A 144,179-nucleotide genomic window follows, 5' to 3' on the forward strand; every position below is an offset into this window, starting at 1 on the left:
CCAGAGACCACTGCACTACCACTAACAACCACTGGAGGGAGCCCAAGAGCAGAATTCACAACAGTACCCCCCCTTGAAGAGGGGTCACCGAACCCTCACCAGAGCCCCCAGGCCGATCAGGACGAGCCAGATGAAAGGCCCGAACCAAATCAGCAGCATGGACATCAGAGGCAAAAACCCAAGAATTATCCTCCTGGCCGTAACCTTTCCATTTGACAAGGTACTGAAGCTTCCGTCTCGAAAAACGAGAATCCCAAATCTTCTCAACCACATACTCCAACTCCCCATCAACCAACACAGGAGCCAGAGGATCAACAGAGGGAAGAACGGGCACCACATATTTCCGCAATAAAGATCTATGGAAAACATTATGGATAGCAAAAGATGCCGGAAGGGCCAAACGAAAAGACACCGGATTGATAATCTCAGAAATCTTATAAGGGCCAATAAACCGAGGCTTGAACTTAGGGGAAGAAACCTTCATAGGAACATGACGAGAAGACAACCAGACCAAATCCCCAATCCGAAGCCAGGAACCAACACACCGACGATGATTAGCAAAACATTGCGCCTCCTCCTGAGACAACACCAAATTGTCCACCACATGAGCCCAAATCTGCTGCAACCTGTCCACCACAGAATCCACACCAGGACAATCAGAAGGCTCAACCTGCCCTGAAGAAAAAGGAGGATGAAAACCAAAATTACAAAAAAAAGGCGAAACCAAGGTGGCCGAACTAGCCCGATTATTAAGGGCAAACTCGGCCAATGGCAAGAAAGCCACCCAATCATCCTGATCAGCAGACACGAAGCATCTCAAATAAGTTTCCAAAGTCTGGTTGGTTCGCTCGGTTTGGCCATTTGTCTGAAGATGAAATGCGAAAGAAAAAGACAAATCAATGCCCAGCCTAGCACAAAAGGCTAGCCAAAACCTAGAAACAAAATGGGAACCTCTGTCGGACACAATATTCTCCGGAATACCATGCAAACGAACCACATGCTGAAAAAACAATGGAACCAAATCAGAAGAGGAAGGCAACTTAGGCAAAGGCACCAAATGAACCATCTTAGAAAACCGGTCACAAACCACCCAGATAACTGACATCCTCTGGGAAACCGGAAGGTCTGAAATAAAATCCATAGAAATATGCGTCCAAGGCCTCTCAGGGACCGGCAAAGGCAAAAGCAATCCACTAGTGTGGGAACAACAAGGCTTAGCCCGCGCACAAGTCCCACAGGACTACACAAAAGAACGCACATCCCGTGACAAAGAAGGCCACCAAAAAGACCTACCAACCAATCTCTGGTACCAAAAATACCAGGATGACCAGCCAACACGGAACAATGAACATCTGAAATCACCCTACTAGTCCATTTATCAGGAACGAACAGTTTCCCCACTGGACAGCGGTCAGGTTTGTCAGCCTGAAATTCCTGAAGGACCCGTCGTAGATCAGGGGAGATGGCAGAAAGAACCACCCCTTCCTTTAGAATGCCAACCGGTTCAAGGACCTCCGGAGAATCAGGCAAAAAGCTCCTAGAGAGGGCATCAGCTTTAATATTCTTAGAACCCGGAAGATACGAGACCACGAAATCAAAACGGGAGAAAAACAAAGACCATCGAGCCTGTCTAGGATTCAGCCGCTTGGTAGACTCGAGGTAAATCAGATTTTTATGATCGGTCAAAACCACAATGCGATGCTTGGCTCCCTCAAGCCAATGTCGCCATTCCTCGAACGCCCACTTCATAGCCAACAATTCCCGATTGCCGACATCATAATTACGTTCAGCAGGCGAAAACTTTCGGGAAAAGAAGGCACATGGTTTCATCAAGGAACCATCAGAATTCCTCTGAGACAAAACGGCCCGTGCCCAAATCTCAGAAGCGTCAACCTCAACCTGAAATGGAAGAGAAACATCTGGCTGACGCAACACCGGAGCAGAAGTAAATCAGCGTTTAAGCTCCTGAAAGGCAGAGACAGCCGCAGAGGACCAATTCGTCACATCAGCGCACTTTTTCGTCAAATCGGTCAGGGGTTTAACCACACAGGAGAAGTTAGCAATGAAACGGCGATAAAAATTAGCAAAGCCCAAAAATTTCTGAAGACTCTTCACGGACGTGGGCTGAATCCAATCATGAATGGCCTTAACCTTAAACGGATCCATCTCTATAGATGAGGGAGAAAAAATAAAGCCCAAAAAAGAAACCTTCTGCACTCCAAAAAGACACTTAGACCTCTTCACAAACAAAGCATTGTCACGAAGGATCTGAAAAACCATCCTGACCTGTTTCACATGAGACTCCCAATCATCGGAAAAAATCAAAATGTCATCCAAATATACAATCATGAATTTATCAAGATAATTCCGGAAGATATCATGCATGAAGGACTGAAAAACAGATGGAGCATTAGAGAGCCCGAAGGGCATCACAAGGTATTCAAAATGGCCCTCAGGCGTATTAAACACAGTTTTCCATTCGTCACCCTGCTTAATACGAATAAGATTATATGCCCCTCGAAGTTCAATCTTAGTAAACCAACTAGCCCCCTTAATCCTAGCAAACAAATCAGAAAGCAAAGGCAAAGGGTATTGAAATTTGACCGTGATCTTATTCAAGAGGCGATAATCAATACAAGGTCTCAAGGAGCCATCCTTCTTGGCAACAAAAAAATCCCGCTCCCAATGGTGAAGACGATGGCCGAATATGCCCTTTCTCCAAAGACTCCTTAACATAACTCCGCATGGCGGTATGTTCAGGCACCGACAGGTTGAAAAGTCGGCCCTTAGGAAACTTACAACCTGGAATCAAGTCAATAGCACAATCACAGTCCCTATGCGGTGGAAGGGAACTGGACTTGGGCTCATTGAACACATCCTGAAAATCAGACAAGAACTCTGGAACTTCAGAAGGGGGGAAGAGGAGATTGACATCAGAGGAACGTCTTCATGAACTCCCTGACAACCCCAACTAGTCACAGACATAGATTTCCAATCCAACACCGGATTATGTACCTGCAACCATGGAAAACCCAGCACAATAGCATCATGCAAATTATGCAACACCAAAAAGTCACAATCCTCCCGATGGGCTGGCGCCATGCACATGGTCACCTGAGTCCAAAACTGGGGTTTATTTTTAGCCAAAGGTGTAGCATCAATGCCCCTTAAAGGAATAGGGTTCTCCAAAGACTGCAAGGGGAAACCACAATGTCTAGCGAATTCAAAGTCCATTAAATTCAAAGCGGCGCCAGAATCTACAAACGCCATGACAGAAAATGACGACAATGAGCAGATCAATGTCACAGATAACAGAAATTTAGGTTGTACAGTACCATTGGTAACTGAACTAGCGATTCTCTTAAACGCTTAGCGCAGACCGAAATGACATGAGAAGCATCGCCACAGGAAAAACACAACCCATTCTGACGTCTGAATCCCCGTCGTTCAGCTCCAGACAGAATCCTATCACACTGCATAGGCTCAGGTATCTGCTCTGAGGACAACACCACAGTGCGCACAACTCTGCGCTCACGCAGGCGCCGATCAATCTGAATGGCCAGAGAAATAAAATCGCTTAGACCAATAGGCGTGGGAAACCCCACCATAACATCTTTAACAGATTCAGAAAGACCCTTTCTGAAAATTGCCGCCAAAGCATCCTCATTCCATTTAGTCAGCACAGACCATTTTCTAAATTTCTGACAATACAATTCTGCCGCTTCTTGACCCTGAAACAGGGTCAACAAGGTCTTCTCAGCATGATCCACAGAATTTGGTTCATCATATAATAACCCTAGAGCCTGAAAGAAGGCTTCTACATTAAGCAAGGCAGGATTCCCAGATTCCAGGGAAAATGCCCAATCCTGAGGATCGCCACGCAGCAGGGATATGACTATTTTAACCTGCTGAATGGGATCACCAGAAGAACAAGGTCTCAGAGCAAAAAACAGTTTACAGTTATTTTTAAAACTCAAAAATTTAGACCTGTCCCCAAAAAATAACTCAGGAGTAGGAATCTTTGGCTCTAAAACCGGAGTCTGAACAATATAATCGGAAATACCCTGTACCCTAGCAGCTAGTTGGTCTACACGAGAAGCTAATCCCTGAGCTCTTGAAGCAACGACTCCTGAAGCAGTCCACTCCTTGTGAATCTCTCCCAAATTTTTAAATGGCCTTTTCTTAACAATCCATTCAAGGCTGCGGTTATCCTGGTTGCTTGTGCAGCTTTTTCTACCACACTTTTTCCTCCCACTCAACTTTACATTAATATGCTTGGATACAGCATTCTGTGAACAGCCAGCTTTTTTTTTACCAATGATGTTTTGTGGCTTACTCTCCTTGTGGAGTGTGTAAATGACTGCCTTTTGGGCATCTGTCAAGTCAGCAGTCTTCCCCATGATTGTAGAGCCTACTGAAACAGACTATTGGACCTTTTTTAAATGCTTGGGAAGCCTTTGCAGGTGTTTTTTGTTAATTATTCTAATTTACTGAGATAATGACTTTTGGGTTTTCATTGGCTGTAAGCCATAATCATCAACATTAACAGAAATAAACACATGAAACAGATCACTCTGTTTGTAATGACGCTATACAATATATGAGCTTCACTTTTTGTGTTGAAGAACTGAAATAAGTTAAATTTTTAATAATCTAATTTTGCAGGAAGGAATTATCTTTAAAAATATTTCTGACAACCTTATTGGCTCTCATCTGTATCTGATTTTGGATTTCTTTTTAAACACAGAAGAGAATAAAAAAGGACAAAGCTAGAAATATTCTAAAATTTGTCACACTGTAAAATATAAATGTATGTAAGAATGGAAAATTATTTCTACTTTTTTGTTAAAAAGTATAACTTGTACTTAACTAACACAAAAAATAACAGAAGGTTTCATATTTTGATTTGATACAAAGACTTTTAAGTTCTTAGAGTTTCCTTCATTGTCATCCTTAGAATACAGGGGGTACAGAAAGTATTCAGACCCCTTTAAATTTTTCATTCTTTGTTTCATTGTAGCCATTTGGTAAATTCAAAAAAGTTAATTTTTTTCTCATTAATGTTCACTCTGCACCCCATCTTGACTGAAAAAAACAGAAATGTAGTCATTTTTGCAAATTTATTAAAAAAGAAAAACTGAAATATCACATGGTCATAAGTATTCAGATCCTTTGCTCAGACACTCATATTTTAGTCACATGCTGTCCATTTCCTTCTGATCCTCCCTGAGATGGTTCTACTCCAATGGAAATTTTTCTTACAGTAGCACCTATTAATTTACAAGACCATTTGCAGTTTCCTTGCACTAGAATTGCAATGTATCTGTAAAAATCAGATGCCATACAGTGGCATCTGTTTTTCTTCCTCGCACCTTTAGTCTTGAATGGATGAGTCTCAAACGATTTCAGAGTCAAATCACAGCACGCTGTGATTTTTTTTACAAAGAGATTCCGTCGGTGAAAAAAATGGCCATCTGCCCTGCCTCATTGAATAACATGGGTCACTGTGAAATTCCATTAAAAAATCGGATAGCACTCGTCCGATTTATACTGTGATGTGAGCAAGCTCTAAAGATGATGTACAGTAAAAAATTATATTGTGTTACCATGTTTATTTAACAAGGGATATACCAAAATGATCACCACGTCACAAGAAAAACAAAAAGGGGGGCAACTCCTGAATAATGCAAACCTACAGTGAACAATTGAGTCAAATGCACCAATAGAATTGGTCCAAATGCTAAACAGCTACCTCAATGAAGTAGACAATTGCTGACCATGAGGACATAACAAAAGATTCTTTATTGATGAAAAATTGCCCAAAAAATCAATGTATATACTTTTATGCCCCAAAAACACAAAAGTATTTTAGGATTTATACCTTCATTGGCTAACCAGAAAAATTATATTTGCAAGCTTTCAGAGCACAGAGCTTGTTCATCAGGTAAGTTTTCAAATTAATTACAACATTTAGGCCGGAGTCACACTACTGTACAATACAGCCTAGTGCTATGCGAGAAACATCGCATTGCACTCAGCCCAGTGTTACTCTATGGGGCAGCTCACATCAGCATTTATTTTCTTAGGCCGGTTTCACACGTCAGTGATTCCGGTACGTGAGGTGACAGTTTCCTCACGTACCGGAGACACTGACACACGTAGACCCATAAAAATCAATGCATCTGTTCAGATGTCATTGATTTTTTGCGGACCGTGTCTCCGTGTGCCAAACACGGAGACATGTCAGTGTTCGTGGGAGCGCACGTTTTACACGGACCCAATAGAGTCAATGGGTCCGCGTAAAACACGGACCTCACACGGACGTTCTCCGTCTGGGGTCCGTGTGCGTGCAGGAGACAGCGCTACAGTAAGCGCTGTCCCCCCCACATGGTGCTGAAGCCGGTATTCATATCCTCTCTGCAGCAGCGTTTGCTGTAGAGAAAATATGAAGAATAGTGTTAAAAATAAAGATTTAGGTGTCCGCCGCCCTCCCACCCCCTGTGCGCCCCCCCGCTGGTCAGAAAATACTTACCCGCTCCCTCGCTCCTTCCTGGTCTGGCCGCGCCTCCTACTGTATGCGGTCACGTGGGGCCGATCATTTACAATCATGAATAGTCGGCTCCGCCCCTATGGGAGGTGGAGCCACATATTCATGACTGTAAATGATCGGCCCCACGTGACCGCATGCAGGAGAAGCCGCGGCCAGACCAGGAAGCAGCGAGGGAGGCGGGTAAGTATTTTCTGACCAGCGGGGGGGCGCACAGGGGGTGGGGGGGCGGCGGACACATGGATCTTTATTTTTAACACTATTCTTCATATTTTCTCTGCAGCAAACGCTGCTGGAGAGAAGATATGAATCGCGGCTTCAGCATGATGCAGAGTGGGTACCACACGCTCCGTGTGGTACCCACTCGCCATACGGGCGGCACACGTGTGCCGCACGTATGGCCTCCGTGAGTTCCCAGGCACACGGACACGGATAACTCCGGTACCGATTTATTCCGGTACCGGAATTATCTGGACGTGTGGGACAGCCCTTAGGCGTATTCTACGTGTGTGTAAAATCGCAGCAGGCTGCGATTTTCACCAAGACTCAGCTCAGACTTGCCAATGCAAGATTATGGGTGTGAGACAAAAAAATTACGCAGCACTCGGACCATGTATGTGCATCTTCTTTGAAAAGCCTGCAATTCATCTTCCACGTACAGTAAAATCACAGTGTGACAGGTTAGAATAGAAAAGATAGAATAGATATATACACATAAAATAAATATATATATATATATATATAAAGATGTCACTGACATATATACAGTGGGGGGAAATAAGTATTTGATCCCTTGCTGATTTTATAAATTTGCCCACTAACAAAGACATGAAGAGTCTATAATTTTAAGGGTAGGTTATTTTTAACATTTTAACGGTCTGCCAGACCATTTAACCTTACAAGTGGTGGCAGTTGAGGTGTATTTGTGTATTTTAATGACTATTTGAATAAATAATTGGAATTTTTTACTGGACCTGCCTGCTGCTGGAATTCCTCCCGTCTCTGTTTTTCAGTTGGGTGCGATTATATCAATACTAGATTTATATCTTTTTTTATGTTAGTCTGCTATCACACACTAAAAATTATTTTGTTTTGCAAAAAAGGTTTTGCATCACCCCATTTTTAAAGCAATAATTTCTTTCCATTTCTGCTCACTGAATCATCTGAGGGCTTGCTTTTGCGGGTTGATTTGACATTTTTATTGATATAATTTTTGGGCCCATACCCTTTTATGATCACTTTCTATTCCGATTTTTGTGAGGCAAAATGAACAAAATCCAGCAATCCAGGAATTTTCTTTTTTATACCATTCAATTTGTGGTAAATTTGTTTTGACCCTTATCATCCGTGCTGCGGGGAAAAAAAAGGACATATTTCCTAGTGTTCAGCAAAGATATAAGGGCCATGTAAAAACCCAAGACATGTGAATAACACCATAGACTATAATGGGTACGTGTTGAAAAACATTGATACAACATGTACATGCAACACAACATGGACTTGTAAATGAGGCCTAAGAATAAGCAGTGTCATGTATAAAGTAATAACTACTGAAATTTTGTTCATCATTCCTCTAAGATTTCAAACTTCCCTTAATTTTCCCCTTTTTTAGCAACATACAGTATATTTTATCAATATTTACATCTTGTTTTTTTTTTTTATTAATGACAAGTTTATGTGAACTGGGTTGACTTTGCAATTGCACTTATTAGTGTATAAATATAGCGAATAAAAGTATTGGAAACATAGATGCATGAAGAAGCTGTGCCACTGCCCTGCAGCTCCCTTCTTGTATTTCACGCGCTCAATAACTTTCAAACCATGTAAGTAAATGTGTTCAGCTGCCATCTGGTAAACGACTTTGGAAATTAGATGGAGGTTAATTCTCTGCTTCATTGGTCCCCAAAAGTAGCCAAACTATAATAGATTTTGATTGCTTTTCAAAGTACTTTGCCCTGCTGAATATTAAAGGGGCACTTTAATACTGGCCTTGGATTTTACAGTTATTGAATATATCAATGAAAAATAATTAACTAAATTTAATGCTTCTGTGCTTAATCAAGCTTTCCATGGCACAAAGAATTTTTATGGCAACATAGAATCCATTGCATTTTCACATTCTTAAAGGAATTATGTAGACAGATAGGGCAATATTTTGCACCAAGCAACATGTTCTGAATAATTAATTTAATGAGTTACAATTGTTTGACATGTATTTTCTTAGCACCTTTCCAAAAGTTCAGTATTCCAGCTATTTAATAGTTGTACTTAATTTGTCATATCAACAGTGGAGATTAAAATGTAGCTGTAAAGTAATTTATTGGTTACTCCCAAGGGTTAGCATTACCAGCTGCCTGTATTAAATAACCATTCAAGCAGAGGCCACAAGGATATTGGGAGGTAATGAGCCCAAAACTCATTGTTTGAAAAGGTACATTGGCTTTATTATTATGTTTTCAAAATGCTTAAATGTTTCTTTAATTTGTGCTATTATATTTATTTATTCTGTTTACTTTACAATTACGTCAAATGTTTTGTTATCATTGTCAACCATTCAATTTTCTTTGCAATACACAATAGGGAAGGGGGAATTGTTTTAAATTGGCAGGCATTAAATATATTCTTTCAAATCAATAATTTCACAAAAGTGTTTGTGTGAGAGATTATTCCAAAAATAGTGATGCCCTTTGAAGAAACTGAGCAGTACGAAAAGTAGCACGCTGAGCTACCAATTGTCTTTGTTTCAAAGAAGAAATGCTCCATGAACAGAGGTATAAATTTAATTTTCTAGAAAACCCTCATAATTGAGTTCTTAAACTGCAGATACCAGAGACATATGTATGAGTGTGTGTATATATATATATATATATATATATATATATATATATATATATAATGTTCTATAAATTTGCATACCTTTTGGTACATATATAAAATGTATATATGTACTAAAGGCTACCAACAGGGAATATACTGGATTGAGTGTATATCTCTCCAGAAAGTTAAGCAGGGTGAGATATTAAAAGCCGGGTAGTACTGGTTGGTGCAGCAGCTTAGGTGCTGATCCATTGTATTAATGATAGTTCCTGGCTGGGCTTTTTTAGAGTGATGAGGAGGATTTAGTGGTGGGATGCATCACTCCTGCTCCCGCTCCAGTACGTGTTTTGCTGAAAGCTTAGCAAGCTCAACTGAGAGAGGTCATCTCATTACTAACACAGAAAAGGCTGAAGGAAAAACTTCAGTGTGCCACAGTCTGCAGACTGACATGATGTGTTCCCAAGGAAAAATTGCCCAGTGGTTAATTGTGCTAAATGCTGAGGTGCTGGAAAGTCAAGCACGCATACATCCCTGGTAATGTGAGTTAGCAGCATGGTATGTTAGTTAGCCCCTAGCTGGGCAAGTCTTTGTTGTTTTTTTACTGTTACCTTTTTGGCTGAAAAGAAAGCCCCACGCTTTCCATATATGGACAGTGTCTGCCTATGTCACTGCCACTATGCCTTACAATGCCCTAGCAAGTTATGATATATACACATATATATATTTCTGTGCAAGGTAGATTTACAACCCACAGCAGTACTATGTGGAAAACCATATAAGAAATTGACAGAAGTTGAACCCTGAATCAAAGTTACATATATCCACAATGAGTACCACACTTACACAATTTCACAGTGGAAGTGTACTGTAGTTCATTTACTAATATTCAATGCTATGTTCCAGTTCTACCCCAGTAGGTCCTGTGGTCAACTAACCACATGGTTACCAATTTTTCAACAATTATTTGCTTTTGTGGCCACATTTACTTTGGATGGTAAATAGAGTCTCTCTCATGAACAAAGGCATTACATTGTGATCAATGTGACTCTTAATTTTTTTTATCAATGGCATAACTGGTCTCGACTTGTTTGTTTTTAAGTAAAATATAGCAAAAGGTTATATGCAAAGTATAAGATGGCAAAAGCAGCAGTGTCAGTCCTAGCTGTTCTTCGATACTAGAGATCAGAAAATCGTTCAGTACAATTTTTTTAAAACTTTGTTGAAGCTTGAAAATTATTCTTTAATTCAAACGAATAATCTAAAATGATCATTACCATGTTATAGAAAGAGAAGAGTTACATGCACATAGGCATCGCCTGACAGGCTCCTGTCATGATCTCTGCAGGCAGAGATCATAGCAAGCCTTTAGAGGGACAAGCTCTCGGAAGATGGAACTATACTGACCATGAACTAAGCCTGCCGCGCAACTAGAAATAGCCAGGTAGCATTTCCTATTAATCGCTAGATGCCCAGCTCTGGCCTAAAGACCTAAATAGCTAGCAGAGGGAAATATAAGACCTGGCTCACCTCTAGAGAAATATTCCAAAGAAGACAGTAGCCCCCCACATATAATGACGGTGAGTTCAGATGAAACAACAAACGCAGCAGGAAAATAGTCTTAGCAAATTTGAGGTCCGCTTACTAGATAGCAGAAGACAGATAGTATACTTTCATGGTCAGCAGAAAAATACTAACAAAACACCATCCAGAGATTACCTTAAACTCTGGCATTAACTCATAACGCCAGAGTAGCAATCCCTGATCGACGAGAGCTTTCCAGACACAGTAACAAAACTTCAGCTGCGAACTGGAACAAATAGGCAAAACAAAACATGGACAAAAGTCCAACTTATCAGTAGTTGTCTAGAAGCAGGAACAAGCACTGAGAGGCATCAGATAACATTGTTGACCGGCAAGAAACCACCAGAGAAATGAGCTTAAATAGCGACACCCACTACTGATGGAATCAGGTGAAACAGGAAAGAGGATGACAAGTCCAATTCCACAAGCGGCCACCGGGGGAGCCCAGAATCCAAATTCACAACAGTACCCCCCCCTCAAGGAGGGGGCACCGAACCCTCACCAGATCCACCAGGGCGACCAGGATGAGCCCTATGGAAGGCACGAACAAGATCAGAAGCATGAACATCAGATGCATTGACCCAAGAATTATCCTCCTGGCCGTAACCCTTCCAGTTGACCAGATACTGGAGTTTCCGTCTGGAAACACGAGAGTCCAAAATTTTCTCCACAACGTACTCCAACTCACCCTCAACCAACACCGGAGCAGGAGGCTCAACAGAAGGTACAACAGGTACCTCATACCTGCGCAATAACGACCGATGAAAAACGTTATGAATGGAAAAGGACGCAGGGAGGTCCAAACGGAAAGAAACAGGATTAAGAATCTCCAATATTCTATAAGGGCCGATGAACCGAGGTTTAAACTTAGGAGAAGAGACCCTCATAGGGACAAAACGAGAAGACAGCCACACTAAATCTCCAACACAAAGCCGAGAACCAACACGACGATGACGGTTGGCAAAACGCTGAGTCTTCTCCTGTGACAACTTCAAATTGTCCATAACCTGCCCCCAGATGTGATGCAATCTCTCCACCACCGCATCCACTCCAGGACAATCCGAGGATTCCACCTGACCGGAGGAAAATCGAGGGTGAAACCCCGAATTACAGAAAAACGGGGACACCAAGGTGGAAGAACTGGCCCGATTATTGAGGGCGAACTCTGCCAATGGCAAAAAAGCAACCCAATCATCCTGGTCAGCAGAGACAAAACACCTCAGATATGTCTCAAGGGTCTGATTAGTCCGCTCGGTCTGGCCATTAGTCTGAGGGTGAAAAGCAGATGAAAAAGACAAATCTATGCCCATCCTAGCACAGAATGCCCGCCAAAATCTAGACACAAATTGGGTACCTCTGTCAGAAACAATATTCTCAGGAATACCGTGCAATCGGACAACATTCTGAAAAAACAGAGGAACCAACTCAGAAGAAGAAGGCAACTTGGGCAGAGGAACCAAATGGACCATTTTAGAGAAACGGTCACAGACCACCCAGATGACAGACATCTTCTGGGAAACAGGCAGATCTGAAATAAAATCCATCGAGATGTGTGTCCAAGGCCTCTTAGGAATAGGCAAGGGCAACAGCAGTCCGCTAGCCCGAGAACTACAAGACTTGGCCCGAGCACAAACGTCACATGACTGCACAAAGACTCGCACATCTCGTGACAGAGAAGGCCACCAGAAGGATCTTGCCACCAAATCCCTGGTACCAAAAATTCCGGGATGACCTGCCAATGCAGAAGAATGTACCTCAGAGATGACTCTGCTGGTCCAATCATCCGGAACAAACAGTCTATCAGGCGGACAACGATCCGGTCTATCCGCCTGAAACTCTTGCAAGGACCGCCGCAGATCAGGAGAAACGGCCGACAAAATTACTCCCTCCCTAAGGATACCTGTGGGTTCAGAATTACCAGGAGAGTCCGGGTCAAAACTCCTAGAAAGGGCATCTGCCTTAACATTCTTAGAACCCGGTAGGTATGACACCACAAAATTAAAGCGAGAAAAAAATAAAGACCAGCGCGCCTGTCTAGGATTCAGGCGTCTGGCAGTCTCAAGATAAATCAAATTTTTGTGGTCAGTCAATACCACCACCTGATGCCTAGCCCCCTCGAGCCAATGGCGCCACTCCTCAAACGCCCACTTCATGGCCAAAAGCTCCCGATTCCCAACATCATAATTCCGCTCTGCGGGCGAAAATTTGCGAGAAAAGAAGGCACAAGGCCTAATGACGGAGCAGTCGGAACCTTTCTGCGACAACACTGCCCCAACTCCGATCTCCGAAGCGTCAACCTCAACCTGAAAAGGCAGATTCACATCAGGCTGACGCAACACAGGGGCAGAGGCAAAACGGCGCTTAAGCTCCTGAAAGGCCTCTACAGCATGAGGGGACCAATTAGCAACATCAGCGCCTTGTCTGGTCAAATCAGTCAGTGGTTTAACGACATCCGAAAAACCAGCAATAAATCGGCGGTAAAAGTTGGCAAAGCCCAAAAATCTCTGAAGACCCTTAAGAGAGGAGGGCTGAGTCCAGTCACAAATAGCTTGCACCTTGACGGGATCCATCTCAATGGAAGAGGGAGAAAAAATATACCCCAAAAAGGAAATTTTCTGGACCCCAAAAACGCACTTAGACCCCTTCACACACAAAGAATTAGACCGCAGAACCTGAAAAACTCTCCTGACCTGCTGGACATGAGAGTCCCAGTCATCAGAAAAAATCAGAATATCATCCAGATATATTATCATAAATCTATCCAGAAAATCGCGGAAAATATCATGCATAAAAGACTGGAAAACTGAAGGGGCATTAGAAAGACCAAAAGGCATGACCAAATACTCAAAGTGGCCCTCGGGCGTATTAAATGCGGTCTTCCACTCATCCCCCTGCCTGATCCGCACCAAATTATACGCCCCACGAAGATCAATTTTAGAGAACCACTTAGCACCCTCTATACGAGCAAACAAATCAGTAAGCAATGGCAATGGGTATTGATACTTAACAGTGATCTTATTCAGAAGCCGATAATCAATACATGGTCTCAAAGAGCCGTCTTTTTTTGAGACAAAGAAAAACCCAGCTCCCAAGGGAGAAGAAGATGGACGAATATGTCCCTTTTCCAAAGACTCCTTTATATATTCCCGCATAGCAGCATGTTCCGGCACAGACAAATTAAACAAACGACCCTTTGGATATTTACAACCCGGTATCAAATCTATGGCACAATCGCACTCACGGTGCGGAGGTAACGACCCAAGCTTGGGTTCGTCAAAGACGTCTTGATAATCAGAGAGGAACTCAGGGACTTCAGAGGGAATGGACGACGAAATAGAAACCAAAGGTACGTCCCCATGAATACCCTTACATCCCCAGCTCAACACAGACATAGCTCTCCAGTCCAAGACTGGGTTGTGAGACTGCAACCATGGCAATCCCAGTACCAAATCGTCATGTAAATTATACAGCACCAGGAAACGAATAATCTCCTGGTGATCCGGATTGATACGCATGGTTACTTGTGTCCAGTATTGTGGTTTATTATTAGCCAATGGGGTGGAGTCAATCCCCTTCAGAGGAATAAGAGTCTCCAAAGGCTCTAAATCAAAACCACAACGATTGGCAAAGGACCAATCCATAAGACTCAGAGCGGCGCCAGAGTCAACATAGGCGTCCGTGGCAATGGATGACAAAGAGCAAATCAGGGTTACAGACAAAATAAACTTAGACTGAATGGTGCCAATGGAAACAGACTTATCAAGCTTCTTTGTACGCCTAGAGCATGCCGATATAACATGAGTAGAATCCCCACAATAGAAACACAATCCATTCTTCCGTCTAAAATTCTGTCGCTCGCTCCTGGACAGAATTCTATCACACTGTATACTTTCTGGCGTCTTTTCCATAGACACCGCCAGATGGTGCATCGGTTTGCGCTCCCGCAGACGCCTATCAATCTGAATAGCCATTGTCATGGACTCATTCAGACCTGCAGGCAAAGGGAACCCCACCATAACATCCTTAACGGCATCAGAGAGACCTTCTCTGAAAGTTGCCGCCAAGGCGCACTCATTCCACTGAGTAAGCACAGACCATTTACGGAATTTTTGGCAGAAAACTTCAGCTTCGTCTTGCCCCTGAGATAGTGCCATCAAAGTTTTTTCTGCCTGAAGTTCCAAATGAGGTTCCTCATAAAGCAAGCCCAAGGCCAGAAAAAACGCATCCACATCGCGTAACGCAGGATCCCCTGCTGGCAATGAGAAGGCCCAATCTTGAGGGTCACCCCTGAGCAAGGAAATCACAATCCTAACCTGCTGAGCAGGGTCTCCAGCTGAACGAGACTTCAGGGACAAATAAAGCTTACAATTATTTCGGAAATTCTGGAAGCTAGCTCTATTCCCTGTGAAGAACTCCGGCAAAGGAATTCTCGGCTCAGATACCGGAGCATGTACTACAAAATCTTGTAAATTTTGTACTTTCGTGATGAGATTATTCAAACCCGCAGTTACACTCTGGAGATCCATTATTGTCAGGTGCACACAGAGCATACAGAGATTAGGAGGAGAGAGAGAAAAAAGACTGCAGCAAGGCAGACTGGAGGAAAAAAAAAAAAAAAAAAAATTCCAGCAGACTTCTTATAACTCTCCTTTCTCAACCTGGGTCTTTAACACTTTAAGGGCCGGTCAAACTGTCATGATCTCTGCAGGCAGAGATCATAGCAAGCCTTTAGAGGGACAAGCTCTCGGAAGATGGAACTATACTGACCATGAACTAAGCCTGCCGCGCAACTAGAAATAGCCAGGTAGCATTTCCTATTAATCGCTAGATGCCCAGCTCTGGCCTAAAGACCTAAATAGCTAGCAGAGGGAAATATAAGACCTGGCTCACCTCTAGAGAAATATTCCAAAGAAGACAGTAGCCCCCCACATATAATGACGGTGAGTTCAGATGAAACAACAAACGCAGCAGGAAAATAGTCTTAGCAAATTTGAGGTCCGCTTACTAGATAGCAGAAGACAGATAGTATACTTTCATGGTCAGCAGAAAAATACTAACAAAACACCATCCAGAGATTACCTTAAACTCTGGCATTAACTCATAACGCCAGAGTAGCAATCCCTGATCGACGAGAGCTTTCCAGACACAGTAACAAAACTTCAGCTGCGAACTGGAACAAATAGGCAAAACAAAACATGGACAAAAGTCCAACTTATCAGTAGTTGTCTAGAAGCAGGAACAAGCACTGAGAGGCATCAGATAACATTGTTGACCGGCAAGAAACCACCAGAGAAATGAGCTTAAATAGCGACACCCACTACTGATGGAATCAGGTGAAACAGGAAAGAGGATGACAAGTCCAATTCCACAAGCGGCCACCGGGGGAGCCCAGAATCCAAATTCACAACAGGCTCCCCCTTAATTATCTACATTTACTCCATGATGCTATAGCACAATCAATCATGAGGGACTATAAGTGGTCACTGATCGCTCATACCTACTATAGGAGCCCAAGAGGGTCATGCTTCAGCTATTTTGTTGGGAATATGAATATGAGAGAAGTCATCAGTCAATGTGCGCAGAATACAGATAGAGAGTGGAACGTGTGTGAGGGGGAAGAGAATAGATTATTTACAAGAAATTGATAGAGGGAGAAAGATAGGAGTCGATGATGGTGTTAGGCTTCATTCACACGTTCATGTTTAAACACATAAGATAAAAAAAAAAAAAATGGTTCCGGTGTCTAATTTTTTCCTAATTTTTACAATCATACCATTGAACAAAAAGTAGAACAAAATGCGATCAAAAATACAAGTGTAAATAAAAATGGAATAGGTTAAACCGTCATCTTGCAGTGCAAAAATCAAGCTGCGACACTGCTCCATCTACCAAAAAAGCAAAAGTTATAGCTCTCAGAATAAAATATAAATATATATATTATAAAATATATATATTATTTCTCACTGCAAAATGCAAATAAATTTATATAATTTTTACAATGTGATTTTCTGGATTTTATTTTTGATATTCTATCTCTCAATGTCAACTTTAACCAACCCTTAAAATAATAGTCTATTCATGTCTTTGTCAGTGGGCAAGCATACAAAATCAGCAAGGGATCAAATACTTATTTCCCCTACTGTAAATGTGTTAGCACTGTAATTATACTGAGCCAGAGAATAAAGCTGCATTATCAATTTTACCATATGCAGAATGAAAAAAAAAATAAAAAACAATTCCTTCACTTATGATTTTTTTTATTCTGCCTCCCAAAAATTGGAATAGAAAATGATAAAAAAAATTTCATGAGCCCGAAAATGGTAACAATAAAAACATAAACTTGTCCTACAAAAGACAAGCACTCACGTGACTTTGTCAGCAAAAGTATGGTAAAGTTATAGCTCTCAAAATATTGTGAAGCAAAATACTAATTTTTTTTAAACAAAAATAAACATCTTTTAGTGTGTGAAAGCAGCCAAACAGAAAAACACGATATAAAACTGGTATTGCTGTAATCGCATCGACCTGAATAATAAAGTCATCTATTCACTTATACTGCACGAGGCATGGCATAAAAAATAAATGAAACTAATTCTTCACTTGCTGTTGATTTTCCCCTTTACCCATGATACCCTCACTCATTTGGTGCTATCTGCCCATCAAGTACAGAAAACCTACTGAGTAAAAGGCGATAGCTCTCCTCCGCATCAGTTTGGTTTCCTGTCCTTGAGGGAACCTAAGAAGAGCGGTACATTTGGACTTACCCAGGTCTGGAGGGCATCCAGGATGGGATGCTTTCCGGAGGGATGAGGTACCACTGGCCAGGAGATCGGTGCAGGCAGAGACCTCCTGGTAAAAGTCTGGACATGAGTTCCCAGGTCTGCACATGCTGGAGCTGCTGGAGCACCCCGTGCTGAGTGTGCCGGGACATGCTTCTGGGTCTGCGCACGTGCAGGGTGCACTGGTCAAAGACCTGCCACACTCCAGTGACAAGTGCACCGGAAAGCATGGCTGCCCAGGTCTGCACACTCACGGGATGTAGGATGTAATATCTGGAGTGTCCTGATGACACAGCACGCCAGAAACTAGGATGCAGCCTTCCGGATCCGTGCAGGTGCAGGGCTTGCCAAGGCTCCCAGCGCATAGCGCACCAGATTCAAATAAAATTATTTTTCTGTAAAACAGGAAGGGCCAGATGGAGGTGTACCAGGACCATCCCAGTATACAACTCTGGCAAAAATTAAGAGACCACTGCAAAATGTTCAGTTTGCTTGATTTTTCTCTTTATAGGTATATTTTTGAGTAAAATGTAAAATGTTCTGTTATTCTATAAACTTCTGACAACATGTCTCTGAATTACCAAGCAATAAATTTTGTATTTTTTTTCTGACAAAGAAAAAAGGTCAATTTTTTTTTAAAAAAACAGCGTTTTTAGACCTCAAATAATGCAAAGTAAACAAGTTCATAATCACTGAGAACCAACAATACTAATGTTTTAACTCAGGAAGAGTTCAGAAATCAATATTTTGTGGAATAACCATGATTTTCTATTCGCCACGACAGCACCCACTAGAGAGAGGGGATCCGCCCCTAGGAACAGGAAACCTACAGAGAGATAAAAGGGGCGGCCCCCCCCTCGCTCCTCAGTTGGTTTCCTGTTCCTAGAAGGGAACCCACAGAGAAGACTCTAGTGTAGTTACTTGAAGAGGAAGACTCGCCTGGATGCCGCCTGTGCGTCTCTGCTGAGCGGCAGGGGCTCCAGAGCGGGTGGGCAGAGTCGGGGGTTCCTGTTGGTTCCCTCCTCATCTGCGGCAGCCGACTACGGAGCCTAAAGTTGCAACGATCTCCCTGCTGGGACATCGTTGTTGGGGACGGCCAAAATGTGGAAGTACCTGGTTTGTTCCGGTCTGGATATCCCCCCGGTCCCTCAGGTATGGTGGCGACGTGGTGTGGGGTTGATGTTCCCGGAAGCGGAGTGCAGAGACGCTGTCGCATGCGCAGTGAGATCGGATCCCGGATGTAGTTACAGCCGAACCTCTGAGGTCGGCGTTGTATTTCCGGGGGAGCCGCCATGTTGGATTCCCCAGGCGGTCCCATTCCTCCCTGGATGCGGGTTCTTTTGACAAGGTAAAAAAAAAAAAAAAAAAAGAGGAGCGGCGGCAGGAAGGGTGTGTGTGTGTTGGCACTCCTGTACTATAAAAAGATTAGTAGTAGTGCAGGCAGTGTGCCATTATGTCGTCCCAAGTGGAGGTCTGTGAGCACCCCGTGGAGGAGCCACAAACCAGTGGTGATGCTACAAAAAGAAGTATTGGACACTCTAAAAAGAGTGATTCCACTGACAAATCGGGAAGGAAGTCGTCCCGTTCCACACCCCAGGCCAGGCGTACAACCCAGCAGCCGGTATATAGTTATACTTCTGGGTGAGTGGATACACAGCCTCGCTGAATCTTATATTCGTTTCCTCTGCTTATGTTCCTTTTTAGGGAAAAAGCACAGGGAAGACTAAGCACAAACAGTGTGCTATATGTACCGAGCCCCTGCCTGACTCTTATTCTAAGAAGCTGTGTCAGGCATGTATAGATAACACCTTGCGGCAGGAGGAGTCCGTTAAGTTAAATGAAATACGGCTAATGATTCGGGAAGAACTTCAGTCGTTGGGAGGTGGTCCCTCCGTAAATATGGAAAAAAGGAGTAGGAGAGTATCCTCACTGAGAGCTGACACATCAGCAGAAAGTGGGGAGGTTGACTCAGATGTCTCTCACCTGTCTGGTTCATCAGATGAAGAGGACTATGTCTGTTTTCCAACTGATAGCGTAAACAATCTGGTTAAGTCAGTAAGGAGTACAATGGGGGTGGCTGAGGCAAAAGAACCCCAAACACCACAGGAGGTTATGTTCGCGGGTCTCTCTCAGCTGAAAGGCCACGTATTTCCAGTAAACCAGGCTATAAAGGACCTCGTTAAGAGAGAATGGAGTAAGGGACAAAAGGGGTTTGTACCAGTATCCTGTAAAAAACGCTACCCCTTTGATGATGAAGATTTGAATACCTGGGCTAAAATACCGAAAGTCGATGCGGCTGTGGCGTCTACATCTCGCCGTTCTTCGTTACCTGTAGAGGATGCAGGTTCCTTATCCGATCCCATGGATAGGAAATCGGACGCACTTCTTAAAAAATCGTGGGAAGCCTGTGTCACTGCATTCAAGCCGGCAATCTCAGCCACGTGTACCAGTAGGTCTATGCTGGTTTGGTTAGAGCAGCTGGACCAAAATATCAGAAGTGGCGTATCTAGGGACAAATTACGTGCATCTATTCCCTTAATTAAGAGTGCTGCGGCTTTCATATCTGATGCCTCCGTAGATTCTCTCCGCCTGGCAGCCAGGACAGCTAGCCTCTCCAATACTGCTCGGAGAGCATTATGGCTGAAAAACTGGAAGGGGGATGCCCAGTCTAGATCCAAATTGTGTGCCATACCCTGTCAGGGTGAGTACCTCTTTGGAACCGTTTTGGATGAGATACTCACTAAGGCGGGTGAGAGAAAAAAGGGTTTCCCTAATCCCTTTGTTCCTTCTTACAGAAGGGCATTCAGGAAGCCATCATTTGGCAGAAAGGGAGGTTTAAGGACCAATGGAGGAACAAAGAGTTCAGGCAGAAGGGCAATTTGTTCAACAAACGTCCCTTCAGGCCAGCTGAGAAATTCCGGGAACCCTATTCCACCAGTGGGCGGTAGACTTCTGGGATTTATTGATCAGTGGAAGAAAATAACTGTAAATCCATGGGCCATAAAATTAATATCTTCAGGCCTCACCCTAGACTTTATCCGAAAACCCCCGGATTCCTTCCTGCTCACCTCCCTTAAATCCAGACTACAGCAGGAAGCACTGGAAATCGAAATTACGGTAAGTCCCTTCTTGCCAAACGGGTCTTAATAGAGGTTCCGTCATCTCAAACAGGGAAGGGGTTCTACTCCCCCTTGTTTCTGATTACTAAACCTGACAGATCCTTTAGAACTATATTTAATTTGAGAAAACTGAACACCTTCATAAGACCCAGAGCATTTAAAATGGAATCCATTCGGTCAGCCATAAAGAATTTGTTCCCTAACTGTTACATGGTAGTACTGGATCTTAAAGATGCTTATTACCATCTTCCTATACACCAGTCACACCAGCAGTTTCTTCTGGTAGCAGTTTTTATAGACAGTCAGGTTCGTCATCTACAATATAGGGCAATGCCCTTTGGCCTATCTATGGCTCCAAGAGTTTTCACTAAATTGTTGTTGGAGGTAATGTCCTTTCTGCGATTAAAGGACACACTGGTCATTTCATATCTGGATGATCTCCTAATTGTAGGAAAGAATGCCCTACAGTGTGAGCAAAGGTTGGAAGAAGTGGCGTTTTCCTTACAAACACTTGGCTGGATTGTCAACTGGGAGAAATCCAGACTCCAACCTGTTACTTGTCAGAAATTCCTAGGACTCCTTCTGGATTCAGTTGACCAAATATGTTGGTTGCCTGATGATAAGAAAGCTTCCATTGTTGACAAAGTGGGCTTAGCGATCAGAAAACGTAGTATGTCACTAAGAAATGCCATGTCGTTGCTAGGTTCACTGACATCATGTATCCCTGCGGTTAAATGGGCGCAATTTCATACCAGGCAGCTACAGAAATTTATATTACAGGAGAACATTAGGAGTAGAGGACATTTGGATCAGACAGTTTTTCTAACGTCAGAGGTAGTACACTCCCTTACATGGTGGTTAAATTGGGAAAATCTATCAAAGGGGGTACTATGGGTCATCACTCCTTCTACTATAGTGACCACAGATGCTAGTCCTGAAGGCTGGGGGGCACATTTTGGAGTTCAGGTGGTTCAGGGTCTTTGGTCCAGATCAGAATCGGCAAAATCTTCTAATGTTAAAGAATTGAAAGCCATTTATTATTCCCTACTCCATTTTCTTCCCCAGCTACGAGGCTCTCACACAAGGGTCCTCTCCGACAACACCTCTGCGGTGGCCTATTTGAATCATCAAGGAGGTACACGGTCAGACAATCCTATGGAAGTCACAACAGACATCATGATGTTAGCCGAAAATCATCTATTGTCCTTGTCAGCGGTGCACATCAGGGGCATAGACAACTTTCGTGCCGATTTCCTCTGCCGTCATACCCTTCATCAAGGGGAATGGATGCTCAACTGAAATATTTTCAGATTGATAACAAGCCGGTGGGGCATGCCTCAAATAGACTTATTCGCAACAAGGGCCAATCGTCAGGTCAAAACATTTGCTTCCCTTTGCAGACTGGACAACCCGGACATATTCGATGCCCTTCAGGTGCCATGGACATTCGACCTGGCTTATGCATTCCCTCCATGGAATCTATTACCCATAGTAATAAGAAAAATAAGGGAGGAGGGGGCAAGAGTTCTGTTGGTAGCCCCATTTTGGCCCAAAAGGCCATGGTTCTCATGGCTAAGAGCAATGTCAACTACAGACCCTTGGATTCTGCCTCAGACCAGGGACCTACTGTCTCAGGGACCGTTTTTCCATCCTCGGGTAAAGGGCATGAATTTGACTGTATGGAGTTTGAGAGGCAGTTATTAACTCTAAGAGGTTTTTCTAGTGGGCTTATAGATACCCTCATGAAGAGTAGGAAGCCTTCTACTACCCAGATCTATGTCAGAGTCTGGAGGAAATTTCTTGAATTTCATACAACACAACTTAAATCTTCTGAGGTGCCTATATTTTCAATATTGGAGTTCTTGCAAAAAGGACTTGAATTGGGGCTTTCTGTAAATACTCAAAGAGTCCAGGTTTCAGCTCTAGGAGCCCTCTTTAGTCATGATGTGGCAGGAGATAGATGGGTATCTCGTTTTATATCGGCATGTGAGCGATCAAAACCAATAGATATACCACAGGTGCCTCAGTGGGATCTAACTTTGGTCCTAGACGCCTTGACGCAGAGCCCGTTTGAGCCTCTTCATGCAGCCTCTTTAAAGAACATCTCGTTAAAAACGATATTGTTGGTAGCATTGGTATCTGCTAGAAGAGTGAGTGATCTACATGCCTTATCAATTGATCCTCCTTTTCTATCTGTGACATCCGATAGAATAATTTTGAAAACGGATCCTTGTTATCTCCCTAAAGTAGCCACTAGTTTTCATAGATCCCAGGAGATCTTATTACCTACCTTTTATAAAGACCACTCAACTCCAGAAGAAGTAAGACTTCATACCCTAGATGTTAAAAGAGCTGTTCTAGCCTATTTAGAGAGAACTAGGGACTGGAGGAAGAGTAGGGCTCTCTTTGTGTCTTTCCAGGGTAAAACCAAAGGTTCCAGAGTCACAAAGAACACGCTATCACGCTGGATTAGAGATGCCATAATCTTGGCGTATAAAGCTAGAGGAAGAGATCCTCCATTGCATGTGGGAGCACACTCCACAAGAGCCGTGTCGACCTCCTGGGCAGAAAGGGCGAACGTGCCTATAGACCTTATATGTAAGGCTGCAACTTGGTCTTCACCAAATACCTTCTATAGGCACTATAGATTAGACCTATCTGCTGCTTCTGATCTAACCTTTGGGGTTTCGGTTCTTGACTCAGTTAACCCACCCAGTATATAGTCTCTGTAAATCTCTCTAGTGGGTGCTGTCGTGGCGAATAGAAAATACCGGATTACTCACCGGTAATGCTCTTTTATAGAGCCCACGACAGCACCCATTCACATCCCTCCCTTTTCCTTTATTTAGTTGCACATGGTGCCTTGGTAGGGAGATGTAAATAATAGAGTAATATAGTATAAGGTTGTAAATATGTATATATGTCTGAACCTGTTAACTAAAACCTGGCGGCGGTTCCTCCTTTTCTCTGTAAAACAACTGAGGAGCGAGGGGGGGGGCGCCCCTTTTATCTCTCTGTAGGTTTCCTGTTCCTAGGGGCGGATCCCCTCTCTCTAGTGGGTGCTGTCGTGGGCTCTATAAAAGAGCATTACCGGTGAGTAATCCGGTATTTTTAATCACAGCTTTCATGCGTCTTGGCATGCTTTCCACCAGTCTTTCACACTTCTTCTGGCACAAAAATTTAAGCAGCTCTTTTTTGTTTGATGGCTTGTGACTATCCAGCATCCTGTTGACTACATTCCAGAGGTTTTCAATGGGGTTCAGGTCTGGAGATTGGGCTGTCCATGACAGGGTTTTGATGTTTTGGTCTCTTAATTTTTGCCAGAGCTGTATATTGGGATTGTCGCAAGATAGTGGAGGTGTCATGACACAGCTGTCGGGTGACCCGGGACAAGGTGCTCCTTTCCTGGCCTGAGCTCGCCCTGTTCCCCTGGATACTTCAGATTGCAAAGATGCCAGGGCCTCCACCCTTGCCTCATCTCCTGAGTTAGCCCTCCGTCTATTCTCTTCCCCCACCCAGGGAAGAGGTGGCGCTCCTGTGCACCTCAGTACACAAACTCAACAAACATGGTAATAAAGACAAGGGGTAACTGAAAACTTCACACACAAAATATTCACTCACATATAACAGAGGAATCCACCAAGGTGTGTAGGAAAGGGAGGAAACCAAAATAGGGAAGGATAAGGAATTATCAAGCGTACAAACCAAACAGTCGCTTATAACTCCTCCAGCACTCCTTCTCATTCGAACATCTTTTCCTCCTTTTGCCATGCACCAAAAGTTAACTCTGATGAGGATTAGTAATAGAGTCAAGATTATATAGGGCAAAGGAGTGGCTAACAGCAGAGCTGAGAACAGGAATTTCCAACATGGCTGATTAACCCCTGTTCTCAGTGCTTATTCTCAGGAACAACCAGACGCTGCAGTCTTCTGGCTCTGCTCAGTCGCATTAACCCCATGAAAGGCGACTTTTGCAGCAGTCCTCAGGATGGCTTGGATTCAGGAGCCATCGCAGCAGCCACCAGAGCAGAAACAATGCTAGCAGTGTCACTCTCAGGGGCGCAGCAGTGGCAGTTGTAGTACAGGTGACCGCAAGACAGGCCATAGGAGCAGGGCAGGTCATGAGTCCACCACTTCCAGGGGACAACGGCCTTGTGAACTGATCCAACCTTCATCTCCTGTACCTTAGATAAATCATTCACTATTCTGTATGGCTCAGCACCACCCTACATCTCCTCTCTGGTCTCAGTCTACCAACCTACCCGTGCCCTCCGCTCTGCTAATGACCTCAGGTTAGCATCCTCAATAATCAGAACCTCCCACTCCCGTCTCCAAGACTTTACACGTGCGGCGCCGATTCTTTGGAATGCACTACCTAGGTTAATACGATTAATCCCCAATCCCCACAGTTTTAAGCGTGCACTAAAAACTCATTTGTTCAGATTGGCCTACCGCCTCAACGCATTAACCTAATTATCCCTGTGTGGCCTATTAATAAAAAACAACAACATAATCACGTTCCTCCATCATGTTCTCATACACTTTATGCAGTTAATAGCCTCTGTGTCTGTACTGTTACATACTTAGGCAGTTAACTGGTTCATGCAGCTTTACATGAACACCCGAGCCTTGCACTATGGCTGGTCCAAATAACTAAAGCAATTGTTACCATCCACCTCTTGTGTCTCCCCTTTTCCTCATAGATTGTAAGCTTGCGAGCAGCAGGGCCCTCATTCCTCCTGGTATCTGTTTTGAACTGTGATTTCTGTTATGCTGTAATGTCTGTTGTCTGTATAAGTCCCCTCTATAAGTTGTAAAGCGCTGCGGAATATGTTGGCGCTATATAAATAAAATTATTATTATTATTATTATTATTATTAGTTCAATGTGAAAGTTCACCATGTTAAATAGGTCTCTTTTCTTTTTACTAGGGAAGGCCCATGAAATGTAGCAACAAGCAAAATAATAAGGAATGATCGCTGTGCTTGGAAGGGTTACCCAGCACACATACAAAGAGACTATGTCCGGATAGCATTAAAAGACCATCTTGGAAGAAACCCCCAGCTTTGCTATGGACCTAAAGTCCATTGTTAAATCAGAAATCAAAGACTCATTAAAGCATCTAAAGAAGCAGTAAAAGGGTGAAAAAGAGACCAAAACAGCAGTCATCTGATTCAGATGGTTCAGTAGTATTGGAGAATAGGGATAATTCAGATTTGCCTTCTGTCTTCTCCTCCCCTTCCTCCTCTGTTAGTGACACAGGGGGTAGGCCATGTTTCCCAGCGGAAGTCATGGTCAAGTTAGTAAGAGCAATCAGGACAACCATGGGAATTGCAACTTCTAAAACCCCTGCGACAGTCCAGGACATCACGTTTGGGGGTCTTAGAACTGAAGAAAAGGTGCTCATTCCCAGTCAATGAGAACATTTAAATGCTCATTGGTAAAGAATAGAAATTACATGATAAAAAGGGTCCACTACCATTATCATCAAAGAGAAGGTACTCATTTGACAAGGTGAAAGCAGGCATATGGGAGAAGACCCCTAAGTTTGATGTAGCAGTGGCAAAAAAGCAGAGACTTATTTAAAACAAGCATGGGAATTGTCATTGGGGGCATGAAAACCAAAAATAGCGGCAACCTGCACAGCCAGATCGATGATGGTGTTGTTACAACAATTTGAGGATCAAGTCATGGACAACACCCATAGAGATAAGATCCTGGCAAATCTTCCAGTAATGCAAGGAGCTGCTCCTTCCTCACTGATGCTTCAGCAGCAGACTTAGTCAGGTTGGCAGCCAGGTCAGCAAATTTATCAAACGCTGCCCATTATGGCTCAAGAGCTGGCTAGGGGATAGCCAATCTAAAACCAAATTGCTCAATCCAATGCAAAGGAAAATATCTCTTTGGTCAAGCACTTCATGGTATTTTGGATAAGGCAGCAGACAGAAAGAAGGGAGTTCCTAGTGTGTCCATTTCACAGTATAAAAGTTCCTTTTGCAAGTGGAGATATAATAGGAACATTATTAAGGCAGAGTGGATTTAACCCACACCTCCTACATGGTTTATCATGTCATACAGCCTTTGAACAGCTTTGTGGATCTGCAGCAGCTCTCCATTCAACAAAATCAGGTGAGCAGTTCTAAGAAAGCTCTCTTGGTTACCTGTAGGATAAGACCCTATTTTGCGCCTTGTGTGTTAGGGCTGGCGTTCGCAGCCCGGGGTCCACCGTGCAGGAGTGGAACCTGCTGCTAGTAAATGGCGGCACTATATGGCAGTACTATGCCTGAATAGACACGGGCTCCATCACCCGATCTGCATAGGAGCGAACTCTGTTGCTTCACAGAGTCGCCGGGATTAAAGGTAACGCTGTGCTCTGTTAAAAGCTCACTAACGGAGCAGGTAGCATACAGTGGTCATACAGTCAGGAACAGCACACAAAACAACTCCTCTCCATAGGTGCCAGAATTCTAGAGGCTATACGCCAGCCCTAAATTCAGATAAACAAACTCCTCTCCGGAGGTGCTGGAATTCTAGTGGCTTACAGCCGACCCTGAGCACATGCTGACGCAGACCACAAAGTAGTTAAGCTCTTACACTCATGAACATAGGTTGATACTAGTGCATGGCCGTGCGGCCATGCAAACTTTTTATAGAGAAAGCTTTCCAGGACCTCCCTATTATTCCAATTGGAACTGCTTCAGGACCTGAGCATGTGAACCCCGACCTCCAATGAGAGGTCGTCCCTTGGGCATGCTCCGTAGAGGAAAAGCAGGACTTAGTCCCAGGAGCATCTGCTTGCCACTGAACAGTGCTGGTTACAATGGACAATGGCTGAGCCTGGAAGATCAGCAGTAACCAAGCGCACAGTATCTGACTGAGCCAGACGCTGGAACCGACATCTCTGCTGAGCAAGCTCCACTGCAGCTGAAGAAGAATGGGAGACCGCAGCAGAGGTGGCTCGAGATTCACCCTGTGCAGCAGCGGGAACTCGACATCTAACATTGCCCCCTCCTTGGGCCTCGCTACGCTCGAAGGCAGCAATGAGTTTCGGAGCCCGAATGTGCTCAGCAGGCTCCCGGGACCTGTCCTCTGGGCCATAGTCCTTCTAATCCACCCCAAAAAATTTTTTTGCCACATACCACCTTACACCCCAAGATAGCGTTCAACTCAAAATCAACCATAGATGAACCCGATGTCCCAGCAGATGACTCAGAAAACCAGGACATGTGAACGGGCTTAAGAAGAGACACATGAAAGGTGTCAGTGATACCTAGGAGTGGAGGAAGGGCCAGACGGTAGACCACAGGGTAGCATAAAGTGGTCATACAGTCAGCAACAGAACACAAAACAACTCCTCTCCGGAGGTGCCGGAATAAGCAGTAACCAAGCGCACAGTATCTGACTGAGCCAGACTCTGGGACCGACCTCTCTGCTGAGCAGGCTCCACTGTGGCTAAAGAGGAATGGGAGACTGCAGCAGAGGTGGCTCGAGATTCCCCCTGTGCAGCAGCAGGAACTCAACACCTAACATTGTGTCTCCACTTTTTGCCCTGTAGTACTTTACATCAGCACAATTTTGGTACTAATAAGGGTTAAAATTTGACCAGCAATTTCTCATTTTTACAACATTATTTTTTTTAGTGACCACATCACATTTGAAGTCACTTTGAGTGGTTTATATGATAGAAAATACCCAAGTGTGACACCATTTTAAAAACTGCACCCCTCAAGGTGCTCAAAACCACATTCGACAAATTTATTAACCCTTCAGGTGTTTCACAGGAATTTTTGGATTGTTTAAAAAAAATTAGCAATTAACTTTTTTTCACAAAAAAATTATTTCAGATCCAACTTGTTCTATTTTACCAAGGGTATCAGGAGAAATTGGACTACAAAAGTTTTACAATTTGTCCTACAGTTTATAATGCAGAGCCGTGAAAATAAAAATTCTTTTTTTCCCACAAAATTATTTTTTAGCCCAGAGTTTTGTATTTTCCCAAGGGTAACAGATGAAATTGGACCACAAAAGTTGTTGTCCAATTTGTCCTGAGTACGCTGATACCCAATATGTGGGGGAAACCACCGTTTGGGCGCATAGCAGAGCTCGGAAGTAGGGTTGAGCGACTTTCATTTTTTTAAGATCGAGTCGGGTTTTGCGAAACCCGACTTTGTCCAAAGTCGAGTCGAGTGCAGTCGGCCGATTATCGCTAAAAGTCGGGGATCGACCGAAACATGAAACCCAATGCAAGTCAATGGGGAAGCATAGTCGGCAGTGAGTGGAGGCCAGGAAAACACCTACAGTGCCCATTTTAATGCCAAAAACATCCATTCTTGTTTCTGAAGCTTGTCAATCTTAATTAACTTTATAATAATAGTTGGGCATTGGAAATTGGGGGTCATTTGGCAAAAGTTGTGGGGGGGGTAGGGCTGGTTCAAGGTTTTAGTGGGCCCAGGAAACGTGGACTACGTCACGGCGGTGCAAGTGCTGTGATCCTAAGCAAGCAGGGGGGGGCCCACTCGTTGGCATTGGCACTGGCACAGGGCCCCTCAAAGTACAGAGGTGTGTTTGCACGGCGGGGGTGCCTCCCACCAGCAGCGACACTTTTGCATACTCAGAGGGGCCCTGTGCCAGTGATGTCGCCAATGAGTATGCCCCCCCACCTGATGAAGGAACCTGCACTTTCATCTGCACCTTGCTCTTTGTCCCTGTGTAAGGTGGTATAACATGCGAGAAGGGGAACCTTACTTTCAGCAGGGTCAGATTCTGGCTGTGTAGAGTGCAAGGGGAATGTAGTGGTCTAGGTCAATGTACCAGCAGACTCCTCTAGCAGTGGCTGGGCAATGGGCAGGATGAGGAGTACTAAACACAGATATAGGGCCAAAGAATAAAGTAGGCTAAATGCAGTTCAAAATTGGTAACAGGACTAAACAGGCGGCATTGCTTTGTTCAGTGGAGTAGAAAACCCAGGAGCAGCAGACACTGTTTTAAGGGCCCAACCACACTAGTAGGCCAAATGCAGTTTAATATCTGCTACTATAGGCCAAAAGCCTAAAGACTGAAGCTCAGCTTTATACAGTGGAGGACAACACCAGGGAGCGGCAGACACCGTTAGTAGGCCGTAACCACCAATTTTTTGTTAAAAAAGCACTTAATGAGAGCCAGAAGGTTGAAGCTCAGACAAGGCAACCTGGAGGAGAACACCAAGGAGGAGGACAACACCAGGGAGCGGCAAACAGAGGTATTAGGCCCCAACCACCAATTTTTTTTAAAAAAGCACTTAATGAGAGCCAGAAGGTTGAAGCTCAGATTTATTCAGTTGAGGACAACACCAGGGAGCGGCAGACAGAGGTATTAGGCCCCAACCACCAATTTTTTAACAAAAAGCACTTAAGGAGAGCCAGAAGGTTGAAGCTCAGATTTATTCAGTTGAGGACAACACCAGGGAGCGGCAAACAGAGGTATTAGGCCCCAACCACCAATTTTTGTTTAAAAAAGCACTTAAGGAGAGCCAGAAGGTTGAAGCTCAGATTTAGACAGTGGAGGAAAATTTGAATTAGGGACTGCAGACAGACTTAGTAGGCTGTCCCCTGTGGACCATGCATCCACCACATTAACCCATTGCGCCGTAATGGACACGTAACCTTCCGTGGCCATGCCTACAGGTCCATGCGTCTGTTGTCAGGTGCACCTTTGTACTCACAGATTGACAGAGTGCATGGACAATGGAGGTGGTGCTGGTGGAGGGCTGGGATGGCTTTTCTTGCAAAAGAAGTGTCGACTGGGTAGCTCGTAGCGTGGGACAGCATAGTCCATCATGGCCTTTTTAATATTACATAAAATAAAGAAATAGGCTCTATGCACTTTAAAATAGGTTCCAGGGGTACACGGGCAGCATTGGTGTGGTCAGCGGAGGAGGAGGAGGATTGCAAGGAGGGATCGCAGACTGGCATAGTACGTCTACAATTTCCAAAAGTGGCTCTATGCACTTTAAAATAGGTTCCAGGGGTACACGGGCAGCATTGGTGTGGTCAGCGGAGGAGGAGGATTGCAAGGAGGGACCGCAGACAGGCGTACTAGGCCTAAAATAACTAAAAATAGGCTCAAGGCAGTTTTAAATCGGTTACATGGATACACAGGCAGCATTGTGGTCAGCGGAGGAGGAGGATTGCAAGGACGGACCGCAGACAGGCGTACTAGGCCTAAAATAACTAAAAATAGGCTCAAGGCAGTTTTAAATCGGTTACATGGATACACAGGCAGCATTGGTGTGGTCAGCGGAGGACGATTGCAAGGAGTGTCTGACACAGGTAGTACTCCCAAAAAATAAATAGATGTTAATGTCTCGCAAAACAACAAAACAAAAAAACAAAAGTGTGGCATACTTAGGTACAGGGCTCATCTGCTGAGTTTCTGACATAGTAATTTGGCAGTAAGTATTTACTGGTGTCAATATAGGACACTGACCCAGACTACTTTAACTAGCATCATAGATGTCAACAAATTGGTATTGTCAGTGCCAGGCATTGAATGATGTCAGCGCATAGACTAAACATTGGTGGAGCTGTGAGAGATAATTTTGCACGTGGTAGAGCACAGTTTGAGCTGGGGGGGGTGAACTCTCTTGTGGCCGGCGGTACCGTCCCAGGGCCCCTCATGTTACAACGGTGTGTCTGACGTTGAGTGCGCGCCACCACCGCCAGAGACACTTTATTGTACTATGAGGGACCCAGTGGCAGTGCCGTCGACCAAAAGCGGGCACACCCACCTCTTCAGACAAACGGCACTCTAACGGGTGCTTGCGCCAAGTGGCGAGACCACGGCCCCGTGGGGGGAGTTTTCCCATTGAGGGAGGTGTAAACCTGTCGTATGCTGGACAAACAGCTGCTGCAAATTAAGAGATTGGAACACTCAGTAAGACCAGTCCACAAGCAAGACCTTTTTATAGGAAAGCTAGGTGTCAGCCGGGAAAGGTGGGGCAAAATAATTTGAAATCCAGGAGTGGTTCATTTTAATGAAGGTGAGATCATCCACATTTTGGGTAGCCAGACGAGTCCTTTTTTCGGTTAATATTTAACCAGCAGCACTGAATACTCTTTCTGATAGCACACTAGCTGCTGGGCAAGCAAGCTCCTGCAATACATATTCTGCCAATTCAGGCCAGGTGTCTAATTTGGATGCCCAGTAATCAAATGGGAATGATGGTTGAGGGAGAACATCGATGAGGGATGAAAAATAGTTAGTAACCATACTGGACAAATGTTGTCTCCTGTCACTTTGAATAGATGCTGCAGTACCTGTCCTGTCTGCAGTCATTGCGAAATCGCTCCACAACCTGGTCAGAAAACCCCTCTGTCCAACACCACTTCTGATTTGTGCACCTCTAACACCTCTGCCCTGTAGCCCCCTGCAGCTCGTGTGAGAACCATCACCGGCGCTGTGTGCTGGGAATGCCTGAATCAAACGGTCTACAAGAGTAGCTTGTTTGGTTGCTAATATTTGTTCGAGGTTCTCATGTGGCATAATATTTTGCAATTTGCCTTTATAGCGAGGGTCAAGGATGCAGGCCAACCAGTAATCGTCATCGCTCATCATTTTAATAATGCGTGGGTCCCTTTTGAGGATACGTAAGGCATAATCCGCCATGTGGGCCAAAGTTCCAGTTGTCAAATCTGCGGTTGTGCTGGTTTGAGGGGCAGTTACAGGCAAATCTACGTCACTTGTCTCCCTTAAAAAACAGAACCCGGCCTTGCAACGCCACTAATTTCTGTTGGCCCAGGAGAAGCTTCCTCATTAAAAAAGTACTCATCCCCATTATCCTCCTTGTCCTCCTCCTCCTCCTCTTCGCCCACTACCGCGTCCTCTACACGGCCCTGACCAGACAATGGCTGACTGTCATCAAGGCTTTCCTCTTCCTCGGCTGCAGACGCCTGCTCCTTTATGTGCGTCAAACTTTGCATCAGCAGACGCATTAGGGGGATGCTCATGCTTATTATGGCGTTGTCTGCACTAACCAGCCGTGTGCATTCCTCAAAACACTGAAGGACTTGACACAGGTCTTGTAGCTTCGACCACTGCACACCTGACAACTCCATGTCTGCCATCCAACTGCCTGCCCGTGTATGTGTATCCTCCCACAAAAACATAACAGCACGCCTCTGTTCGCACAGTCTCTGAAGCATGTGCAGTGTGGAGTTCCACCTTGTGGCAACGTCGATGATTAGGCAATGCTGGGGAAGGTTCAAAGACCGCTGATAGTCCTGCATACGGCTGGAGTGTACGGGCGAACGGCGGATATGCACCACCAGTTTTAAGGTGTGAGCCAGGCAAGGAATGTGTTTCAGTTGGGAAAGGGCTATGGCAGCCATGAAATTCCTTCCGTTATCACTCACTACCTTGCCTGCCTCAAGATGTACAGTGCCCAGCCATGACTGAGTTTCTTTCTGCAAGAACTCGGACAGAACTTCCGCGGTGTCTGTTGTCGCCCAAACACTTCATTGCCAATACAGCCTGCTGACGCTTGCCACTAGCTGTCCCATAATGGCACACCTGGTGTGCAACAGTGGCAGCTGCGGATGGAGTTGATGTGCGACTGCGGTCTGTGGACGAGCTCTCGCTTCTGCAGGAGGACGAGGAAGAGGAGGAGGGGGGGCGAACGCCTACAGCCAACTCTATCCTTGACCGTGGGCTAGGCAGAACTGTCCCAATATTGCTGTCCCCTGTGGACCCTGCATCCACCACATTCACCCAGTGTGCCGTGATGGACACGTAACGTCCCTGGCCATGCCTACTGGTCTATGCATCTGTTGTCAGGTGCACCTTTGTAGTCACAGACTGCCTGAGTGCATGGATGATGCGGTCTTTAATATGCTGTTGGAGGGCTGGGATGGCTTTTCTAGAAAAGAAGTGTCGACTGGGTAGCTCGTAGCGTGGTACAGCATAGTCCATCAGCGCTTTGAAAGCTTCGCTTTCAACTAACCGGTAGGGCATCATCTCTAATGAGATTAGTCTAGCAATGTGGGCGTTCAAACCCTGTGTACGCGGATGCGAGGATGAGTACTTCCTTTTCCTAACAAGAGTCTCATGAAGGGTGAGCTGGACTGGAGAGCTGCATACGGTGGAACTAGCGGGGGTGCCGGTGGACATGGGTGACTGAGAGAGGGTTGGAGATGGTATTCTTGCCGGTGCCCTACATGCAGTGTTTCCTACTACTAACCTGGTGATTCCCTGACTGCTTTGGCCTGGCGACGAAAGCTGCACAGATACTGCAGGTGGTGCGGGAAATGGTGGGCTTACAGGGAATGAAGGGATGTAGCGTTGCTGACTAGCTTCATTGGCCGAGGGTGCTGCAACCTTTAGGGACCTTTGGTAGTTAGTCCAGGCTTGCAAATGCATGGTGGATAAATGTCTATGCATGCAACTTGTATTTAGACTTTTAAGATTCTGACCTCTGCTTAAGGTAGTTGAACATTTTTGACAGATGACTTTGCGCTGATCATGTGGATGTTGTTTAAAAAAATGCCAGACTGCACTCTTTCTACTATCGGATACCTTTTCAGGCATTGCAGACTGAGCTTCTTTAACCGGATGGCCACGCTGTCCTCCAACTGGTTTTGGTTTTGTCAAGCGTTTTTGGCCAGATACGAGCCCGGCAGATGGAACCTGTTGTGATGTTGATGCCTGCTGTGGCTCCTCCTCCTCTGCTTCAGAACTACTGCCGCCTGCACCCTGTTCCCCCAATGGCTGCCAATCGGGGTCAACAACTGGGTCATCTATGACCTCCTCTCCTATGTCATGTGCAACTTCGTCTGTGTCACCGTGTAAGCCGGTGGTATAGCGTTCGTGACGGGGCACCATAGTCTCCGCTGGTTTTGATTCTGCCTCAGTACACTGCGAGGGCAATGTTCTGGTCTGAGTCAAAGGAACAGCATAGTAATCTGGCTGTGGCTGTACATCTGTGCACTCCATGTCCTTTTCAACTTCTAATGGGCATGGCCTGTTAACTGTTTCACTGTCTAACCCAGGAACGGTATGTGTAAAGAGCTCCATGGAGTAACCTGTTGTGTCGACTGACGCATCCTTCACTGTTGTTCTGGGTGAAGGACACAAGGAAGCGACTTGTTCCTGACCGGGAGCATCCACTGACGATGCACTGCTCTGACATTTGGCACTTTCCGAGGAGGAGGCGAAAGAGCTAGAGGCAGAGTCAGCAATGAAAGCCAATACTTGTTCCTCCTGCTCTGGCTTCAAAAGTGGTTTTCCTACTCCCAGAAAAGAGAGCGTTCGAGGCCTTGTGTAGCCAGACGACAAACCTGGCTCAACAACTCGAGACTTAGGTGCTGTACTGCTTTTACCACGACCACCTGAAGCTCCACCACCACTACCATCATTACCAGCTGACAATGACCGCCCACGGCCACGACCTCTTCCACTAGACTTCCTCATTGTTTGCAAAACATAACCAAAGTAACGGTATTTGTTACTGTAAAACAACTTATAAGGTGAACTCAAACTTCTGTAGGATTTATATATACCTTTATAGGTGCCTGACACTGAAAGGAAAATCAGGCCCAATGTTACACACTAGGTTTTCTGTGCCCCAATAATTTGAGACAGATGGCACACACAGGACCGGCACTCAAGCAGAAATGCCAATCTTTATCTCCCACTATAATTTTTTTTTTGTACAGGGAGAATTTAACCCAAAAAAAAATGGCCCAGTATTACACACTGGTTTTCGGTGGCACACAAGGAGAGACAGATGCCACACACAGGACTGGCACAGAGGCAGACTTGCCAATCTTTATCTCCCACTATTAATTATTTTTTTTTACAGGGAGAATTTACCAAAAAAAAAAAAAAATGGCCCAATATTACACACTGGTTTTCGGTGGCACACAAGGAGAGACAGATGCCACACACAGGACTGGCACAGAGGCAGACTTGCCAATCTTTATCTCCCACTATTAACTATGTTTTTTACAGGGAGAATTTAACAAAAAAAAAAAAATGGCCCAATATTACACACTGGTTTTTGGTGGCACACAATGAGAGACAGATGCCACACACAGGACTGGCACAGAGGCAGACTTGCTAATCTTTATCTCCCACTATTAGTTATTTTTTTTACAGGGAGAATTTAACAAAAAAAAAAATGGCCCAGTATTACACACTGGTTTTCGGTGGCACACAAGGAGAGACAGATGCCACACACAGGACTGGCACAGAGGCAGACTTGCCAATCTTTATCTCCCACTATTATTTTTTTTTTTACAGGGAGAATTTACCCCCCCCCCAAAAAAAGGCCCAATATTACACACTGGTTTTCGGTGGCACACAAGGAGAGACAGATGCCACACACAGGACTGGCACAGAGGCAGACTTGCCAGTCTTTATCTCCCACTATTAATTATTTTTTTTACAGGGAGAATTTAACAAAAAAAAAAAATGGCCCAATATTACACACTGGTTTTCGGTGGCACACAATGAGAGTCAGATGCCACACACAGGACTGGCACAGAGGCAGACTTGCCAGTCTTTATCTCCCACTATTAATTTTTTTTTTTTCAGGGAGAATTAAAAAAACAAACAAACAAAAAAACAATATTACACACTAGGTTTTCTGTGGCACACAATGAGAGACAGATGCCACACACAGCACTGGCACAGAGGCAGACTTGCCAATCTTTATCTCCCTGCAGTAATCTCAGAAAAGTATGGAAGGCAGCTATAAAAAGGACAGCTGCACACAAAAGTGTGGACAAACAAACAAGATAGCTGTGCAGAAAGGAAGAAACAACAGGATTTGTGCTTTGAAAAAAGCAGTTGGTTTGCACAGCGGCGTACACACACAGCAACGCAGCTATCAGGGAGCCTTCTAGGGCAGCCCAATGAGATACAGCGCTGAGGAATAAAAATGTAGCTTCCACTGTCCCTGCAAACAAAAGGTGGTGTTGGACAGTGGAAATCGCTACAGCACAAGCGGTTTGGGGGTGAATGTACCCTGCCTAACACTGTCTATCCCTGCTTCTGACGAAGCGGCACCTCTCCCTACGCTCAGATCAGCAGCAGTAAGATGGCGGTCGGCAGGAACGCCCCTTTATAGCCCCTGTGACGCGGCAAAAAGCAAGCCAATCACTGCAATGCCCTTCTCTAAGATGGTGGGGACTGAGATCTATGTCATCACGCTGCCCACACTCTGCGTCCACCTTCATTGGCTGAGAAATGGCGCTTTTAGCGTCATTGAAACGCGACTTTGGTGCGAAAGTCGCGTACCGCATGGCCGACCCCACACAGGGATCGGGTCGGGTTTCATGAGACGCCGACTTTGCCAAAAGTCGGCGACTTATGAAAATGAACGATCCGTTTCGCTCAACCCTACTCGGAAGGGAAGGAGCGCCGTTTGGAATGCAGACTTAGATGGAATGGTCTGCATGCGTCACGTTGCATTTGTAGAGCCCCTGATGCACCTAAACAGTAGAAACCCCTCACAAGTGACCCCTTATTGGAAACTAAACCCCAAGGATCTTATCTAGAAGTGTTGTGAGAATTTTGAACCCCCAAGTGTTTTACTACATTTTATAACGCAGATCTGTGAAAATAAAAACTTGTTTTTTCCACAAATATTAATTTTTAGCCCCCAAATTTTTATTTTCCCAAGGATAACAGGAGAAATTGGACCCCAAAAGTTGTTAGCCAATTTGTCCTGAGTACGCTGATACCCCATATGTTGGTGTAAACACCTGTTTGGGCGTACAGGAGAGCTCAGAAGGGAAGGAGCACAGAATTGGCTGGAATTGAGATTGGACACCATGTCGCGTTTGGAGAGCCTCTGATGTGCCTAAACAGTGGAAACCCCCAATTCTAACTACAACCCTAATCCGAACACACCCCTAAACCTAATCCCAACCCTAACCATAACCCTAACCACACCCCTAACCCAAACATGCCCCTAACCCTAATCCCATCACTAACCACACCCCTAACCCCAACACACCAACACACCCTTAAACCCAACATACCCCTAACCCTAATCCTAACCATAACCCTAACCACACCCCCAACCCTGACACACGCCTAACCCTAATCCCAACCATAAATGTAATCCAAACCCTAACCCTATCTTTAGCCCCATCCCTAACACTAACTTTTGCCCCAACCCTAACACTAACTTTGACCCCAACCCTAACCTGAACTTTAGCCCCAACCCTAACTGTAGCCCCAATGCTAACTTTATCCCTAACCCTAATGGGAAAATAGAAATAAATACATTTTTAAATTTTATTATTTTTCCCTAACCAAGGCGGTGATAAAGGGGGGTTTCATTAACTATTTATAGCGGGTTTTTATATTTGGCAGCTGTCACACACTAAAAGACGCTTTTTATTGCAAAAGTAGTTTTTCGTCACCACATTTTGAGAGCTATAATTTTTCCATATTTTGGTCTATAGAGTCATTTGAGGTCTTGTTTATTGTGCGACGAGTTGATGTTATCATCGGTTCCATTTTCGGGCACGTGACATTTTTTGATCGCTTTTTATTCAGATTTTTGTGAGGCAGAATGAACAAAAACCAGTAATTCAGGAATTTCTTTGGGGTGGGGGGGCGTTTATAACGTTCTACATTTGGTAAAATTGATACAGCAGTTTTATTCTTCGAGTAAGTACGATTACAACTATATCTCATTTATATCATTTTTTTATGTTTTGGTGCTTTTATTACAATAAAAACTATTTTATATATAAAATAATTCTTTTTGCATCACTTTATTCTGAGGGCTATAACTTTTTTATTTTTTGCTGATGACGCTGTAAGGCAGCTCGTTTTTTGCGGGACCATGTTTATTTATATCCGTCTTTTTGATCGCATGTTATTCCACTTTTTGTTCTGCGGTATGATGATAAAGCATTGTTTTTTGCCTCTTTTTTTACGGTGTTCACTGAAGGGGTTAACTAGTGGGACAGTTTTATAGGTCGGGTAGTTACGGACACGGCAATAATAAAGGTGTACTTTTATTTTTTTTATATTTACATAAAGAAATGCATTTATTGGAACAATATATATATATTTTCTTTATATAGGATTTTTTTTTTCATATTTTTACACAGTGTAATTTTTTTTTTTTTTAAACTTTTTTACTTTGTTCCAGGATGGGACATCACTGTATAGTGTCAGATCGCTGATCTGACACTTTGCAGAGCATGGTGTCAGATCAGCGATCTGACAGGCAGTGCAGGAGGCTTGCCAGCGCTTGCTCTCAGCAGACGCTCGCAAGCCACCCCGGTGACCCGGTAGGACCCTTGTGGCCATTTTGGATCCGGGGCCTGCAGGGAGGAAAATGGAGGAGACCTTCGGAACAACGCAATCACATTGCATTGTTCCGAGGGTCTCAGGGAAGCACGCAGCATCACAGTGTTCCAGGGTTAATGTGACGGGAGCGGTGACCACTCCTGGCACATAGTGCCAGATGTCAGCTGTGATAATCAGCTGACACCCGGCCGCGATCGGACGCGCTCTCCACGTGAGCGCGGCTGATCGCCTATGACGTACTATCCCATCCATGGGAATTAAGTCCCAGATAACATGGACTGGATAGTATGTCCAATGGCAGAAAGTGGTTAAGCTTACTACGGAAACAGGTTCTGTTGGAGGTGCCGATACAGCAGCAGGGGAAAGGATTTTATTCACCCCTATTCCTGATAAGAAAACCCGACTGTACCTTTAGGACTATAGTCAACCTAAAGGTACTAAACAAGTTTCTAGTCTACAGGCCCTTCAAGATGGAGTCCATAAGATCGAGTGGAAAACTTACATACAAACGACTTACTTACAGCCAAAGCTAAAAGATAATTCTCTATACTTCTCCTTCTAGACCTGTCATCTGCCTTTGACACAGTTGACCACTGCCTCCTACTACAGATCCTCTCTTCCTTTGGTGTCAAAGACCTTGCCCTATCCTGGATCTCTTCATACCTTACCAACTGCACATTTATCGTTTCCTACTCCCATACTACTTCTTCATCTTGCCCCCTCTCTGTTGGAGTCCCTAAAGGCTCTCTCCTAGGACCCTTTCTCTTCTCAATCTATACCCTTGGCCTGGGACAACTCATAAAGTCCTTTGGCTTCCAGTACCATCTATATGCCGATGACACTCAGATCTACCTCTCTGGCCCAGATGTCTCCTCTTTGCTCTCCAGAATCCCAAAGTGTCTATCAGCCATATCCTCTTTCTTCGCCTCTCGCTTCCTCAAACTTAATGTGGACAAATCTGAACTAATTATCTTTCCTTCATCTCGCACACCTTCCCTACCTGATCTATCTATCACATTAAATGAATTCATACTTTTCCCTGTCCTGGTAATCCGCTGCCTCAGAGTAACCCTTGACTCTGCCCTGTCCTTTAAACCACACATCCAAGTTCTCGCCACCTCCTGTCGCCTTCAGCTCAAAAATATTTCCAGAATCTGTCCTTTCTTCAACCCTCACTCCACCAAAATGCTTGTGCATGTCCTAATCATCTCCCACCTCAACTACTGCAACATCCTCCTCTGTGGCCTACCTTCTAACACTCTCGCACCCCTCCAGTCCATCCTTAACTCTGCCACACAACTAATTAATCTCTCTCCTCACTACACTCCTGCTCCCCTCTTTGCAATTCCGTTCATTGGCTCCCAATTTCCCTGTGTATCCAGTTTAAACTGCTATCACTGACCTACAAAGCCATCCATAACCTTTCTCCTTCGTTTATTTCTGAACTAATCTCTCAATATCTTCCCTCACGTAATTTCCAGTCCTCCCAAGACCTTCTCTCCTCCACGCTTATTCGTTCCTCACCCGATCGCCTCCAAGACTTCTCCCGAATATCCACCATCATCTGGAATTCTATGCCCCAACACGTCTGGTTATCCACCACATTGGGATCCTTCAAACGGAACCTGAAAACCCATCTTTTCAAAGAAGCTTACAACCTGTATTGACCACACGGCCACCTCAACACCATCGGAGCTACCGCAAGCCCTGACCTACTGTCTCCTTCCCCACAATCCTGTTGAATGTAAGCCCGCAAGGGCAGGGTCTTCTTCCCTCTGTATCAGTCTGTCATTGTTAGTTTTATTTACTGTAAGTGATATTTCTATTTTGATGTAACCCCGTCTAATGTACAGCACCATGGAATTAATGGTGCTATATAAATAAATAATAATAATATAATAAAAATGCTGTTCCTGGGCTGTTATGAATGTCCTGGACTTACGAACTTAAAGGACATTTATTACCAGGTCCCAATCCATGTGAAAGACCAGTAGTACCTGTGAGTAGACTTGTATATAAACAAGCAAGTCAGGCACTGTCAGTACAGTGCCCTACCCTTTGGTCTATTTGTGACCCCAAGAATATTTCTGAAGATTAAATTGGAAGTAGCAGCACATCACCGAGAACAAAATATTTTGATAGTTCTGTATCTAGACAATTTTTTGGTGATCGGCAGATGAATAGAAGACTGCTAGGATGGATAGTAAATCTGGAGAAGTCAAAACTGGGACTCCTAAGGATTCAATCTTTCTTTGGGTTTCCCTTGGACTTGGAAGAACAGACTTGTCATCTGATGGAAGAAAAGAACAGGGTCATAGCCCTAATATCAGCAGCAGTTACTAAACTGGTTATGACTCTAAGGAAGGCTTTGTCACTGCTAGGGACAATGACTTCCTGTATTCCGGCGGTACAGTTGGCCCAGATAGACTCCAGATAATTACAGCATGATATCCTAGAAGGAGAAAAAAGGTTCAACAGCTATTTCAAAGGGAGGATTACACTTTCCCATGTAACTATTAATTCCATGGCGTGGTTGGAGTTGAAGAATCTGTCATAACATTGGTCAACACAAAAAAAATAATTAGCAAAGGTAATATGTCTGTTTTATGGAGTTTGATGTGCTGATTCAAAAGCATGCTTAGTTTTGCTCACATAAAGATTCTGAGATGAAGTATTTTTGCTATTACATTATTTCAGTATTTTCAATGTATGTGTTTTTTCCTATATTATTCCCATTTCTTAGCTTGTCTTACTTAATTGTGAATTTTCTTACAAGGACAACATCAGTAAATGTTTTAGTGAGTTTTATGGGAAGGAGTACTGACAGTGCAGTCAATGAATGACTGCTTCTCGAAAAACTCACGTGTTATGGGGAGGAGCTAACTGTTATGAGGTGGTAAGATTTGAGTCAGTCAGAAAAGAATGGTGATGGCAGCAAGGACTGGTGTGTGAGACTCTGACAGGAGACAGGCATTTTGAGAGGATTTTCTCTGCATTTCTGGGAGTTCAAGTCGCTTCAGAGGGAAGAAAATAGCTCAGCCATGGAGGTGTACCTGAGTGAGGTTTCCACAGAGAGGTAACCTGAAAGCATCCAATATCACACTGAGAAACTGCCTGTCTGCAATTGTTCATCTGTAACGAATAGGCTGACCCGTTTAGCTCACAACTGTATATAGTTATCTAACAGATTACCTCCAGTAAAATCAGTTCTAAATACAATATTCTGATGAGATTCTGCTATGTGTGTGGTTCATTTACACCAAAAAGCCAAGTACGTTCAATCACTCATGACATTAAAAAGATGTACCAAGTGTACTTTAAATGTCCACTTGGTGATCAAGACAAAAGCTGGGCACTTCATATGATATGCCCAAGTTGTTCAAATGGTCTTCGTGACTGGTTGAATATGAGGAAAGTGGCTATAACATTTGCTGTTCCCATGATTTGGAGAGAATCAGAATGCTGAGTTGCATCCAAACAACACCATACCTACTGTGAAGCGTGGAGGTGGCAACATCACGTGGAGCGCCCGCCAGGGTTATGGGGATACTCGGTACTGGGCCAGTTCTTAAAGGGATGTGTCACAGCAGCAGTGAACCGTCCTTTACCTTGAGCGTCTGTCATGATTCTCAATGGCGAGAGAACATAGCCCAGCATATATGAGAACTAGCTCTTGGAAGATGGAAACTATACTGACCATGAACTAAACCTGCCGCACAACTAGAAGTGGCCGGGTAGCATGCCTACGTTTTTTTATCCCTAGATGCCCAGCGCCAGCCGGAGAACTACCTAATCCTAGCAGAGGAAAAGACAGTCCTGGCTCACCTCTAGAGAAATTTTCCCAAAAGGCAGACAGAGGCCCCCACATATATTGGCGGTGATTTTAGATGAAATGACAAACGTAGTATGAAAATAGGTTTAGCAAAATCGAGGTCCGCTTACTAGATAGCATGAAGACAGAAAGGGCACTTTCATGGTCAGCAGAAAACCCTATCAAAACACCATCCAGAAATTACTTTAAGACTCTAGCATTAACTCATAACACCAGAGTGGCAATTTCCGCTCACAAGAGCTTTCCAGACACAGTAACGAAACAGCAGCTGTGAACAGGAACAAAATGCAAAAACACACAAGGACAAAAGTCCAACTTAGCTGGAAGTTGTCTAGTAGCAGGAACATGCACAGAAAGGCTACTGATTACATTGTTGACCGGCATGAAACTGACAGAGGAGCAAGGTTATATAGCGACTCCCACATCCTGATAGGAGCAGGTGAACAGAGGGGATGATGCACACAAGTTAAATTCCACAAGTGGCCACCGGGGGAGCCCAGAATCCAATTTCACAACAAGCGTCCAATAAAAGTCAATGTAATGAAAGGGGAATTGTTTATGACGCCACCTGTGGTACTTGGCAATAAAGGTGTTAGCCGACACTGCTTCAGAGTCCGCTGGGGCTTATGGTCATGCAGCAAAGTTGGTACAGCTCTCCACAGGTAGAACTAGACCCCAGGGCAACTGTATGAATAAATGGTGGGATGATGGTGGTTGTGGTAGGCCAGGCAGATGTTTTAAAAATAATGCAAAGGACACAGTAAGGTGTAGTTTCCACTTTTACTCACAGTTCTCCAGTCCACACATGTCAGCCTGATGCTATGTTCTTCAAGTTAGTGGTCCAGCAAACTCCCAGGCAAATTGGGATGCACATTTCCAGGACTCCTTTCATATGTCTTTCTCTGGCCATCTCACTACACTGGCAACCCTCTTCTCCTGCCCAGCACCTTACCCACAGTATCCCAAGCCAGCAGCCACGAACCTGTTCAGGCGACATCCTCTGGGTCCCCTGGATTTTATACGGCTGTCTTTTTGGCAAAGTATGGGTGGATGTGGCTGTGCTTCTGGCAAAAGCCACAGCCTCCATTTTCTTAGCTGAACTTGAAGTATTCCACTTAGTTGAAGCTTGTCCCCTTTCTGCGATCTGGATCCTCCACATCTAGAGGCGGGCTTCATGGGTGGCTTCTGCACTACTTGTGCCCCTAGGACTACTTCTTGCTTCTGAAGTTTCATTCTCTCTCTAGCTGTCAGGAGCTGCAGACCCTCACGTCTGCTCAGCTCTACTACTCTCACAATCCATCTGACTTTAGCTCCCTAAGCTTCTTCCCTACTCTACCTACCTACTCTTTCCTATCCAGACTGGGATAAGGCCTTCCTCCCTATGGGTATGCCCAGGTGCCCTGACTGAACTGGTATATGTTGGATGTGAGTGTTAGAGTCATGGGTAGTGCTCCCTCCTTACCTGAGAATGGGATACCACACCTCTGGATGAGGTGTAGTACCTCTGTGGTGACTGGACCCCAGGGGCACCACATACCCCATCCCCCTATTATACACAGCACATTCGTGGGCTGGAAGATGGTAAATTTACAATACATTTTTGTGATGCATTACAGCAGGTATAACAGTTGAAAAACATTTTGTCACTTTATGGGAGGCACTCCAAATTTAAATGTTGCAATTTGAAATAACAATTCTATCAAATAGAGTATAAAACATGGTCATTCTTCATTTAAACTTTAGCATATCTGCAATAAACATTAACACTGTTGTCAATGAATTCTTCTTCCTTGAGCTCACGAGGGCAGACATAACTAAAGGCAGTAAAACTTTAGTAAAACATTTTCATTTTTAAATGCAATAAAACAAACATCATTATATGAAGTGCAATAAAACATTTTTATATCAAGTTCTATAAAACTTTCTCTATTAAGTTCAGTAGGTTTCAATGGGATCCCACACCGGGGCATCCCTCTCTTTATTGCAATATGGGGGACCAGTCTCAAACCCCCAATGTAGGGCTTGGGCGTGGATACAAGTCATAGATGGTCTCCTCACTGGACCATTTCTTCGGCAAGGCCAGACAGTTTTTGTTCTTTGGTCTGTTATTAAAGTGATAGAGTGTCCTACTTGCACTCTTAAAGGGGTGTTGTAAAACCAACAAGGAGTACAATTAAGATGTGCTAACTATGTACAACAAAATCAGAAAAAACTTGGCACTCTGAAGAATTTTTGTTGTGTAAAGAAAAAAATTATTTATTAATGTGCATCCATACAGGCAGGTTAAGTTGAACGTTTTCAGTCCACATTTGGACCTTCATCAGAACAAATATACTAGTAAGACAAAAATGTTGACAAAATTATATATGAATACATTTCATAAACAGAAAATAGTATATAAATAAGTATATCAATTATGCACATATCAATTTTTTAAAAAGAAGAAAGGAAGAAAGGGAAAAGTAAATATAGTATGTCATTGTGAGAAGGTGGTGGAAGAAGTGGTCCCGAAGAGAGTATCCAGAGGTAGCCGTGATCAAGCAGTACCTATTGTGCTCGAGGCTAAATCTATGTTGTTGCTAAGGAATGGAATATTTTTAAGGATCCACTGTTAGAAAAAAGGAATAAGTACTTTGGTGTAAAAAAGGATACTGATGTTGCTATATACAAAGAGGATATCAAAGACACCTGGTATAGAGAGAAGCGTATATTCTGTCACTATTGGTTCCAATAGGTTTAGTTGGGTAGCCTGGGAAATTGGAGGAATAAAGAGAAGATTAATATTCAGGTTCCGACAAATAGGACAACTGTATAATGACTGTAGGAAAGTAGTAAAACAATGTAGTATATCCCCTAGAAGATATAATAGTGGTCATGAATAGTCCCTGCATGTAGCTCCAATAGGGGAGTATGGCATTAAGTTACTGGGACTATATACATAGCCATTTAGGCAATGGGAGGGAGCCACATGATAACCTTTGGAAAAAGACATACCGCTGTTTGAACAAAGAATGCTGGCAGGTGGGGAGCTGAATAGCTCATATCTCTAATTGGTTTACCTGGATGCAGCAGGGGAGTCCTGTCTGCGTCAGCGCATGTGTGGAGCGACGGAAGTCCCTATGTGAATCGCGTTGTATGTGCGGCATTCAGTTCCAGTTATGAAGGGGCTTGCACAGGAGTTGTGTCATGCGACCGGGCCATGTCATCGTGATCACATGGTCGGCCCTCATCACTAGTGTTGAGCGATACCGTCCGATACTTGAAAGTATCGGTATCGGATAGTATCGGCCGATACCCAAAAAGTATCGGATATCGCCGATACCGATACCCGATACCCATACAAGTCAATGGGACACCAAGTATCGGAAGGTATCCTGTATGGTTCCCAGGGTCTGAAGGAGAGGAAACTCTCCTTCAGGCCCTGGGATCCATATTAATGTGTAAAATAAAGAATAAAAAAAAAAAATATTGATATACTCACCTCTCCGACGCAGCCCGATGTAACCGGCAGCTTCCGTTCCTCAGAATGAGAGCTTGAAAGACCTTAGATGACGTCGCGGCTTGTGATTGGTCGCGTGGCGGTCACGTGACCGCTCACGCAACCAATCACAGGCGCGACGTCATCTAAGGTCTTTCAAGCGCTCATTCTGAGGAACGGAAGCTGCCGGTTACATCGGGCTGCATCGGAGAGGTGAGTATATCAATATTTTTTATTTTTATTCTTTATTTTACACATTAATATCGATCCAGATACCGATTCCCGATATCACAAAAGTATCGGATCTCGGTATCGGAATTCCGATACAGCAAATATCGGCCAATACCCGATACTTGTGGTATCGGAATGCTCAACACTACTCATCACCTCCGTTTGGGTTAAACAGCAGGGAAGGGGCCGAGCATGCGCTGTGTGCATTGAAGCACTAATTGTCATTTTGTCTGAAAGTACTGGGACTCAGTCTAGAGACGCAGGTTCAGTGTCCTCTATTGCCTTTGTGGGACCGTGCAGGCCGCAAGGCAATAGTTAAAGAAGCCAGCCAGTCGGAGGCTGGCAGCTGACCTCAGCGCGCACGTCGCCGGCGTATGACGTGATTATCATTCCCCTGCGAGTCCGTGCTGAAATGCCTGGGGTGGACATCGGCGCTGGACAATTGCCAGGTAAGAAAGGTGTTTTTTTTTTTTTTTACTGAATGTGGCAAGCCTGGGGCATGATGAAGACATGAGAGCAGGATGGGAGACACAGGGGCAGGAATGAAAACAACACAGGGGGCAGGAATGAAAACAACACAGGGGGCAGGAATGAAAACAACACTGGGGGCAGGAATGGAAACAACACTGGGGGTCAGAATAAAAACAACACTGGGGGAAGGAATGGAAACAACACTGGGGGCAGGAATGAAAACTACACAGGGGGCAGAATGTGTAACACGAGGCAGGATGTGAGACACATGGGGCAGAATGTGTGACACAGGGGGCCGGATGTGAGACATGGGGCCGGATGTGAGACACAGGGGGCAGAATGTGTGACATGGGGCAGGATGTGAGACACAGGGGGTAGAATGTGAGACACAGAGCAGGATCTGAGACGGGGGGAGGATGTGAGATGGGGAGAATGTGAGATGGGGGAGAATGTGAGACACAGGGTGGCAGGCTGAGAGACGCAAGGTAGCAGGCTGGGAGGCACAGGAGGCAGGAATATGGCGCAGGATCATGATGCAGGATGGAGACACATGGTGCAGGATCACGGGGCAGGATGGATACGATGGAGACAGATGGGGCAGCAGGGTCATGAGACAGATGAGGAAGAAGGATCATGGGACAGATGGGTCAGGATCATGGGGCAGGATGGGGAGATCATATGGGGGCAGAATGGATACTCATGAGGTCAGAATGGGAGAACATATGGCTGGAGCCAGGAATGAGCTACATGGGGCCAGGGTGGGGATATCATTACCATAGGGGCTAATTAAGGGATATTATTACTGCAGTGATGTATTTATTTTATTTTTGGGGATACAGTTTTAAATGGGGGCGGTTACTGTGTAGAGCGACACTAGGTCGCCTTTTTTTCTTAATCTGATGTAGTGTAGAAGCCGTGAAAAATTAAGCAATGCGTTCTGCAAGCGGAGCTCTGGATAACTATGTTATTTCCTGCTAAGATGAGTCCTGGCTGGAAGACGTGATGGCAGTCTTTGCTGGATGAAAATGGAAAGTGAGGCTGAAGGACTTCATCTAAAGAAGTCACTGGTGAGTCAGTGTGTTACCTGTACACAGACACTGCATGCTAAGTACAGATCTCCTGTGTATAATGGCACATATGGTGATAGTATTGTGTTTTTTTAATTAATGATCAGTATTGCTGTATTCAGTCACTATGTGGTGGTAATATGTTGTCCGGCCATGGTGTGGCGGTATTTGTCCCTTGTATGTGCTATTATTTGGTCACTGTGGTGGTAATATGTGGTCTGGTCATGGTGTGGCAGTATTTGTTCCCTGTATGTGGTATTATTGGTCACCCTGTGGTGGTAATATGTGATCTGGACATGGTGTGGCAGTATTTGTTCCTTGTATGTGGTATTATAGGTCACTGTCTGGTGGTAATATTGTATCTGGTCGTGGTACAATGGTATTTGTCCCTTTTGATGTGATATTATTGGTCATTTTAACCCCTTCATGACCCAGCCGATTTTGACCTTAATGACCTGGCCGTTTTTTGCAATTCTGACCAGTGTCCCTTTATGAGGTAATAACTCAGGAACGCTTCAACGGATCCTAGCGGCTCTGAGATTGTTTTTTCGTGACATATTGGGCTTCACGTTAGAGGTAAACTTAGGTTGATAATTTTTTGAGTTTATTTGTAAAAAAATGGAAATTTGGCTAAAATTTTGAAAATTTCGCAATTTTCAAATTTTGAATTTTTATTCTGTTAAACGAGAGAGTTATGTGACACAAAATAGTTAATAAATAACATTACCCACATGTCTACTTTACATCAGCACAATTTTGGAAACAAAATTTTTTTGCTAGGAAGTTATAAGGGTTAAAATTTGACCAGCAATTCCTCATTTTTACAACGAAATTTACAAAACCATTTTTTTTAGGGACCACCTCACATTTGAAGTCAGTTTGAGGGGTCTATATAGCTGAAAATACCCAAAAGTGATACCATTCTTAAAACTGCACCCCTCAAGGTGCTCAAAACTACATTCAAGAAGTTTATTAACCCTTCAGGTGCTTCACAACAGCAGAAGCAACATGGAAGGAAAAAATGAACATTTAACTTTTTAGTCACAAAAATGATCTTTTCGCAACAATTTTTTTATTTTCCCAAGGGTAAAAAGAGAAACTGGACCCCAAAAGTTATTGTACAGTTTGTCCTGAGTATGCCGATACCCTATATGGGGGGGAACCACTGTTTGGGCACACGACAGGGCTCGGAAGGGAAGGAGTGCCATTTGACTTTTTCAATGAAAAATTGGCTCCAATCTTTAGCGGACACCATGTCGCGTTTGGAGAGCCACTGTGTGCCTAAACATTAGAGCTCCCCCACAAGTAATGCCATTTTGGAAACTAGACCCCCCAAGAAACTTATCTAGATGCATAGTGAGCACTTTGAACCCTCAGGTGCTTCACAAATTCATCCGTAAAAATGAAAAAGTACTTTTTTTTCACAAAAAAATTATTTTAGCCTCAATTTGTTCTTTTCCACATGGGTAATAGGATAAAATGGATCCTAAAATGTGTTGGCCAATTTCTCCTGATTACATTGATACCTCTCATGTGGGGGTAAACCACTGTTTATGCACACGGCAGGGCTCGGAAGGGAAGGAGCGCCATTTGACTTTTGAATGAAAAATTAGCTACAATCGTTAGCGGACACCATGTCGTGTTTGGAGAGCCCCTGTGTGCCTAAACATTGGAGCTCCCCCATATGTGACCCCATTTTGGAAACTAGACCTCCTTTGGAACTAATCTAGATGTGCAGTGATCACTTTAAACCCCCAAGTGCTTCACAGAAGTTTATAACGCAGAGCCGTGAAAATAAAAAAATATTTTTGTTTCCTCAAAAATGATTTTTTAGTCCGCTATTTTTTATTTTCACAAGGGTAACTGGAGAAATTGGACCCAAAAGTTGTTGTCCAGTTTGTCCTGAGTACGCTGATACCCCACATGTGGGGGGGGAACCACTGTTTTGGTACACGTTGGGGCTCGGAAGGGAAGTAGTGACGTTTTGAAATGCAGACTTTGAAGGAATGGTCTGCGGGCGTCATGTTGCATTTGCAGAGCCCCTGATGTGCCTAAACAGTAGAAACCCCCCACAAGTGACCCCATTTTGGAAACTAGACCCCCCAAGGAACTTATCTAGATGTGTGGTGAGCACTTTTAACCCCCAAGTGCTTCACAGAAGTTTACAATGCAGAGCTGTGAAAATAAAAAATCATTTTTCTTTCCTCAAAAATGTTTAGCAAGCAATTTTTTTATTTTTGCAAGGGTAACAGGAGAAATTGGACCCCAAAAGTTGTTGCCCAGTTTGTCCTTAGTATGCTGGTACCCCATATGTGGGGGTAAACCACTGTTTGGGTGCATGTCTGGGCTCGGAAGTGAGGGAGCACCATTTGACTTTTTGAATGCAAGATTGGTGGCGCCATGTTGTGTTTGGAGACCCCTGATGTGCCTAACCCTAATCCCAACTCTAGCCATAACCCTAATCACAACCCTAACCCCAACACACCCCTAACCACAACCCTAACCCCAACACACCCCTAACCCTAATCCCAACCCTAATCCCAACCCTACCCACAACCCTAACCCCAACACAGCCCTAACCCTAATCCCAACCCTAACCACATCCCTAACCCCAACACACCACTAACCCTAATCCCAACCCTAACCACAACCCTAACCCCAACACACCACTAACCCTAACCATAAGCCTAATCTTAACCCTATTTCCAACCCTAGCCCAAATTCCAACCCTAACCCTAAGGCTATGTGCCCACGTTGCGGATCCGTGTGAGATTTTTCCGCACCATTTTTTAAAAATCCGCAGGGAAAAGGCACTGTGTTTTACCTGCGGATTTACAGCAGATTTCCAGTGTTTTCTGTGCGGATTTCACCTGCGGATTGCTATTGAGGAACAGGTGTAAAACACTGCGGAATCCACACAAAGAATTGACATGCTGTGAAAAATACAATGCAGCGTTTCCGCGCGGTATTTTCTGCACCATGGGCACAGCGGATTTGGTTTTCCATAGGTTTACATGGTACTGTAAACCTGATGGAAAACTGCTATGAATCCGCAGCGGTGTAATAATTATAGGGGATAACTCAGGAGACTCTTTGCGTGGAGAAAGACAACTACAGGACACAGTTTTATAAGTGGTAATGTCTATATTATCACACAGTGATTCAAACAGGTGCAGAGAGAAACTCAAGTCCACAACACTTGGTGCAAATATCAAATGCAGCTCAGCAGTTTATAGGAAACTTCAGAGGAAAATGTAATCACGCAGAAAGTCTATGAAGCACAATTATTCTTGAGGATACTTGATACGAATAAGTCCTAGCTTAATCCAAAACACAGATAGATATGCTTATAAGGCAGTTCAAATAATATCTTAGCTCAACCAGGGAGGTCTGGGTAATAGTCTCAGGTTCTTGCAGAGCAGAAACAGCTTACATGTCCAGCAAATGCAGATGGAAGCAAACACGAGCAGCAGATGAAGGAGGATTACTGGAACTGGTGTATGCAGCAGGAACTCAGAGCAGAGTAGCAGGATCACCACACAGGTTCACAGGAGCAGGTATGTGTTGTGAATTCTGCTCTTGGACTCCCTCCGGTGGTTATAAGTGGTAGTGCTGCTGTCTTTGGATCGCAGCATTCATCAGGTGTGTCCACTTATTGCAATTCTGACTGGGCTATTTAGTCTTGCTTGACCCTTTAGTCAGTGCCAGTTGTCCATTGTTCCTGGAGGATTCCCATCCCTGCCTGGTCTCTCCTGCTTTGCTGTTCTTTTCAACAAAGATAAGTTCTGGCCTTGTTTTTTGCAGTCCACATGCTGTGGGCCTCGAGCTGCTGCGTTTTATCCTCACCCACAACTTTTTCGTCTTTAAAGACGCTTTTTATTTACAGAAGCGCGGCACGGCCATGGGTGCGGCCTGCGCGCCCTCGTACGCTAATCTCTTCCTGGGGTACTGGGAGAGATTCTTGTTTGGCGACGAGGGTGCGGGGGCCGCTGACCATGTGCTGTGCTGGCTTCGTTATATTGATGACATTTTTTTTGTGTGGACGGGGACTTCGCAGCAGCTCGGGGACTTTATGCTCAGATTGAAAACGAATCCTTATAACATTAAACTGACTTATCAGTGTAATCCAACTAGGATTGACTTTTTGGACATCACACTGGAACTCGACAATTTTCGGTGTGTCCAGACTGATGTCTTTCAGAAACCAACTTCTGTCAATTCCCTGATTAGTGCTGATTCGGCTCACAATCCGGCCACTATCAGAGCTGTCCCGGTCAGACAGTTCCTAAGAATGAGACAGATCTGCTCATCCGACCAGAAGTTTTATAATCAAGCCGCAGATTTACAATCCCGCTTTGAGGCACGCGGCTACAGCCGCAGGTGCATCAAGCGTGGTTTTGATAGAGCTAGGAAAACTCGACGTGGTGACCTATTATATGCAACCAAGAAACATCAAAAAGGAGGTGGGAGGGATACCATCAGGTTCATTGGTACTTATAACCATGAATGGCCTAACATCAGGGGCATTCTGAACAAACATTGGTCTATCTTGAAGACCGAGCCTGCCCTGGGGGCCAGTTTAGGTGACTTTCCTGCTATGACTGCCAGAAGGGCACCAAATATTGGTAATTTATTAGTCAGGAGTCACTATATTCCACCTATACGTAACTTCTTTGACACGGGGGGCCCCCCCTTGGGTTGCTTTCGGTGTGGCCACTGCTTGGCATGCGCCAATGTCCAGCGCACCTCTACCTTTGAAACCTCTGATGGCCTGAGACAATTTAAAATCAGACAGCACATTACTTGTGGCACGAAGAATGTCATCTATTATGCCACATGTGCTTGCCCTAAGATCTATATTGGCCTGACGTCTCGGGAATTCAGAGTTAGGGTGCGTGAGCACGTTCGGGACATTGACGCGGCCAAAACAGTGGAGGATCCCTCTGGACTGAAGACGATTCCGCGTCACTTCAGGACATTTCATGATTGTGACGCGGGGTCCCTTCGGGTCAGGGGGATTGAAAGCCTGCATTTGGGTGTAAGAGGTGGGAACTATAAAAAGCTTCTGGCCCAACGAGAGGCAGGCTGGATTGTGCGTCTCAATACAATGGTGCCTAATGGGCTAAATGAGACGTTAAGCTTTGCCTCATTTCTGTGACAATAATTTCTATTATGGGGGTCATAATACCATCCCCATTTTTGTATGATCTTGCTCCCCCCTAAGATCCTGGTATGGATCTTGTTTGTCTGTTTTTAAATTGTTTTTAACCATGTTTTTTGATTTCTGTCTTATATCTTTAGTTATTCTTCAGGGACGGACCTAAATATGTCTATATGAGTCTACAAGTGTCCACTACTTCATTGGCTTGGATTGAACCTAATACATTTGCATAGCAGATGTCATGAGGATGAATGATACCCACAGGAGGACTTGTTGTGGAGAATCTTACTTAGAGATCTACCTTGATTCATGGAATCGGATCTTACTAAAGGACTGTTCCTCCTGTTGGGGATATTATATGCATGCATATTTGTGTTTCTCCTTTATAGTCACCTGGCTGTGCACATGCGCCCGGCTCCCGCGGCTTCCTCCTTCGGGCACGGCGTCTATTCAGCCCTTCGCGCGTGCTCGGTGGCAATTTGTCACCGCGCGTGCGCATCTGTGCTTGACGCCTTTGGCCGGAGCAGGACCTGCGGTTTGCGGTGCGCATGCGCCGCTGATGCCATTATCATTCGCCGGTTTAATACCATGTGACCGGCTTTTTGTGACGCTATATGACATATAAAAGGTCCTTGTGGAGACATGGCGATATCCCCTTGAGAAAGCTATACATCAAAGAGGCGAAACGTGCGTTGGGGTGCTTTTCAAGATCCTACCCGGCACCATCTCCTATCCAGTGTCTGTTACATATTGTCTGGGTAAGCGCCGCTCTATTATATTTATTAGTCTAAAGCTAACCACTTGGTTATTGTATGCATATATTACATGGTGAGCTGGTGTTTTTCCGTTCATAAATTATTTACATTTATGGGGAGTTGATGGTGCTGGGGGTCGTCCATACATCCTGTCCTGTCTTTTAATATATATCTTTTGTACTGTGTTGTCATTTGACGGATTTATGAATAAAGTATTTGGTTTTTAACCCATTATACTCAGGTTTCCTCCGATTTGTACATATCTATGGAGTGGGTTAATATATGGCTCCGTGTGGAGCGGTATTGTCAAGCGTAATTTACGTAAGACATAATCACTATGTGGGTGCCTGGCATTCTGATGTTACTTATTGTTCAGTTCTTTTTCATGTTTTGTCTTGTCCAGCTTGGTCTGTATAAGGATTTGTTCAGCCAAGCTGGTATCTCTGGAGATGCAGATATACCCTCCATATCTTTAGTTAGATGTGGAGATTTTGTATTTTCTGTGGTGGATATTTTCTAGTGTTTTAATACTGACTGCATAGTACTCTGTCCTATCCTTTCTATTTAGCTAGAAGCGGCCTCCTTTGCTAAATCCTGATTTCAATCTGCGTATGTTATTTCCCTCTCCTCTCACAGTCAATATTTGTGGGGGGCTGTCTATCCTTTGGGGATTTTCTCTGAGGCAAGATAGTTTTCCCTTTTCTATCTCTAGGGGTATTTAGTCCTCCGGCTGTGTCGAGATGTCTAGGGAGTGTTAGGTACATTCCACGGCTACTTCTAGTTGCGGTGTTAGGTTCAGGGTCTGCGGTCAGTACAGGTACCACCTTCTCCAGAGTACGTCTCATGCTGCTCCTAGGCCACCAGATCATAACAGGTATGTAGCCAGGGAATCACCAGAGGTCAGGAGCTGGATGCAAGACAGAATACTCTAGCACAGACTGAAGGCTGGGGTCGAGTTTTATAGCAGAAAGACACAGTGCCCATGAGACCAAAGATGCCATCTTGGAAAAGGGCAGTAATGCACAAAAAGGTAATAAAAAATGTTCAGAGTCCTGACAACCGGCCAATCCGCTGCGGATTCACAGCCAAATCTGCACCGTGTGCACATAGCCTAATTCTAATGGTATGTGCACACACTGCACATGCTGTGGAAAAAACTGCGTGGAAACGCAGCGGTTTAAATTCCACAGCATGTCATTCTTTCTGCGGATTCCGCAGCGGTGTTACAGCTGCTCCTATAGAAAACCGCAGTTGTAAAACCGCAGTGAAATCTGCAAAAACCACGGTAAATCCGCAATAAATCCGCAGCGGTTTTGCACTGCGGAAAAATCCGCAGAGGACTAGAATACGTGTGCACATAGCCTTACACTAACCATAATTCTAACCCTAGCCCTTACGCTAGCCCTAGCCCTAACCCTAGTTCTAACCCTAACCCTAGTGGAAAAATAAAAGTAAATGTATTTTCTTTATTCTATTATTGTACCTACCTATGGGGGTGATAAAGGGGGGTTCATTTACTATTTTTTTTTATTTTGATCACTGTGATAGGTTTTATCACAGTGATCAAAATGTACATGGAACGAATCTGCCGGCCGGTAGATTCGGCGGGCTCACTGCGCATGCACCCGCCATTTTGGAAGATGGTGGCACCCAGGGAACAGACGGACGGACACCGGGAGGCTCAGTAAGTATGAGGGGGGGATTGGAACACAGGGGGTGGGATCGGAGCATGGGGGGAGCGGACAGGAGGACGGAGGGGAGCGGACCACAGAACGGAGGACTGGGGAGGAGATCGGTGGCGGTGGCAGGGGGCAGATTAGGGTTTCCAGCCATGGCCGATGATATTGCAGCATCGGCCATGGCTGGATTGTAATATTTCACCACTTTTCATAGGTGAAATATTAGAAATTGCTCTGATTGGCTATTGCACTTTCAACAGCCAATCAGAGCGATCATAGCCACGTGGGGGCAAAGCCACCCCCCGGGCTAAAGTACCTCTCCCCCTGTCCCTGCAGATCGGGTGAAATTGGAGTTAACCCTTTCACCCGATCTGCAGGGACACGATCCCTCCATGACACCACATAGGCATCACAGGTCGGATTGGCACCGACTTTCATGACACTTACGTGGCGTCACAGGTCTGGAAGGGGTTATAAATTGAAAAATAAATAAAAATATACCTAAATTGTATTGCATATTTTAACAAATTTTTAATACGTTAATGTAGAGTAGGGCCCGGCCAAATGGTCTACCTTGTTGTGGTGGCAGAATAGAAAAATCTTTTGGCCAAAACAAAAGCTGCTGGCTATATGTGTGATCTGGTGATGGGAACTGTTAATTAGGGTTGAGCGACTTTTACTTTTTCAGGATCGAGTCGGGTTTCGCGAAACCCGACTTTGTCAAAGTCGGGTCGGGTGAAATCGCCCGATTATTGCGAAAGTCGGGGATCCGACTGAAACACGAAACCCAATGCAAGTCAATGGAGAATCAAAGTCAGCAGTGAGTGGAGGACAGGAAAACACCAACAGAGCCCATTTTAATGCCAAAAACATCAATTCTTGTTACTTAAGCTTGTCAATCTTAATTTACCTTATAATAATAGTTAGCCATTGAAAATTTGGGGGTCATTTGGCAATAGTTCTGGGGGGAGTAGGGCTGGCTCAAGTTCTTCGTGGGCCCAGGAAACGCGGACTACGTCACGGCGGTGGAGCAGGGAGAGGTAAGTATTTCAACTTTGCAAGTGCTGTGATCCTGAGCAAGCGGGGGGCACACTCGTTCGCATTGCCACTGGCACAGGGCCCCTCAAAGTATGGCATTGTGATTGACGGCGGGGCGCCTCCCACCTGCAGAGACACTTTTGCGTACTATGAGGGGCCCTGTGCCAGTGACGTCGCCAATGAGTATGCCCCCCCACCTGTTGAAGGAACCTGCACTTTCATCTGCACCTTCCTTTTTGTCCCCATGTAAGGTGGTATAGTATGCGGGAAGGGGAACCTGAGTTTCAGCAGGGTCAGATTCAGGCTGTGTAGAGTGGAAGGGGAATGTAGTGGTCTGTGTCAATGTACCAGCAGACTCATCTAGCAGTGGCTGGGCAATGGGCAGGAATGAGGAGGAAACAAAGATATAGGCCCAAAATAAAAAAAAGTAGGCTAAAAGCTGTTAAAAATTGGTAACAGGAGTAAACAGGCGGCATTGGTTTGTTCAGTGGAGGAGAACAACAATCAGCGGCAGACACCGTTAGTAGGCCCAACCAAACAAGTAGGCCAAATGCAGTTTCATATTCTAAATATAGACCGAAAGCCTGAAGATTGAAGTTCAGCTTTGTGTAGTAGAGGAAAACAAGAGGCAGCAGCAGACAACGTTACTAGGCCCAAACCAAGAACTAGGCCAAATGTAGTTTCATATTGTTGTTACAGGCCGAAAGCCTGAAGCTTCAAGCTCAGCTTTGTTTAGTAGAGGAAAACAAGAGGCGGCAGCAGACAATGTTACTAGGCCCAACCCAACAAGTAGGCCAAATGCAGTTTAATATTTGAAACGGGACCACAGTTGATGTTCAGCTTTGTTCAGTGAAGGGAAAAAAAGAAGCAGCGGCAGACACCGTTATTACGCCCAAATAATAAAGACAGTGGTAGTAGGCGCAAAGTATTAAATGGAGGCCAGGGCCCCTGTATATATTAACTATCATCTATCATTTCAAATAATTCGTATTGGCAGTGCCATTTAAGGTTTTAACCGCACAGACTACACAGTGGTGGAGCTGGGAGAGGTAGTATTGCAAGTGGTAGAGCACTGTTCAAGCTGGGGGGGAACACTCTCTCATGGGCGGTGGTACTGGCACAGGGCCCCTCATATTACGACGGTGTAATATGAGTTGTGGTTCAGTGTCTCACACCAAAAAATGAGGAAGTCTGGTGGAAGAGGCCGGGGGCGGGGGTTGCCAGCTGGTACTGATGGTGCTGGTGGTGCTGCATCTCGTGGTAGTGGCAAAAGCACAGTAGCACCTAAGGCTGGAGGTGTTCAGCCTGCGTCATCGTCTGGCTACACAAGGCCTTGAAGGCTCCCTTACCTGGGAGTAGGAAAACAGCTTTTAAAGCTGGAGAAGCAGGAAAAAGTGTTGTCTTTCCTTGCTAACTCACCCTCTAGCTCTTTCGCCTCCTCTTCCCAAAGTTCTAAATGTAAGAGCAGCCAGTCGTCAGTGGATGCTCCCGGTCAGGAAGAAAACTTTTCCTTGTGTCCTTCTCCCAAACCAAAAGTGAAGGATGCATCAGGCGACACTACAGGTTACTCCATAGAGCTCTTTACACATACCGTGCCTGGGTTAGAAAGGGAAATTGTACACTGCCAATTACAAGAAGAATCAGACATGGAGTGCACTGATGCACAGCCACAGCTAGATTGTGATGTTGTTCCATTGACTCTGATCACTACATTTCCCTCGCAGTTTACTGAGCCAGAATGTGACCCTGATGAGACTATGGTGCCCTGTCCCGAACGCTATAGCACCTTACACGGTGACACTGAGGAAGGTGCACATGACATTGAGGAGGAGGTGATAGATGACCCAGTTGTTGACCCAGATTGGCAGCCATTGGGGGTAGAGGGTGCCGCTGCCACTAGCTCAGAAGCGGAGGAGGATGATCCGCAGCAGCCATCTACATTGCAACAGCTGTCATCTGGCAGGCCCGTATCAGGCCAAAAATGTTTGCGAAAAACAAAAACAGTTTTAGGAGAGCGTGGCCATTTGGTGAAAGTAGCACAGCACACAATGCCTGAAAAGGTTTTCGATAGTAGGAAGAGTGTAGTGTAGCAATTTTTTAACCAAGATCAGAATGATCAGTCAAAAGTTATCTGTAAGAAATGCTCAAAGACCTTTAGCAGAGAGAAGAATCTTCAAAATTTAAATACAACGAGCATGCTTAGACATCTAACCAGCATGCACTTGCAAGCCTGAACTAAGTACCAAACGTCCCATACCGTTGGTGCACCTGCTCAGAATGAAGGTAGTCAGCAATGCTACATTGCTTCCCTCACTGTAAGCCCACCGGTTAGGACACCACCAGCAGCAAATGTGGAGGTATCGTCGTAAGGCCAAAGCAGTCAGGGAATCACAAGGTTATTGGTAGGAAAGACTGTATGTAGGCCAACAACAAGAATACCATAAAAAACTCCCTCTCAATCCGCCATGTCCACCACCACCACCGCTAGTTCCACCATATGCAGCTCTCCAGTCCAGCTCACCCTACAAGAGACTCTCGTTAGGAAAAGAAAGCACTCATCCTCTCATCCGCGTACACAGGATTTGAACGCCCACATTGCTATACTAATCTCATTACAGATGATGCCCTACCGTTTGGTTGAAAGCGAAGCTTTCAAAGACCTGATGGCCCATGCAGTACCACGCTATGACCTACCCAGTCGACACTTCTTTGCGAGAAAAGCCATCCCAGCCCTCCACCAGCATGTCAAAGACCGCATTCTCCATGCCTTGAGGCAATCAGTCAGTGGAAAGGTGCACCTCACAACAGATGCATGGACCAGTAGGCATGGCCAGGGATATTACGTGTCCATCACGGCGCACTGGGTTAATGTGTAGGATGCAGGGTCCACAGGGGGCAGCCATAGTGGGACAGTTCTGCCTAGCCCACGGTCTAGGAAACAGTTGGCAGTAGGCGTTCGCCACTCCTCCTCCTCCTCCTCCAGAAGCGAAAGCTCGTGCACAGAGCACAGTCGCCCTACCACTCCATCCGCAGCTGCCAGTGTTGCACACGGGGTGTCCTGTTGTGAATTCCGTTCTCGAACTCCCTCCTGTGGTCATGAATGGTACTTCGGTGAGTTCTGTCCGTGGACTCCCTCTTGTGGCTGTGAGTGGAGCTGCTGGTTCTGAGATTCCTTCTCCAGCTGCCCTCGTTTGGGGCTAGGCTGATTCTCTATTTAACTCCACTCAGATCGTTACTCCATGCCAGCTGTCAATGTTCTAGTACTGGTTCAGATCTCTCCTGGATCTTTCTGAGGACCTGTCTACTCCAGCACAAGCTAAGTTCCTGCTTGTTCATTTGTTACATATGGTTTTTCTTGCTAAGTTCTAGTCCAGCTTGCTTTCATGAAACTACCTGGCTAGCTGGAAGCTCTGGGGGTGCAGAGTGGCATCACCGCATCGTGAGTCGGTGCGGGGGTATTTTTTGCACACTCTGCGTGTTTTTTTGTAGCTTTTTGTGTTGACCGCAAAGATCCCTTTTCTATCCTCAATCTGTTTAGTTAGACTGGCCTCTCTTTGCTTTTCATCCTGTGTTTGTGATTTCCTCTTATCTCACAGTCATTACTTGTGGGGGGGGGCTGCTTTTACCTTTGGGGAAATTTCTCTGAGGCAAGTAAGGCTTTGTTTCCTTTCTTTAGGGGTAGTTAGCTCTTAGGCTGTGAAGAGGCGTCTAGGCAGAGTCAGGCACGCTCCACGGCTGTTTCTAGTTGTGTTGATAGGAGTAGGGTTTGCGGTCAGCAGAGTTCCCATTTCCCCAGAGCTCGTCCTGATTCCGTGTTTAACTATCAGGTCATTCCTGGTGCACCTAACCACCAGGTCCATAACAGTGTCCCATTATCGAACAGCTAGTGGAAAGCGTCAGCAGGCTGGGTTTCAAATGAAGTGTTTTGTCGACAACAGACACACCGCGGAAGTACTGGTGGAGTACTTGCAGCAACAAACTCAGTCATGGCTGGGCAGTGTACATCTTTAGGCAGGCAAGGTATTCAGTGATAACGGAAGGAATTTTATGGCTGCCATAGCCCTTTCAGAACTGAAACACATACCTTGCCTGGCTCACACCTTTAACCTCGTGGTGCAGGGTTTCCTCAAAAATTATCCAAAGTTACCAGCCCTGCTCCTGAAGGTGCGAAGACTTTGCTCGCACATCCGCCGGAGGCCCATACACTCCAGCCGTATGCTGAACCATCAGCGATCACTGAATCTTCCCCAGCACCGCCTAATAATCGACGTTGCAACAAGGTGGAACTCCACACTGCACATGATTCAGAGGCTGTGCGAACAGAGGCGTGCTGTAATTAATTTGTGGGAGGATACACGGGCAGGCACTTGGATGGCAGACATGGAGTTGTCTGGTGTTCAGTGGTCGACGCCATTATAAGCATTAACATCCCACTTATGCGTCTGCTGATGCAAAGTTTGACGCACATTAAGGAGCAGGCGTCTGCAGCCGAAGTGGAGGGAAGCCTTGATGACAGTCAGCCATTGTCTGCTCAGGGAACTGTCCAGGACGAATTGGCGGACGAAGAGGATGAGGAGGAGGATGATGGGGATGAATATGTATGGGAGGAGGATGATTCTCAGGTGGCAATAGAAACTGGTGGCATTGCAAGGTCTGGTACAGGTTTATTGCGGGACACTTGTGATGTTGATTTGCAAGAAAGTGGTCCTCAACCCAGCAGAAACAGTTAATTGACACCTGTAACATTGGCCCACATGGCTGAGTATGCCTTGCATATCCTAAAAAGGGACCCCCGCATTGTTAAAATGATGACCGATGACGACAACTGGTTGGCCTGCCTCCTGGATACAAGATATAAAGGAAAACTGTAAAATATCATGCCACATGAGAACCTAGGTCAAATATTGGCTACCAAACAAGCAACTCTTGTAGACCATTTGGTTCAGGCATTTCCAGCACACAGCGGCGGTGATGGTTCTCACACGAGCTGCAGGGGGCAACATGGCAGAGGTGCTAGAGGTGCAGAAATCCGAAGTGGCGTTGGACAGAGGGGATTTATGACAAGGTTGTGGAATGATTTCGCATTGACCGCTGACACGACAGGGACAGCTGCATCGATTCAAAGTGACAGGAGACAGCATTTGTCCAGTATGGTTACAAACTACTTTTCCATCCTTATCAATGTTCTCCCTCACAGGTCATTCCCCTTTGATTACTGGGCATCTAAACTAGACACCTGGCCTGAATTGCCAGAATATGGATTACAGGACCTCGATTGCCCTGCTGTCAGTGTGCTTTCAGAAAGAGTGTTCAGTGCTGCTGGTTCAATACTGACCGAAAAAAGGACACGTCTGGCTACCAAAAATGTTGATTAGCTAACCTTCATTTAAATTAACCAATCATGGATTTCACATTCTTTTGCCCAACCTTCCCCTGCTGACACGTAGCTTACCTGAAAGATGACTTGCTTTTGGGGGGAGACACTGAACCCCAACTCTGGCCCTGTGGTATAACACAACACTATGAACGTGGCAGAAAGTGGCTGCCTGATATACGACGCACTAGCAGTACAGCTGAATATACACTGTGTGAGAATTTGATTCTCCATTTTTTTTGGGGAGACACTGAACCGTAACTCTGGCCCTGTGGTATAACACAACACTATGAACGTGGCAGAAAGTGGCTGCCTGATATATGACGCACTAGCAGTACAGCTGAATATACACTGTGTGAGAATTTGAATCTCCATTTTTTGGGGGGAGACAATGAACCGTAACTCTGGCCCTGTGGTATAACACAACACTATGAACGTGGCAGAAAGTGGCTGCCTGATATACGACACACTAGCAGTACAGCAGAATATAAACTGTGTGAGAATTACTATCTCACTTTTGGGGGGAGAAACTGAACCACAACTCTGGCCCAGTGGTATAACACAACACTATGAACGTGGTAGAAAGTGGCTGCCTGATATACGACGCACTAGCAGTACAGCTGAATATACACTGTGTGAGAATTTGAATCTCCATTTTTTTGGGGGGAGACACTGAACCGTAACTCTGGCCCTGTGGTATAACACAACACTATGAACGTGGCAGAAAGTGGCTGCCTGATATACGACACACTAGCAGTACAGCAGAATATAAACTGTGTGAGAATTACTATCTCACTTTTGGGGGGAGAAACTGAACCACACCTCTGGCCCAGTGGTATAACATAACACTATGAACGTGGCAGAAAGTGTCTGCCTGATATACAACGCACTAGCAGTACAGCAGAATATAAACTGTGTGAGAAATACTATGTCACTTTTGGGGGGAGACACTGAACCACAACTCTGGCCCAGTGGCATAACACAACACTATGAAAGTGGCAGAAAGTGGCTGTAATTATTATAAAAAAAAAATACTGCAATAACAAGCTTCCTACAATGATCTCAGGACAAGTATGGCAGCAATAAATAGGATTGCCGAACAAAAAAATTGGTAGACAAATAAACAAGACAGGTAACTGTGCAGAAAGGAGCAACAGGATTTTTGTTTTGAAAAAAGCAGTTGGTTTGCACAGCACCGTGCACACAGCTATGCAGCTGCTGCACTAAAATACGACCTCCACTTTCCCTGCACAAAAAGGTGGTGTGGGACAGTGAAAATCGCTCCAGCACAAGCGGTTTGGGGGTTTATATTTCCTCCCTAACTCTGTCCCTGCTTCTGACTAACTGCAGCAAACTCTCCCTATGCTCAGATCGGCAGAAGTAAGATGGCGGTCGGCGTGCACGCCCCTTTATAGCCCCTGTGACGCCGCAGACAGCAAGCCAATCACTGCCATGCCCTTGTCTAAGATGGTGGGGACAGAGACCTATGTCATCACGCTGCCCACACTCTGCATCCTCCTTCATTGGATGAAAAACGGCGGTAACAGCGTCATACGAAACGCGACTTTGGCGCTCTGATCATGTACCGCATGGCCAATCCCACACTAGGATCAGTTCCGGTTTCATGAAACCCGACTTTGCCTAAAAGTCGGCGATTTCTGAAAATGACAGATCCGTTTCGCTCAACCCTACTGTTAATGTGTGATTGGTGAGAAGTGAAGTTTTTCCAAGAGCGAGCGGTGGGACTGAACAGTTCGAGGGGTGGAGGCGGAGCTGGGGTGGAGCCTGGGCGGAGTCTCAAGGGGGCCCCGAAAATTTTGCTAGTATGGGGCCCCGAAATTCCTAGTGGCAGCCCTGACTACACCCAATTTACCAGATGGACATCCAAACAGGAATGTTCACATTTCCTAAAATTAGTGGCAGACACCAATAAAGTGGCATCAATTTAACCACAGTAGAAATAGCATAATAGGGACCAACAGGTCTTTCACTACACCCAACCCAGCAGATGGACAGTTGGAAACTCAACCAAGGGTGCTCACATTTTCAAAAATAAGTGGCAGACACCAATAAAGTGGCAACAATTTTACCATCTACCCCATTTAGACCTCGAACACTATGCCCAATCTCCCTTCCACCATGACCTCTCTTTTTCACAGTCATGTTGCACACATAGTGTGCTATGAGCACAGTATTAGCAGCTAATAATTAGATTTTTTATTCTGCACTACCTCTGCACAGCTGAATTTCAGTGGCACTAAATGAGAAGGTGAAATATGACGTACTGAATCGAGTAGTCACAGAAAAGAAAAATGTCAGTGTTGATGAGGCCTGTATGACAAAGATGTGCTCCAAACAATTTAAAACTGAGATCTTCCGTACTCTATGACGTTAGTAACAGAAGATTTTTTGAGGGCGGGAATGGGAATGTACAACAGGATCAATAACAGGGTGGCTATGGGAAGTACAAAATACAGGATCCAGCCTACAACTATTACTCATCAACCCAACACCAATTACCAGACAGCATTTGATGCTTGTCAGAAGATAGGTGTAACAGATGCATGTCTCAAGCTAGGTATAAAGGATGCATTTGAGAAATAGGATGCCAAAGAAGCACATAATCTAAAAAAATAAAATATTTTAATTTTATTGTGCAATGTGGTCAGACTTTGGTGCAAACAGCTCCAATTACAGGGCGACCCCAAGTGGAGGTCGCCATTTTGGAATTTCACCGGATAACCATTCTCCACCTAGCCTGAAATGTGAGGATTAGTGTGGGGTCCATGGAAAAAAATCATCCAAGACCAACTTCACATGCATAAGATATCAGCTCACTGGGTTCCCCGGCTGCTCACACCTTTCCAGAGGCAGGAGTCAAATGATCTCAGGCTATATTGATGATGTGCCATGGAAACCAGGAGGGTTTTTTCAACAGACTGATCACGCAGGATGAAAGCTGGTTCCATGACTATAATCCTGAGACTAAAGTCCAGTCGATGCAATGGAAGCATCATGACTCACCGCCTTTCCAACAATTAAGTAATTTTTGAAGGGCAAGTATTTTCCAGATGATGAGACTCTGATTTCCGAAGTCACAACATGGCTTTTGGAGCAATCTGTTGACTTCTAAAAGTGAGGTATTTACAATTGTACGCCGATACCCCATATGTGAGGGTAAACCACTGTTTGGGCGTATGGCAGTGCTCGGAAGGGAAGGAGTGCTATTTGACTTTTTAATGCAAAATTGCCTGGAATTGACATGGGACACCATGTTGCGTTTGTAGAGCCCCTGATGTGCCTAAACATTGAAACCCCCCCCAAGTGACACCATTTTGGAAAGTAGACCCCATAAGGAACTTATCTAGATGTGTGGTGAGCAGTTTGACCCACCAAGTGCTTCACAGAAGTTTATAATGCAGAGCCGTAAAAATAAAAAATCATATTTTTTCACAAAAATGAATTTTCGCCCCCAATATTTATTTTCCCAAGGGTAAGAGAAGAAATTGGACCCCAAAAGTTGTTTTGCAATTTGTCCTGAGTAAGCTGATACCCCATATGTGGGGGTAAACCACTGTTTGGGCGCATGGCAGAGCTTGGAAGGGAAGGAGCGCTGTTTGACTTTTCGATGCAAAATTGACTGGAATTGAGATGGGACGCCATGTTGCGTTTGGAGAGCCGCTGATGTTCCTAAACATTGAAACCCCTCAAAAGTGACAACATTTTGGAAATTAGACCCCCTAAAGAACTTATGTAGATGTGTTGTGAGAGCTTTGAACCCCCAAGTGTTTCACTACAGTTTATAACACAGAGCCGTGAAAATAAAAAATCATTTTTTTAGCAAAATAATATTTTAGCCCCCAGTTTTGTATTTTCCCAGGGGTAGCATGAGAAATTGTACCACAAAAGTTGTTGCCCAATTTGTCCTGAGTACGCTGATACCCCATATGTTGGGGTAAACCCCTGTTTGGGCACACAGGATAGCTTGGAAGGGAAGGAGCACTGTTTCACTTTTTCAACGCAGAATTGGCTGGAATTGAGATCGGACACCATGTCGCATTCGGAGAGCCCCTGATGTGCCTAAACAGTGGAAACCCCCAATTCTAACTGAAACCCTAACCCAAGGCCCAGCCCTCACCTTAACCCTAGCCCTAACCCTAACTCTAACCCTAGCCCTAACCCTAGCCTCAACCCTAGCCTCAACCCTAGCCCTAACTCTAACCCTAACCCTTGTCCTAACCCTAGCCCCAACCCTAGCCCTAACTCTAACCCTAACCCTAATCCCTGCCCTAACCCTAACCCTAGCCTTAACCCTAGCCCTAACCCTAGCCCTAACCCTAGCCCTAACCCTAGACTAAGCCCTAACCCTAGACCTAGCCCAAACCCTTGCACTAACCCTAATGGAAAAATGGAAATAAATAAATTTTTTTAATTTTATTATTTTTCCCTAACTAAGGGGGTGATAAAGGGGGGTTTGATTTTACTTTTATTGCATTTTTTTTAGCAAGTTTTCATGATTGACAGCCGTCACAGACTAAAAGACGCTTTTTATTGCAAATAGTTTTTGCATCTCCACATTTGGAGAGCTATAATTTTTTCATATTTTGGTCCACAGAGTCATGTGAGGTCTTGATTTTTGCGGGACAAGTTGACGTTTTTATTGGTAACATTTTTGGGCATGTGACTTTTTTGATCACTTTTTATTCTGATTTTTGTGAGGCAGAATGACCAAAAACCAGCTACTCATGAATTTCTTTTGGGGGGGGGCGTTTATACCATTCCACGTTTGGTAAAATTGATAAAGCAGTTTTATTCTTCGGGTCAGTACGATTACAGCGATACCTCATTTATATCATTTTTTATGTTTGGGCACTTTTATACGATAAAAACTATTTTATAGAAAAAATAATTATTTTTGCATCGCTTTATTCTGAGGACTATAACTTTTAACTTTTTTTGCTGATGATGCTGTATGGCGGCTCGTTTTTTGTGGGACAAGATGATGTTTTGAGTGGTACCATGGTTATTTATATCAATCTTTTTGTCGTGTTATTCCACTTTTTGTTCGGCGGTATAATAATAAAGCGTTGTTTTTTGCCTCTTTTTTTTTTACCTCATTCACTGAAGGGGTTAACTAGGCAGACAGTTTTATAGGCGGGGTCATTACGGACGCGACATTACTAAATATGTGTACTTTTATTGTTTTTTTATTATTATTTAGATAAAGAAATGTATTTATGGGAACAATATTTTTTTTTCTTTACTTAGGATTTTTTTTTTTTCACACATGTGAATATTTTTTTTTTTACTTTATAACTTTTCCCCAGGGGCGGCATCATGTTATAGGGTCAGATCGCAGATCTGACACTTTGCAGAGCACTGTGTCAGATCAGCGATCTGACATGCAGGGCTGCAGGCTTACCAGCGCTTACTCTGAGCAGGCGCTGGTAAGCCACCTCCCTGCAGGACCCGGATGCGGCCCCGTGGCCATTTTGGATCCAGAGCCTGCAGGGAGAAGAAGGTAGGAGACCCTCGGAGCAACGTGATTGCTCCGAGGGTCTCAGGGAAGCACGCAGGGAGCCCCCTCCCTGCGCACTGCTTCCCTATGCAGCCAGAACACTGCGATCATGTTTGATCGCAGTGTGCCGGGGTTAATGTGCCAGGGGCGGTCCGTGACCGCTCCTGGCACATAGTGCCAGATGTCAGCTGCGATAGTCAGCTGACACCCGGCCGATCGCATATGACATACTATCCCGTCACTGGGAATTAAGTCCCAGGTCACCTTGACGCGATAGTACATCATATGGTATTAAGGGGTTAAAGATATGGGAGAAGTGTGTGTCCCTAGGTGGCACCTATGTAGACAAAGAAATAACTGTGCCATGTTTCATTGCTCTGTCTGCAGGAAGTGTTTTAGGAAAAATCCTTCACCACTTCGTGACCGCCAATGGTAGATAAACGTTGGTGCTAGGAGGGCTTTGTGCAACACCGACGTTTCTCTACGGTTGGTGGTCTCGCAGTGCTCCCGGCCCCCAGGGTCCAGTGCAGAGCCATTACTCTGACAGGTGACATCAGGGGGACATGTTTAGATTAGGTCCCGATAATGTTAGCCCTTTGCTATCTTTTAGATGCCACCATCGCAGCATTTAGAAGATAGCAGAGGGAGACCCAAGCTATACTCACCACTTCAATGCCCCCCTTGATGAGATCTCATCACATCACGGGGGATCCGCGTTATCCCGGAAGTAGGTGGTCACGTGATGACTTCCAGCTACGGTGGCTTGTTAGGCTCAGCCTGCAGCTGAGTCTAACAAGCAATCTGCCTGTGTAAAACTGACAGGTCTTTGCAATGCAATACATTGCTTTGTAAGACACCTGTGATCAGACAAATAAAAAGTGATGTCCCATACAGGGACTAAGTAAAAAAGTTAAAAAAAAGTAAAAAAATGCTTATATTAAATATATATATATATATATATATATATATATATATATATATATATATATACTTATATATACGTGTGTGTGTGTGTGTATATATATATATATATATATATATATATATATATATATATATATATGTATGTATATATATATGTATATGTATATATGTGTGTATATATATAATACCTTATTTTCTGCTTCGTAAGACACACTTTATTTCCCCCAAATTTGGGGGGGAAATGGGGGTGCATCTTACAAAGCGGATATACCGCTTACCGTTACATGCTGGGATGAGGGGGTGTCCGCCGCCGCAGTTGTCCGCTGCCGCCAGCCATCGCTGCCGCGGTTGTCTGCCACCGCTGCCGCCCGCCACTGTGGTTGTCTGCTGCTGCCCCGGGTGATGCTGGAGGCTGCGGTGCTGCGGGGGGCTCTGGCAACATTTTGTGAAAGACCAGAGCCCCCCAGCAGTTCGTCCATGCTTTCCTGTATGACTGACTCTGGGGAAAATGGCTGCCGGAATCTCGGGAGATGAGATTTCAGGGCTGAGATCTCATCTCTCAAAATCTTGGTCCCAAGATCTCCATCTGTGCATGCTCCACTCCTGCCTCCAGCAACGACCCTGGGAACCTGATCCACCGCAGCCACAACCCCTGGTAAGCAATAAGATGCATGGATTATAAGAAGCCCCACCAATTTATTAAAAAAAGTTTTTTCCTATTTTTCTCCTCAAAATTTGGGGTGTGTCTTATAATCCGGAGTGTCTTACAAAGCGAAAAATACAGTATATATATAAATACTAGATGTTTCCAGCCAGCTAACGCTCGGCACGCTCATTGCTATCTAATTAACGCTGCTGGTGATTAAACTAAAGTAAATAATGGCAACATTCAATAGCGCTTACGCAGGTGGTAATTTAACTTAAAATGAAGTTAATAACAATATCATTAAAAATCTGAATAATACTAAAAATACATTTTATTCACAGTGTAAAATCAAAAACAAACTGGATTCAGTAAGATGTGCGTTTTTTATTCATTCCATCATCTAAACAAATTTCATAACGAAACATAAACTAAGTAAAAATTTCTCTGTAAACATTTTCGTCATTTTCAAAGATCTTTCCTTGACTTCTACCAGGTACAATTTAATGTGTGGGGACGGGATTGTGTGTCATAATGTGGTGGGAGGGCGGGATTGTGTGGTAATGTTGTGGGGGGGCAGGATTATCTGTGGTGATGTGGTGGGGGCAAGATTATGCGTGGTGATGTGGTGGGGGGAGCGTGATTATGTGTGGTAATGTGGTGGGGGGTGGAATCGTGTGGTAATGTGGTGGGGGGCGGGATTATGCATGGTGATGGGGTGGGGGGTGCAATTATGTGTGGTGATGTGTTGGGGGCGGGATTATGTGGTGATATGGTTGGGGGTGGGATTATGTGTGGTGATGTGGTGGGGCGGAGCTACTGTGTGGGGGGGGATTATGTGTGATAATGTTGTGGGGGGCGGGATTATGCATGGTAATGTAGTGGGGGGCAGGATTATGCATGGTGATGTGTTGGGGGTGGGATTATGTGGTCATGTAGTGGGGCGGAGCTACTGTGCAGGGGGCGGGATTAGCGAGTGTGATGTGGGGGGCGGGATTATGTGTGGTAATGTGGTGGGGGGGCGGGATTATGTGTGGTAATGGGGTGGGATTATGGGTGGTGATGGGGTGGGGCGGGATTATGGGTGGTGATGGGGTGAGGGCGGCATTGTGTGCGGTGATGGGGTGGGGGGCGGGATTGTGTGCTTTGATGGGTTGGGGGGCGTGATTGTGTGCGGTGATGGGTTGGGGGGCGAGATTGTGTGCGGCGATGTGGTGGGGGCGGGACTGTGTGCGGTAATGAGGTGGGGGGCGGGATTGTGTGTGGTGATGTGGTGGGAGGCGGAGCTGCTCTGCAGGGGGCGGGATTAGCGCATAACCACAATGATATATATATATATATATATATATATATATATATATATGAGTATAATATACAGTATAAAGCTGAATGTGTGTGTGAGTATGTGTTTATGTGTGTATGTCCGGTATTGGCATCTGCACCATCGCAGCTACAGCCACAAAATTTTGCACAGTCACACGTCTGGATGCCGAGAGCGTCATAGGCTATGTTGTGAGGCAAAATTTTAATCCCGCACATTCCAATTCACCAAACAATTTAGCCTCTATCTACATAATTGGGAAAAAGTGAAAGGAAAAGTGTTGGAGGTAGTGTTGAGCATTCCGATACCGCAAGTATCGGGTATCGGCCGATATTTGCTGTATCGGAATTCCGATACCGAGATCCGATACTTTTGTGGTATCGGGAATCGGTATCGGGATCGATATTAATGTGTAAAATAAAGAATAAAAATAAAAAATATTGATATACTCAACCTCTGACGCGCCCTGGTTGTAACCGCCAGCCTCCGTTCATAAGAATGAGCGCTTGAAAGTCCTTAGATGAGGTCGCGGCCTGTGATTGGTCGCGGAGCGGTCACGTGACCGCAACGCGACCAATCACAAGCCGTGACGTCATCTAAGGTCTTTCAAGCGCTTGAAAGACCTTAGATGACGTCGCGGCTTGTGATTGGTCGCGTGGCGGTCACGTGACCGCTCCGCGACCAATCGCAGGCCACGACGTCATCTAAGGACTTTCAAGCGCTCATTCTTATGAACGGAGGCTGGCGGTTACAACCAGGGCGCGTCAGAGGGTGAGTATATCAATATTTTTTATTTTTATTCTTTATTTTACACATTAATATGGATCCCAGGGCCTGAAGGGGAGTTTCCTCTCCTTCAGACCCTGGGAACCATCAGGATACCTTCTGATACTTGGTGTCCCATTGACTTGTATTGGTATTGGGTATCGGTATCGGCGATATCCGATACTTTTCGGGTATCGGCCGATACTATCCGATACCGATACTTTCAAGTATCGGACGGTATCGCTCAACACTAGTTGGAGGCAAATTGACAGCTGCCAGATGTGAACAAGGGGGACTTAAATAATGAGAGCGATGGCGTCAAAGAGTATATACCGTACGGTTGCTAAGGTGGGGCCCCGATATGGGATACTCACCACACACGGGGATATGAACACACACACAAAATGCGCCACACACTACCACGTGCTTGAACATATATACCACCCTCAGCACACATTTCACCACACATACGCCTACCTCGCCACATTTAAGTCGAAACACAAAAGTCGCCACTCAAAACTCGCCATGCGCAAAACTCGCCACATGCAAAACTATGCTCACGGAAAACTCGCCACACGTGCAAAACTCACCTCATGGAAAACTCACCACACGCAAAACTTGCACACACGGAAAAATTGCCACATGCACAAAAGTTGCAACACATGCAAAAGTTGCCTCACACACAACTTACTTGCACATACTCAAAACGCACCACACATAAAATTCGCCACACGCAAAACTTGCCATGAGCAAAACTTACTGCACACAACTTGCTACACTAACCTGTCACATGCAACTCGACACACAAAAAGTTGCTACACGCATGTCGCCACACAAAACTCATCTCACAAAAGTCGCTACATGCATGTCGCCACACACAACTCAACACACACAACTTGATATATGAAACTCGCCCTAAAACACACACAAGTCTGGTATTATCCTTCAAAAATAAAAATCTGATTAATAAGCAGACAAACTACAAGAGCAACAAATGTACCATATAGGAAATACGGCAGCTGTCAGTCACAAGACCTGACTATTATGTGTATGTGTGAGCTAATATATACTGGCAGGGGGGAGGGCTTCCTGTTGGCTGGGGATTTATCAGGCTGCCAATTTAGCTTACAAATACTGAGGTAAAAATACAGACCAAATAACGTGAGAACGAGGTCTAATAAAGGAGGAGATGACACACACATATCTACTGTATACAGGAGGAAATGACATACAGGTACATACTATATACAGGGGAGATGACATACAGGTATATACTATATATAAGAGGAGATGACATACAGGTATATACTTTATACAGGAGGAGATGCCATACAGGTATATACTGTATATAAGAGGAGATGACATACAAGTATATACTATACACAGGAGGAGATGACATACAGATATATACTATATACAGGAGATGACATACAGGTATATACAATATACAGAAGGAGATGACATACAGCAGGTATATACTATTTACAGGGGAGATGACACACAGGTATATACTATATACAGGAGGAGATGACATACAGCAGGTATATACTATTTACAGGGGAGATGACACACAGGTATATACTATATACAGAAGTAGATGAGATACAGGTATATACTATATATAAGAGGAGATGACACATAGGTATATGCTATATATAAGAGGAGATGACATACAGATATATACTATATACAGGAGACAGGAGATGACATACAGGTATATACTATATATAAGAGGAGATGACATACAGATATATACTATATACAGGAGACAGGAGATGACATACAGGTATATACTATATAGGAGGAGATGACATACAGGTATATGCAATATACAGAAGAGATGACATACAGGTATATACAATATACAGGAGGAGATGACATACAGCAGGTATATACTATATATAGGGGAGATGACATACAGGTATATACTATATACAGGAGATGACATACAGGTGTATACTATATATAAGGGAGATGGCAAACATGTATATACCGACGGAAATTGAGAGGTGTGAGGTGAAAATGAGAGGTGTGAGGTGAAAATGAAAAGGTGTGAGTGCAAAATGAGAGGAATGAGGGAAAATATTGGAGTGATCGGAAAATTACAGATGTGAGGTCGAAATGACAAGTGTTAGGGGGAATGAGAGGAGGGGGAAAATAAGAGGAGTGAGGTGTCAAATAAAAGATTTGATGGGGAAAATGAGAGGCGTGATGGGAAAATGAGAGAAGTGAGCTGCTATAACTAACCACAGATATTTACTATGCCCAGGCAATGCCAGGATCCTCAGCTAGTACATATATATGTATATATATATATATATATATATATATATATATATATATATATATATACATATACACACAAAAGGTACCTATATTTGGCATTGCCACGTCCGGAATGAACCATCCTATAAAACAATCACACTTGTTCACTCCTTCAGTGCACACCATAAAAAAAAATTTAAAAAAAGAGCAAAAACCTTTGCTTTTTCATCATGTCACCAAACAAAAAGTAGAATAAAACGAGATCAAAAAGTCATATCAAAATACAAGTTACTGTTGATAACATCATCTTGTCTGTTGTGAATTCTGCTCTTGGGTTCCCTCCGGTGGTTATTGGTAGTAATGCAGTTGTCCCTGGGTTGCAATCCTGGGCAGGTGCCCCTGCTGATTGCAGCTCTGACTGGTATATTTAGGTGTGCAGGATTCATTAACCCTTGCCAGTTGTCCATTGTTCTTGGAGGTTTTGCATCTCTGTCTGGTTCCTCCTGCCCTGCTGCCAAATCAGCAAAGATAAGTGTCTGGTTTTGTTTCTACAGCACACATGCTGTGTGCTTTACAATTCAGTACTATTCAATGTTTTTTCTTGTCCAGCTTATACTGTGTTTGGAGATTTCAGTCAAGTTGGATTCTCAGGAGATGCAGATATACATTCCATGTCTTTAGTTAGATGGTGGAATTTTTGTATTATCTGCTGTGGATATTTTTAGGGTTTTAATACTGACCGCTTAGTGTTCTGTCCTATCCTTTCCTATTTAGCTAGTGTGGCCTCTTTTGCTAAATCCTCATTTCTGCCTGCGTGTGTCTTTCCTCTAATACTCACAGTCAATATTTGTGGGGGGCTGCCTATCCTTTGGGGTTCTGCTCTGAGGCAAGATGGAAATGGGAATTCTATCTATAGGGGTATTTAGTCCTCTGGCTGTGTCGAGGTGTTTAGGATGAGTTAGGTACACCCCACGGCTACTTCTAGTTGCGGTGACAGTTTAGGGTTTGCGGTCAGTACAGGTTCCACCTACTCCTGAGAAAGTCTCATGCGGCTCCAAGGTCACCGGATCATAACACTTGTCCCACAGACAACATGCCACCATACAGCTCCAACAGCAGAAAAATAAAAAATTTATAACTTTCAGAATAAAGCAATGGAAAAACAATTTTTTTCTATAAAATAGTTTTTATTGTGAAAAAGCGGCAACATTTAAAAAAATATATAAATATAGTATCGCTGTAATTGTACTGACCCGAAGATTGCAGCTGCCTTATTAATTTTACTACACATGGAACATCATTTAAAAAAAAAACAAATTCCTGAATTCCTGGTGTTTGATCATTCTGTCTCTCAAAATTCAGAATAGAAAGCGATCAAAAAATGTCATGTGCCCGAAAATGGTTCCAATAAAAATGTCAACTCATCCCACAAAAAACAAGCTGTCACATGACTGTCAGTCGAAATATGAAAATTTTTAGCCCTCAAAATATGATGATGCAAAAACTTGTTTTTGCAATAAACAGCGTCTTTTAGTGTGTGACAGCAGCCAAACATAAAAAACCAATATAAATCTGGTATCACTGTAATCTCACTGACCCAAAGAATAAAGACGCCTAATCATTTATACCTCATGACACGCATCATAAAAATAAATAAAACCAATTCTTTACATGCTGTTGATTACTTTCGTTCTGCGTCCCAAAGATCGCAGTAAGGCTCGGCGCATATTTATCCCACGCACTACACTGAGCGCTTACACCTGAGTTTCTGAGTAAATCATTGAAATACATGATTCAGACAGAACCCCCGATGGAAGATTCCCCATAATGAGGCAGATAGAGGCACTATGGACACCATAAGACCTGTGATCTGATGGTGTCTGTGTCTTTTTACATAGATGAAGCCACTGAGAGGTGTATTTTGTAATATGGGGTCACTTATGGGGGATTCTGCTGTTCTGGGGCTCTGCCAATGTGACATGACCCCCTCAAACCAATGTAGCAAAACCTGCCCTGTAATATGGTGCTCCTTCCCTTTCATGCCCTGCCATGCTCCCAGACAGTAGTTTTCCACCACATACTGGGTATTGGCATGCTCAGGAGAAATTGCACAACACACTTTGGGGTCCATTTTTTTCTTGCTACCCTTGAGAAAATAAAAAAGTGGGGGCTAAAACAGCATTTTTGTGGTAAAAATGTTTTCTTTGTTTGGTGGCTCAATATTATAAAATTATATGAAGCCCCTGGATGTTCAAGGTGCTCCCCAGTCATCTAGATAAATTTCTTGAGGGGTCTAATTTCCAAAATGGGGTCACTTGTTGCACTTTTTTGGGGTTTCCACTGTTTAGGCACATCAGGGGCTCTCTAAACACAACATGGCGTCCGCTATCGATTCCAACCAATTTTGCATTCCAAAAGTCAAATGGCGCTCCTTCCCTTCCGAGCTCTGCCATGCACCCAAACAGTAGTATTCCCACACATATGGGGTATCAATGTGCTCAGGAGAAATTGCACAACAAGCTGTATGGTACAATTTCTCCTGTTACCTTTATGAAAATGCAAAATATGGAGCTAAATAGATTTATTTGGGAAAAAGGTTATTTTTTTATTTCCACGGCTCTACGTTATAAACTTCTGTAATGCACCTGTAGGTTAAAGGTGCTCAATACACATCTAGATAAGTTCCCTAAGGGGAATAGTTTCCAAAATGGTGTCACTTATTGTGGGTTTCCACTGTGTAGGCACATCAGGGGCTCTCCAAGCATGACATGGCAACCGCTAATTATTCCAGTATTATTTATATTCAAAAAGTCAAATGGTGCTCCTTCCCTTCCGAGCTCTGCTGTTCACCCAAACAGTAGATTTCCCCCACATATGGTGTATCGACATGCTCAGGAGTATTTCCAAAACAAAATATATTGTCCATTTTCTCCTGCTACCCTCGCGAAAGTAAAAAAAAATAGGTCTAAAGGAAAATTTTTGTGAAAGAAAATAAAATGTTTATTTTTTCCTTCCACATTCCATTCATTCCTGTGAAGCACCTGAAAGGTTAATGAACTTCTTAAATAAGACCTGTGATCCGACGGTGTCTGTGTCTTTTTAGTCATACATAAAAGTGCAGTCAGCCAGTTTTGTGCACCTCTGAAAAAAAGGACACCGCTGAACAGAGACTCAACGGAGTCCAGAGTAACTCCACTACCTCACCATAGTGAATGGATCGGCGGTTTCATCTGTGAGGTCACTCAGAGTAATAGATAGAAACCCCAAATAAGTGGTCAGTGTAGAGCGCCAGATAAATGTGATCCCAAATGTTATGTAAAATGTTTCCAATAAAAGCTTCCATTCAATCCACAGGAAAAGCAAGTCCTCACTCAGGTACGTCATCTGTTAACGGAAATATAGGGGGCTTCCATGTTACTGCTAGTACAAAGACTCTGGAAAAGTGTTACAGCTACTCACCCCCTAAAATAAATTCTGTGCTCTCAAATTCAAATGCCCCCCATCCTTTCAGAGCCCCACAGTGTACCTAAACCACATATATGATCCACATGTTGGGCATTTTTGTAGTGATGACAGCCGGCCTAATTTATGGGGGCATGCATCCAGAAGCACGGGCTGGGCATAACGTACTGGTGGCTGCAATGTACTGGTCACTACAGCGTACTGGTCACTACAAAGGCAGTTTTCATTTTTCATTTAGCAACATCCACTGCTGCCTGTTTCTGGAAAACACTTATGGAGTCAAAATCATCACTACACTTGTAGGTAAATTCCTAAAGGGGTATAATTTCCAAACTGGGGTCACTTGAGGGGGGATTCTGCTTTTATGGCATTTAGGGGCTCTTTATATAGAGTCTGGAAACTATTCTTTAATAATTTGTTCTCCAAGAGTTAAATAGTGCTCTGTCCCTCCAGAGTCTTGCTGTGTCGCTAAGCAGTATTGTACGGCCACATATGAGGTAATGCTAAGTTCAGAAGAAATTGTGAAACTCATTTTGGCACTATTTTATCCATCTCCCAGTGTGAAAATGTAAAATATGGGGCTAAAACAATTTTTTTGCTATAAAAATATAATTATTTTTTCTTCACTGCCCAATGGTATCAAATTCTGTGACACACGTGTGGTGTCAATATGATCACTGCACACATAGTTGAAGCCATTGAGAGGTGTATGTTGTAAAATGGGGTCACTTATGGGGGATTCTGCTGTTCTGGGGCTCTGCCAATGTGACATGACCCCTCTCAAACCAATGCAGCAAAACCTGCCCTGTAATATGGCGCTCCTTCCCTTTCATGCCCTGCCATGCTCCCAGACAGTAGTTTTCCACCACATACTGGGTATTGGCATGCTCAGGAGAAATTGCACAACACACTTTGGGGTCCATTTTTTTCTTGCTACCCTTGAGAAAATAAAAAAGTGGGGGCTAAAATAGCATTTTTGTGGTAAAAATGTTTTTTTGTTTGATGGCTCAATATTATAAAATTCTATAAAGCCCCTGGAGGTTCAAGGTGCTCGCCAGTCATCTAGATAATTTTCTTGAGGGGTCTAATTTCCAAAATGGGGTCACTTGTTGGGGGTTTCCACTGTTTAGGCACATCAGGGGCTCTCCAAACACAACATGGCGTCCACTATTGATTCCAACCAATTTTGCATTCCAAAAGTCAAATGGCGCTCCTTCCCTTCCGAGCTCTGCCATGCACCCAAACAGTAGTATTCCCACACATATGGGGTATCAATGTGCTCAGGAGAAATTGCACAACAAGCTGTATGGTACAATTTCTCCTGTTACCTTTATGAAAATGCAAAATATGGAGCTAAATAGATTTATTTGGGAAAAAGGTTATTTTTTTTATTTCCACGGCTCTACGTTATAAACTTCTGTAATGCACCTGTAGGTTAAAGGTGCTCAATACACATCTAGATAATTTCCCTAAGGGGAATAGTTTCCAAAATAGTGTCACTTATTGTGGGTTTCCACTGTGTAGGCACATCAGGGGCTCTCCAAACATGACATGGCAACCGCTAATTATTCCAGTATTATTTATATTCAAAAAGTCAAATGGCGCTCCTTCCCTTCCAAGCTCTGCTGTTCACCCAAACAGTAGATTTCCCCCACATATGGTGTATCGACATGCTCAGGAGTAATTCCAAAACAAAATGTATGGTCCATTTTCTCCTGCTACCCTCGCGAAAGTAAAAAAAATAGGTCTAAAGGAAAATTTTTGTGAAAGAAAAGTAAATGTTTATTTTTTCCTTCCACATTCCATTCATTCCTGTGAAGCACCTGAAGGGTTAATTAACTTCTTAAATGTGTTTTTTGTGCACCTTGAGGGGTGCAGGTTTTAGAATGGTGTCATTTTGGTGTATTTTCTTTCATATATACCCCTCAAATGTGAGGTGGTTCCTAAAAAAAATGGTTTTGAAAAATTTGTTGAAAAAATGAAAAATAGCTGGTCAACTTTTACCCCTTACAAAGTCCTAACAAAATAAAATTTTGGTTCCAAAATTGTGCTGATGTAAGGTAGACATGTGGTAAATGTTATTTGTTAACTATTTTGTGCTATATGACTCTGATTTAAGGGAATAAAAATAAAAAGTTTGAACATTGCAAAATTTTCAAGATTTTCACCAAATTTTAGTTTTTTTCACAAATAAACGCAAGTCATATCACAGAAATATTACCACTATCATAAAGTTCAATACGTCCAGAGAAAACATTCTCAGAATCACCGGGATCCATTGAAGCATTCAAGCGTTATGACCTCATAAAGTGACAGTGGTCTGAATTGTAAAAATTGGCCCGGTCACGAAGGCAAAAACAGCTCTGGCACGAAAGGGTTAATGAACTCCCCTCGTACACACATTGCTGCAATAAATCTGCAGTATATGAATGTACCAGAGGTGGGCAAATTTACTTGAGTGGAATAGGTTTTTACTGCAATTTTAGTAAGGTCCTGTTGAGGCTGACATTTTGCTGAACTGTAGTTTGTTGGCAAAAGGTTAAAAAAAAAATAAAATGCTATTTTACCACTAACATGAGCCAGCACCCCTGATGCCTTTGGCGCTTGCTGTAAGAAGTGGTCCTAAGTACCGGACATGTGGGCAGCAGAGCGGTGAGGTGACTATTTATTTATTTTTTTGGACATGTTACATTTATTATGCTCTGGGGTCTGGAGAAACTCTAAAACATAATGAGGAACATTCAATTCATGGATATTATCTTCCTTGCAAATCTAATTTTCCTGTAAAAATGCAAAATTAATTTGTAACACTGTGTAAGTAAGGATTTCCAGAAGTAAGTATGACAGAATTCTTGCATGTTTTAGTATGTGTTTCAGTTATGTTTTAATTTGTAACTATTCAATGTTTGGTTTTAGCTATCTAAAATTTAATTTTGCTTTGTTTTCGAGGTCCATAAATTACTAAATGTAAGAAGTTGTATCTAAAGTGTTTTAATGACTAATTAATTTCAATTGATATATTCACGTCAGGTTTTTTTTAGCAGATGGGTGTTCTACAAAATACATAATATGGACGAATGTCTATTTTGATGCAATTTTTACATCAAAATCATACATTCAAATGAAGTGAGAACTTTTCTGCTTTTTTATCAAAAGCAGTGACTTGCTTACAGCAGGGTATTTGCTCTTTTTGTCTCTATCTTGGGTCATTTAATATTTTATTTTGCACAATAAACATATATGTTGCATTGATGGTAAAAACTGACACATGGACCAAAAGTCAATCCAGCACGCTAGGAAAAATTCTAAATTTTTAACTCACAAAGAAATCCCCAAAACATGTCAAACCAGTTCAAGCATGGTTATATGCATACGTACAACATTCACAGGGTGAATAGAGACCACTTTGTCTGGACTAGACCCCAAATTACCAGCCTCACAGTCATATATTCTATTTGTACTCTGACCTTGAATGTCAGGCATATAAAACCAGGTTTTGACCTCAATTATTCTTGTATATTTTGATATGTTTCTATGTTGATGCAAAAATGACCATAATATGCAAACTTAATTGGAGCCTTTGAGTGCTACATTTGTTTCTCGGGGATAACTTTTCTCCTTGTGGAGAGTGACATGTCAAGCCTGACATGCCAAAGTGAGGAGACTTTTAAGCTACAACACTCCTCTGGGAAATATGTAAATTGTCTTTTTAGAAAGGAAGATGTCTAGAACTCTACTGCCACCTCTATGATGCAGCAATCTTAAAAGTCAACATCGATTGCATATTTCCCAGAGAAGCATTGTGACTTAAGTATCCTCACTTTGGCATGTCAAGCTTGACATATCACTCTCAGCAAGGAGAAATGTCACCCCTTGGATCTTGGTTAGGTGCATCTCACCCAGCCAAACCATATCTGACAACGTTTTAAAAAGGCTCGTTAGAGAGTCGATTAACTTTTAGGATTGCTACTTCCTATAGGTGGCACTAGAGTTCTAGTCCTCTTCCTCTCTGAAGAGAAAATTTACACATTTGTTTCTAATAGAGCACTAGGTACTCCACCATTTACAACACGTTTACAATTGGAATTAAATAAATGGCTTCTTTGCTTTTATACATTTATTTGCATTTGCATCAACTTTTTTATGCAGATCAGAAAGCATTCACTAAAAAACTCTGCTAATTTCAATTCTAAGTAAGGTGGGTAAGTTTTAATTAACATTGTTACATTAATGCTAGAGATCCTAGTTTCTTTCTTCATCAGATAGTAGGCATAGCTCTGGGTTGCATTCACAATATCCATAACCTATTTGAAAGCCTTTAATTGGGCTCTTTGAACAGTTAGGTTATATGTGTTAAGTCATGTTTTCTTTTGTATATGTAAAATACATATAAACACTGCTCAAAAAAATAAAGGGAACACTTAAACAACAGAATATAATGCCAAGTAAATCAAGCTTATGTGAAAACAAACTGTCCACTTAGGAAGCAAAACTGTTTGACAATTAATTTCACATGTTGTTGTGCAAATGGTATAGACAACAGATGGAAATTATTGGCAATTATCAAAACACACTCAATAAAGGAGTGGTTCTGCAGGTGGGGACCACAGACCACATCTCGGTACCAATGCTTTCTGGCTGATGTTTTGGTCACTTTTGAATGTTGGTTGTGCTTTCATACTCATGGTAGCATGATACGGATTCTACAACCCACACAAGTGTCTCAGGTAGTGCAGCTCATCCAGGATGGCACATCAATGCGAGCTGTGGCAAGAAGGTTTGCTGTGTCTGTCAGCGTAGTGTCCAGAGGCTGGAGGCACTACCAGGAGACAGGCCAGTACACCAGGAGATGTGGAAGGGGCCGTAAGAGGGCAATAACCCAGCAGCAGGACCGCTACCTCAGCCTTTGTGCAAGGAGGAACAGGAGGAGCACTGCCAGAGCCCTGCAAAATGACCTCCAGCAGGCCACAAATGTGCATGTGTCTGCACAAACGGTTAGAAACCGACTCCATGAGGATGGTCTGAGTTCCGACGTCCACAGATGGGGGTTGCGCTCACAGCCTAACACTGTGCTTGACGCTTGGCATTTGCCATAGAACACCAGGATTGGCAAATTCGCCACTGGTGCCCAGTGCTCTTCATAGATGAAAGCAGGTTCACATAGAGCACATGTGACAGACGTGACAGAGTCTGGAGACGCTGTGGAGAGCTATCTGCTGCCAGCAACATCCTTCAGCATGACCGATTTGGCAGTGTGTAATGGTGTGGGGTGGCATTTCTTTGGAGGGCCGCACTGACCTCCATGTGCTCCCCAGAAGTAGCCTGACTGCCATTAGGTACCGAGATGAGATCCTCAGACACCTTGTGAGACCATATGCTGGTGTGTTTGGCCCTGGGTTCCTCCTAATTCTGTACAAGTACAATGACATACCTCATGTGGCTAGAGTGTGTCAGCAGCTCCTGCAAGATGAAGGCATTGAAGCTATTGACTGGTCCTCCCGTTCCCAAGTCCTGAATCAGATTGAACACATCTGAGACATCATGTCTCACATCACCCACCAATGTCACGTTGCACCACAGACTGTCCAGGAGTTGGCGAATGCTTTAGTCCAGGTCGGGGAGAAGATCCCTCAGGAGACCATCAGCTACCTCATCAGGAGCATGTCCAGGCATTGTATGGAGGTCATACAGGCATGTGGAGGCCACACACACTACTGAGCATCATTTGCTCGTCTTGAGGCATTTCCACTGAAGTTGGATCAGCCTGTAACTTCATTTTCCACTTTGATCTTGAGCATCATTCCAACTCCAGACCTCTGTGGGATATTAGTTGTGGTTTATGGTGATAATGTATGGGTTTTATTTTTCTCAACAAATTCCACTATGTAATGAATAAAGATTTACAACTGGAATATTTCATTCAGTGATATCTACGATGTGGGATTTTAGTGTTCCCTCTATTTTTTTGAGCAGTGTATAAATGCTCAATTATATGTCAAACCATGATAAGAGGAGCTTTTTCAGCTGTCAAGTAGTAGTTGATTTAGTCTAGTGATAAATTAATTCATTGGTTGGCAATTTTGGTCATATTCTGTATTTTTACAGAAGCACACAGAATGGTGGCACAGTGGTTAGCACTGCAGCCTTGCAGCTCTGGAGTCCTGGTTTCAAACCCCACCAAGGGCAACATCTGCAAAGAGTTTGTATGTTCTCTCTGTGTTTGTGTGGGTTTCCTCCGGGTACTCCTGTTTCCTCCCACATTCCAAAGACATACTGATAGGGAATTCAGATTGTGAGCCCCTTCAGAGACAGCGATGATAATGTGTGCAACTGTAAAGCGCTGCGAAATATGTTACCGCTATATAAAAATAAAGAATATTACACTGGTCAACGTAATTTTTCTGGCAAAAGGTTTTAAAACATATTTTAAGTCAATTTTGGCTGCTGATTATGAACATAAACTCCGTTTTTGGCTATCACATCTGGATTTCGAGATATTTTCAATTTTTGATGAAAATTACTCCTAATCTTTTATGATAAAAACACATGATTTTCAGTACTACATTTTGCATATTTTTAATCAAGGAATAACAAAGATTACAAAGTCTATGTACAGCAAATCAAATATACTTACAGAATTAAATTACAAAATATAAAAACACATATATATGGCATCTGATAAGCAAATAGTAGAAAGAGATGCGGCACTCACCCTTTTTGCTTGTGAAATCGTGCTGTTTTTATTTGGACCGACATGGAAAAGTTGCTACATGTCCATGTAATACATCAGGCATACAGGAGGGTGCGGGGAGAGAAGGTGGATGATGGCCGTTTCACACAAAGTGTGCTTCAAAGGGTCCACCTTCTCTCCCCGCACCCTCCTGTATGCCTGATGTATTACATGGACATGTAACAACTTTTTCATGTCGGTCCAAATAAAAACAGCACGATTTCACAAGCAAAAAGGGTGAGTGCGGCATCTCTTTCTACTATTTGCTTATCAGATCACATGCTATTAATGCTGAGCACCTCAAACCCTGGGATTTCGTGCAGGCTGTTAAATTGGATTCACATGTATCCGAGTCCAGATGGTGCACTCTTCTGGTGCCGTTCATTCTGCAAACTCTTTCTCTTTTTGGTCTACATATATATGGCACACAGATGAATAACAAATGACAGTTATTTGAACTTTCTTTTCTTGGCTGATCTGTGATGTACAGCTTTTCGGTTGTCTCTCATCAAGCTCCAGCAATAGACATCCATCATATGTGAGTCCCACCGGCCTTGATACCGTTCTTCCATTGTTTTAATGTCCTGATGAAAACGCTCCCCTTGTTCCTCGCTCACATTCCCAAGGTTCTCTGGAAAAAAGTCAGTCCAAATGGCTGTGTAAATAGTGAATCTTGATACTCATTCTACATCCAAGATTTCGCAGACTCATCAGTAGCTCCTCCACAATCTCTTCATAGTTGTCTGCTTTCCTATTCCCTAGAAAATTCTGCACCACATTACAAAATGCATTCCAAGCTCTTGCTTCTGTCTCATTCATTGAAGTGATAAAATTTGGGTCTCTCATAAGTGTTCTTATTTGAAGTCCATCAAATATTCCAGACTTTTTCTTCTCTTCACTAAGACCAGGAAAAGCTGAACATATATAGTTAAAGCATTCTCCACTGTGATTGAGAGCTTTGACGAACTGCTTCATCAATCCAAGTTTTATGTGTAAGGGAGGAAAGACAATGTCCTTCCTATCCACTAGAGGATTATGGATGACATTCTTATCACCTGCTGCCAAACTCTGTCACTGAGGCCATTCAGTTTTCACCCAATGCTCTGCTGCAGCTCTACTATCCAGTAGCACAGAAAACAAGGGTGTTATCATAACAAATGGGATTTATGCATGTTCAAAGAAAACAAAGATATTCTCACATTTATTGGGAGACTAAATGAAAACTAAATTTACCTTAGTGAACCGTATAAACCGGCACTTTTCATACACTACTCATATTTATCACGGAATTCATGAAAATGGGCTATATACCTATAGCGCAAAAACTTGATGCGATAGAGAAATTATAAGATCAGAATTGAATTCAGCACCCTCAAATTAGTCTAAATCTGTTCTTAAAGTCCATGCCAGAATTTTTTTTTTTTTGTAGATTAGTGTTATTATTATATTTAGACAATAGTAATAGGTTAGGTTTTTGCATTGTATGAAGTGTATCAAGTAAAATTGAAGCAATATTTCTAAACTTGCTATAGATGCTTGGAGAATTGTTACAGAATGCACTTTATAGACGGTGTCTGTAACTCTAACAACCATATTATTAGTTACATAGTTTTCTATTTATGAGGGTCACAAGAAATGAATAGTGTTAATGAATTCTTCAAACATTCTCAGCAGCATATTTTATTACTTATGGTTAGCTTAGCATTACTCCTGAGAACAGCAAATTTCAACAGTGCACTTTACAGTCATTAGGATTTCTCAGGATCAAAATATTAGCAGAAAAGAACTGAGATAGTGACTAATGTGTGTGAAATACATTATTACATGCTGGGCCACATTACCAATTAATACTTACTGTTGTACTGCATTTAGGATTGTGTGTAAAAGCCCAATATTTGTGCCTCATACTCAATAACTACTGATTGATCTATTTTAATAAAAAATAGAAGCAAAAAGAAAATAAGACATGCACAGTGGTGAACATAAGTATTTGATACAGTGTTGATTTTGCAAGTTTTCCCACCTACAAAGAATGTAGAGGACTGTAATTTTTATTATAGGTATATTTCAACTGTGAGACAGAATCTAAAAACAGAAACCAGAAAATCACATTTTATGACATTTAAATAATTAAATTGCATTTTTTTATTGCATGAAATAAGCATTTGATCACCTACCAACCAGCAAAAATTCTGGCTCTCACAAACCTGTTAGATTTTCTTTAAGATGTCCTCCTACTCTGCACTCATTACCTGTATTAACTGCACCTTATGGAGGAAACATCGTACTTTGGGGGTGCTGTTCTACAAAGGGGACAGAATGACTTCATCGTATTGAAGGGAGCCTGGATGGGATCATGTATCAAAAGAGGGTATCAAGACCCCTGAAAAATTAACTTTTATTGATATATTAAAGTACTCAATCTTAAAAAAGGTGCTAGAGTCAGACAGGAACCACCCAAACAGCAGTATGCACAACAAAAAGGCAAAAAGGTGTAATAACCCAAACATATGCAAGGGAGGGGGACTACTCTCTCCCTGAAAGGCCCTAAGAAAGGCCCTGCCTGCCAGCGGAGGTTGGCTCCCTAGTTGTAGACGTAATGGCACCCCCACTCAGTGTCAGTAACCCTGTATACCCTAGACCACGCTAAACATATAAAAAGAAGGGACACACAAGAAAAACACACACATAACTGAAAAAAAAACTCTTTTGGGGAGACATCATAGTTTCATAAGAACTGGATCTCAGTTATCTCGGAGTGCTAAAGTGCTGATGTGCTGTACATGGCTGTTATGGGGTGGAGCCATAGTCCACACTAACATAAGAGGTATACCAATCCTTATCCTCTAATAATGTGCCTGAAAACCGCACATGGATTAGGAGCTAGACAGATGCAAGGTTTAATAACCATAACATTGTGGACATCCCTTAAATAGCCATTGTAACCCAAAATTATAGACAAATAGCTATATGACAAAAAATATGTACATAGGGGTTAATAGTAATATCATTGTACACCCAGCAAATGTTTGAGAATTCACTCCAATGCTCTTTTATATAGAAAAGAAAATAATTTTACAATGATTAGACAGAGCCAATAGGGTCAGGGTATTTAGCAGCTAAGAATAGGTCTTATCCAAAATATGTCATATGAGTCAGGTGCCAAAAAGCCAATACCCATTCCTTCCAGTTTCCATCAGAGCATCTTGCAGAAACAGATAGCAAACATAATTTCGTAGCAAAATCATATGACAGCTTGACCAAAAGAATCAGGATACTTATCAGCCATGAGTAAGTGTTATGCCCAACGTGTCTCCCCCTTCTTAACGATCAAGGGTTCATCAGGGGATCAAAATGAGGGCTAAAATATCCCCAAAGAGCAGAAAATCAAATGCTGTGCGCTGACAAGCAGGGCCTGTCTTGGGGCCTTTTAGGGAGAGAGTAGTCCTCCTCCCCTGCATATTTTTAGGTTATTACTAGTGATGGGCGAGCACTAAAATGTAAGTCTATGGGAAACTCGAGCATTTTTCTGCCGCCCCCCCCCCCCCAGCGGTCTGCAGAGGGACTAGAAATTGCAGAAATCGATGGGAACAGTACTCAAATGACATGGGAACAGCATGGGGAAGACCCCTGGAAGCATTTCTTATTCCCAGGTCACTGCTGTGAACAATGTTGTCTGTCTGACGCCACTTTTACAGACACAATAAAACATACAAAAACGAAGCCAAAATGGATTTTCCTGGGAAATATGTTAAGGAACATCCTTTCCTGGGAAATGACTTGTATATAAGGCAAAATAAAAAAACAAAAACAAAAATGCTCCTCCACACCTTGGCTATGTTCACACGTAGCGTTTTTGAACTTTAGCATTGCTTTCACCTAAGACAAATACATTCACTGGGAAATGTCATTTTAACATTTTACCTTACCTGACCATGTGGTGTCTGACACATCAGACACATCCTGTTTCATTCATGAAGGAGGGACTCTGAAAGTCACAACACCTATTTTTATAGGGCCATCAGGCGGCCTTTACTATTCTTAAAAGGCCGGCAGTCGGCCCTCACTATTCTTGGAGAGCCATCAGCCGGCTGTGCTTTGTTGTTCCCATTATTAAACAGTGGGTCTCCTATACTGTTATTGCGTATGCACCCCAATACCCCTTTGAAGAGACATAAAGGAGGGCCTCCTGAAAACAATGTTCTCATTATTAGGAAGTGGGTCTCCCATAATGTATTCCTATGAAGTAAATGCAAGGGCTGCCAAAAATTGTAGGCATTCCAATGCCCCTTGGAAGAGACGTGCTGGAGGGCCTCATAAAAAAAAAAAAGTTCCCATTTAGAAATTAGCGGGTCTCCTATACTTGTATTGCCCATGCACTAAGTGTAACGTTTACTTCTGAAGGGTATACATGAACATACTGTATAACAATTTTTTTAACGGGCTTCATAAACACCCTTTAAAAAAATTATGTGGGTGCTGCATCAAGGACCACAGTCACAATGGTGATATGGTGGTGGAGGATGAGGATGAGATGAAGGAGGAGGACAACAGCAAATATCCAAAATCAGGAAGGGTATACCCATGTGTGGTTGTGAAGAAGTGCATGGGATTATACCTCCCAAAAAAAGACACTGGATCTGAGTTTGTTAGGCTGCTGTCATTCGGTGGTGTTGTTCATTTTTATAAGAGTCAGCCTGTCAGCATTTTCAGTTGACAAGCGAATGCGCGTCTCGGTTATAATTCCACCAGCGGCACTAAAAACCCGCTCTGACCAAACGCTAGCAGCAGGGCAGGCCAGGACCTCCAATGCATAGAGAGACAGTTCATGCCCCGTGTCCAGCTTGGATACCCAATAATTATAAGGCACAGAGGAATCACGGAGGATGTTGGTACGGTCAGCAAGGTACTCCCTCAGCATCTTCCCAAACTTTGCACTCCATGTGAGAGTACCCCGCGCCTCAGGGCCTGTGCGATGGGAGGGTCTGAGAACTCTCAGAACTTTGCCAGTGTTCCCCTGCCTCTGCTGGATTGGAGTTTTGTCTCTCTCACCTGTACTCCTTAGTTGTCCAATGAACTGTGACCTCTACCGCCAGCGTTTTCAGATGGGAATTTTTTTAATAATTCCGCAACAAAGGCCTTCTGATACTGCCCCATTCTGAGGAAGACTTTGCCATTGAAATGCGCATCAAGCGGTACGTTGGATGGAACTGAACTCTGGGTATTTAGATATATATGTGGTCTTTACCTTTGCTACTCTAATTAGTTCCCTTGATCTTCGATATGCATGACACTATCCCTGATTGCCCTTAGGGGATTATGCACTTTATACTCTATTGCATGTTTTTTCCTGAGGCCAATCAGGGAGAGAGGAAATTTCTCAGTCACTGCATTGTTGAGGGCACAGCTAATGTTGTGGGACACGTGTTTGTGTAATGCGGGGATGGCACACTTGGAGAAATAGTGGCAGCTGGGGACCAAGTACCAAGGGATGGTTGCCGCCATCAGGTTGTGGAAAGCTTCCATCTCCACGAGCCTAAAAGGCAACATTTCGAGTGCAAGCAGTCACAAAATGTGGGAATTTAGTAGTGTGGCCTGTGGGGCGTTGGCTGCGTATTTGCACTTGCGTTCCAAGGATTGGGGTATGGACAACTGAACGCTGCGCTGGGAAAAGGACATGGACATGCTTGCTGATGTTGGTAGTTGAGTGTGTGCAACGACAGATGCAGGGTAGGAGGTATCTTAGCATGCACCATGGACAGGGCATTGGCTTGCACGCGCAACAGCAGAAGAAGCAGTGGTATCACCCGCAGACACTTCCTGGACCATGGGGTTCGGCCCACAAAGTCGGGTGCTATGCTGTCATGTGCATGATCATGCTGGTGGTGGTCAGGCTGGTAGTTTTTCTACCGCTGCTGATGCTGACCTGCAGATGGTTCAAATGGCCTTTTTGGGTTATTGGCAGACTCCAGGGGCAGGGCTCATCGAGGAGATGGTCATCATACCACTTATAGGTAATTATCTTATGGCTTAATATGTGACGTATTATCAGTCAGCAGCACACAATTTAGTGTATTTCACGTTTGATTCATTTACTAATCTTGCTGCCTAAAGCCCCTTGTAAGATTGCACTAGCACCTTATTTTATGATTCACTTATAGATATACTTGTTATACCATTGTTTTTTTGTTTTTTTTTATTTTGTTTTTGCTGTGTTATGTACAGAGTTATTTACACCTTTGATCAATTCACCCTTACGGGTTATCACAGTATATTGTTAACAACAACTCTCTGTCTCCTGGCATAGCACCCCCCGTTTTTTGGTATCGGTTTCTCAATCTACCTATGTTGTTCAATAGCTCTAATTAATATCATTATTTAACATAATTTATGGGCATTTGTTCGGTTCCTTTTGATCTTGTTTCGTTGCCTTCTGTAAACATAATGTTAGGGCTAGCGGAACGCACCAAATACTGTAATTAGAAAGATAGGGTAATGTGCGTTCGCAGCCCGGGGTCCACCGTGCAGAGATAGAACCTGCTGCTAAGAAATGACGGACTATGTGGCGGCACAATGTGGATACACACACGGGTTAACTTCACCCTGTGTGAAGGAAGCGAACCCTGTTGCATCACAGGGCCGCTGTACCGCACCAAGAGCGCAAGCAAGGAGTCTCAGAACTCAATCCCAAGACACAGGATTAGAGTTTGACTAGATCTCTTGCGCTCAACACCGCAACTGGGGTGTCAGAGCAACTGCAAAAATAACTTAAATGCACAAGAGTGCATGCAGTGCTGCTCTGGCGGATGCCACTAACCACCCAGACTTTGGATAGGAAAGCACTCTAATAGCGCATGGCGCCACACTGGCGGTCGCAGCAATTAGACACTGTTTCGTGTGTTTATTGTTGATGGCTCAGCCGGGCGCTAGATAGCAATCATCCTCCTTACGCGAACAGTCATACACAAGGGAGGGGATGATTAATGAACGACTTTCACTCATCAACACACACACGATTTCAAGGGTACACTAGCGCATGGCCGAGCGGCCATGCGAACCTTTTATAGTGGCAGTCCTACAAGACCTTCCAGATGGACCAATAGGAGCTGCAACACAACCTGAGCATGTGAGCCCTGACCTACAATGGGAGGTCATCCCGTGGGCATGCTCAGTAAAGGAAAAACAGGACTTAGTCCCAGAAAGACCTGCTCGCTGCTGAACATTGCTGGCTACAAGGACAGAGGCTTGAAGGGCAGTAGTAACCAGTCGTCCAGTTTCAGCCTGAGCTAGACACTGGGACCGACGTCTCCACTGAGCAGACTCCACTGCGGCTGAAGAAGAATGGGAGACCGCAGCGGAGATAGCTCAAGATTCACCCTGTGCAGAGGCGGGAACTCAACACATGCCACGATAACTTTTAATGATAACCATGCCCCCCCGAGGAAGTATTAACAGCGAAATGCGCGTTGGGGTCTCTCTCCCACGTCCAGCTTATAGGTTCGTACTACTGTCACGATCTAACTAGTGTCCTCCTTTTTCTATTTGTTCTTGTGTATACATGGTTTAGCGTCAGAGGTTTTAGTTTGGGGTAATGGATTCTGCATAAGATTTGGCTAAATTGACTGTGGCACCCTATATTATATTGTATCGATCGGATTTCTACTATCTATATTGTTCTCTGCACTTGCATATTTGTGTGAACCACCATTTAGCCTCAAAACCATATCATTATTTGACATCGCCCTGCTACCTACCCTTATATACTTGATTTACAGCATTGGACGGACATTTTTTGTCATTCTGTTTTTGTATTTGTACTTTAACCCTGCCGGGCATGGCACTTAGGTGTCACTATCCCCGTTACTATTTTTTGTATGTATTTTAATGATCATGAACTATTTATTATTAAAGTCATTACATTTGATGAAATCTTGCTCTGGGATTCACTTTCTTATTTGTGTGAACCACCATTTAGCCTCAAAACCATATCATTATTTGACATCGCCCTGCTACCTACCCTTATATACTTGATTTACAGCATTGGACGGACATTTTTTGTCATTCTGTTTTTGTATTTGTACTTTAACCCTGCCGGGCATGGCACTTAGGTGTCACTATCCCCGTTACTATTTTTTGTATGTATTTTAATGATCATGAACTATTTATTATTAAAGTCATTACATTTGATGAAATCTTGCTCTGGGATTCACTTTCTTCGTTTTTGGGTAATATTGTATATTTGATGTGATAGAGCAATTATAAGTTTTTGGCCTTTTTTTGGTTAAATAACTTTTACTTTATCATATACAGCTCTGGCAAAAATTAAAGAGACCACTGCGAAATGTTCAGTATGTCTGATATTTCTCTTTATACGTATATTTTTGAGTAAAATGTAAATTGTTCTTTTAGTCTATAAACCTCTGACAACATGTCTCCAAATTTCCAAGCAATACATTTTGTATTTTTTTTTACAAATAAAAATGGTCAAAATTAGAAAAGAAACAGTGCTTTAAGACCTCAAATAATGCAAAAAAACCCAAGTTCATAATCTTTTAGAAACAACGATGCTAATGATTCAACTCAGGAAGAGTTCAGAAATCAATATTTTGTGTTATAAGCATGATTTATAATCACAGCTTTCATGCGTCTTGGCATGCTTGCCACTACGGTTGAGCGAAACGGATCGGACAAATTCAAAAATCGCCGACTTTCGGCAAAGTCGGGTTTCATGAAACCCGACCTGATCCTAGTGTGGGATCGGCCATGAGGTCGGCGATCTTCGCGCCAAAGTCACGTTTCATTTGACGCGTTCAGCGCCATTTCTCAGCCAATGAAGGAGGACGCAGAGTGTGGGCAGCATGATGACATAGGTCTTGGTCCCCACCATCTTAGAGAAGGACATGACAGTGATTGGCTTGCTTTCTGCGGCGTCACAGGGGGTATAAAGGGGCGTGCACGTCGACCGCCATCTTACTTCTGCCGATCTTAGCATAGGGAGAGGTTGCTGCAGCTTCATCAGAAGAAGGGACATAGTTAGAGAAGGAAAATTAACCCCCAAACCCCTTGTGCTGTAGCGATTTCCACTGTCCAACACCACCTATTTTTGCAGGGACAGTGGAGGCTATATCTTTGTGCATCAGCTCTGTAGCTTATTAGGCTGCCTTATAAGGCTCCCTGATAGCTGATTTGCTGTTTGCACCGCTGCTGTGCAAACGAACTGCTTTTTTAAAAGCAAAAATCCTGTTGCTCCTTTCCGCACAATTATCTTGTTTATTTGTCCACACTTTTGTGTGCAGCACTCCTTTTTATTGCTGCCATACTTGTCCTGAGATCATTGTAGGGAGATTGAAATTGTACTACAGTCCTTGTATTTTTTCATATATCTTCCAGCCACTTGCTGCCACTCACATTGCGTTGTTTTATACACTGGGGCTGAGTTTGGGTTCAGTCTCCCCCCAAAAAAAGTGAGATTCAAATTCTCCCAAAGTGGATATACCTCAGTCCTCTTAGTTTGTCGTATATCAGCCAGCCACTTGCTGCCACTCACATTGCGTTGTTTTATACACTGGGCCTGAGTTTGGGTTCAGTCTCCCCCCAAAAAAAGTGAGATTCAAATTCTCCCAAAGTGGATATACCTCAGTCCTCTTAGTTTGTCGTATATCAGCCAGCCACTTGCTGCCACTCACATTGCGTTGTTTTATGCACTGGGCCTGAGTTTGGGTTCAGTCTCCCCCCAAAAAAAGTGAGATTCAAATTCTCACAAAGTGGATATACCTCAGTCCTCTTAGTTTGTCGTATATCAGACAGCCACTTGCTGCCACTTACATTGCGTTGTTTTATACACTGGGCCTGAGTTTGGGTTCAGTCTCCCCCCAAAAAAAGTGAGATTCAAATTCTCCCAAAGTGGATATACCTCAGTCCTCTTAGTTTGTCGTATATCAGCTAGCCACTTGCTGCCACTCACATTGCGTTGTTTTATACACTGGGCCTGAGTTTGGGGTCAGTCTCCCCCCAAAAAAAGTGAGATTCAAATTCTCACAAAGTGGATATACCTCAGTCCTCTTAGTTTGTCGTATATCAGCCAGCCACTTGCTGCCACTCACATTGCGTTGTTTTATACACTGGGCCTGAGTTTGGGGTCAGTCTCCCCCCAAAAAAAGTGAGATTCAAATTCTCACAAAGTGGATATACCTCAGTCCTCTTAGTTTGTCGTATATCAGCCAGCCACTTGCTGCCACTCACATTGCGTTGTTTTATACACTGGGCCTGAGTTTGGGTTCAGTCTCCCCCCCAAAAAAGTGAGATTCAAATTCCCCCAAAATGGATATACCTCAGTCCTCTTAGTTTGTCGTATATCAGCCAGCCACTTGCTGCCACTCTCATTGCGTTGTTTTATACACTGGGCCTGAGTTTGGGTTCAGTCTCCCCCCAAAAAAAGTGAGATTCAAATTCTCCCAAAGTGGATATACCTCAATCCTCTTAGTTTGTCGTATATCAGCCAGCCACTTGCTGCCACTCACATTGCGTTGTTTTATACACTGGGCCTGAGTTTGGGTTCAGTCTCCTCCCAAAAAAAAGTGAGATTCAAATTCTCCCAAAGTGGATATACCTCAGTCCTCTTAGTTTGTCGTATATCAGCTAGCCACTTGCTGCCACTCACATTGCGTTGTTTTATACACAGGGCCTGAGTTTGGTTTCAGTCTCCCCCCAAAAAAAGTGAGATTCATATTCTCCCATAGTGGAAATAAGTCATTCCTCTTAGTTTGTCGTATATCAGCCAGCCACTTGCTGCCACTCACATTGGGTTGTTTTATACACTGGGCCTGAGTTTGGGTTCAGTCTCCTCCCAAAAAAAGTGAGATTCATATTCTCCTAAAGTGGATATACCTCAGTCCTCTTAGTTTGTCATATATCAGCCAGCCACTTGCTTCCACTCACATTGTGTTATACACTGGGCCTGAGTTTGGGTTCAGTCTCGCCAAAAAAAAAGTGAAATTCAAATTCTTCCAAAGTGGATATACCTCAGTCCTCTTAGTTTGTCGTATATCAGCCAACCACTTGCTGCCACTCACATTGCGTTGTTTTATACACAGGGCCTGAGTTTGGGTTCAGTCTCCCCCCAAAAAAAGTGGGATTCAAATTCTCCCATAGTGGAAATACCTCAGTCCTCTTAGTTTGTCGTATATCAGCTAGCCACTTGCTGCCACTCACATAGTGTTGTGTTATACACTGGGCCTGAGTTGTGGTGCTGTCTCCCCCCCGAAAAAAGGGAGATTCAAATTCTCCCAAAGTGGATATACCTCAGTCCTCTTAGTTTGTCGTATATCAGCCAACCACTTGCTGCCACTCACATTGCGTTGTTTTATACACAGGGCCTGAGTTTGGGTTCAGTCTCCCCCCAAAAAAAGTGAGATTCAAATTCTCCCAAAGTGGATATACCTCAGTCCTCTTAGTTTGTCGTATATCAGCCAGCCACTTGCTGCCACTCACATTGCGTTGTTTTATACACTGGGCCTGAGTTTGGGTTCAGTCTCCCCCCAAAAAAAGTGAGATTCAAATTCTCCCAAAGTGGATATACCTCAGTCCTCTTAGTTTGTCGTATATCAGCCAGCCACTTGCTGCCACTCACATTGCGTTGTTTTATACACTGGGCCTGAGTATGGGTTCAGTCTCCTCCCAAAAAAAAGTGAGATTCAAATTCTCCCAAAGTGGATATACCTCAGTCCTCTTAGTTTGTCGTATATCAGCTAGCCACTTGCTGCCACTCACATTGCGTTGTTTTATACACAGGGCCTGAGTTTGGTTTCAGTCTCCCCCCAAAAAAAGTGAGATTCATATTCTCCCATAGTGGAAATAAGTCATTCCTCTTAGTTTGTCGTATATCAGCCAGCCACTTGCTGCCACTCACATTGGGTTGTTTTATACACTGGGCCTGAGTTTGGGTTCAGTCTCCTCCCAAAAAAAGTGAGATTCAAATTCTCCCAAAGTGGATATACCTCAGTCCTCTTAGTTTGTCGTATATCAGCTAGCCACTTGCTGCCACTCACATTGCGTTGTTTTATACACAGGGCCTGAGTTTGGTTTCAGTCTCCCCCCAAAAAAAGTGAGATTCATATTCTCCCATAGTGGAAATAAGTCATTCCTCTTAGTTTGTCGTATATCAGCCAGCCACTTGCTGCCACTCACATTGGGTTGTTTTATACACAGGGCCTGAGTTTGGGTTCAGTCTCCCCCCAAAAAAAGTGGGATTCAAATTCTCCCATAGTGGAAATACCTCAGTCCTCTTAGTTTGTCGTATATCAGCCAGCCACTTGCTGCCACTCACATAGTGTTGTGTTATACACTGGGCCTGAGTTGTGGTGCTGTCTCCCCCCGAAAAAAGGGAGATTCAAATTCTCCCAAAGTAGATATACCTCAGTCCTCTTAGTTTATCGTACATCTGCCAGCCACTTGCTGCCACTCACATTACGTTGCTTTATACACTGGGCCTGAGTTTGGGTTCAGTCTCCCCCCCAAAAAAGTGAGATTCAAATTCTCCCAAAGTGGATATACCTCAGTCCTCTTAGTTTGTCGTATATCAGCCAGCCACTTGCTGCCACTCACATTGCGTTGTTTTATACACTGGGCCTGAGTATGGGGTCAGTCTCCCCCCAAAAAAAGTGAGATTCAAATTCTCCCAAAGTGGATATACCTCAGTCCTCTTAGTTTGTCGTATATCAGCCAGCCACTTGCTGCCACTCACATTGCGTTGTTTTATACACTGGGCCTGAGTTTGGGTTCAGTCTCCCCCCCAAAAAAGTGAGATTCAAATTCCCCCAAAATGGATATACCTCAGTCCTCTTAGTTTGTCGTATATCAGCCAGCCACTTGCTGCCACTCACATTGCGTTGTTTTATACACTGAGCCTGAGTTTGGGTTCAGTGTCCCCCCAAAAAAGTGAGATTCAAATTCTCACAAAGTGGATATACCTCAGTCCTCTTAGTTTGTCGTATATCAGCCAGCCACTTGCTGCCACTTACATTGCGTTGTTTTATACACTGGACCTGAGTTTGAGGTCAGTCTCCCCCCAAAAAAAGTGAGATTCAAATTCTCACAAAGTGGATATACCTCAGTCCTCTTAGTTTGTCGTATATCAGCTAGCCACTTGCTGCCACTCACATTACGTTGTTTTATACACAGGGCCTGAGTTTGGGTTCAGTCTCCCCCCAAAAAAAGTGAGATTCATATTCTCCCATAGTGGAAATAAGTCAATCTTCTTAGTTTGTCGTATATCAGCTAGCCACTTGCTGACACTCACATCGCGTTGTTTTATACACTGGGCCTGAGATTGGGTTCAGTCTCACCAAAAAAAAATTGAGATTCAAATTCTCCTAAAGTGGATATACCTCAGTCCTCTTAGTTTGTCGTATATCAGCCAGCCACTTGCTGTCACTCACATTGCGTTGTTTTATACACAGGGCCTGAGTTTGAGTTCAGTCTCGTCCCCCCAAAAAAGTGAGATTCAAATTCTCCCAAAGTTGATATACCTCAGTCCTCTTAGTTTTTCATATATCAGAAAGCCACTTGCTGTCACTCACATTGCGTTGTTTTATACACTGGGCCTGAGTTTGGGTTCAGTCTCCCCCCAAATAAAGTTATATTCAAATTCTCCCAAAGTGGATATACCTCAGTCCTCTTAGTTCGTCGTATATCAGCCAGCCACTTGCTGCCACTCACATTGCGTTGTTTTATACACTGGGCCTGAGTTTGGGTTCAGTCTCCCCCCCAAAAAAAAGTGAGATTCAAATTCTCCCAAAGTGGATATACCTCAGTCCTCTTAGTTTGTCGTATATCAGCCAGCCACTTGCTGCCACTCACATTGCATTGTTTTATACACTGGGCCTGAGTTTGGGTTCAATCTCCCCCCCAAAAAAGTGAGATTCAAATTCTCCCAAAGTTGATATACCTCAGTCCTGTTAGTTTGTCGCATATCAGCCAGCCACTTGCTGCCACTTACATTGCATTGTTTTATATACAGGGCTTGAGTTTGGGTTCAGTCTCCCCCCAAAAAAATTGAGATTCATATTCTCCCATAGTGGATATAAGTCATTCCTCTTTGTTTGTCGTATATCAGCCAGCCACTTGCTGCCACTCACATTGGGTTGTTTTATACACTCGGCCTGAGTTTGGGTTCAGTTTCGCCAAAAAAAAAGTGAGATTCAAATTCTCCTAAAGTTGATATACCTCAGTCCTCTTAGTTTGTCATATATCAGCCAGCCACTTGCTGCCACTCACATTGCTTTGTTTTATACACTTGGCCTGAGTTTGGGTTCAGTCTCCCCCCAAAAAAGTGAGATTCAAATTCTCCCAAAGTGGATATACCTCAGTCCTCTTAGTTTGTTGTATATCAGCTAGCCACTTGCTGCCACTCACATTGCGATGTTTTATACACTGGGCCTGAGTTTGGGGTCAGTCTCCCCCCCAAAAAAGTGAGATTCAAATTCTCACAAAGTGGATATACCTCAGTCCTCTTAGTTTGTCGTATATCAGCTAGCCACTTGCTGCCACTCACATTGCGTTGTTTTATACACTGGGCCTGAGTTTGGGGTCAGTCTCCCCCCCAAAAAAGTGAGATTCAAATTCTCACAAAGTGGATATACCTCAGTCCTCTTAGTTTGTCGTATATCAGCCAGCCACTTGCTGCCACTCACATTGCGTTGTTTTATACACAGTGCCGGAGTTTGGGTTCAGTCCCCCCCCAAAAAAAGTGAGATTCAAATTCTCCCATAGTGGAAATAAGTCAATCCTCTTAGTTTGTCGTATATCAGCCAGCCACTTGCTGCCACTCACAATGCGTTGTTTTATACACTGGGCCTGAGTTTGGGTTCAGTATCCCCCCCAAAAAAGTGAGATTCAAATTCTCACAATGTGGACATACCTCAGTCCTCTTAGTTTGTCGTATATCAGCCAGCCACTTGCTGCCACTTACATTGCGTTGTTTTATACACAGGGCTTGAGTTTTGGTTCAGTCTCCCTCCAAAAAAAGTGAGATTCATATTCTCCCATAGTGGATATAATTCATTCCTCTTAGTTTGTCATATATCAGCCAGCCACTTGCTGACACTCACATTGTGTTGTGTTATACACTGGGCCTGAGTTGTGGTGCTGTCTCCTCCCGAAAAAAGGGAGATTCAAATTCTCCCAAAGTGGATATACCTCAGTCCTCTTAGCTTGTCGTACATCTGCCAGCCACTTGCTGCCACTCACATTGCATTGTCTTATACACTGGGCCTGAGTTTGTGTTCAGTCTCCCCCCCAAAAAAGTGAGATTCAAATTCTCCCAAAGTGGATATACCTCAGTCTTCTTAGTTTGTAATATATCAGCCAGCCACTTGCTGCCACTCACATTGCGTTGTTTTATACACTTGGCCTGAGTTTGGGTTCAGTCTCCCCCCAAAAAAAGTGAGATTCAAATTCTTCCAAAGTGGATATACCTCAGTCCTCTTAGTTTGTCGTATATCAGCCAACCACTTGCTGCCACTCACATTGCGTTGTGTTATACACAGGGCCTGAGTTTGGGTTCAGTCTCCCCCAAAAAATCTGACCCTGATGAGACTATGGTGCCCCATCCCGAACTCTATAGCACCTTACACGGTGACACAGAGGAAGGTGCACATGACATTGAAGAGGAGGTGATAGATGACCCAGTTGTTGACCCAGATTGGCAGCCATTGAGGGAAGAGGGTGCCGCTGCCAGTAGCTCAGAAGCAGAGGAGGATGATCTGCAGCAGCCATCTACATCACAACAGCTGTCATCTGGCAGGCCCGTATCAGGCCAAAAACGTGTGTCAAAAACAAAAACAGTTTAAGGACAGCGTGGCCATCCGGTGAAAGTAGCACAGCGTGCAATGCCTGAAAAGCTATTCAATAGTAGGAAGAGTGCAGTGTGGCAATTTTTTAACCAAGATCCAAAAGATCAGTGCAAAGTTATCTGTAAGAAATGCTCTAAGACCTTAAGCAGAGTGAAGAATCCCCTAAATTTAAATACAACGTGCATGCGTAGACATTAAACCAGCATGCACTTGCAAGCCTGGACTAACTACCAAACGTCCCGTACCGTTGGTGCACCTGCTCAGAATGAAGGTAGTCAGCAACGCTACATTGTTTCCCTCACTGTAAGCCCACCGGTTAGGACACCATCAGCAGCAAATGTGGAGGTATCGTCGCAATGCCAAAGCAGTCAGGGAATCACAAGGTTATTGGTAGGAAACACTGTATGTAGGCCAACATCAAGAATACCATCACGAACACTCTCTCAATCTGCCATGTCCACCACCACCACCACTGCTAGTTCCACCATATGCAGCTCTCCAGTCCAGCTTACCCTACAAGAGACTCTCGTTACGAAAAGAAAGTACTCATCCTCTCATCTGCGTACACAGGGTTTGAACTCCCACATTGCTAGACTAATCTCGTTAGAGATGAAGCCCTATTGGTTGGTTGAAAGCAAAGCTTTCAAAGACCTGATGGCCTACACAGTACCATGCTATGACCTACCCAGTCGGCACTTCATTGCGAGAAAAGCCATCCCAGCCCTCCACCAGCATGTCAAAGACCGCATTCTCCATGCACTGAGGCAATCAGTCAGTGGAAAGGTGCACCTCACAACAGATGGATTGACCAGTAGCCATCACGGCGCACTGGCTTAATGTGGTGGATGCAGGGTCCACTGGGTACAGCCATAGTGGGACAGTTCTTCCTAGCCCAGGTCTAGGAAACAATTGGCTGTAGGCGTTCGCCACCCCTCCTCCTCCTCCAGAAGCGAAAGCTGGTCCACAGAGCGCAGTCGCACGACCACTCCATCCGCAGCTGCCAGTGTTGCACACGAGGTGTCCCATTATCGAACAGCTAGTGGTAAGCGTGAGCAGGCTGTGTTACAAATGAAGTGTTTGGGTGACAACAGACACACCGCGGAAGTACTGGCCGAGTACTTGCAGCAAGAAAGTGAGTCATGGCTGGGCAGTGTACATCTTGAGGCAGGCAAGGTATTCAGTGATAACGGAAGGAATTTTATGGCTACCATAGCCCTTTCAGAACTGAAACACATACCTTGCCTGGCTCACACCTTGAACCTGGTGGTGCAGTACTTCCTGAAAAATTATCCGGGGTTACCAGCCCTGCTCCTGAAGGTGCGAAGACTTTGCTCGCACATCCGCCAGTCGCCCGTACACTCCAGCCGTATGCTGAACCATCAGCGATCTCTGAATCTTCCCCAGCACCGCCTAATAATCGACATTTCAACAAGGTGGAACTCCACACTGCACATGCTTCAGAGGCTGTGCGAACAGAGGCGTGCTGTAATTAATTTGTGGGAGGATACACATACATGGGCAGGCACTTGGATGGCAGACATGGAGTTGTCTGGTGTGCAGTGGTCGAAGCTACAAGACCTCTGTCAAGTCCTTCAGTGTTTTGAGGAATGCAAACGGCTGGTAAGTGCAGACGACACCATCATAAGCATGAGCATCCCACTAATGCGTCTGCTGATGCAAAGTTTGATGCACATTAAGGAGCAGGCGTCTGCAGCCGAAGAGGAGGAAAGCCTTGATGACAGTCAGCCATTGTGAGCTCAGGGAACTCTCCTGGACGAGGTGGCAGACGAAGAGGAGGAGGATGATGGGGATGAATATTTATGGGAGGAGGATGCTTCTCAGCGGGGCAATAGAAACTCGTGGCGTTGCAAGGTCAGGTACAGGGTTTTTGCGGGAAACAAGTGATGTTGATTTGCAAGAAAGTGCTCCTCAACCTAGCACAAGCAATGAATTGACACATGGAACATTGGCCCACATGGCTGAGTATGCCTTGCGTATCCTAAAAAGGGACCCCCGCACTATCAAAATGATGACCGATGACGATTACTGGTCGCCTGCCTCCTGGATCCACGATATAAAGGAAAATTACAAAATATCATGCCACATGAGAACCTTGAGCAAATATTGGCTACCAAACAAGCAACTCTTGTAGACCGTTTGGTTCAGGCATTCCCAGCACACAGCGGCGGTGATGGTTCTCACACGAGCCATAGTGGGCAACATGGCAGAGGTGTTAGAGGTGGACAAATCCGAAGTGGCGTTGGACAGAGGGATTTTATGACCAGGTTGTGGAGTGATTTTGCAACGACCGCTGACACGACAGGTACTGCTGCATCGATTCAAAGTGACAGGAGACAGCATTTTTCCAGTATGGTTATGAACTACTTTTCCGCCCTTATCGATGTTCTCCCTCACACGTCATTCCCCTTTCATTACTGGGCATCTAAAATAGACACCTGGCCTGAATTGGCAGAATATGCATTACAGGAGCTTGCATGCCCTGCTGCCAGTGTGCTATCAGAAAGAGTCTTCAGTGCTGCTGGTTCAATACTGACCGAAAAAAGGACATGTCCGGCTACCCAAAATGTTGATGATCATTAAAATGAACCAATCATGGTTTTCAAATTATTTGGCCCCACCTTCCCCTTCTGACACGTAGCTTGCCTGAAAAATGTCTTGCTTTTGGCATCCTCTTACTAACTTATCCAGTTCCTCCATTTGCAGCTGCTGAATGTCCACTATAGGCCATTTTTATACCTCCCTAAATGGGCTGACTCCCCCCACAGGGCCGTGTTCACCACCTGGCGCAAGCACCAATGTGAGTACCGTTTGCCTGGACAGGTGGGTGTGCCCACTCTTGGGTGACGGCACTGGCACAGGGTCCCTCATAGTACAATGAAGTGTCTCTGACAGTGGTGTGCACAACCAACGTCAGACACACCGTCGTAATATGAGGGGCCCTGTGCCAGTACCGCCAGTCCCCCCAGCTCGAACAGTGCTCTACCACTTGCAATACTTACCTCTCCCTGCTCCACCACTTTGTAGTCTGTGCTGTTAAATCCTTCAATGGCACTGCCAATACAAATTTGTTGAAATGATAGATGATAGTTAAAATATACAGGGGCCCTGGCCTCCATTTAGACCAGTTAATACTTTGCGCCTACTACCACTGTCTGATACTCAGCAGAGGAGCCCACCCCTGTACCTAGCTATGCCACCTGTTTATTTATGAAAATTTTTTGGGCAGACATTTAGCCTACTTACTTATTTGGGCCTACCCACTGTGTCAGCCACTCCTTGCAATTGTCCTCCGCTGAACAAAGCAATGCCGGCCGTTTAGTCCTGTTACCAATTTTGAACTGCTTTAGCCTACTTACTTATTTGGGCCAACTCACTGTGTCAGCCACTCCTTGCAATTGTCCTCCGCTGAACAAAGCAATGCCGGCCGTTTAGTCCTGTTACCAATTTTGAACTGCATTTAGCCTACTTACTTATTTGGGCCTACTAACTGTGTCAGCCACTCCTTACAGTTGCCCTCCGCTGAACAAAGCAATGCCGCCAGTTTAGTCCTGTTACCATTTTTGAACAGCATTTAGCCTACTTGCTTATTTGGGCCTACTCACTGTGTCAGCCACTCCTTACAATTGTCCTCCGCTTAACAAAGCAATGCCGCCAGTTTAGTCCTGTTACCAATTTTTAACTGCTTTTAGCCTACTTACTTATTTGGGCCAACTAACTGTGTCAGCCACTCCTTACAATTGTCCTCCGCTGAGCAAAGCAATACCGGCCGTTTAGTCCTGTTACCAATTTTGAACTGCATTTAGGCTACTTACTTATTTGGGCCTACTCACTGTGTCAGCCACTCCTTACAATTGTCCTCCGCTGAACAAAGCAATACCGCCAGTTTAGTCCTGTTACCAATTTTGAACTGCTTTTAGCCTACTTACTTATTTGGGCCTACTCACTGTGTCAGCCACTCCTTACAATTGTCCTCCGCTGAACAAAGCAATGCTGCCAGTTTAGTCCTGTTACCAATTTTGAACTGCTTTTAGCCTACTTACTTATTTGGGCCTACTCACTGTGTCAGCCACTCCTTATAATTGTCCTCCGCTGAACAAAGCAATGCCGGCCGTTTAGTCCTGTTACCAATTTGGACTGCATTTAGCCTACTTAGTTATTTGGGCATACTCACTGTGTCAGCCACTCATTACAATTGTCCTCCGCTGAACAAAGCAATGCCGCCTGTTTAGTCCTGTTACCAATAGTGTTGAGCGATACCGTCCGATACTTGAAAGTATCGGTATCGGATAGTATCGGCCGATACCCGAAAAGTATCGGATATCGCCGATACCGATACCCGATACCAATACAAGTCAATGGGACACCAAGTATCGGAAGGTATCCTGATGGTTCCCAGGGTCTGAAGGAGAGGAAACTCTCCTTCAGGCCCTGGGATCCATATTACTGTGTAAAATAAAGAATTAAAATAAAAAATATTGATATACTCACCTCTCCGGAGGCCCCTGGACATCACCGCTGGTAATCTGCAGCCTTCTTTGCTTAAAATGAGCGCGTTTAGGGCCTTCCATGATGTCACGGCTTCTGATTGGTCGCGTGCCGCTCATGTGACCGCCACGCGACCAATCAGAAGCCGTGACGTCATGGAAGGCCCTAAACGCGCTCATTTTAAGCAAAGAAGGCTGCCGGTTACCAGCGGTGATGTCTAGGGGCCTCCGGAGAGGTGAGTATATCAATATTTTTTATTTTAATTCTTTATTTTACACAGTAATATGGATCCGATACCGATTCCCGATACCACAAAAGTATCGGATCTCGGTATCGGAATTCCGATACCACAAGTATCGGCCGATACCCGATACTTGCGGTATCGGAATGCTCAACACTAGTTACCAATTTTGAACTGCATTTAGCCCACTTTATTATTTGGGCCTACTCACTGTGTCAGCCTCTCATTACAGTTGTCCTCCGCTGAACAAAGCAATGCCGCCTGTTTAGTCCTGTTACCAATTTTGAACTGCATTTAGCCTACTTGCTTATTTGGGCCTACGCACTGTGTCAGCCACTCCTTACAATTGTCCTCCGATGAACAAAGCAATGCCGCCTGTTTAGTCCTGTTACCAAATTTTGAACTGCATTTAGCCCACTTTATTATTTGGGCCTATATCTGTGTTTCCTCCTCATCCTGCCCATTGCCCAGCCACTGCTAGATGAGTCTGCTGGTACATTGACCCAGACCACTACATTCCCCTTGCACTCTACACAGCCTGAATCTGACCCTGCTGAAACTCAGGTTCCCCTTCCCGCATACTATACCACCTTACATGGGGACAAAGAGGAAGGTGCAGATGAAAGTGCAGGTTCCTTCATCAGGTGGGGGGGCATACTCGTTGGCGACGTCACAGGCACAGGGCCCCTCATAGTACACAAAAGTGTCTCTGCCGGTGGGAGGTGCCACCAGCCATCAAACACACCGCCATACTATGAGGGGCCCTGTGCCAGTGCCAATGCCAACGAGTGGGACCCCACTGCTGGCTCAGGATCACAGCACTTCCAAAGTTGAAATACTTACCTCTACCTGCTCCACCGCCGTGACGTATTCCGCGTTTCCTGGGCCCACGAAAAACTTTAGCCAGCCCTACCCACCTACTACTTTAGCCAAATGACCCCCAGTTTTCAATCCCTATTATTATAAAGTAAATTAAGATTGACAAGCTTCAGTAATAAGAATTGATGTTTTTGGCATTAAAATGGGCACTGTAGGTGTTTTCCTGTCCTCCACTCTCTGCCGACTTTGATTCCCCATTGACTTGCATTGGGTTTCGTGTTTCAGTCGGCCCGCGACTTTTCGCAATAATCGGCCGATTTTACCCGACCCGACTTTTCACAAAGTCAGGTTTTGTGAAACCCGACTCGATCCCCAAAAAAGTAAAAGTCTCTCAACTCTTCTTGCCACTATTCTTTCACACTGCTTCTGGCGCAAAAAATGTAAGCAGTCCTTCTTTGTTTGATGGCTTGTTACTATCCATCATTCTGTTGATTACTTTCCAGTTTTTTTCAATGGGGTTCAGGTGTGGAGAATGGGCTGCCCATGACAGGGTTTTGATGTGGTGGTCTCCTAATTTTTGCCAGAGCTGTATACATAAAAGTTTTCGTAGAACCTCAAAACATTGCATATGAGATAAGAAAGTATTAGATCAAGTATGAAACATTGAATATGAGATTATCTGACTTGATACTTACTAACTAAACATAATGTAGAACAGAGAGGAAAAACATTAACCCTTCCAGAATTGAATCCAATCAAGCACATCAGGGACATCATGTCTCATTCCATACACCAACACCACTTTGCCACAGACTGTCCAGGCGTTGACTTATGCTTTAATCCATGGTTGGAAGGAGATCTTTTATTAGAACATTAGCCACCTCATCAGGACCATGCTCGGCATTGTAGGGAGATAAAACAGGCACGTGGAGGCCATACACTACTGAGCATAATTTTAATTTACTAATCTTGAGGCATTTCCACTGAAGTTGGATTAGCCTGTAATTTGATTTCCCATTTTGATTTCCTCTCAAGGAATTTATCTAGAGGTGTGATGAGCACCTAGACCTCCCAGGTGCATCATATAATTTTGCAATGTTTAACCATGAAAATGAGTATATATTTTTCTCACAAACATATTAATTTTGCCACAAACTATTAATCTTCAGGAGAATGACAGGAGAAAATGGGCCATGCAATTTCTCCTGAGTTTGCAGATACCCGATAGTTGGTAGAAAATTTGTGTATAGGCACCCAGCAGATGTAGAAATGAAAGGAGAACCGTTTGACTTTTGGAGCTCCAAATTGGCTGGTATAGATAGCAGATGCTACTTTGCATTTGCAGAGCTCTGATGTCCCTAAACAGTAGAAATCCCTCACAATTGACTCAATTTTGGAAACTATGCCCCTCAAGGAACTTATTCACAGGTGTAGTGAACACCTTGAACCCACAGGTGCTTCACATTGAGCTGCGAAAATGAAAATATAAATTTTTCCCTCTAAAATGTTGCTTTTAGTTTTTCATAAATAACAGAAGAAAATGGACCATAAAATTTGTTCTGCAATGTCTCCTGAATACACAGACACCCAATATGTGGTGTAAAACTACTGTTTGGGCATAGGACAGGGCTCGGAAGGGAAAGAGCGCCTATAGAATTTTGGAGCACAATTTTGACTGGGACAGATTGCAGATACCATATCACATTTAAAGAGCTCTTAACATGCCAAGCAGCAGAAACCCCCCAAGTTATCCCATTTTGGAAACTACCCCTCTTGAGGAATTTATCTAGCAGTTTAGTGAGGATTTTTAACCCTGAGGTGATTCACAGAATTGTACAACATTAGGTAGTGCAAAGTTACAATTTTGTATACTAAAATGTTGATTTGGCCCCAAGTTTTCAATTTTCAAAAGGGATAATAAGAGAAAATTGACAGCAAAATATATGTTCAGCAATTTCTACTTAGTATGCCAATACATGATATGTTCTGGAAAACTACTTTAGGCACAGAACAAAGCTCAAAAGTGGAGGGCCATATCGTAGTGCACATTTTACTGAACTGGTTTGAGGGTGCCATGTCACATTGGCAGAGCCTCTGAGGTGCCAGAACAGCAGAACTCCCCCATAAGTTATCTCATTTTACAAACTACCCCTCTCAATGAATTCATCAAAGGGTGCAGTGATCATATTGACATCACAAGTGTGTCACACGATTTTATTCTATTGGGAAGAGAAGAAAAATAATGACATTTTTGCCTCAGATTTTACATTGTCACACCGAGAAATGGGTAAAAATGTCACCATAATTTATTGCTCAATTTGTCCTGACTGTGGCAATACTGTGTATGTGTTGTGATTCGGTTCGTGGGCTCCCCCGGTGGTCTCTTGTGGTACTGGTGTCCTGCAAGCTTTGCCTTCTCAGTTCACCTGTTCCTATCAGGATGTGGGAGTATCCTATTTAACCTTGCTCCTCAGTCATTCTAATGCTGGCCATCAATGTATCCAGAGTGATTCTGTTGCATGTTCCTGCTCCCAGTTTTCTGCTCAGCTAAGTTGGACACTTTAGTCCTCAAGTCTATTTTTGTATGTTTTGTCCAGTTTGCACTTATGTGAATCTCTGCAGCTGGAAGCTCTTGTTGGGCTGAAATTACCACTCCGGTGTCATGAGTTGTCACATGAGTTAAGGTAATTTCAGGATGGTGTTTTGAAGGGTTTTGCAGCTGACCGCGAAGTCCTCTGTTGTATCTTTCTGCTATTTAGTTAGCGGGCCTCTCTGTGCTAAATATGCTTTCATACTACGTGTGTCTTTTCATCTGCTCTCACCGTTATTATATGTGGGGGGCTGCTATCTCCTGTGGGGACATTCTCTGGAGGCAAGCCAGGACTGTGTTTTCTTCTACCAGGGGTAGTTAGTTCTCCGGCTGGCGCGCGGCATCTAGAGACAACGCAGGAATGCCCCCTGGCTACTTCTAGTGTGGTGTGTAGGTTTAGCATCGCGGTCAGCTCTAGTTTCCATCACCCGAGAGCTTGTCCGTTTATTCTATGCTTCTGATGTTTCCTTGCCATTGGAAACCATAACAGTATGGCCAGCCAAAATGTTTACTCTATAGGCTGAAGCAGGAGAGAAAAGGAACTGTGTGAAACCTTTTTTTTTTTTTTTTTTTTTTTCCTTCCTCTGAAGTTGCACTCCAGCTCTAATTGCAGTCTCCTGTTTTCCTCTCCTCTTAACCCCTGAATGGCTCAGACTTTATCTGTTGAAATATGGATCCCCAGAGTCTGGCTACCAATTTGAATAATCTTGCCTCTAAAGTTCAGAATATACAAGATTTTTTGTTACATGCTCCTCGGTCTGAACCTAAAATTCCTATACCGGAGTTTTTTTCTGGAGATCGATCTTGTTTTCTAAATTTTAAATACAATTGTAAATTGTTTCTTTCGCTGAGATCTCATTCTGCTGGAGATCCTGCCCAGCAAGTAAAAATTGTTATTTCTTTACTGCGGGGTGACCCCCAAAATTGGGCATTTTCATTGGCACCAGGGGATCCTGCGTTGCTCAATGTGGATGCGTTTTTTCTGGCTTTGGGGTTGCTTTATGAGGAACCAAATTTGGAGATTCAGGCTGAGAAAGCCCTAATAGCCCTCTCTCAGGGGCAAGATGAAGCCGAAATATATTGCCAAAAATTTCGAAAATGGTCTGTGCTTACTCAGTGGAATGAGTGCGCTCTGGCGGCAATTTTCAGAGAAGGTCTCTCTGATGCTGTAAAAGACGTCATGGTGGGGTTTCCTGCGCCTACTGGTCTGAATGAGTCCATGACAATGGCAATTCAGATTGATCGGCGTTTACGGGAACGCAAACCTGTGCACCAGTTGGCGGTGTCTTCTGAAGAGGCACCACAGAGTATGCAATGTGATAGCTTTCTGTCCAGAAGCGAACGACAGATTTATAGGCGCAAAAATCATTTGTGCTTCTATTGTGGAAATTCTACTCATGTTATATCAGCATGCTCTAAACGAACAAAGAAAGTTGATAAATCCTCTGCTATTGGCACTTTGCAGTCCAAGTTTATTTTGTCTGTAACTCTAATTTGTTCGTTATCTTCTATTGTTGCGGATGCGTATGTGGATTCTGGCGCCGCTTTGAGTCTTATGGATTGGTCCTTTGCCAGGCGCTGTGGGTTTGATCTAGAGCCTCTGGAAGTTCCTATACCTTTAAAGGGTATTGATTCTACACCATTGGCTAGTAATAAACCACAATACTGGACACAAGTGACTATGCGTATGACTCTAGACCATCAAGAGGTGATTCGCTTCCTTGTACTGTATAATCTACATGATGTGTTGGTGCTGGGATTGCCATGGTTGCAAACTCATAACCCAGTCCTTGACTGGAAAACAATGTCTGTACTAAGCTGGGGATGTCAGGGAAATCATGGGGACACATCTTTGTTCTCCATTGCTTCATCTATTCCCTCTGAAATTCCTGAGTTTTTGTCTGATTATCGTGAGGTTTTTGAGGAATCTACTCTTAATTCTCTTCCTCCTCACAGAGATTGCGATTGCACCATAGATTTGATCCCTGGCAGTAAATTTCCTAAGGGTCGTCTATTCAATCTGTCTGTACCTGAACATGCTGCCATGCGAGAGTATATTAGGGAGTCCTTGGAAAAGGGACATATTCGTCCTTCTTCATCTCCTCTTGGAGCGGGGTTCTTTTTCGTAGCTAAAAGCGATGGTTCTTTGAGACCTTGTATTGATTATAGACTCTTGAATAAGATCACAGTCAAGTATCAGTATCCTTTGCCATTGCTGACAGATTTATTTTCTCGCATTGAGGGGGCGAAGTGGTTCTCTAAGATTGATCTTCGCGGTGCGTATAATTTGGTGCGAATTAAGCAGGGGGATGAGTGGAAAACCGCATTTAATACGCCCGAGGGCCATTTTGAGTATTTGGTGATGCCTTTTGGTCTGTCAAATGCCCCTTCGGTCTTTCAGTCTTTTATGCACAATATTTTCGGTGAATATCTGGATAAATTTATGATTGTGTATTTGGACGATATCTTGATTTTTTCGGATGACTGGGAATCTCATGTTCAACAAGTTAGGAGGGTTTTTCAGGTTTTGCGGACCAATTCTCTGTTTGTTAAAGGTTCAAAGTGTGTTTTTGGGGTTCAGAAGATTTCTTTTTTGGGGTACATTTTTTCCCCCTCTTCTATTGAGATGGATCCTGTGAAGGTTCGGGCTATTTGTGACTGGACGCAACCGACTTCTCTTAAGGGCCTTCAGAAATTTTTGGGCTTTGCTAACTTTTATCGTCGATTCATAACTGGTTTTTCTAGCATTGTCAGGCCTTTGACTGATTTGACTAAAGAGGGTGCTGATGTTGCAGATTGGTCTCCTGCTGCTGTGGAGGCCTTTCGGGAGCTTAAGCGCCGTTTTTCTTCTGCTCCGGTGTTGTGCCAGCCTGATGTTTCTCTTCCTTTTCAGGTGGAAGTTGATGCTTCCGAGATCGGAGCGGGGGCGGTTTTGTCGCAGAAAAGTTCAGATTGTTCAGTGATGAGACCTTGTGCATTCTTTTCTCGAAAATTTTCGCCCGCCGAGCGAAATTATGACGTCGGTAATCGGGAGCTTTTGGCGATGAAGTGGGCATTCGAGGAGTGGCGTCATTGGCTTGAGGGTGCTAAACATCAGGTGGTGGTCTTGACTGATCACAAAAATTTGATTTATCTTGAGTCGGCCAGACGTCTGAATCCTAGACAGGCGCGCTGGTCGTTGTTTTTCTCCCGGTTTAATTTTGTGGTTTCGTATCTGCCAGGTACTAAGAATGTGAAGGCGGATGCCCTTTCTAGGAGTTTTGAACCTGATTCCCCTGGTGATTCTAAACCTACGGGTATACTTAAGGATGGGGTGATATTGTCTGCTGTCTTCCCAGACCTGCGACGTGCTTTACAAGAGTTTCAGGCGGATCGGCCTGATCGTTGTCCGCCTGGTAGATTGTTTGTGCCGGATGAGTGGACCAATAGAGTCATCTCGGAGGTTCATTCTTCTGCGTTGGCAGGTCATCCGGGAATTTTTGGTACCAGAGATTTGGTGGCTAGGTCCTTCTCGTGGCCTTCCCTGTCTCGGGACGTGCGTACTTTTGTGCAGTCTTGCGATGTTTGTGCTCGGGCCAAGCCTTGTTGTTCTCGGGCTAGTGGGTTGTTGTTGCCCTTGCCTGTTCCTAAGAGGCCTTGGACACACATCTCTATGGATTTTATTTCTGATCTCCCTGTTTCTCAGAAGATGTCCGTCATTTGGGTGGTGTGTGACCGCTTTTCTAAGATGGTTCATTTGGTGCCCTTGCCCAAGCTGCCTTCCTCATCTGAGTTGGTGCCCCTGTTTTTTCAGAATGTGGTTCGGCTGCATGGTATTCCGGAGAATATCGTTTCCGACAGGGGATCCCAGTTTGTGTCCAGATTTTGGCGGGCGTTTTGTGCCAGGATGGGCATTGATTTGTCTTTTTCGTCTGCATTTCATCCCCAGACAAATGGCCAGACGGAACGTACTAATCAGACCTTGGAGACTTATTTGAGGTGTTTCGTGTCTGCTGATCAGGATGACTGGGTCTCCTTTTTGCCGTTGGCTGAGTTTGCCCTTAATAATCGGGCCAGTTCTGCCACTTTGGTCTCCCCTTTCTTTTGCAATTCAGGGTTCCATCCTCGTTTTTCATCTGGTCAGGTGGAGTCTTCGGATTGTCCTGGAGTGGATACCATGGTGGATAGGTTGCATCGTATTTGGGGTCAGGTGGTGGACAATTTGGAGTTGTCCCAGGAGAGGACTCAACGTTTTGCTAATCGCCATCGTCGTGTTGGTCCTCGTCTTCGTGTTGGGGACTTGGTGTGGTTGTCCTCCCGTTTTGTCCCTATGAGGGTCTCTTCTCCTAAATTTAAGCCTCGGTTCATCGGTCCTTATAAGATTTTGGAAATTCTTAACCCTGTGTCTTTTTGTTTGGACCTCCCAGCATCCTTTGCTATCCATAATGTCTTCCATCGGTCATTATTGCGGAGGTATGAGGTACCACTTGTGCCTTCTGTTGAGCCTCCTGCTCCTGTGCTGGTTGAGGGTGAATTGGAGTACGTGGTGGAGAAAATCTTGGACTCCCGTGTTTCCAGACGGAGACTTCAATATCTGGTGAAATGGAAGGGCTACGGTCAAGAGGATAATTCTTGGGTTACAGCTTCTGATGTTCATGCTTCTGATTTGGTCCGTGCCTTTCATAGGGCTCATCCAGATCTCCCTGGTGGTTCTTGTGAGGGTTCGGTGCCCCCTCCTTAAGGGGGGGGTACTGTTGTGATTCGGTTCGTGGGCTCCCCCGGTGGTCTCTTGTGGTACTGGTGTCCTGCAAGCTTTGCCTTCTCAGTTCACCTGTTCCTATCAGGATGTGGGAGTATCCTATTTAACCTTGCTCCTCAGTCATTCTAATGCTGGCCATCAATGTATCCAGAGTGATTCTGTTGCATGTTCCTGCTCCCAGTTTTCTGCTCAGCTAAGTTGGACACTTTAGTCCTCAAGTCTATTTTTGTATGTTTTGTCCAGTTTGCACTTATGTGAATCTCTGCAGCTGGAAGCTCTTGTTGGGCTGAAATTACCACTCCGGTGTCATGAGTTGTCACATGAGTTAAGGTAATTTCAGGATGGTGTTTTGAAGGGTCTTGCAGCTGACCGCGAAGTCCTCTGTTGTATCTTTCTGCTATTTAGTTAGCGGGCCTCTCTGTGCTAAATCTGCTTTCATACTACGTGTGTCTTTTCATCTGCTCTCACCGTTATTATATGTGGGGGGCTGCTATCTCCTGTGGGGACATTCTCTGGAGGCAAGCCAGGACTGTGTTTTCTTCTACCAGGGGTAGTTAGTTCTCCAGCTGGCGCGCGGCATCTAGAGACAACGCAGGAATGCCCCCTGGCTACTTCTAGTGTGGTGTGTAGGTTTAGCATCGCGGTCAGCTCTAGTTTCCATCACCCGAGAGCTTGTCCGTTTATTCTATGCTTCTGATGTTTCCTTGCCATTGGAAACCATAACAATATGTAGCTGTTCTTGCCGGATTAGCCACACAGTGAGATTCGGAAGAGAAAGAACCCTTTTTGACTTTTAGAGAACAAATTTCTGTAGAATAGTTTGCAGACACCATATACAGAGCCCCCAAATGCCAGAAGAGCAGAATCTCACCTCAACTTACCATATTTGGGAAATTACAACACTCTGTGAATTTCCCTATAGCTACAGTAACAATTATGACTGCATGAGTGTTTGTCAGAAACAAGCAGCAGTGAATGTTACTGAGTGAAAATTGCCAATCTGCACTTACTTAACAGTGCCCATAAGTTGTACTGCGATACATTGTAGTACCTATACATTGTTCCCAGCTCGCGTTACTGTGGGGCTCAGATGTGAGGAGAGCATTTGGATTTGGGAGCACAGAGTTTGCTGGATTTCTTCATGGGGAGCCATAGCACTTCTCCAGAGCATTTGTTCTAACTGTAACATGGAAGACAACTATTTTTCAATTGACAGGTGGTGGATTTAGTGGAGACTTGCTTTTTTGTGAATTGAGTTGAAGCTTTAGTTGGGAACGTTTTACACAACATTTTGACTCACATTTATCCTGTGCTCAACTCTGAGCACTTGCATCAGAGGTTTCCACCTAAATCTCCCAATGATGAGATTCAGATGGAACCTTGAGGGATCCATTCACTATAATGAGGCACCAGAGTTACTCTATAATGCCTCTGGCCTGTTTAGCGGTGTCCTTCTTTTCAGAGCTGTACAAAACTGTGGCCAACCGTGCCTTTATGCATGCTTAAAAAGATGGACATTGCTGGATCATAGGCCATGCGGTGTCCACAGTGTTTTCATCTACCTCATTATAGTAAATCTTCTGCTGGCGGATCTGCCTTAATCAAGTATTTCAGAGATTTACACAAAACCCTGGTGTAAGCGCTCAGTGTTGAGTACAAGATAAATGTGAGCTGAACATTACTGCTATCTTTGAGGCAGAATGAACAAGTGAAGAATTGGTTGTATTTATTTTTTAAGTTGTTTCTTGCGCGTTATAAGTAGAGATTAGCGAATATTTAAATGTTTGGCAATTAATTCGTCAAATGTTCGCCGAACATTACCGAGAAGTCGGCTCTACAGAGCTCCTGTGTGAGGCAACACAGGCAAGCAGCCAGGGAAGCTGATACGCCTGGCACCCAAAGCGTACACAGGGTGCAGTCACCCACGGTAGAGGAGGACTGGCGTGTTAAGTGACTGTAAACTGAAGGATATTGTGTGCTCTGTAAAGCTGTGAGCAGCACATTAACATGGTGGTGCAGTCGCCCATGGCAAATGGTCAGAATTGGACTGACGTGTTTAGTTACTGTAACCCAGAAAATATGATTCAGGGCAGCGATCCGGAGGATACTAAGTACTATGTAGTGCTGTGAATTGGATATTAATTTTGTATATTTTTGTGAACTGGACAGTAATGCTGTGAAGTAAACACATTAAAGAAACTTTTGTTTGGAACTTTGCTGGGTCACTGCCTCATCACTGTATACGGTGGTACCGCTGCACTACATACCACAGAAGTGGCATCAATTTCACCACAGTAGAAATACTATAATAGAGACCGACAGGTCTTCCACTACAACCAATCCAGCATATGGACACCAAACCAGGAGTTTTCACATTTCAAAAAATTATAGGCAGACACCACAAAAGTGGCATCAATTTCACCACAGCAGAAATAGTATAATAGAGACTGACAGGTCTTCCACTAAACCCAATCTAGCAGATGGACACCCAACCAGGAGTGTTCAAATTTAAACACATGATGGCCTTACACCACAGAAGTGGCATCAATTTTACCACAGTATAAATAGTATAATCGGGACTGACAGTTATCCCACTACACTCAATACAATAGATGGACACCCAACAAGGAGTGCTCACATTTCCAAAAATTACTGGCAGACACCACAAAAGTGGCATCAATTTCACACAGTAGAAATAGTATAATAGGGACTGAAAGGTCTTTCACTACACCCAATCCAGCAGATGGACACCCAACCAGGAGTGTTCACACTTAAAAAAATGAGGGCCTTACACCACAGAAGTGGCATCAATTTCACCACAGTATGAATAGTATATTAGGGACCAATAGATATTTCACTACACCCAATTCAGCAGATGGACACCCACCGAGGAGTCTTCACATTTCCAAAAATTACTGGCAGACACACAAAGGTGGCATCAATTTCACCACAGTAGAAATAGTATAACAGGGACCAACAGGTCTTTCACTACACCCAATACAGAAGATGGACACCCAAAAAGGAGTGCTCACATGTAAAGAAATGAAGGCTTTACACCACAGAAGTGTCAATAATTTCACCACAGTAGAAATCATATAATAGAACCCGATAATTTTTCCACTTCACCCAACACAGTAGATGGACACCCAACCAGCAGTGTCCACATTTTAATAAATGAGGGCCTGACATCACTGAAGTGGAATAACTGTCATGAGAATAGAAATAGTATGATTGGGAATGACATGTCTTACACTACAACTAGCCCGGCTGATGTAGACCAACCATGACTGTTCACATTTACACAAGTTTGTGTTAACATCAGCAGTAGCAGCCACAGAATCCACACTAAATATATCTCAGAGTGCAGTTACATGACATTAATGTATTGCACTAAAAAATGCAATATCACCTAGTCTGTACAGTGTGCGATTAGAGTGAAAAAGGCCTTGGAGATCCATGACTTGTTCATCTTAATGAAAGTTAGGTGGTCTACACTTTCAGGAGACAACTGGCTGCGTTTATCCATCAGGACACCACCAGCAGTGCTGAAGACACATTCTGAGAGAATACTGGCTACCGGGCATGATAAAACCTCAAGGCATGTGAGGCCAGCTCAGGCCACTCATCAATTTTGGAAGACCAAAATATGAAAGGGTCCAAACCCTCCATGATGGTATTGATATTTAGTTCTAGATACTCCAGCACAATCCTCTCCTTTCATTCATCACGTGTAAGACTTGGACTCTGTTGTGCTGGTGCACAAGTTGGTCTAAAAAAAATGTCAAAGGACTTACAGAAATTGCTTCTTACACTTCTACCAGCTGCTGATGTTGCTAATGTTTTGGCATTGACGAATTGATGAGCCATAAGTTGAAAGTCTACAGCTGCGATGCGAACTGTGTGCTTCATTGCTGCCTTGGGGAAAAACTCTTCTAAGGTTGTGTAAAAGCGTCTTTCGATACTCCAGCATTAGCAGGTTTCTTTGTAGGGCGGGAATCATCTGGCAAAATTTGGTTTTATAACGTGGATCTAATAAAGTGGCAACCCAGTAGTCATCATTATTCCTAATCATAACTATACGGGGATCATGTTACAAATAAGAAGGCAACAAGATGGCACTCATATATCAGGATCTACCATGAGGTCCAAGCCCAAGCTGTTCTGATGGCTGGGTAACAATGAGGCTCATTTCCTCCATCCCCTCCCACCAACCATGAACAGCAGAGCGGGGAGGATAATCCTCTTCATCTGACAGTTGCTCGTTTATCACCTCTTCCTCCTCCATTTGTTCCTTGGATCTTGCACCTTCAATAGCAGTTTGTCTGTTATCACCATCCCCCCTCCATCTCAGTAATCCACCCTCCCTTGGCACCCGCCTTTGTGACCACAATCTTGAACTTAGAGACAATGTTTACCCTTGCGCATCCTCCTCTGCTTATTCCTCTTCTTCTGGGACCACCATTTCCTCACGCCGGCTATTCAAAGACTGCTCAGGAATATAAAGGATTGGAATAGTGATGCTGATGAGGGCGTCATCAGTGCTAACCATCTTAGTAGTCATTGTGAAACTGTGCAGAAGGGTGCAGAGGTCCTTAATCTGTGCCCACTCTGTAAACGAGATATGTGCCACGTCCGTACTGCGTTGGCCCAGGCTATTTGACATGACATACTGTATGAGAGCTCATTGCTGCTGCCACAGTCGCTTCAACATGTGCAGAGTGGAATTCCACTGTGTGGCACATCACATATCAACCTGGTAACTGGCATGGACAAAGACCTCTGTATCGATGCAAGTCAATGAGCAGAGGGTGCTAACGGCAGAAATGAGCACACAGCTTATGTCATTTCTCTAGCAGCTCATCCAGGCCAGGATAGTGGCTGAGAAAATGCTGTACCACCAGGTTGAGGACATGAGCCATGCAAGGCACGTGTGTGAGCTTGCATTGTGGTAGGGCCGACATCAGGTTTGCACCGTTATTGGACAATCCATTCCTTGGATGCAGTATCAGTGGAGGCAGCTATTGATCAAACTCTGCCTGGAGAACTGTCCACAACTTTTCAGCTGTATGACTATGATCTAAAAGGCATATCAATTTTAATACTACCTGATTGTGGTGAGCCCTGGTTGCGCAGTATGGAGGTGGTAGGGGTTGCACTGTTGGAATGCATGTCTCATTAAGGCAGAGGTTGAGGGGGCAGGTGGAGGCCCTAGAGGAGATACAGGAGGAAGAAGCAGTGGAGGAAGTGTTAAATGTAGAGGTTTGTCCTTCATGCCTTGTGGATTCCAAGACTTGTGGAACAGCGCCTGTCCCCACAGCCACTAGAGTCATTCAGCACCCAGTCAGCTAGATGTAACGCCCTTGACCATGCTTACTGGTCCATGTGTCTGTGGTGAAGTACACACTGGCAGATGAGATTTTATCACGGAATGGGTGATGTTGTCAGCGACATGCTGGTGTAGCGCAGGCACAGCTTTCTTAGAAAAGTAATGGTGACTGGGTAATCGGTACTGGGGGCTAAGGCAGCCATCAGCTTTTGGAAACCATCTGTATCTACATTTTGCTGAAATGGTTTGAGGGTGCCATATCACATTGACAGAGCCCCTGAGTTGCAAGTACAGCAGAACTCCCCCATAATTTACCTCATTTTACAAACTACACCTTTCATTGAATTCATCAAAGAGTGCAGTAATCTTATTGACACCACAAGTGTGTCACACGATTTTATACTATTGGGAAGAGAAGAAAAAATAATTAAATTTTTGCCCTAGATTTTACATTGTCACACCGAGAAATGGGCAAAATTGGCACCATAATTTGTTACACAATTTCTACTGAATGTGGTAATACTGTATATGTAGCTGTTCTCGTCGGCTTAGCCAAACGGTGGGACTTGGAAGAGAAGGAACCCTATTTGACTCTTAGAGAACAAATTTATGTATAATAGTTTGCAGACACCATATACAGAGACCCTAAGTGCCAGAAGAGCAGAATCCCACCTCGTGTTACATTATTTTGGAAATTACACCCCTCTGGGAATTTCTCTAAAGGTACAGTGACGATTATTACTGCATGAGTGTTTGCCAGAAACAAGCAGCAGTGTATGTTGCTGAGTGATAATTGACAATCTGCCCATAATTTGCAGTGCCCATAAGTTGAACTGCCCATACATTGTACTACCCATAAATTATGCCCAACTTATGTTACTGGAGACATGGACCCCATAAATTAAGCAGGCTCTCATAGCTACAGAAATGACAAACCAGTATGCTAACTGCAATTTAGGCAAACTGTGAGGCTCAGATGTGAGGAGAGCATATGGATTTGGGAGCACAGAGTTAGCTGGATTTCTTTATGAGGAGCTATAGCACTTTTCCAGAGCATTTGTTCTAACTATAACGTGGAAGACAACTAGATTTCCATTGACAGGAGGTGAATTTAGTGGAGACTTGCTTATTTGTGAATTGAGTTGAAGCTTTAGTTGGGAACATTATACACAACATTTTGGCTCACATGTATCCTGCGCTCAATGCTGAGCACTTACATGGGGGTTTCCATCTAAATCTCCCAATGATGAAATTCAGATGAAACCTCGAGGGATCCATTTTTGCTTTGTAAGTGATTGTGAAATATGAGCGCTTGTGCGCATGTCTGTAAAATGTCTAACTTTTTACTATATAAAGAAGGGGCAGCGCCCAGTGAGGCAGGCGTGCTCCAGGGCTAACCCTGTTTATGACCACACAACCTTTGTGCTGCGTGTCATTTACTTGGATCCCTACATCCAGGAAGCCAGGGACGGAAGAGGACTCAACATTTCTTGGCGCCCGAACAGGGACCCGAGGCGAGAGTATCTGCTCGAGATTCACCTGCGGATACGGACAACGGAGATCTGGGATAATGGACGGCAAATGAACTGAAAAACCTGGCCAGGTAAGAGACATTATTAGTTCTCTTTTATCTGCCCTGTATTATCCGGAAGATCTCTACGAGCCGTGTCACGCTGGGTTAGTCTAGTAGTGAGTAGATACCTATAAAACTCGGGTTACCATATTGTATAGATTTATGAGTCTTGTCCCTGGCAGTGTGTGAACAGTGTGAAGGTTGTGGCATGTTGTGAAAGAAGAGCAAAAGTACGTAGAACAATAAGCCAAAATATTTGGGACACAAGCCTTATACACGAAAGTCAGCCTAACTGGGTCATGTGGTTGCGTCCTTTCGGGGAGACCTCCGCCCATGCTTGACTCTCTCTAAGTGCTTGAAACCCTTTATTTCTGGATAAGGTTTGATAGAATGAGCCCAGGACGCGGACCCATGAGCCTGGGACAAGTATGATATCTGAGACTGAGAGTTTTGTGATCTGTATGGTGTTGCTAGGTCTGTTTGCGTGCATAATAGCACTTAAGTACGTTTTACACGTTAGAAAAAACGGAGCAGACAAGCCCTTCAATATTTTAGCTCCTTAGGAGAGAAGGCAACGAGACGCCACCAACAGAGGAAGTGGTTGTCCAAACGTCACCTAGGGTAGTCATAGCTAGTATTGGGACAAAATGGGAAATAAACAGACAAAAACCGTCTTAGGACAAGTGGAAGCAGCAGATATCATACAGGAAAGATGTGGAAAGACAGTCAGAAGGCAGATTAGAAGGGTAAGAGAAAAATTGGGAATTTCAGAAGCACTTATGTTCAGTACAGAATGGGAAAGACTGAGTAAAGAACGAGGTGGAATTATCAAAGACAATGGGTGGGAAGAAATCATACACTGTATGATAAAGGTCTCAAAAACAGCTAAAGAGGAGAATTGGAAGTACGATCCAGACACTTCCAAATGGATCATGGGGAAGGGAAAATGTTGTGACATAATCCCGCCACCTTACCTAGATCCAAATGCCCAATCATTTGTACCATCTGGAGGAGCAGAAGGAGGAAAACAATTTCCAGCCTTGTATCCCAATCTTGGTGGGGTAGGAGGATGGGTATGTTCACACTGTGGACAACAAAATCCAGATTGGAGGAATGATTGCCTAGCCTGTGGTGCGCCTAGACATGGCACTGTACTTGCTCCTGTTAGGGTAGTACCAAGACCTTTTAGGGAAACAAATGCTGACGGGGTAATGGGAACTAGGTATCATCAAACTCGGCAATATTTCCCTTGGTCCCCTGCTGAAGGTATGTCTCTCTTGCATAACGCGCCAGACCCCACCCAGTTTCCAGTCAGATTTGCACAATATATACAGCAAATTATGCAGACTCACGCAGGAGTCTGGGCGGATGGAGAGGAATTATGTAGAATGAAAATGACTCCTGGTCTCTTCCAGGAATTACTGGCATATCTACAGGGACATAGGCCACAGGCAGGACAAGTAGGACAAGCAGGAGAAGGTGCCCTACAAACGGTAGAATCAGGCAATCAGTTCGTAGACCACTTAATAATTTTCATGAGGCAGAAACAGAGGCAGAGAGGAACAACGGGAGTGGTGGCTCAGAAACCTGGTCAATCAGTAGATGAGTATTATCTAGGGGTAGAAAATAGCTTTAGAGATGAAGGAATAGATCTGACCACTCCAGGAATGATGAGGTTAATTACAAAAACCTTCATAGATGGATTGTCTCCAAAAGTGAAGGAGAAACTTAAGGCCGCAACTCCTGATTGGAGAACCTTGGAAGACCCACACTTGGCTAGGCAAAAAGCCGTAGGGATAGAGTTGGATTTAAGAGAAAATCATAAGCCTGTCAGAATAGCGCAAGCAAACACAACAGGAGGGAGAGCAAGACATAATTTTCCTTGTCATTACTGCAAGAAACCAGGACATTTCCAGAGAGAATGTAGAAAGAAGCAGGCAGACATAAAATCAGGAAAATTTGTACCAAAGAATAAACCCTCAGACATCCAACAGACATCCATAGTGGATGGTCCCATACCAGATTCAGATTGACTCAATGTGTTACAAACCTCCCTACCAGCTAGAAGACCTATGATACAGGTGAATGTAGGGGGGAGAGAGATTCCATTTTTGATAGATACAGGTGCAACTTCCTCAATTTTGAATCAAGATTTTCTTCCGAATCCGGAAGATATTTCACAACAAACAACTTTTGCTGAGGGTTATGATGGGGTAATTCGAACACTGCCATATACTGTGCCCCTAGAGGTCTCATTAGGACCTAAATGTTTTGCATCCAGATTTTTGTATGCCAGAGGTGCCCCAACATGTTTGTTAGGAACTGATGTCCTAAAGAAATTAGAAGCTAATATCAATTTTAGGGAAGATGGCACAGTTATGCTGACTATCCCTGATGATGCAGAAACATTAGAACAATATGTCAGAATTCAGGCTTTTGAGGATCATACTGAAGAAAAAGAGTACACCACAGATCTAGACCTCTCAATGGTCCCAGAAACACTGTGGGCACAAGGAGATACTGATGTAGGACTATTGCATATAGCTCCTGTAAAACTATCTGTGCAACCAGGAACTGTTCCCCCACAGCTCAGACAATACCCTGTGAGTGCCCAGCAGGAACTAGCAATTACAAAACAGATAGAGGAATATAGAGAGAAAGGAGTTTTGGTAGAGATACAATCACCTGCTAACACTCCTCTGTATCCAGTCAAGAAGAGAACTCTTGATAAGAGTTCTATGCCCAAATATCGTATGGTACATGATCTAAGAGAAATAAACAAAGTTCTAGATCCAATCACCCCAGTTGTACCCAATCCTCATACGTTACTATCACAGATACCAGCCAGTTCTCAAGTGTTTACTGTAATAGATCTTTCAAATGCATTTTTCTCGGTTCCTTTACACCAAGACAGTTGGCATTTGTTTGCATTTACATTTAAGGGCAAACAGTTGGCGTGGACACGCCTTCCACAGGGAATGATACACTCCCCTACTCTTTATTCAAATGCCCTACAAACAGTCCTTCAGAGGTTTGAACCCGAACCACAGGTAGTAATTTTGCAGTATGTGGATGACCTACTACTTTGCTGCCCAGACCTAGAAACTGCAGAAAGGTCCACTGTGAGTTTACTATGTTTTCTAGAAAAAGAAGGGTGTAAAGTGAATAGACAAAAGTTACAAGTTTGTCAGACCAAAGTGGTCTTTCTAGGTCATTGCATTTCTCAAGGTAAAAAGCATCTTACACCTCAAAGAACTGAAGCAATAAGACAAATGAATGAGCCTAGAAATCATAAACAGCTACGAGCATTTTTAGGAATAGTGTCTCATTGTAGACAATGGATTATACATGCCAGTCAACTAATGCAACCACTGTATGACTGTGTAAAAAGTGAACCTTACCTGTTGAAAAAAGAAGGTCAGATTTCGTTCCAACAATTAAAAGATGCCCTTGTTTCAGCTCCAGCGTTAGGGCTACCAGACTACACTAAACCATTTCAGCTTATGGCTGCAGAAGTTGATTCCCATGCTACATGAGTTCTTACCCAGAAGCATGCAGGGAAACAAAGACCAATTGCATATCTTTCAGCAAGGTTAGATCCCGTAGCTAGAGCAGCGCCAACCTGTGTACGTGTAGTTGTTGCTGTCTCACTATTGTTGGACAAAGCATCAGAAATTGTCCTAGAGCATCCACTCACAGTTCAAACTACACATGATGTTTATGGGATATTAAACCAGGTCCAACCAAAACACATTTCCATGGCCAGACATTTGCGGCTGCAGTGTTCTTTGCTGCTCCCCTCTACTATCACATTTACAAGGCTTCAGACTCTCAATTTAGCTACACTGCTACCTCTCGAGTCTGAAGGGGGGAATAAGGACACTGATCCACACGCAAATTTTTTCCCTACAGACACACATGATTGTACAGAGCTCATTTTACAAGAAACGGTAGGCTTACCCAATGTATCAGAAACACCACTTCAAAATCCAGATTTAGAGCTGTTTATAGATGGTAGTAGGTTTGCAGATGACACAGGTAACTTTCATACAGGGTATGCAGTTGTGTCAGAATCTGAAACACTCAAAGCAGAACCACTTCCACCGAAACAGTCTGCACAAGAAGCAGAACTAACAGCATTGATTGAAGCGCTAAAAATAGCTGAGAATCAGACAGCTAATATATACACTGATTCTAGGTATGCACATGGTATTGTGTTTGATTTTGGAGTAATCTGGAGAGCTAGAGGTTACATGACAGCGTCAGGACAACCTGTAAAACATGCTTCTCTGATCAAACTGATTTTAGAGGCTGTACAAGAAACAAAAGAAGTAGCAGTAATCAAGGTAGCTGCACATGTGAGACTCGACACTAGGGAATCTAGGGGAAATGATAGGGCTGATAAAGCAGCCAAAGCAGCAGCAGTCAAACCCTTACAACAGGTTCATACTGTAAACCCCACAGAAAATACTGAAGATAGACTGAGACAAGCACAGGAAGATGCAGGAGAAGAGGAGAGGGACAGGTGGAAAAAGGAAGGGGCAGAAGAACAAGCAGGAATTTGGAAGAAAGATGGACTAATATGTCTACCTAGAGCCTGGTACCCGATTGTAGTTGGTGGATTGCACCACCCTACTCATGTGTCTGCAAAAGCAATGACACTACTGGCAAAGCAAGTCTGGTTGGCTCCAGGTTTTGGCAACTATGCAAGAGACTATTGTGCTGCATGCGTTATATGCCTGGCACATAATCCCGGACAGACAACAAAGACCCCTATGAAGCACCACGTCCGACCTCTCTACCCGTTTCAGCGATTACAGATAGACTTTATCCAGCTGCCAAAAAGTAATGGGTATGAGTATGTGTTGGTGTGTGTGGACATGTTCTCGGGGTGGCCAGAGGCCTATCCAGTTCGGAAGGCTTCAGCTAAAAACACTGCTGTAAAGCTAGTTGCCGAACTGGTGCCCCGTTACGGTCTCCCTGAAGTGATCGAGTCAGATAGGGGTACTCATTTCACTGGAGAAATATTTCAAAATGTACTGAAAATGTTGGGTGTTGAAAGTCAGTTACACACTCCGTATCATCCACAAAGTTCTGGTAAGGTGGAACGCATGAATGGAACTTTAAAATTAAAAATACAGAAAGCCATGGCTGAAACAGGAAAGCCTTGGACAGAATGCCTTCCACTGGCCCTTTACTCAATACGCAATACCCCAAGGGGTAAGACTAAACTGTCTCCATATGAAATTTTGTTTGGCAGGACTGCCAATTTAGGATGTTATTTTCCACAGCAACTTGTGTTAAATATTGAGTCATTGACTTCTTATGTGCAAAATCTTCAGAAACAATTAACTAAGGTGCATGCACAAGTTTTTGCTTCCCTTCCAGATCCTGACAACACTGTAGGAAGTCACAAGTTGGAACCAGGTGATCAAGTCTATGTAAAAAGACACACCAGAAAGGCTCTTGAACCAAGATTTGACGGACCCTTCCAAGTCCTGTTGACAACACCTACATCAGTCAAGCTTGAAGGAAAGGCATCATGGATACATGCAAGCCATTGCAAAAGAGCAGTATAAAACTCATGATATTGATGTTAATAATGTTAATCTCAACGGAGGCATGGGATAGACTGAATTCTCTAGCCCCTTTGAACAATAGATTTGTACAACATCATAGAAAATTAGTACATGACTTGTTAAATAATACGCAACCCCTGGCAGATTGTTGGATCTGTACCCATTCACCAGTATCAGCCACAAGTATACCTTTTCTAGCAGTTCCCGTGTCAGTTGAAGAAATATTCGCTTGGCCTAATTGTTCAGACAACCTGGCCAACAACCAAACTGGTAATACTAGGCTGTGGAATACTACAATCGCCATACCAATTGTGGGATGGGTAGAATTTCCTTGGTGGCAGGGTAATCTCTCAGGGACTGGTACACATCTACAATATTTGGCCTATAAGGGTGGGGCCTGGGTACCTAGGAATAAGACTGGATTAACTAATTTAGGACAGGTCCCCACAGAAAATCTACAGCTCAGTTTCAGTACAACCGCCGATCCCTCTGATGCTTTCAAACCTGTAGTATTGGAAAGATACATACATAATAGAAAATGGGAACATTCTGAGTTGTTCCCCCAAGGTGATGCAAACAGTTGTACAAGTAAGCCAGGGAACCTGGTTTGTAATGAATCCGATGAGTATGTCAACGGAATGCCTGTATGTGGGAATCCCGCAGCTGGGTACTGTAGCCCCTTGGGACAAAAACCCTCTTGGTGTATGCTTCAGAATGTATCTAGTTTTGTGGATTTGGCTCACAGATTGGTATTGCAGCACTCAGCTCTATGGGATCTGCCTGAAGGTACATTTTGGATATGTGGAGAAGGAGCATATAAATGGCTTCCCGTAGGTATAAAGGGTACTTGTACATTAGGACGCCTAACCCCGGCTACTTTCATAATTTCAAATAAACAAGTAAATATGCAAGCCGTGCCCAAGCACACACTGTATAAAAGAGCTGCAGATAACTCACCACGTCCCTCGGGGAGGCCGCATATAGTACAAATGGGAATTCCCAACAAAATTGTTAGTACCATTTTTATTTATCCTATGTTAACACAAATGTGGGATAAATTAGTTAGAGCCACAGATTATCTAGATGATCAGATCTGGGATATATTGGATATACTAAACACTAGTATAGCTGTACAGAATCAGCTTATAATAGTCGTCAACCAACATACCCTGGTATTGGATTACCTAACTGCCTCACAAGGGGGTATGTGTCAAATCATTGGACCCACCTGCTGTCATTATATAGACCCAAATAGTACTATGAGTATGACATTTAAATTAAAGGACGTACAACGACTCAGAGATCAGTATGACAAAGACAATGACCAGAATAAGGATAGCTGGTGGTCAGATACCTTTTCTTTTCTCAACCCAGCCAACTGGTTCAGAGGGATCGGTGGGTGGGTTGCTGGGATTATGCAGAGCATTATACATATAGTTATGATTATTGTAATCATATATGTATTATTCAAGATTGTGCTCAAGGATATCTCAGTATGCACCGATAAATTTTGTGTAATAGATGCAAGAGTATAAAGTTTTTATGTTATCTTTTAGTGATTCTAATTATTATTGCCGAACTAATTTTTGTTTTTTTATATTTTAGTATACTGCTGTATAAAGAAGAAAATGCATAGACTTTATGCAAGAATTTGTGATAGATTATAAAAGAATATGTCAAAGGGGGGAATTGTGGAGATCAGACTGAACCAAAGAATCCATCTTGTCTTCCTCCAGAGAAATCTGGTTTACAACAGGAAAATTGAGCAAACTTGACATTTTCTTTTATGGAAAGTAATCACGCGCGCATTTCTCCTTGAAATTGTAGCCTTTCATCCACATACCAGATAATGTAACTTTTCACTAGAATAGATTTGCTTTGTAAGTGATTGTGAAATATGAGCGCTTGTGCGCATGTCTGTAAAATGTCTAACTTTTTACTATATAAAGAAGGGGCAGCGCCCAGTGAGGCAGGCGTGCTCCAGGGCTAACCCTGTTTATGACCACACAACCTTTGTGCTGCGTGTCATTTACTTGGATCCCTACATCCAGGAAGCCAGGGACGGAAGAGGACTCAACACTATAATGAGGCACCAGAGGTACTCTGTAATTAGTGATGAGCGAATATACTCGTTACTCGAGATTTCCAGAGCATGCTCGGCTGTCCTCCGAGTACTTTTTAGTGCTCAGAGATTGTTTTCTTCACTGCAGCTGAATGATTTACATCTGTTAGCCAGCATAAGTACATGTGGGGGTTATCTGGTTGCTGGGGAATCCCCACATGTATTTATGCTGGCTAACAGATGTAAATCATTCAGCTGCGGCAATAAAAACTAAATCTCCGAGCACTAAAAAATACTCAGAGGACACCATAGCGTGCTCGGGAAATCTCGAGTAACGAGTATATTTGCTCATCACTATCTGTAATCCCTCTGACCTGTCCTTCTTGTCAGAGCTGCACAAAACTGTGGACAACAGTGCTTTTATACACACTTTAAAAGACGTTGCTGGATCATAGGCCATGTGGTGTCCACAGTGTCTCCATCTACCTCATTATAGTAAATCTTCTGCCGGGGGTTCCGCCTGAATCAAGTATTTCATAGATTTACACAAAATCCTGGTGTAAGTGCTCAGCGTTGAGTACAGAATAAATGTGAGCCAAACATTACTGCGATCTTTGAGGCAGAATGAACAGGTGAAAAATTGTTTTTATTTATTTTTAAATCGTTCCTTGCGTGTTATAAGTAGAATATTTCAATGTTCGGTTTGGATTACATTCGCTGAATTTTACAATATTCACCGATTAATTTGTCGAATATTCGCCAAACATTACCGAACGCCATTCACATTAATGGGAGGCAAAAGCAAACGCATGCACAACACCTTATAATTGCCCCAAATGCTGCCTAAACACATTAGATGAGGGGCACACACCAGGAAAGTGGCCTCAATTCACCCACAGTACAGATTTTAGCATGACACTGCAGCAATCAGCCAGGCATGAGGTATCGGGGTCTGGGACAGCATATACAGCTTTCAATTGAACCTCACAGTAAGATGAGGTGGATCAGTGTAGGGCCCCTTTGCTGGGAGCCCTGATACCAAATGCAACACCTCTACCTGCTTTCATGCTGAGCAACACTCAGGTGGCACAAATATCAGTTTTGTAGACTACCATTGTCAGAAAAATTTAAGGATAGTAAAACGGGTAGATGAATTCAAGGAACTGGAGGCCTGACTGTCTTGGAGGCCTATTGCTACAGGCAACACGCATGAAGGAGACCCAACCATGAGTGTTCACATTTCCAAAAATTATTGGCAGACACTACCAAAGTTGCATCAATTTCACTACAGTAGAAATAGTATAATAGGGACCGACAGTCCTTCCACTACACCCAAAACAGCAGATGGACACCCAACCAGGAGTGTTTAAATTTCTAAAAATTACTGGAAAACGCCACAAAATTGGTATAAATTTCACCACAGTAGAAATAGTATAATAGCGACCAACAGGTCTTTCACTACACCCAATCTAGCACATGTACACCCAACCAGGAGTGTTCACATTTAAACAAATAAGGGCCCTACAGTATAACGGAAGGCAGTTACCAGTGTGACAGGTAGTGGTCACTGTATGTTCTACTCAGGAACCCTACAGAGGAGTACTGAGGCCATGGTGGTGTATTGCTGTCACAAGCGTAGCTGTGATTGCAATTGTGAGGCAGTGACTGATGTCACAGGTATGGGTCGCTTTGTGTTCTCCCCTGGATATGCACAAAGGAAGTAGCGGGCACCACAGCTATAAATAAATGAGGGATCAACCATATGCATATAGAACAGTACATTAAAAAAAAATGTACCCCCTGGATATGCATGCATGGAGGCATATTGAGGCCATGTGAGTGCTTGGCAGTCCCAGACGTAGCTGTGATTGCAATGCAGACTAAAAATAAGTGTTATGAAAAAGTAGATGTGTGCACAGCCTTAAAGAGGTGCCAGAGTAGGTTCTCTCACCGTAGTATATAGCAAAAACTCGGCACTCAACGTAAAACAGGTGATTTAATGGTGTCCACAAAATAACAGAAACGTTTCGGTCCTACATCCGGACCTTCATCAGTCACAGTTGATAAATGTGAGGGAGTGAGTGGACCCACAGAATTGCTGATTGTGGAATGAAATCACACTTGTGTGTGAGCGCTGCCTGTATGTGGGCAGTATAGCCCCAAATGAAGCGATATACCTTAAAATATCAGGACATAAGTGCCGTGCTGTGTGGGACGTGGAATTCACCGCTAGGACTAGTAGTTGATTTTGCAATTCTGTGGGTCCACTCGCTCCCTCTCATTTATCAACTGTGACTTATGAAGGTCCGGGTGTAGGACCGAAACGTTTGTTATTTTGTGGATGCCATTAAATCACCTGTCTTACGTTAAGTTGAGTTCCGAGTTTTTGCTATAAAAATAAGTGGTAGTCTTGGGCATATTAGTGTCCAGGGCAGAACTGGGAAAACCTGCTCTGGAGTTTTTGTATTTTGAAACAGACTGCAGGATGGTAGTCGTGCAGTCTGTTTCATTCCAGACCCGGGTTCTCCATGTGGCTGAAGGCCACAGATCCCAGTTAAAATCCCTGCAGTAGAGGGTTTGGGTGTGTTTAGGGTCAGAGGCATTATCAGTCTGGTGTATGCTAGAGGGCAGAGAAGTCGGCTCTGCAGAGTTCCTGTGTGAAGCAACATGGGCAAGAGGAGCTGAGCAGCCAGGGAAGCTGTAACTCCTGGCACCCACAGCATGCACAGCAATGCAGTCGCCCACGGTAACTGGTCAGAAGAGGACTGGCGTGTTTAGTGACTGTAATCCGGAGAATGTGGTTCCTGATAGCTATCCGGAGGATACCTAGTACTATGTAGTGCTGTGAGTTGGACTTTAAAGGGAATCTGTCACCTCATTTTTTTGCATATAAGCTGCGGCCACCGCCATTTGGGGCTTATCTACAGTATTCTGTAATGCTGTAGATAAGTCCCCGATGTAACCTGAAAGATAAGAAAAACAAGTTAGATTATACTCACCCAGGGGCTGTCCCAGTTCAGTTCGGGTCTGATGGGTGTCACGGGTCCGGGTCCGGTGCCTCCCATCTTCATGCGATGACATCCTCTTCCTTGCTTCTGTCGCGAATCCTGCACAAGCGTGTTTATTTGCCCTGCTGAGGGCTGCGTAAAGTACTGCAATGCGCAGGCTCCGGTCCTCTCTGACCCTTCCTCACACCTGCACACTGCAGTACTTTGCTCTGCCCTCAACAGGGCAGAGAAATACACCTGTGCAGGAGCCGCAACAGAAGCAAGGAAGAGGACGTCATGGCATGAAGATGGGAGGCGTTGGACCCGGACCTGCGACACCAATCGGACCAGGGCCACACTGGACTGCCCCTAAGTGTGCAAAATCTAACTTGTTTTTCCTATCTTTCAGGTTACATTGGAGGCTTATCTACAGCATTATAGAATGCTGTAGATAAGCCCCTAATGGCAGTGGCCGCAGCTTACATGAGAAAAATGAGGTGACAGATTCCCTTTAATGGTGTATACTTGTGTGAATTGGACATTAATGCTGTGTAGTAAATGCATTATAGTGACTCTTATTCGGAATTTGGGGTCACTGCCTCATCACTGCTTACAGTGTTACAGCTGCACTACATATGGCTGGAAAATGAGGAGCAGTGTGAACTGAGGCATACCCCAAAGCATGCTTCATATCGGTGAGCAAGCCGGCATTGCTACAGCTCAAGCATCCTGGAAAAATGGAAGAGCTTTTGAAGCAATTGGTCCTTATTCAGCAGCAGCAGCAGGAGCAACACACGTTGCTGTTCCAGCAGCAAGAGGCGTTACAGTTGCTTTGGCAACAGGAGCAGCAAGAGGCACTGCAGCAGCAGAAACCGGAGCATCAGCGGTGTAAATAGGAGACCCCTAAGGTGAGGGGCGATTAGCGGTGTAGAGAAGAGACCCCTAAGGTAAGGGGAGATCAGAGGATGTACCAGTGGTCCTTTGCAGTGTCTCGTCCTGACTCCTGACAGGTCTCAGGCGAATGACTTATTGCAGTTGGTGGAGGAATGGCTCCAGCCTGAGACTTTAACCCCGCCCCAGATGGTAGAAAGGGTTGTGGTTGACCGACTGATGAGTGCTCTGCCAGCGTCCATGCAGCATTGGTGGGGAAAGGGGACCTGTGCACCATGGACCAGCTGATAAGTTGGATTGAGAAATATACAGCCAATCAGGACTTTGTGTCAGAGCATGGGAAAAGTCCACAGTCCACTGGTGGGGCTAACCAGTACCAAGCCCATGATAAGGGGATCACCCGAAGTGAGGGTGACAAAACTCCCATTTCCCCTAAAGCTGCCCTAGGGTCTAGTTGTGCTGCAGTTATTAGGTGTTGGTGGTGTCAAGGGCCCGGACATGTGGCTGTCAACTGCCCCCTGAAATCTGAGCCCATGGACTGCAGGTATGGTCACCGAGTGTCTATGTATGCCCAGCCAGTCAGTACCACCACTATGGGCACTGCTGACAGCGATGCCCATCTGTTGCAGGTACTCATGAACGGGTGCGAAACAGAGGCTCTTCTGGACTCGGGGAGCATAGTGACTTTGGGCCGTGGGTCCCTTGTTGCTGGGGAAAACCCCAAAGGATGGAAAGTGGAGGTGATAGGTATCCATGGTGAAATGCAGGAGTACCCGACTGTGGAGTTTCATTTTTCCACACCATGTGGGGACTTTAAACATGTAGTGGGAGAGGTGAAGACCCTTCCATACAGGACTGCTTTGAGGAGAGACTTGCCCCTGTTCTGGTCCCTGTGGGAGACCAAGGTCAACCCTCCCCAGGTAAATGTTATACCGGGCGTAGAACCCAATGATCCCATGTCAGGGATACCTGCCATAGGGGGTCACCAACCTAGAGACAGAGTATAACCCCGATAGGTTCCCCCTAGAAGTATTGGCAGGAGAAGTTGAGAATGTTGTACCAGGCACAGAACCAGAAGATCCCAAATCAGGGATACCTGCCATAGTGGTTGTCAACCTAGGGACAGAGTGTAACCCTGATAGGTTCCCCCTAGAGATTGTGGCAGGAGAGTTCGTGGAGACACCACTGAACCATGAGCTGAAAATGTCTCCTGGTAAGTTCTTGACAGCTCAGTTCCTGACTCCCACGCAGAGACGCAGGTATAATAAATGCAGTTATAAAAAGAAAGCCTGAAGGAATTAGGAAGGTGTGGTCATGAAGGTGACTAGGGACGTATGCACGAGGAACCCTCTTGCACCGGCCAAGGATGTGGCTGGGGGCCAGGGTAAAGTGATAAAGCTCTAGCTAGACAGCAGCGTTGAGAGGCTCGGGTTCGGGAGCGATGTGGTATGGATCTATGCCCAGAGTTGCCGAGGTGGACCGCGGCGTTTTAGCGTGACATAGTTACCAAGGCACAGGTAAGGGTAAGGAGGAAATGGTACCAAGGGCCCAAAGGCAGGTACTTAGGTGACAGGATGAGCTGCGAGGTTAGTGAATTCAAAATAAACAATGTCAAGACCACCCAAAACTGGCCCAAATCTATGGTTAATCAGGAAAGTGGGTGTGTTGTCTGCAGCGGACAACAAGGTGGTGCGTGGTCTCGTAATGAAGTATCAAGGAGAAACAAAAAGGGGAGGGATGCTTGCGTCAGCCGATGATTCCGGTACCTACTTTGGTTTCTCAGTACAGTATCGGGCAGGGATGTCACAGGGTTATGCGGATGCCATGTTATGCACCCATGTGGGGTGACAAGCATTCAGCTCTACAGGTTTGAACTGGGGGGATATGTGAGACAGTGACCAGTGTCACAGGTAGGGGTCACTGTATGTTCTTCCCAGGATGCGCACGGAGGCGTATTGAGGTCATGAGCGTGCATTGCATTCACAGCCATAGCTGTGATAGCAATTGTGAGGCAGTGACCGATGTAACAGGTAGGGGTCACCGTGTGTACTCAGCCGGATGTGCACGGAGGCGTTTAAAGGCCATGAGAGTGCATGGCAGTCACAGGCGTATCTGTGATTACAATGCAGACTAAAAATAAGTGTTAGCCTTGGGCATGTTAGTATCCAGGGCAGAGTTGGGAAAACCTGCTCTGGGGTTTTTGTATTTTGAAAGAAACTGCAGGATGGTAGTCGTGCAGTCCGCTTCATTCTAGGCCTGGGTTTTCCATGTGGCTGAAGGCCACAGATCCCAGTTAAAATCCATGCAGTAGAGGGTTTGGGTGTGTCAGTGTCCGAGTCAGTATCTGTCTGGTGTATGCTAGAGGGCAGAGAAGTCGGCTCTGCAGAATTCCTATGTGAGGCAACACAGGCAAGCAGAGCCAAGCAGCCAGGGGAACTGAGATGCCTGGCAGTCACCCACTGTAATTGGTCAGAGTTGGACTGGCATGTTTAGTTACTGAATCAGGAGGATGTGGTTCCTGGAGGATACTGGGTGTAGTGCTGTGAATTGGACATTAATGGTGTATACTTGTGTAAATTGGACATTAATACTGTGAAGCAAATGCATTAAAGAGACTTTTTCTTGGAACTTTGCTGATTTACTGCCTCATCACTGCATATGGTGCTACCACTGCACTACATATGGCTGGGGAATGCAGAGCAGTGTGAACTGAGGCATGCCCCAAAACGTGCTGTATATCGGTGAGCAAGCTGGCATTGCTATAGCTCAAACCTGCTGGAAAAATGGAGGAGCAATTGAAGCAGTTGGTCCTCATTCAGCAGCAGCAGCAGGAGCAAGATGCGCTGCTGTTCTAGCAGCAGCAAGAGGTGCTGCAGCAACAAGAGTCATGGCAATTGAAGTGGCAGCAGCAAGAGCCAATGCAGTTCCAGCAGCAGCATCAAGAGACGCTGAAGCAGCAGCAACCAGAGCATCAGCAGTGTAAAGAGGAGACCCCTAAGGTGAGGGGCGATCAGCAGTGTAAAGAGGAGACCCCTAAGGTAAGGGGCGATCAGATGGTGTACCAGTGGTCCTTTGCAGTGTCTTGTCCTGACAGGTCTCAGGCAAAGCGAATGACTTATTGCAGTTGGTGGAGGAATGGCTCCAGCCTGATACTTTAACCTGGGCCCAGATGGTAGAGAGGGTGGTGGTCGACCAACTGGTGAGTGCCCTACCAGTCGCCATGCAGCATCGGGTGGGTCAAGGGGACCTGGGCATCCTGGATTAGCTGACAAGTTGGATTGAGCAGTATACAGCTAATCAGGACTTTGTGTCAGAGCATGGGAAAAGTCAACACTCCACTGGTGGGGCTAACCAGGACCAAGCCCGTGATGAGGGGGGAAATCCGAAGTGAAGGTGACAAAACATCTGTTTCTCCTAAAGCAGCCTAAGGTCTAGTCGTGCTGCAGTTATTAAGTGTTGGTGGTGTCAAGGGCCCGGAAATGTGGCTGTCAGCTGCCCCAGGAAATCTGAACCCAAGGACTGCCGGTATGCTCGTCAGGTGTCTTTGTACGCCCAGCCAGTCAGATCCCAGTTAAAATCCTTGCAGTAGAGGGTTTGGGTGTGTAAGGGTCAGAGTGAGTATCAGTCTGGTGTTTGCTTGAGGGCAGAGAAGATGGCTCTGCAGAGCTCCTGGGTGAGGCAACACAGGCAAGTGGAGCCAAGCAGCCAGGGAAGCTGAGAGGCCGGGCACCCACAGCATGAACAGCGGTGCAGTCGCCCATAGTAACTGGTCAGAGGAGGACTGATGTGTTTAGTGACTGTAAACTGAAGAATATCGTGTACTATGTAAAGCTGTGAGTAGCACATTAACATGGTTGTGCAGTCACCCATGGAAATCGGTCAGAGTTGGACTGGCGTGCTTAGTGATTGTAATCCGGAGGATATTGTTCCCGGCAGTGACCCAGAGGATACCAGGTATTATGTAGTGCTGTGAATTGGACATTAATGGTGTAAACTTGTGTGAATTGGACATTAATGCTGTGAAGTAAGTGCAGTAAAGAGACTTTTGCTTGGCACTTTGCTGGATCACTGCCTCATCACTGCATACGGGGATACCACTGCACTACATACCACAAAAGTGACATCAATTTCACCACAGTGTAAATAGTATAATAGGGACTGATAGGTCTTTCACTACACCCAATCCAGCAGATGGACACCCAACCAGAAGTGTTCACATTTCCAAAAATTTTGGTAGACACCACAGAAGTGGCATCAATTTCACTACAGTATAAATAGTATAAATAAATAGTATAATAGGGACCGACAGGTCTTCCACTACACCCAATACAGCAGATGGACACCCAGTAAGGCATGTTCACATTAAAGGAAATTAAGGCCTTACACCACAGAAGTGGCATCAATTTCACCACTGAATAAATAGTATAATAGGGACCGACCGTTCTTCCACTACACCCAATCCAGTAAATGGACACCCAAACAGGAGTGTTCACATTTTAAAAAATGAGGGACTGACACCACCGAAGTGAAATAACTGTCACGAGCATAGAAATAGTATAACTGGGACCGACACGTCTTCCACTACAGCTAACCCAGCAGATGTAGACCAACCATGACTGTTCACATTTACACAAATTTGTGTTAACATCAGCAGTAGCAGCCACAGAAGCCACACTAAAGATATCTCAGAGTGCAGTTACATGACATTAATGTATTGCACTAAAAAAATGCAATATCACCTAGTCTGTACAGTGTGCGATTTGGAGTGAAAAAGGTCTTGGAGATCCATGACTTGTTCATCTTAACCCCTTTCTGACATCTGACGTACTATCCCGTCGAGGTGGGGTGGGCCCGTATGACCACCGACGGGATAGTACGTGATATGTGATCGGCCACGCTCACGGGGGGAGCGCGGCCGATCGCGGCCGGGTGTCAGCTGACTATCGCAGCTGACATCCGGCACTATGTGCCAGGAGCAGTCACGGACCGCCCCCAGGACATTAACCCCCGGCACACTGCGATCAAACATGATGGCAGTGTTCTGGCAGTATAGGGAAGCATTGCGCAGGGAGGGGGGCTCCCTGCGTGCTTCCCTGAGACCCCCGGAGCAACGCGATGTGATTGTGTTGCTCCGAGGGTCTCTTACCTCCTCCTCCCTGCAGCAGGTCCGGATCCAAGAGGCCGCGGCATCCGGGTCCTGCAGGGAGGTGGCTTCACTGCGCCTGCTCAGAGCAGGTGCCGGGAAGCCTCCAGGATCTGTGCACGTCAGATCGCCGATCTGACACAGTGCACAGCAAAGTGTCAGATCGGCGATCTTACACTATAACATGATGACCCCCTGGAGCAATGTTATAGTGTAAAAAAAATATTCACATGTGTAAAAAAAATTTAAAAAAATTCCCCCCCCAAAAAAATATTGTTTCTATAAATACATTTCTTTATCTAAATAAAAAAACAAACAATAAAAGTACACATATTTAGTATTGCTGCATCCGTAACGACCCGACCTATAAAACTGTCCCACTAGTTAACCCCTCCAGTGAACACCGCAAAAAAAGAAAAAAAAAAACGAGGCAAAAAACAACGCTTTAGTATCATCCGCCAAACAAAAAGTGGAATAACACGCGATCAAAAAGACGGATATAAATAACCATGGCACCACTGAAACCGTCATCTTGTCCCGCAAAAAATGAGCCACCAAACAGCACCATCAAAGAAAAAAGAAAAAAGTTATAGTCCTCAGAATAAAGCGATGCAAAAATAATTATTTTTTCTATAAAATAGTTTTTATCTTATAAAAGCGCCAAAACATTAAAAAATGATATAAATGAGATATCGCTGTAATCGTACTGACCCAAAGAATAAAACTGCTTTATCCATTTTACCAAACACGGAACGGTATAAACGCCTCCCCCAAAAGAAATTCATGAATAGCTGGTTTTTGGTCATTCTGCCTCACAAAAATTGGAATAAAAAGCGATCAAAAAATGTCACGTGCCCGAACATGTTACCAATAAAAACGTCAACTCGTCAGAAACAAGACCTCACATGACCAAAATATGGAAAAATTATAGCTCTAAAAATGTGGTAATGCAAAAATATTTTTTGCAATAAAAAGCATCTTTCAGTGTGTGATGGCTGCCAATCATAAAAATCCACTAAAAAACCCACTATAAAAGTAAATCAAACCCCCCTTCATCACCCCCTTAGTTAGCAAAAAATTAAAAAACTAAAAAAATGTATTTATTTCTATTTTCCCATTAGGTTAGGGTTAGGGTTAGGGCTAGGGCTAGGGTTAGGGCTAGGGTTAGGGTTAGGGCTAGGGTTAGGGCTAGGGTTAGGGCTAAGGTTAGGGATATGGTTAGGGCTAGGTTTAGGGTTAGGGTTGGGGCTAGAGTTAAGGCTACAGTTAGGGTTGGGGCTAAAGTTAGGGTTAAGGTTGGGGCTAAAATTAGGGTTAGGGTTTGGATTACATTTACGGTTGGGAATAGGGTTGGGATTAGGGTTAGGGGTGTGTCAGGGTTAGGGGTGTGGTTAGGGTTACCATTGGGATTAGGGTTAGGGATGTGTTTGGATTAGGGTTTTAGTTATAATTGGGGGGTTTCCACTGTTTAGGCATATCAGGGGCTCTCCAAACGCGACATGGCGTCCGATCTCAATTCCAGCCAATTCTGCGTTGAAAAAGTAAAACAGTGTTCCTTCCATTCTGAGCTCTCCCATGTGTCCAAACAGGGGTTTACCCCAACATATGGGGTATCAACTTACTCAGGACACATTGGACAACAACTTTTGGGGTCCAATTTCTCCTGCTACCCTTGGGAAAATACAAAACTGGGGGCTAAAAAATAATTTTTGTGGAAAAAAAAGATTTTTTAATTTCACGGCTCTACGTTATAAACTGTAATGAAACACTTGGGGATTCAAAGTTCTCACAACACATCTAGATAAATTCCTTGGGGGGTCTAGTTTCCAATATGGGGTCACTTGTGGGGGTTTTCAACTGTTTAGGTACATTAGGGGCTCTGCAAACGCAATGTGACGCCTGCAGACCAATCCATCTAATTCTGCATTCCAAATGACGCTCCTTCCCTTCCGAGCTCTGCCATGTGCTCAAACAGTGGTTCCCCCCCACATATGGGGTATCAGCGTACTCAGGACAAATTGGACAACATCATTTAGGAAACAAATGCTGATATACAGCAAAAAGGTCAAAATTTTGATCTAGTATAGCAAATAACCTTAATTTATTATTGATGAAATGATTAAAAACATAAAATTTTATTTCTACTGGATTAAAACCATGACACAACTACAACAGATAAACACATATAACACATAACCGTGCTCTCTACTCTGACCCTGAGATGGGGATCCTGTATCACGCTATGCCTAACAGCGGAGGTTGGCACCCTATACACAAAAACGAGATTGGCGCCCCCACTCGTCGGCGGCTGACCCTATCACTCCTGCAATATGCCCTAGGCAAAGTGATTCATGCTCACCATCACTTATAACCAACAAGGAATTGATAGAACAAATAAAGGAGCAGTTAAGTATATATTTTGCACATATAGGGCTCCTTATAGCAGGGTGAGAGACACGGACTAAGACAATAAGTGAAAAACCAAGAAAGAAATGTGCTCGTGCTCAAAAAAAGACATCTCACTCAACCTGAACCCTGTTGATATCAGTCCTGCCTGACTGTGGGGGTTGGCACCCTACTGTGCAGCGGATATGGCGCCCCCACTCACCGACGGCTCACCCTGAATTGCCCTATTGATCATAATGGGCTAATAGGAAAGGCCATCACAGTGTGCAGATGCACCACAAGCAGGAACAAAAAACCAGCGATTAGAAACTATAGCCCTCAGCCGAGGGCTTCATAGCAGAAATAGCAAACATATGGGTAGGGAATGAGAACCGATACTTATCGGAAAGAAGATAAGCTGAACACCTCTATGCGTTTCACCAAAGCGGATCGTCAGGAGGCCATGATGTATAGATGCTACATGGAATTAAACCCAGTTTCCTTATATACATGTACAAATGTGCACAAACAGTGTGTGTGGGCGGTACCCCGCCCCCCCCAGACACTAGAGCCTGAAATGACACCGCCATGATGTTGTGGTCATCCTTAGATAGTAAAGGAGTGTTAAGATATGCCATACTCCATAACGACCATCATGCCTCTGCTCTAGAATACCTCATTAGTGTCAGTGTAATAATGCCACCGATGTACATGTGGGTCACCGCGTACCTACCCACCTAATACCAATGTGCTGGGCAGTCCCGGCGTCCACATCGGCTCTGCTTCATGCAACTGCGCATGTCTTAGGCTAACCAAGCCTACAGTATTTACTGTCTATATCTATTTAACTAATGCTTTAGGCATTAATACATCATTGTGCATTAATATATTATAGGTTATACATGTAGGCACTAATTCTGTCTGGCTTTAGATGTGCATATCAGGAGCCTTTATATAACAGGGGCACTTATTGTCATATGAAATTTGATAAATCTCTGGGATTATATTTAGCCCGGTAAGGGCTTTTTCGGTTTTGTCTGATACAACACTACAGCCTCTTGTTTTTGGTGTTATCATATGTGGAGCACCTTTAACGTATCATAGTACATAGTAGCTGAGTATTTTAGCAAAAGGTGTCCTGCTCCTTTAAATGTGTGGGTTGCATGAATGCAACTCTGATGCTATGCTTGGTCAGTGTAAAACTAGATAGCCATACCTACATCACTCCGCCATAGGTATTCAATCAGTAGTGTCTGATTACCATCGCCACGGTTCATCTCTGCTGCAGTGTAGGCTACAACAAGATGGCGCCCGTAAGTCTGGCTCTACTGTCTGGACGCTAGGACATGCGCAGTTGCATGTTGGGCAGTCATGATTCTGACTACAGCAGTATGGCGGCCCAGTGTGTGGCTCTAGGGCTTGGTTAGCCTAAGACATGCACAGTTGCATGAAGCAGAGCCGATGTGGACGCCGGGACTGCCCAGCACATTGGTATTAGGTGGGTAGGTACGCGGTGACGCACATGTACATCGGTGGCATTATTACACTGACACTAATGAGGTATTCTAGAGCAGAGGCATGATGGTCGTTATGGAGTATGGCATATCTTAACACTCCTTTACTATCTAAGGATGACCACAACATCATGGCGGTGTCATTTCAGGCTCTAGTGTCTGGGGGGGGCGGGGTACCGCCCACACACACTGTTTGTGCACATTTGTACATATATATAAGGAAACTGGGTTTAATTCCATGTAGCATCTATACATCATGGCCTCCTGACGATCCGCTTTGGTGAAACGCGTAGAGGCGTTCAGCTTATCTTCTTTCCGATAAGTATCGGTTCTCATTCCCTACCCATATGTTTGCTATTTCTGCTATGAAGCCCTCGGCTGAGGGCTATAGTTTCTAATCGCTGGTTTTTTGTTCCTGCTTGTGGTGCATCTGCACACTGTGATGGCCTTTCCTATTAGCCCATTATGATCAATAGGGCAATTCAGGGTGAGCCGTCGGTGAGTGGGGGCGCTATATTGTGGGGGCGCCATATCCGCTGCACAGTAGGGTGCCAACCCCCACAGTCAGGCAGGACTGATATCAACAGGGTTCAGGTTGAGTGAGATGTCTTTTTTTGAGCACGAGCACATTTCTTTTTTGGTTTTTCACTTATTGTCTTAGTCCGTGTCTCTCACCCTGCTATAAGGAGCCCTATATGTGCAAAATATATACTTAACTGCTCCTTTATTTGTTCTATCAATTCCTTGTTGGTTATAAGTGATGGTGAGCATGAATCACTTTGCCTAGGGCATATTGCAGGAGTGATAGGGTCAGCCGCCGACGAGTGGGGGCGCCAATCTCGTTTTTGTGTATAGGGTGCCAACCTCCGCTGTTAGGCAGAGCGTGATACAGGATCCCCATCTCAGGGTCAGAGTAGAGAGCACGGTTATGTGTTATATGTGTTTATCTGTTGTAGTTGTGTCATGGTTTTAATCCAGTAGAAATAAAATTTTATGTTTTTAATCATTTCATCAATAATAAATTAAGGTTATTTGCTATACTACAACAACATTTAGGGTATAATTTCAACTGTTACCCTTGAAAAAATACAAAACTGGGGGCTAAAATATAATTTTTGTGGAAAAAAAAGATTTTTTATTTTCACGGCTCTGCATTATAAACTGTAGTGAAACACTTGGAGGTTCAAAGTTCTCACAACACATCTAGATAAGTTCCTTGGGGGGGTCTAGTTTCCAATATGGGATCAATTGTGGGGGGTTTCTACTGTTTAGGTACATTAGGGGCTCTGCAAACGCAATGTGACGCCTGCAGACCAATCCATCTAAGTCTGCATTCCAAATGATGCTCCTTCCCTTCCGAGCTCTACCATGCGCTCAAACGGTGGTTCCCCCCCCACCAAACGGTGGTTCCCCACAAGCTGCGACTTCATCACAGGTCCTAAACTCCTCATTGAGGAGTTTAGGGCCTGCGATGACGTCGCGGCCTGTGATTGGTCGCGTGAGCGGTCACATGAGCGGCACGCGACCAATCACAAGCCGCGACGTTATCGAAGGTCCTAAACTCCTCATTCTTAGGAACGGAGGCTGCCGGTTACAATCGGTAAGGTCCAGGGGCCGCCGAACAGGTGAGTATATCCATATTTTTTATTTTAATTCTTTATTTTTTACATGAATATGGATCCCAGGGCCTGAAGGAGAGTTTCCTCTCCTTCAGACCCTGGGAACCATCCAGGATACCTTCCGATACTTGTGTCCCATTGACTTGTATTGGTATCGGGTATCGGTATCGGCGATATCCGATGTTTTTCGGGTATCGGCCGATACTATCCGATACCGATACTTTCAAGTATCAGAAGGTATCGCTCAACACTAATCATGGCTACAGGTAATATAGGAGCTCCTTATGATGTGTGTTACTATTAGACTATACTACTATTCCATGGGCACTATATAGTCCTACTATCTGGTTACCAGTGTGGTTATAACTTTACTAGTACTGTCATATTTATATTTACCATCATATACTTATCATCTTATGGCGTATGGCCTGTTTCAGATTCTATTTGCAACTGTGTCGCTAGATATAGCAACTGCTTGATATGGGCAGTTTGTGGCATTATAATTAATATTAGATAGTTCTGAATGGGCATTAGGGTAAGCTGTCATTAATATGTCTTACCCCTAGCTATGATGATGTACACCCCAGGTGGATTGTGGTCCCTTTCGGTTTTTTGCTGATATACAGTCTGTCTTACTCTCCCCCTATTTTTAGGGTATTGTTATGTAATTATATGTACATTTATATATTTTTTTGCCATGTAGTGCCTGTATTTATTGATATATGTGTGTTTAAATAAATTTATACTTTTTTACATATTTTGCACCTTCCTGATTCTCTATTTGGTCCACGTTTTGAGAGAACACTGGCTATCAGCCATGATAAAACCTCCAAGGCTTGTGAGGCCAGCTCAGGCCACCCATCAATTTTGGAAGACTAAAATGTGAAAGGGTCCAAACCCTCCTTGATGGTATTGATATTTAGCTCTAGATACTCCTGCACCATCCTCCCGATTCGTTCACCACGTGTAAGACTTGGACTCTGTTGTGCTGGTGCACGAGTTGGTCTAAAAAAAGCATAAAAGGAATTGCTTCTTCCACTTCCACCACTGCTGCCACTGCTGCTAATGTTTTGGCGTTGACGAATTGATGAGCCGGAGGTTGGAAGTCTACAGCTGCGATGCAATCTGTATGCTTCACTGCTGTATTGGGGAAAAGCTCTCTTAAGGTTGTGTAAAAGCGTGCTTCGATACTCCAGCATTCACGGGTCCCTTTCTAGGGCAGGAATCATAATTTTGTAAAATTTGACTTTTTTAACATGGATCTAATTAAGCGGCAACCCAGTAGTCAGCATTATTCCTAATCATAACTATACGGGGATCATGTTGCTGATAGTGCCTCAAGAAGGCACTCATATGTTGGGCTCTACCATGAGGTCCAAGCCCATGCTGTGTTGGTGGCTGGGTAACAATGAGGCTCATTTCCTTCCTCCCCTCCTGCCAACCATGAACAACAGAGAGGGGAGGATTACCCTCTTCATCTGACAGTTGCTCGGCCATCACCTCTTCCTCCTCCATTTGTTCCTTGGATTTTGCACCTTTGATAACAGTTTGTCTGTTATCAACATCCCCCCTCGATCGCAGTAATCAACCCTCCCTTGGCACTCACCTTTGTGATGACAGTCTTGAACTTAGAGATAATGTTATCCCTTCCGCATCCTCCTCTGCTTCTTCCATTTCTTCTGGGACCACCACCTCCTTCCACATGCAATTCAAAGTTTGCTTCAGCATATAGATGACCGGAATAGTGATGCTGATGATGGCGGCCTCAGCGCTAACCATCTTTTTAGCCATTTCAAAACTGTGCAGAAGGGAGCAGAGGTCCATAATCTGTGTCCACTCTGTAAATGAGATATGTGCCACATCCGTACTGCGTTGGCCCATGCTATATGACATGACATACTGCACCAGGGCTCGTTGCTGCTGCCACAGTCTCTACAACATGTGCAGAGTGGAATTCCACTGTGTTGGCACATCACATAACAATCGATGCAAGTTGATGATCAGAAGGGTGCTAATGGCAGAAATGAGTACACAGCTTACTTGAGCCATGCAAGGCATGTGTGTGAGCTTGTTTCATGGTTGGGCTAACACCAGGTTTGCACTGTTATCAGACATGGCCTTCCCTGGATGCAGGTTCAGCAGAGACAACTATGGTTGAGCGAAACGGATCGTTCATTTTCAAAAGTCGCCGACTTTTGGCAAAGTCGGGTTTCATGAAACCCGACCCGACTCCAGCGTGGGATCGGCCACGTGGTCGGCGATCTTGGCGCCAAAGTCGCGTTTGGTATGACGCCTTCCCCGCCATTTTTTCAGCCATTTAAGGAGTGTGGGCAGCGTGATGACATAGGTTCCGGCCTGGTTTCTGCGGCATCATAGAGCCATATTACTGTTTGGGCTGCAGTGATTTCCACAGTCAAACACAACATATGCTTTGCACGGAGGGGAGAGAGAGAGAGAGAATATAATCCACATTGACTTGCATTGGGTTTCAT

Source organism: Ranitomeya variabilis, chromosome 5, assembly GCF_051348905.1.
Source record: "Ranitomeya variabilis isolate aRanVar5 chromosome 5, aRanVar5.hap1, whole genome shotgun sequence".
Lineage (NCBI taxonomy): Eukaryota > Metazoa > Chordata > Amphibia > Anura > Dendrobatidae > Ranitomeya > Ranitomeya variabilis.